The sequence below is a fragment of the Scomber japonicus genome, chromosome 17 (genome assembly GCF_027409825.1).
Source record: "Scomber japonicus isolate fScoJap1 chromosome 17, fScoJap1.pri, whole genome shotgun sequence".
Taxonomy (NCBI): Eukaryota; Metazoa; Chordata; class Actinopteri; order Scombriformes; family Scombridae; genus Scomber; species Scomber japonicus.
Genome location: NC_070594.1, coordinates 29160331 through 29304509, shown reverse-complemented (window position 1 = coordinate 29304509; position 144179 = coordinate 29160331). Strand labels below are relative to the sequence as shown.

At 40.2% G+C, this 144179-nt stretch overlaps 3 protein-coding genes across 5 annotated transcripts; 1 reads left to right on the top strand and 2 right to left on the bottom strand.

Annotated features, from left to right (window-relative positions):
* Nucleotides 1-23383: 23383 nt before the first annotated feature.
* Nucleotides 23384-37445, top strand: LOC128376898 (uncharacterized). The gene is made up of 8 exons (XM_053336752.1): nt 23384-23567; nt 24897-25015; nt 25349-27307; nt 28459-28507; nt 28631-28770; nt 30310-30463; nt 30599-30685; nt 37321-37445. The coding sequence occupies exons 1-8, from the start codon at nt 23384-23386 to the stop codon at nt 37443-37445; spliced, it is 2817 nt and encodes a 938-aa protein (XP_053192727.1).
* Nucleotides 37446-39162: 1717 nt separating this feature from the next.
* lbr (lamin B receptor) lies at nt 39163-55669 on the bottom strand. The gene is made up of 14 exons (XM_053337144.1): nt 55527-55669; nt 51413-51578; nt 50806-51018; nt 50341-50424; nt 48692-48887; nt 46004-46200; nt 45404-45458; nt 44750-44944; nt 44522-44625; nt 44043-44168; nt 43712-43880; nt 43491-43571; nt 42776-42898; nt 39163-41530 (listed from the first exon to the last, which is right to left on the bottom strand). Exons 2-14 carry the CDS (start codon nt 51575-51577, stop codon nt 41370-41372), a joined length of 1869 nt encoding a protein of 622 aa, XP_053193119.1. The 5' UTR covers nt 51578; nt 55527-55669; the 3' UTR covers nt 39163-41369.
* Nucleotides 55670-62597: 6928 nt separating this feature from the next.
* enah (ENAH actin regulator) lies at nt 62598-131810 on the bottom strand. 3 transcript variants are annotated; one of them, XM_053336882.1, is made up of 13 exons: nt 131679-131810; nt 125920-126097; nt 100744-100816; nt 84882-85189; nt 81275-81283; nt 72329-72645; nt 71422-71555; nt 71172-71220; nt 69938-69989; nt 69634-69700; nt 66353-66437; nt 64018-64075; nt 62598-62689 (listed from the first exon to the last, which is right to left on the bottom strand). In XM_053336882.1, exons 1-13 carry the CDS (start codon nt 131808-131810, stop codon nt 62652-62654), a joined length of 1500 nt encoding a protein of 499 aa, XP_053192857.1. In that variant the 3' UTR covers nt 62598-62651. The 3 variants fall into 3 exon arrangements, with proteins under 3 accessions (XP_053192857.1, XP_053192855.1, XP_053192856.1); XM_053336880.1 differs by lacking the exon at nt 81275-81283 and adding an exon at nt 75009-75744 and having other exon boundaries at nt 72329-72731; XM_053336881.1 differs by lacking the exon at nt 81275-81283 and having other exon boundaries at nt 72329-72660.
* Between the last annotated feature and the right edge of the window lie 12369 nt (nt 131811-144179).

Genomic DNA, 144179 nt, shown 5'->3' with positions numbered 1-144179 from the left:
ACAGTGAAGCTCAGAAGTATAGAAACAAGCTGCAGTTGCTCCAATCAGCCACTGAGTGTCGCTGTCCGGCCACTCTGTAGGAGACATTCAGGGACGCTGCTGAAGCGCTGGAGACCAGAGGTTCTTATTTCGTTTATTCACATAGATAGATAGATAGATAGATAGATAGATAGATAGATAGATAGATAGATAGATAGATAGATAGATAGATAGATAGACATTTTTGTTTGAGTGTGTCTGTGTGTGTGTGAAGGTCTGCCAGGTGCCTTTCAAAGTAAAGATTAAAGAAATAGTAATCATTTAGTCTAATGAAATTAATATAGATAAGATAGATAGATAATATAGATAATATATATATATATATATATATATATATATATAGATAGATAGATAGATAAATAGATAAATAGATAGATAGATAGATAGATAGATAGATATATAGATAGAAGTAATGCGTTACTCTATTTCTCACATGTTAAAAGACAGTCATTAAACTGAAATATACAATATTAATAACACACATTAACAGCTCATCTTGCTGCGGACAGTTTAAAAGTTCATAAAAATCAGGAGTGAGCTGAAAACAGTGAAGCTCAGAAGTATAGAAACAAGCTGCAGTTGCTCCAATCAGCCACTGAGTGTCGCTGTCCGGCCACTCTGTAGGAGGCATTCAGGGACGCTGCTGAAGCGCTGGAGACCAGAGGTTCTTATTTCGTTTATTCACATAGATAGATAGATAGATAAATAGATAGATAGATAGATAGATAGATAGATAGATAGATAGATAGATAGATAGATAGATAGATAGATAGATAGATAGATAGATAGATAGATGTAAGGGTTCTGTCTTTTGTGGTCATGTGCGTGTGTGTGTGTGTGAAGGTCTGCCACACACAGACATACATCTATGTGTGTTAAGCAATAAAGGCTGTTTTCTAAACAAAAACAGTTCTGCATTTTGTAGGATTTGTGTGTATTTTCAGAAAGAATAAGTGATTCAGTGGGCATTTGCATGAACTTGCTGAGAAAAGACAAATTAAGCAATAAAAGGCCGTTCTCTTAACAGAAGTGCTAGAAAGGCTGTTTTCTTAACAGAAACAGTTTGCCCTGTATTCTGATTCGTATCTACAGGGGGAAATGCGGCATGTAATTCAGTTGTACAGTTTTTAATTTGATGTCTTTGAGATCAGGCGCAGTTTACTGTTAACTTTCCTATAGCCACATTAGAGGTGAACTGACTTACTCCAAATGCAATACCAATAGGAAACTACTGCTGCTGCTTCACATTAAAAAAGTCCAACCGGTTAAATATATGCAGATTTTTATAGCAAAGCAGTGTTGGACTTTAGCCTTCTTTACTAACTAATCTTACACTATGTGTGAGCTGAGTCCGCGTGTTCGTTTAATAAAGCAAATAGGAGAAGATATTCGGTCTCAATATGCCATTTATTTAGCAGTAAATGAACAAAGCATACAGAGCTCTGGGTCAAGATTTTCCTATCCCTGACAAACAACAAAGTGTGTCAGTTCACGAAGTCTGACTGACTGCTCTCCCTGACCCAGTCTTATATGCATTACAAAATGTTTATGCAATGTATAATGTGTTGTCTTCTGATTGGCTGTTTATTTGACTCCATCCTTGCATCCTCATATTCCAGGATCTTCTGACTTCACGTGACTCCATCCGACCTCCTCGAACAGCGTCCGATATAATGAGATATTTCCTGTTTGAAACTTATAGAACGCAAAGCATCCTATATCTTATGCCTTCAGAGCGATAGCCCTCCTTGTTATTTTCATATTTTCTTTGCATTCAGAGACAAGTAGTTCTTTGTCATAGTTAATACATACTGGTAATCACAAGTCTTTGCAAAAGTTCAACTCTCTTCCATGCTTTTCCACTCAACACACAACTTATTGTTTTCATAATATCACACACAGCACCACATTATCATATGAAGCAAATAATAAGATACTTCATCCCATTAGCTGATACTTTAACATTTATCAATTCATAGCATATATTTACAGCAGCAACAGGAAATGCATTGTTTTTGTCACCATAGTTACCACCTATGTGATGACTTCTGTATTTTCTGGGTGTTTTTGTGTATTTCCAGATAGAATAAGTGATTCATTTACTCACTCCAAATGCAATACCAATATTTCCTACTGCTGCTAGATTACAGTTTTTCTCTATTGCCAAAACACAAAACCCAGTACTCTAAACCAAATGACCAGTTGCCTAAACACATTTAGTAAAACTACCCCCTTTTTGCCACAACCACAAACACAATTCACCTGTAGACACTGTTCACAAAACCCATCCCCTTTTTCTCAAAACTCTAAACACATTTTGCCGTGCTAAAACACATTTTGCATATAACTCTGCTCCAATATGCATTGTGAAGCTCATGTGATGCAAAATGCTACCCACAATCAGCAAAACTTGAACACAATGAACATACCTGGTGTCAATCAGTAAACACAACGACTCATAATTGAAAACACCTATTGCAAATGATGTGACCACACCTATATAAGTCAGTACAGTTTGCTGAAGGTTCAAAAACAAAAATGGATGATCAAGACAGAAGAAAAGGAGTTCGTGTCAGAGGAGGGAGAGGAGTTCGTGTCAGAGGAGCGGGCCGAGGAGGGAGAGGAGCAGGTCAAGGAGGGAGAGGAGCAGGCCGTGGAGGGAGAGGAGCAGGCCGAGGAGGGAGAGGAGCAGGTCGAGGAGGGAGAGGAGCGGGCCGAGGAGTGGGCCAAAGAGGGCGAGAAGCAGTCCAAAGAGGAGCAGGCCAAGGAGGAAGAGGAAAAGGAGGGCAAGCAAGACAACGCATTTTCATTACAGATGAAATGAGAGCAACAGTCATTGACCACGTCATTGTCCACGGCATGACATGACTCATTTTGCATTGAGTTGTGATATTACTGCATTTTCTGCATTATGTAACTATTCCCATGAAATGCACAAATCTATAGTAAATGCCCAAAACATATTTGAGAATAAATAAGGGTTGCTCAAATGCATCCTGGCAGTTGTGAAACTGTAAAAAGAACAGTCTCACACTGTGACAATTGTGTTTTCAATTTTTTTGGTAATGTAGTTAATTATGCTCAGTAGTGTTTACATTTTTGCAGGCCTTGAGTGGTATTTTGGTGTCAGAGTTTGCTTTTGAGCATATGAGCAACTGTTTTGGTGTGATGAGTTTGCTTTTGAGCATATGAGGATCTGTTTTGGTGCGATGAGTTTGCTTTTGAGCATATGAGCAACTGTTTTGGTGTGATGAGTTTGCTTTTGAGCATATGAGCATCTGTTTTGGTGTGATGGGTTGGTTTTGAAAAGAAACTGTGAGGTTTAGTGTACGTAGCTTTAGAAAAGTGTTTTGTGTTTAGAGTTTTGTGAAAAGTGAGGGCAGTATCGTGAAATGTGTTTAAGCAATAGAGAAAAACTGTAAAAGCGTTCAACTGGGTAAATATATGCTGATTTTTAAAGTGAAGCAGGAACAGGAAATACATTGTATTTGTCACCATAGTTACCACCAAAAGTGATAGTTGATTATAAATGTGTCTAAAATAATCATTTTCGACAGGCTTCCTTAAAATGCGGTCAGTTTTGTTGGTTGTTCTGCAAACAGATACCGAGTTGCCTTTTTTAGCTGCCTGATAAGTGTTTGCTGTATTATTAAATTGCACTTGCCAAATTAACCAGGACTGAAATCTTAAGGATTACAATCTCCTTGCACATTGTTCCATATGATGACTGTTTGAACTTCATGTGCAGAATGATGTATGAGTTAGATGGCTGTTTTCACATTAATTTGCTGAAGCATGAAAGTTTGTCTGTACTCACCTTAAATCTCAGTTTCAGATTTGCAGGTACAGCAACTTGATTGGCTGAGCTCGACATGATCACGGACAGCAGAGAGCTTCGTCAAAAGTGTGAGGAATTGGGACAGAGAAGACGTACACAAACAGAGGTCCAAGGATGACACGCAAATTCGTGAAGCGTTCCTCATTTCTGACTTTTTTCTCACTTATTTACAAATAGTTATGAGGTTACAAATTACAAACCGGGGAAACAGTGAAGCTCAGTGGCGGTAGCGTTGCTTTACAGAGCATGTGGAGTGTCTCACTTAACACAAGCAAATATCTTTAATAAACTAATAAAAACAGCACAAAAAAACTACAATAAAACTTCCTAAAAACATGTTTCCTGTTTTATTGTTTCTGTGGATCAAAACACTTTCCGTTTGTGTCTGTATGTGTCAGTCGCAGTACAGCAGCCAGTTGGAGACATTTCAAGCATTACACAGTCACTTTTCAAATAAAAAAATTCACCTAAACTTACCATTTCCTCCATTGTGTCTGTTCACTGTTGAGCAGTTCGTGTACAGAGCTGCTTTATTTCAATAGTCTCCACAGACTGTCAAATAAAAACTCAACAATAGGCCTACATCTCTTAATGCGTTACTCTACTTCTCACATGTTAAAAGACAGTCATTAAACTGAAATATACAACATTAATAACACACATTAACAGCTCATCTTGCTGCGGACAGTGTAAAAGTTCATAAAAATCAGGAGTGAGCTGAAAACAGTGAAGTTCAGAAGTATAGAAACAAGCTGCAGTTGCTCCAATCAGCCACTGAGTGTCGCTGTCCGGCCACTCTGTAGGAGGCATTCAGGGACGCTGCTGAAGCGCTGGAGACCAGAGGTTCTTATTTCGTTTATTCATTCATTATTATATAAAGTAGAATATATAGGCTGTGTCTCAATTTGGACCCAACTGCGAGGCTGCATCCTCGAAGGACGCGGCCTTTGCGGCCTTCGAAGGATGCAGCCTTGAGGAACCTCCGAAGGACGCATCAACCGTTGTTAAATGAGACGGTCTAGCCTTCGAGGCATTTCCTGGTTGCGTCACCAGCTGTTCCCGCCCATAAGACGAGAAAGACGTCTCGACCGAAAAGACGGTGAAAAAGCTGACAAAATTATAAGAGAGAAGAAAGGAGAAGAATAAAGGAAAGGAGAAGAAAGAAGGAAAACACACAAGAAAGAAAGAAAGAAAGAAGAAGAAAGAAGGAAAACACACAAGAAAGAAAGAAGGAAAACACACAAGAGAAAGAATAATAAAATAATAATAATCTGTAAATAGTTATTTCTGATGTAATTTTGTAAATAGTGAAATGTTTCATCACTTGATAATAAAAGAAAATATTTAATCCCTTGTTCTTCCTGAACAGTAGCACTTTATGCAACCCTGTTATAAATTGTACTGAAGTTGTAAATACTAAATGGAATAGTCGTGTAACAATGAACAATATTTTTTATTTAAAACATCAAAATCTTCACAATCAAATAAAAAATAAAGAAAAATCATAAATAAACACAGTTCATAAATAAAATCAAATTAAACACATCTATATAGATGTATATTTATTTTTCCAGGAGAGAGAAGAGCCTCTCCATCCTGTCTTTCCCCTCCTGCTCCCTCCTCTCCTCTGCCTCATTTTGCCTTCTCATGTCCTCCTTTATGAGGTCAAGGAGGTCATCCTCCCTCCTCCTCTTCCTCCTGGGCCCTGGCTGGTCCTCCTCCTCCTCCTCCTCCTCCTCCTCCTCCTCTTCACTCTCCTGCTCACCCACTGCGGCACTTGGCCCTGGTGTGTCCTCACGGATGGAGGCAATGAGGACAGGGGGGGCAATAGATGGCCTCTGCCCCAGTACCTCATCCATGAGGACAAACCACGGCCAAGTGCCAGCAGTGGGCTTGCCGCTGGCCCCCTCCCCTGTCCCTGGATATTTGCAATCCTAAGGCAGTGGAAATCAATCATGTCAGCAATTTTCAGCAAAAGTATTTAGTAACAGTAAAACTAATCCAAACCTGTAGGCTACCTACTTTATATATATATTTTTAAATTGTCCCATTTTTTTTTGGCCTGGTAGGGCTGGACCTTCCCCTCCAGCCCAATCTTTTCCAGTATTGCTCTAAACACAGAGGGAAGCAAGAGAAAAGGTAAACACAAGATCACATCAACACAGGGATGCAAAGATGTACAAAAATGGACATCAGCCTTACCTCCATCCCGCCGTGGCGGAGTTTTTGGCCCCCGTGAATAGATGGTCATTTTCCCCTCTTTGTTCAATCAGGAGCTCGGTTTGCTCCTTGCTCCCTAAAACAAAAATAAAACAAAATGTAATGTAAAACATGTTTTTTTTTACTATGTCAACAGACAAAAGGGTTCTAATATAGCAAAAAAGTATAATAATAATGATAATAATGAAGTATAACATATAATAGTGATAATCCCAAACGTAGCTCTTTATTAAAATCTAAATTTGTTCATCTTAGTCCATTTATATATATATAAATATATATATACATAAGATATAAGTCAAGTAATAAAATATAAGTAATTAGTAAAAGTATAAAAGTATAAGTAGTAATAAGTCAAAATAATTAAATAAAACAAACCAATACTTACACTTGAATGAAAAGTCTTCACCTGTTGGTGTCGTCATTGTTGTGTTTTCGCGGCACTGAACAGCGCCGCGCAAAGGATCTTGGGATTTGGGAGGATAGTAGCGATGCATCCTCGAAAAAGAGGGAAAAGAAGGCCGCATTTCAAGGCTGCATTTGAAGGAGTCTTCGAATTGGGACAGCCTTCGCGCGGAGTTGTGACGTAATCGGCCTCGAAATGCGCACTTCGAGGATGCAGCCTCGCAATTTGGACCAAATTGGGACACAGCCATAGTGTGACGTCCCTCTCTCCCTTTTTCCTTGGGCTTCTTGGCTCAGGAGCCAGTGGGTGGGACTAGAGGACGTCAGGGAAACTACCTACACCTGTGTAGTTTAGGCCTCAGCCTATTTAGCTGGCTGCTTTGTAATTACTTGCTCTCTTCTCTTCCTTCCAGGCCTCCACCAACCAGATGGGTTAGACTTTTGGGTTTCGGTTGAGTTGGCACATATCGCACCACACATTTCACTCATCCACACACTGCATTCATGACGGATATAACTGATTATTTACTGGTTATTTAACTTATGTTTGTAATAAATATTATTTTAGATACGTGTTGTCATGTGTGATTCCCATTTCTGTTATGGACTTTGAGCCAGTTCGTAACAAATGGGGGCTTGTCTAAACTTTGTCTTGCTAAGGTTAAAAGCGTAATGTGATTATGACATGATTTTTGTGAGACTGGTTGTCTGACTGATTTGCTTACAGCCTTAGGCATGCTGTTTTCACATGGCATTTGAATAGGCCTTGGTAGCATGTATTGTGTTGCCAATGTGTATGGGTTTCACACATGAATTTGTTTGTTCTTCCATAGATTCTGGTTGTGGGGTTGGAAATAGAGGAGTAGCATTTGTGCCCTGTTTGAGTTTTATTCAGTTAACTTTTGTTTTGTTTTTAGTTCAACTGATCTGCATTTGGTAAGTGTTTAGCCTTTTTAATTGCAATGCCTGGATTGGGATAGCCATTTTTGTTGACTCATGGATCCCCAGTTAGGTTTAAGTGGCTTTTTCCCATTAGGGGATTGGTCATGTACATACTTAATGTGGCTGCAAACGTGGGTAGAGCAGTTGTCTCGGGAGCACGTCCCTGGATGCGGAGGGGTCGCTGGTTTTCCAGTTGCTCTTCTGCCCCAGTGGTTTGCAGTGCATAAGAACCCCCCACAAGTAGTGGCACGAAGACTAGGGTTGAGTGGAGTTAGATAGTTTTGGTGGCAGTTAGATAGGGTTGGGGAAGGTCTGGTTGTGATCATGGCTGTCCCATACCTTGTATTGTACTTATGGTGCCAGCACTAATGTTAAAAGTCTGTTTCTGTAGCCCACAGGCGTTGGTAATGGCTTGTTCTGTGCTTTTGTACCTGAAACTTGCACATGCTTTCCAAATTCAATAATGCCAATATGTCTCAATATAAAGTGGTGGTTGCTAGGAACTGGCCAAAGGAACATGCTTTAGTGTTAAATGGATCAGGTATACTTTAGGACTAACATATACCCAATTTGGTTTGGAAATGGAACTGGATTTTATGACAGTGAGACTGTTATTTGGAATGTGGAGTCTGTCAGCTTTGGTAGAAGATACTACAGCTCATGCTGTTGTTTGTGCATGGGGTTTGTTGGTGTAGCAAGGTCCTCTTTGTGTTGGCACATGTGTCTCAGGACATTTTTGGTGGCTTGTTAGCCTTGGTGCTTTTGGTTGGAGGATCCTTTTGTATGTCTACTTTGGTTTGGTATCTTCTGTTCCAGTGTTGTGGTTTGGATAGCTGGGATTTGTAAGGGCAAGACATTGATTTGTCTAGCTGCAGATGACTTGGTGAATACTTGGGCATATTTGGGCTCAGGTGATTATCATAGACCATAGCTTCTCACTGTTTCCTGTGAAAAAAGTTTGCATAGCTGTTACAACTTTATATGTTGGACCTAAAGTTGTCTTGTTGCTTTGACATGTCTTCTGTTACACCTGTTCTCATTTAATCTGCCTCTTAATTTGCTCCTAAGGATCCAAGGTTGCTGAGGTGGTACCAGGTGACGGCTTGGCGCATGGAAGGTGTCAAAAGTATTTGGCCAAGTTGGTTTGTTTACAACACACTCACAATTGGAAGGCAGTTTGGTTTCAGTTAATGTTAAGTGACATTCTGCATTAAGTGGAATGGTTTACATGTCTTGGATGGTCAACCTGGAAGTTTTTAAGGGGGAGGGTGTGACGTCCCTCTCTCCCTTTTTCCTTGGGCTTCTTGGCTCAGGAGCCAGTGGGTGGGACTAGAGGACGTCAGGGAAACTACCTACACCTGTGTAGTTTAGGCCTCAGCCTATTTAGCTGGCTGCTTTGTAATTACTTGCTCTCTTCTCTTCCTTCCAGGCCTCCACCAACCAGATGGGTTAGACTTTTGGGTTTCGGTTGAGTTGGCACATATCGCACCACACATTTCACTCATCCACACACTGCATTCATGACGGATATAACTGATTAACATTGTTATTTAACTTATGTTTGTAATAAATATTATTTTAGATACGTGTTGTCATGTGTGATTCCCATTTCTGTTATGGACTTTGAGCCGGTTCGTAACAATAGACAAGGACACATACCAAAATAGAAATAACAGAAAAATAACCAACAAAATATTAATCATATATCACATATGGGACAGTGAAGCAACAGTACTGTAGTGATGGTTGATTTGGAAGATCTTTGACTCAATTAATATGAAAAGATTACGAGAAATTAGAAATGAAAAGCATCCGTCTACTGAAACAGCACACAGAACCCTTACATCTATTTATCTACTTACCTATCACCTCCATCATTTTAGAATCAATTAAAATCACAGCATTTTCTTTAAGCAATACAAAATCACACTGAGCTCCAATACTACAGTAAGAGCATGTCAACGATGTTCTCAGGTGAAAGGTCATTATGTGAGTGATAGCACCCAGATTAATTTTATGAGGCTAAATGATTATTAAAACTTCACACACACACATGCACACAAACCACAAAAGACAGAACTCTTACATTTATCTATCTATTGAGGTGTCTGTTCTACTTGGTTCTGTGACATTTAATGACATCCTGGGAGATCCTGTGTCACTTGAACAAACGTTTACTTAACCTAAAGTTAAAATTAGCCATAAAGGACAGAGGCTATTTTTTCAGACTGACCATTTGTTTAGAAGGTGGAGTTTCCTAGGAACTATATATATTGTTGAAATAATTGGAGTAGAGAGAGATTCAGATTGGGAGCAGGACTCTCTCAAGATTGGATGTTTGACACTGTTCTCTTCTGTAATAAAACTTTTCAAATTTACAAGTGAGACGTGTCAGCGGTGGTTTCCTTCTTCAACACATCAAGAATCTACCTATCAATAGAAACCTCAAAGATGGCGTTATCGGTTTGGGCGTGATTGTGATCTTTCTGCGTTCAGCGGTGGCTTCTGCGTGCTGGCTCCCGCATCTGGCCAGTCTTTACAAGGGTGAGTTTTTTCACTATATTTTTGCGCTGGCTGGCCCACTGAAGCTGCCAGTGGCGGTTTTTGCTATGGGTAATGTTGTGAATTCCCTGCTGTGGGGATTGCACGTCGCAGCAGAATGCTTCACGTACGGACTGATGTACTGTTTTTGCGCATGCGCATTGTGTTCAATAACTTCCAGTGTAGTTACCTTGTTGAGTTAATCCTCTGCTGATCATTATTGCTTCTTTTCATTCCCTTTTGTACTGTACAACAGTGTGCGTCGGTGATGATGTAAGTTACATAGTGAATGAATGTTGTTTATATTTCATGTGTGACGAGAGCTAATAATATTAGCAGGGTAGCATGCTCGTTTGCTTAGCGCTTAGCATGTGTTACTGAGCCCCATAGAATATGGACGGCCCGTCTGTCATGTAACTCAGTTAATTATCATACATTTATTTCCTGCTGTGAATGTCTATTTAGCGGTGTAGCTGTTGTTCATTGAAGCTGCTATTAACAGTGACCTGCCTGTAGCGTCAGGCCATTGTGTTAATGAATAATCATACAGTGCCTCCTACTGGCGATTTTCAATATGACACGTTACTCACGTCTGTTGTAATTTGTGTTATTCTATCATTAATGCTACTGCATAGTAAGTTAATTAATACTGTTTATTATTGTTGTCTTCTGCAGACATCACAAACCACACACACACACATACCTACGCATGTACTACAGTGTCCTGTTCAGTCGGATAGAGGTCAATAAAGTCATTAAAAGGAGAGAAGTTGCTGCGTCTTCTCTGACCGGAGGATTAGGCCAGTATATACACAGCCAGCGTATCATCACCGAAGCTGTTCCGTTACAGGCAATGTGGGCAACCGCCCAGGGCGCAATCTACTTGGGGGCGCACGAGCGCTCTCAAAAAAAAAAAGAAGGAAAGAAAAGTGCGTCCTCAAAAAAAAAAAAAAAAAAAAAAAATCGCCAGTTTTCTAGACTAATACCGCTCATTTCCACATCAAGTTGGTGCAGTGGGCGATGAGGCGCCCCTACTATCACGTCAACTTGCTGCAGAGAGTCACGTATACAGGTTGTGTGTGTCAGAAGATAAGGCAAAGGGGAGGGGGAGGGGGGGGGGGGGGTCAACTTGCGACTGCAGAGGCTGTGAGCAGGTTGTGTGTGAGTCTCACTCTCAGAGGAAAAGCAAGGGGGGGTGGGGTAGACTGACCTGTGATGATTATGATCCCAGGCCACACAACACTGCTTCCAAATAAATAGTAATACATTTATAAAATTAATACAGACCCGTTATAGCTACATGTAAGTTATTGGGTTATGTGAAAATGCAAAAAATAAATAAATAAAATGCAAAAAAAAAAAAAAAGTTTTACATACTATATTTCATTTATTCACCTTATTTTTATGTGGTGAAGGATTTGTGCAATTTACATTGGTGTTAACATACTACATGTCATTTATTTATCTTAATTTCTTTCGCTACTCTTGTTAACTTTTGTATTTAATAACATATGTAAAAAAATAACATAAATAGTTCAATATTCAATATTGTGCATGTGTTGGGGGGGGGGGGGGTCGGTCCGCCCAGGGTGCAAAACTAGCCTGGAAGCTGCTGTGTGTTCGCTGTTTTTGATCACACCATTAAAAAGAACTTGGTTATGGGGAAAGTTTTGATGTGCTGATGTTAGGGGTTATCCATCGTTTAAATTTATTATTTGTGTTTGCTGGCAACGCAAAAAGGGGGGAGTCCAGTAAAATAGAGTAGAATAAGAGAAGTAGAGTAGAATAAGAGAAATAGAGTAAGATAAGAGAAATAAGGAAATACGGTGGCAATCAGTATCATAAGTTTAGTTAGAAATGATATCGTGCGAGCGTCAAGTGTACGGCCTCACTGACTTGAACAGTAAGACACATACTTTTTAACGACTATGAGGAAATTGGCCTTAGATAAAGATGAAATAAAGGAAAAAAGGAATAAAAGGAAATAAGGAAAAAGCCCAACTTAGTAACATGAGTTTAGTTAAAAATTATATTGTGTGAGCGTCAAGTGGAAAGGCCTCAGCTGCTTGAACAGTAAGACACATATGTTTTAACTACTGTGTGAAAATTGGCTTTAGTGATTGGATTAAAGGGAAAAATTATTCAAAAATTACAACCTTGGGCCAAGGGGAATTTGGAACTTTGGAAAAAGAGATTAATTAAAGGAAAAGAAGGAAATAAGAGTTGAAAAGAGTAATAAAAAAGAAGAAGAAGAAGAAGAATAGGAATAAGGATAATAGAGAATAATAGGAATAGTGATAAAAAGGAAAAAGTTAGAAGCTGCAGTTACTTAGGGTTGTGATCACTAAAATTGTCTGTGTTTGTGTGTCTGTGTCTGTGGGAACTGGGTTCTTCTGTGTAAAGAAAAGACTGATATGATAGATATTGTATCAGGTATAGGAGTTTAGGATTTGAGAATAGGAGATTTAGCTAAAAATAATAGTATGTATATATACATATATATATATATATATATATGAATATATGAATATATGATATATAGTGATAAAATATATATGAGCTTTTCGTGGGGACTTTTTTAGTTAAAGGTCTATGAGCCCTGTTTAGGGGACTGAGAGTATAAATAAATCTGATGAGCCCCGGAAGAAGGACTTTCTATGCTAGGGAAACCTGAATGTTTATGGTCTCGACATAGTACGGATATAGGTCTTGTGAAGTCAGTCCAACCAGTGAAAATTGAACTTAGACCAGGGACTAGACCTCCTTGGAAGACTCAATATCCACTGAAAGAAGAGGCAATTCAAGGGATTGAACCACAAATTGAAAGACTTTTGAAAGCAGATGTTTTAAGGATAAATCAGAATCCTCAAAGCAACACGCCTTTGTTGCCAGTGACAAAGCAGGATGAATCTTATCGTATGGTACATGATTTGAGAGCGGTAAATGAAGTGGTAGCTCATTTTTCAGCAGAAGTGCCAGACCTGCATACTTTGTTAGCTCAAATTCCCCCAGATGCTACACATTTTACAGTATTGGATTTATGTGGTGCATTTTTCAGTGTTCCACTCAGTATAGAAAGTCAGGGTTTGTTTGGGTTCACTTACAAAGGACAGTCTTATGAGTATAAGAGATTGCCACAGGGATTTAAACATAGTCCTCACATTTCTGTTCATTGGATAAGGAAACATGCCATAAAGACTCAATTAAATTGTTACAGATACTGGCAGAAAAGGGGCATAAGGCCTCTCAGAAGAAGTTGCAGTATTGTAAGGAGAAGGTAGTTTATTTGGGTCAGACAATAACACATGGATACAGAAGCATTTCTGAGATTCATTTAGAAGCTATTCGAAAGGCTCCTAAGCCTAGAACAGTCAGAGAGATGATGGCATTTCTTGGTATCGCTGGTTATTCTTCAGCTTGGATAGAAGATTATGCTAGTTTAACAGGGCCTTTGAGGGCTATGATTAAAGACACTGGAACTGCTCAACTTCATGGTAATCTTCTCTGGACACAGGATGGCCTTTTGGCATTTGAGACGATTAAACGGAGGTTACAGGAGGCTCCAGCGCTAGCGCTTCCAGATTATTCTAAGAATATCCTGTTGTATGTGTCAACCTCTACTGGGGGTAGATATGCATGTGCAGTCCTTAGTCAGCCAACAGGTACAGGAATAAGTCCCCAACCCATTTCATATTACTCTACTGCTTATTCAGAAGTAGAGCTGGGACTACCGCTGTGTTATAGAGCAATGGTGGGAGTTTCTTTAATGTATGACAAAGCATCATCTGTTACGATGGGATATCCCATGGCAATTGTTACTCATCATAGTCTCAGGAATCTCTTGAACTATGGTAAATATACATTGACTATGCCTAGACTTAGAGATTATCATAGGCTTTTAGAGCAGGAAGATGTCATATTAGCTAGATGTGTCACAGTGAATCCAGCTGAGAATTTGCCAACTTCAGAGGATGGTGAACCGCACGATTGTGTTCAAGAAGCAGAGAGATATTCAAGGCTTAGGTCAGATTTGCAAGCCCTCCCATTGCACGATGCAGACTTGGAATATTGGACTGATGGGTCCTGTTATCGTGTAGGAGATAAATTGAGTGCTGGTTATGCAGTGGTAAAAGCCCAGAGAACAGGGTTTGTTGTTGAGAAAGCTGCAGTGGTACCACAGCCTGCATCTGCACAGCTTGCTGAACTTGTGGGATTAATTGAAGCATGTTTGTTAGCAGAAGGAAAGCGAGTGACAATATATACAGATTCTGCGTATGCACATAATGTGTGTCATTTGTTTGGAGCAGTGTGGAACAATCGAGGTTTTAAGAAAACAGATGGTTCTCCAATACAGCATCATGCTCAAATATTGAAACTTCTGCATGCTGTGATGAAGCCTAAAGAAATAGCAATAGCTAAGTGTGCAGCACATAAAATTGACATGTCAAGAGTTACTCAAGGTAATAAGACAGCTGATGAAGCGGCAAAAGCAGTTACAGGAGCAGATAAATTGGGCAAAGTTTTTCTGATCACACATGAAGTGGACTTAGAGGACAAAATTACGCTTAAGGAGGTAATTTTGATGCAGGAAGCTGTTCATTCAACAGATAAACAGTTGTGGCTAGACAGAGAAGCCACTCAATATTCTACTGGTCTTTGGAGGAATCATGAGGGGCTGATAGTAGCGCCTCCAGATCTGTTGGGTCTGATGATTCAGGAAGCACATGGGTTAGCCCATGTTGCAAGGGGGGAGGTTAAGAGAAAGATCATGAATATGGATTTTGGGCACCATACTTGCTTGAACAAATTGATTATGCCATAGGTAGGTGTACTGTCTGCCTGAAAAACAATGTTCGAAGGGGTGTGTTGGTTCCACCAGGTCACATTCCAACTCCGAAGGGTCCTATGCGAGAATTGGTTGTGGATTATGTTGATATGATAAAACCAGTTGGAGGAAAAAGGTATATGCTAGTAGTCGTGGACAGATTTTCACAATGGCCGGAGGCTTGTCCAACCAAGCGAAAGGATGCTCAGTCAGTTGCCAAGTTTCTGTGTAGAGAGGTCATAAGCAGGTGGGGACTTCCAGATCGGATATCCTCAGACAATGGAAAGGAGTTTGTGGATAAAACGGTAAAAATGATTTTGCAAAAATTGGGTATTAAACAGCGTCTAGGAGCAGTTTATCATCCGCAAAGCCAAGGGATTTGTGTTTTGAAAAACCGCATTGTTAAGATCTGCCAACTTACAGGTTTAAATTGGGTAGCGGCACTTCCATTAGCGTTAATGGTGTGTCGTTCAAGTGAGTTGCGTGATTTACATATGACACCTTATGAGTTGGTTACGGGAAGGCAGATGCCAACGCCTTGTTTACGTACGAGTGGAAAGGGTCCGAGTTTGGCTCTTTTGGAAGATGAAATGCGAGCGTATGTTACATATATGGCCACTCTTCATAAAAAAATGTCCACATATGTTTCTGACAGGCAAAGACAAGAGGAGGTGCAGGAGAGACTTGATGAACAAAAAAGGAGCACAGTTCAACCTGGAGATAAAGTGTTCGTAAAGGTGTTTAGAAGGAAATGGTATAACGCACGTCGTGAAGGACCATTTGAAGTTGTTCGCAGTACTGGAACTGCGGTCCAGGTTAAAGGGTCTCCAACGTGGTATCATTTGTCACATTGTGTTAAAGCCCCAAGAGAAGAAGTGACACCCACACAGAGTCAAGATGTTGAAGGCCCAAGAGAGCCAGATGAGACTGTCCAGGTTGAAAACAATGCTGATGATTTGGTGCATATTGTTGATGATGCTTCAGGTGACTTTGCAGTCAACGGACAGGAAAGAAGATTTAATGACATTGATTTTCAACATGTCCCAGAAACAGCAGGGCCGATCTCAGTGGAGTGTAAGACGCCAGAGATTACAAAGGGATGTGATGGCACTGCAGGAAAATCCAGAGATACAGTTGAACAAAGGAGTCCAAGGCCAATTCGTAGGAGAATCAAATCAAAACGTTATGAAGACTAGGGTTGACTTAGAGGAGTCAGTTCAGCTACCGTGTAAATGTGGAAGGTCAAATTTTGGTGGTAACAATTCTAAGTGGAAAAATAGTCGTGGTGAAGATGTGGTATTAGCAGGACCTGAAGTTGATATTGTACCTCCCAACAAAAGAAAATATGTTTTGTACAACGACATGTGGTGGTTAAGAGTTAGGGGAGATTGCTCACTTTTTTTGAATAATGTTACATGGGAAGATCAAGGGGAATACACATGTACTTATCTAGAGCCAAAGTTTAAATTCGTTCCACTTCAGAATTATTGGATAGAGGGTTATATAATTCGTAAGGTAACACTTAAGATAAAAGGAGATACGACTTTGGAGGGGATGAGTGTTAAAACTGTGATGAAGACAACTTCTACTCCTGTTACGTTTGGAATTACGTTTAATAGTGAGGTTGTAACAAGGACAACTGTAAACAAATAAACCAGTGATGGAATCTTTGACATCTATAAAACCTGTAAAAATGACGCAAACACCGGTTATAGCAACTATTGAGTCTAAACAGGTAGGAAGTGTAACTCAGAAGCCTATGTTACAAACAGAGGCTAGTGTGAGCAGGGATAATGATAATCATGTAATTAGAGAACAGTTTGTGGAGAAGAATGATGAAGATGTATGTGGGATGGATCAGAAGATTGTTTCAGATGTGGGAAAAGATTTTATACAATTTGAAGGCACATAGAGGAGGAGACTTTACATTATCATGCACTACAAAAGAGAGAAGCTCAGTGGAAGGCGTATGGATTTGATGCCTCGCATTGCAAATTGCAGACCCATTGGCAGGTAGGAATTTATGGTTCCAGCAGTTGACTCATTCTGTAAGATCAGTTAGGAAAGTGAATGGTCCATGTGTAGTAAGAGTTCCAACACCAGGCACATGGCCTTCAATTTTAGAAGCGGTACCCGAGCCACTGGCTACTAAATGTCAATCGTATGCGTTATCATGGTTGTTGTATCAGCAGCAATCAGCAGAAGATAAAATTATGGCTTTGTCAATACATCTGTTTAAGACTAGATTTAATTGTTCTTGGTTGATGGATTTACCATATATAAATTTACTTGATAATCATGAAAATGCGATAACAGCAGTTCCTGATGCAATGGAAGTGGAACCTAGGAGAGCTAAGGACTGTTTTTGTTCAAATGATACTCATAATGGTCCTGGGATTTTTATGGGAATATCAGACTGTGATCTGATATCAGATATGATGCGATTTGGTGAACGTAACAATAGAGCTGTTCATAATTTGTATACAGTGACTTTTCATGATCCAAATAAAAAGCAGAGTAGAACTTTGAATGTACGAAATCAGACTTTGCCTGGAAATGTGACTATAGGAAATTTCAAAGATATTTGGTGGATCTGTGCTGATAAGGCATACATATTTTTACCATATGGGTGGACGGGATGTTGTTATATGGCAACGCTGAAACTCCCATATGAGGTTTACACTATTCAGAAGGGACATGCGCCTAATGAGGTCCAAGATAATGCTATTTCTTGAAGTAGGAGGAAAAGGGAAATGGCAAAATTTCACAATCTGGAATCCTACCATTGGAGGATAAGTTTAGGAGAGAAGTGGGGTTTAGGATTATTTCCATGGTATCGTGTGACATTTTTGGCAGATCATATTGAAAATATCACATACACTCTACAGGGTTTTGCAAATGAGACTATGCAAGGTTTTGATTACTTGACAAATACTCAAAGAAGTCACACAGATTGACGCTGTTGAAACATGATATGGCTCTTGATTATGTATTGGCCAAACAAGGAGGCCTGTGTGTAGCTTTCAATTTAACCGAGGAAGCTTGTTATACTTTGATTCCTGATAATTCTGACAATATGACTAGTGCCATAGATGCATTGAAAAATATAAGGGATGCGTTTGGACCATCGAAGGGATCTGGATGGTCTGCGAATGCTTGGTTGCAAGGACAGTTAGGAACGATGGGAGCAGCATTGGCTCAGGTCTTGGTAGCAGTTGTGTGTAATGTTTTGTTTCTGTACGTTAGTGTTGACCTTTGCAAAGGCTATGATATTAAGATGGGTTGGAGTTGTGATGCCCGGAGATCAGGTACAGATGCCATTACTACATACGATTGATACAGGTGAAGGTGATGAGAGAGTGATGATAGAAGGCGAATTGATGGAAGCATATCCATTTTAGATATTTAGTCATGTTGTAGGTTTGATTTAATATTTTGTAGTTTTTAGTATAGAAGGGTGTGATGAAAGGGGAACATAGAAAATGTGAATTATAATCTTGAATAATGTGAAAGAATGATATTATGAATCTTACATATACCTATAATGTGTTTAATACTTTTGATGTTTTAATTTGTATGTGTTGTTTTTGCAAGGATACTGGTGGGTGTTTTCTTTTCTTCCTCCTAGAACAATATTAGAGGAAGACCACCGTACGTATCGATTGTTCAGGGTCCCTGATTTACTGCGGGGATTCAGAAACTCAAACATGAACAATAAGAACGGACTGGAGAACTTTGAACAAGGACATTGTGATAAAACGTCAAGATTAAGATACTACTGACACTACACGAAGAATCGCCGCTGCTGAGGAGCTGCAGCGTGATACAAATGTTGTATTTTTGTATTGGATTTTGTTGTAATCTATGACATTGATAATTAATTAACATATGTTTCTGTTAGTAAGTGAATGCATTGGAACCTTAGATGTTTTCTTTTCTTTTTCGATGGTTAGGGTGATTGAGTGATAGGCAGGGAAAGGTTCAATAGAGGGTCAGATGGGTCAACCAGCCCAAAATTGAACATGTCTGTTTTATTTCTCTAAGGTTTCACATGTATTTGCTTGGGTTATATCTTTATACAAGTTTTGAGAATTCCTCTTTTTGATTGATTTGAAATATTAATTTATGGTCGCCTAGGCAGAGGGACCGTGAGAGAATTTCCTGTCTAGATCAATTAATGGAGATCTTAAGTAAGATACTGTAACTGCCTGACAGGTTTTTCGCTTTCACATTTCATAAATTTGTTGTATTGTTAAAGACAGTGCTGTAGCAAGCACATATAGAGGAACTGTCATTTTTCTACAATAGTAAACATGTATGTGTTATTCTTTTATTGTTTCGAGACTCTTCTAGCCTCGAAGGGGGGAAATATGAGGTGTCTGTTCTACTTGGTTCTGTGACATTTAATGACATCCTGGGAGAGCCTGTGTCACTTGAACAAACATTTACTTAACCTAAAGTTAAAATTAGCCATAAAGGACAGAGGCTATTTCTTCAGACTGATCATCTGTTAAAACAAGCCATAAAAGGACAGGACAGAGGCTATTTTTTCAGACTGAAAAAAGAAGGTGGAGTTTTCTAGGAACTATATATATTGTTGAAATAATTGGAGTAGAGAGAGAGATTCAGATTGGGACCAGGACTCTTTCAAGTTTGACACTGTTCTCTTCTGTAATAAAACTTTTCAAATTTACAAGTGAGACGTGTCAGTGGTGGTTTCCTTCTTCATCAACACATCAAGAATCTACCTATCAATAGAAACCTCACTATCTATCTATCTATCTATCTATCTATCTATCTATCTATCTATCTGTCTAATTGACTGCCACCTTATGAAACAGGATTATGACGATGATTCTGTCTGTATTGTGCATGTGAGTCCTGTTGGCAGTAATATATTCTTTCAGTTAAAAAATCAGACTTAATTTTAGAATCAATTTAAAATCACAGCATTTTTATTAAAAATCACACTCAACTCCATTACTACAATAAGAGCATGTCATAGATGTTCCCGGGTCAAAATAAGATAAGATATTTCTTTATTAGTCCCACAATGGGGAAATTCGCAGTGTTACAGCAGCAAGTGGACAGTAATGGAAGAGCATCAATAAGAAAGAATAAAGAACAATACATAAGTACGAATAGTCGAGCATTTAATAAAAAACAATGACACAACATTTAACAGGCCAATTCTTCAAGAGATAGTATTAGCAATTCTAAAAGGCAGTTCCTCTTCAGAATGAAAGTCCTGAAAACATATCTGCCAGTGATATTTGTGACTCCATTGCACCATAGTTTCTTCTTCACAATTATCTTCACATGAAAAAAATGGACAATTCACCCTTTCACATATAACATATGAGAAATGTACATGTGATGATCATTTACTGCATCATTTGCCCAAATGACATCAGAAAAGTTGTCAAAAGGTAACACACATTACTAGTTCTTCCAGGAAAAGCAGACACTGATCATTTATATAAGTTGTGTTTATGCAGCTCATCTACAAGCGCTCACCTTGGTGAATACTCCCCTATACACTGTACAAAGTTAAATTTGAACCCACAGTGAAAACACATTTAAATACCCACTGTGACATGTCTCCATGGCACCCAGAGAGGGTGGTGACTGTCACCTTTACCCAAATCAGTGAGGATGACCATGGAGATTGTCACCACTTTTTGAAGCTGAATGATGGGCTCCTCACTGCCTGTTGGACCTTACTGTGGAATGGTATGAAACCCAAAAAGAATCACTACTTTAATTGTAATGTCGCAGACTTAGAAGGATATTCACTGAATCTGATAGTGGTAGGGGTACATCTCCAACACCATGAAGTGTGGTCAGGCTGTTTTGCTAAATGTTGCACGTATCTAAAAAGAAATGGAATTGAAGAGACAATGTTTTCTGCTGTTAAACTAGGATTATTTGATAAAGAAAATACATTTTTGGAAGTGAAGGTATGCATTTATCCTCCCTGAAGAAGACTGAATGTGAGGAGATAGTAGTTAAAGGTCCCTTCTGTTAGGGAATTTTCCATCATTAATATGCACTGGGTCAAACTAGGCTGTGCGGTCATCGCAAGGCCTCACCAAATCTTGAGTACAGACACTGTCTCCCCTTGAGATAGTGGTAAACAGTGAGCCTGCTCCTTTTGGGGAAAACAGGAGGCATTCTGATAGTGTTGCTATAGCAGCCGAGGTCAGATATGTGTTTGACTGTTTTCCCTGGATGGAGTAGAGGCAACTGCAGTCAGAATTTTGATATAGTGTTGGATATAGGACAAAGGTCCTGAGTGTTGTCTAAGCAATGTTTTGTCTATAGACCAGTACACTAAATTCTGTATATTGTAGATGCGTTAGATCTGTCCATATTTGGGCATGGCTCAACCCTGGACGTTATCTGTGTGGGTTATAGTCTATTCCCGGAGGAGAGAAGCCTCAGAATTGAAGGAAGCTTCAGGCCATGTAATGTGTACTGATCATTCGCTCATTTCTCCTTGATCAAGTAAATAAACCTTTTTCAATACAAGACATCCTGGACTCCTGTCTACACTCTCTCCATTGTTATATGGGCTGCATAATTAAAATCTCTATCAAACTGGCGTCACGAACAGGATCTCAACATAACAACGACTGGGTAAGTGCAAATTTTATGAATTTATGCCTTACCATGTCGTTGTTTGACGAGATCAAAATAAAAGAACCTTTTTGATTTTAATTTTGCAAATTGACAAAAGTAAGAAAGCCCATCAATTGGCACTGATCACAGACGAAATATCCATTTGACTAAAACATGGATACTGTATCCGAATCAGTGTGATTGACAACGATTGGTTGTAATAGCAGAGTGTGTGGTGTTGGAGGGTCAGGAGGGGTGGGTGTTTTCGACCCCTCGTAGGGCCACATTGTGGCTGTTTTTGGTTTCTGGGCCAGCTTCGGGCTGAGCTCGACACAGAGGGACCCGCATGAGATTTAAGCTGTAAGAAAAGACGTTTTCGGGGATAGTAATTGGCTCTACCTCGCTTAAATCAAGATTGCGGACTATCTGCTCTGTGTCCTTTGGGAAACATGGCTCGGTTTGAGCCTTGGCGCCGGTAATTTTGTGTATACACGTATATTCTAAGCTTCAAACCAACACTGCTGCTATTGTAAAAGAGGAGTTGGAGTCCTAGATGCTGTTGAAATCGTATGTTTTATCTGATGTTGTAAAGTGATAAAAAATGGGCAATGATACGTCCAGCGCAGGTGGTAGTTTGGAGTCTAAAACCATACAAATTGATTCAACAAAATTTAGAAGACAGAGAGACTGTCAAACAGTAAGAAACACCAGTGAAAATGTGGAACAGACAAATCAACCTGATAATCCACAGGCACAGGCACAGGCACACACAAGTTCAGCACAACCAGCTGATCCAGCAAGACAGTTTCAAGACATGTTTTCTCCATATGTGCCAGCAGGAGTTGTGGGCAGGTTAAAAGGATGGCATTTTGTGTTTCCGTTCTCTTCCCTCATGAATGACTGGACAGACACAGAGTGGCCGTATGAGGGGTCGTTTGCGAAAGAGAAACTGCAAATGGCTGAGAGGAATGTTAACACAAACAGGGGTAATCCATCCTGGAACTTTGCTTACATGAGAGAATGCATGCGAGTGTGGATAACTGTGGCTCGACAGAGATATGGAGTGCATGTGGATGAGAAAAGGCCTGAGAAGTGCTCTGCTGAGTTGAAAGCTGCCATAGAGAAAATTGCTGCCCGTGTTGAGACGCATCATATTCCTATGCTAGAAGCGGCTTTGCAGACAAGAGCTAATGAGTTGACCAACATTAAGCAAAGACATGGTGATAATTTGCGTGCATGTGCCACAGCTATGATGCACAATTGGGCAAAGCGTCAAGCTAAAGTTCCCTCTCAGCAAGAACTGCTAACTGTTTTGGAAGATGTTGAATTAGTACGTCCAGAGCTACAGAAAAGTAAACATTCAGTCTCCAACTATCCCAAGCTCACTAAAACAAATCCTGCCCGACACAGTAACACAGATGAACAGGCCAGCTTACGGCAAGCCACAGCCGATACAGATTTCCTCCTGCAGACAGCTGCAGTGATAGAGGGACAAAGAGTAGCAGCTGCAGAAAGAGCTCGACAGGAGAGAGAGCTAACCGAAGCTGCAGATAGAGCTAGACAGGAGAGAGAGCTAGCCGAAGCTGCAGAAAGAGCTAGACAGGAGAGAGAGCTAACCGAAACTGCAGAAGGAGCTACACAGGAGAGAGGGCTAGCAGAACTAGCAGATAGAGTTAGACAGGAGAGTCAGCTAGCAGAAAGGTACAAACTGGAGAGAGAGCTAACAGAAGCTGCAGATAGAGTTAGACAGGAGAAAGAGCTAGCAGAAGCTAGGGCCAGACAGGAAAGAGAGAAGCTGGAGGCAGAAGAAAGGGAAAAGAGAGGTAACACAGGACAGGCTGTGAGGCCGAAAGAAAAGAGTAGCCTTGGACAATCAGGATTAGAAAGAAAGAAATCAAAAGACTGGCTTAAAAAGTCAAAGATAGCTCTCTTAACTGAGGCTGAAGACTCAAATGCATCAGATGAGAGCTGTGAAGGTGAATCAGAATTTGACACAGACGGGGAGAGAATTGAGAGAGACGGAGCACAAGCTCCAAAAGGTGCTAAAATTTCCCGTTGCCGTACCACAAACAGAAAACCTGGGAGTACAAATACATCACCCAGAGTTACTAGACAGAGACAACAGGCTGACACAGGGTCAGGTTTCCTTAATGCTCCTAAAATAATGATTGGGGAGACAGCTGTTTGCAAACCATGGAAACGGTCTGATACCTGATGTCCAAATGTTGCTTGAATTTACATATGGCACTCATTGGCCTCTGTGTAAGGATGAATTTGTTTTCCCTGATGCAACGGAGGATGGCCAGTGGCCGCAAGTCAGACCTATGAGTGTTTGGATGAACAATGAAGCTAAAACAGCAATAACAAAATGTGCTAAGACGCAGTGTGATTTCTCAGAAGTGGTTGACTGTGTTCAAGGTCTTAATGAGGGTGTGCCTGAATTTCTTCAGCGATTTATGCAAGTGTGGGATAATAATGCTGGAATGAAACGAGAGGAGAATGCTCTCTTTGCCATTCACATTTTGCTGCAAAATATGAAACCGCAAATTTCCACAGCATACAAACTGTCAGCCCCAGATTGGCAAAGAATAGGTTGGAAAACAACAAAAGGCAAGCTGATGGATATGTACAGGAGTGGTATTTTCACTACTGAAAAATCCACTTCTAGGTCTAAACAGATGGTGCAACAGGCACCGTATCAGAGTGGAGAGCAGCCCACACACAGAAAGTACAACAAAAAGAAATCAAATTGTCGCAGATGTGGAAGAAAGGGACACTGGGCCAAAGAGTGTCAAAGTAATCCCATAAATCCAAACCAGCTTCGCCTCACATACGAACCCCAACAGGCGCCGCAATATTCTCAACAGCCGAACCCTTACTCTCCTCCTCCCCATCCTCCTCCTCCTAACACACACACACCTCAGCCGGCTGCGCACACATCGCAGACATATTACAATCAAGCATAGGGAGGCCATGGAGAGATAGGATCAGAACAACCAATTCACATTCAAGCTGCAACTATTCAAATTTCCAAAAATCCCTCTGAGGATCCAATGATGTCAGTTCAAGTTAATGGTAATAATGTTGATATTTTGGTGGACAGTGGAGCAACTATCTCCACAGTAAAATCTTCTGAGCATGTGTGCACTCCGACCTCTAGATTTATCACAACAGTCGGAGTCTCTGGCATTCCTAATGAAGAGCCATTATCACATCAAGCTGGGATAAGCGTAGAAGGCACAAATGTACAGCACTCTTTTCTGATATCTGAAAAGAGCCCAATTAACCTCATGGGGAGAGATTTGCTTTGTAAGCTCCATGCAACAATTCACTGCACCCCTGAAGGGCTGTTTTTAACTCTACCTGATCACAGAGCAGCCCAAGCATTTCAGTTTTTGCAATCCACTGTTGATTGTTTGTACTGTTGGACATTGCCAAATTTTAACATGTCTTCTATGTTCACAGTGCCCAACATTCAGAAAATCGCCACAACATCACCAGCATGTGCATCATTGATGTCTGCCATGAGGCCTCTCCTGACGTGTCATTGCACAGCAGCCTTTAACCCTTTGGAACAGTATAAGGTATTGGCTAATGATTTCCTAAACAAACAAGAGGGGTTGGAGAATGAGCAATGTTTGTTTGTTGGTCCGCAGGGGTGCGCTATTCCAATCCGACTGTCTGATACACAACATACACTGTATGATGTTAAAGATTCATTTCCACACATCACTGTAGCTGTTGCGCCCGGAAAAGAGGCAAAACATCTTGGTAAAATGGTGGATCGATGCCAAGCACTGAGAAGAGCTGTAACAGCCTCTCAAAACCAAACAATAATACACTTGGGCGAGGAACTGTATTTGTTATCATTAAGTGAGAACACTCAGTTACCAGAGAGCACATTTGTTTTGTTTCAGCCACCTCACCCTGCAGAATATGGGCCTCCATCAGAGTTATCAGAGGTTCCCTCATATTTATGGGCAAAACATAAAAATCATGTAGGTTTTGTGAATTCGGCTCCACCTCATAAAGTCACACTCAAACCAAATGTCACATTGCCGGCTATCAGACAGTACAACTTGCCTCATAGAGCCATTACTGGAATTGAAACAGTTATTCAATCTCTATTGGATCAAAATGTACTGGTGCAAACTTCCAGTCCATGCAATACACCCATTTTGCCCATCCCAAAACCAAATCGTCCAGATGAATGGAGATTTGTGCAAGACTTGCAGGCTATTAATAATATTGTCGTGCCCACAGCTCCCATTGTGCCAGACACTAATTCGATTTTAGCCTCGTTACCATCCAATTCAACACACTACACAGTCATTGATCTATGTTCAGCTTTTTTCTCTATACCATTGCATCCAGATAGCCAGTATCTGTTTACATTCACGTTCAAAGGCAAACAGTATACATGGCGGCGTTTGCCACAGGGTTATGTTGAGAGTCCAACAGTGTACGCAGCAGCGGTAAAAAGAGACCTTGATGACCTCCACTTCCCAGGGGGTTCAACACTTCTGCAGTACGCAGATGATCTTTTGATAGCCTCTCCATCCGAGGAAGCTTGTCGAACTGATTCAATCTTGCTCCTGCAGAGGTTAGCTGAGTGTGGACATAGAGCATCACTGCCCAAACTGCAATTTTGCCGATCTGAGGTCACATATTTTGGTCACCTCCTGAAGGATGGACAGCGCCTCCTATCACCAGAAAGGGTGAAACTGCTGGTCAACATGCCTCCCCCCAGAACTAAGAAGGGCATGCTTTCATTCTTAGGGATGGCGAACTATTGCAGACACTGGATTTATGAGTATGCGGCTATGGACTCTGTATTGCGAGCAGCCACACTGCAGTCAGCTCCCACTGCAGTTCAATGGACTGATGACATGCAAAAAGCTTTTCAGAACTTAAAGCATGCTCTCACCATGGCTCCAGCATTAGGATTGCCGGACTATCATCAGCCGTTCCATCTACACGTACATGAGAGAGAAGGCTTTGCTACAGGCATTCTAGTACAAAAACATGGGTCTCACTACCGCCCTGTTGCATACTATTCGTCTCGACTGACCCCTGTAGTCCTTGGTATGCCGGGTTGCCTGAGAGCGGTGGCTGCAGTTGCTATTCTGCTTGATAAATCCGCTCCCATTGTACTGGCTCATGACTGTGTCGTGCACGTTCCGCATGCAGTATTACACATTTTAAACACATCAGCTACTCAACACATGACAGCAGCTAGACGTTCAGGTTATGAGGCAACTATCCTTTCCAGCCCACACATAACTTTAAAACGCTCACCCCCCCTAAATCCAGCCACTCTCCTTCCACTGATTGACACAACTGAAATTGAGCATGATTGCATTGCTACTATTGATATGTGTACATCACCAAGGCCAGACCTATTGCAGACACCAATACCTAACTCTGAGATGATTCTTTACACTGATGGGTCAGCTAGCAGACCATCTGACAATGTTCACCTAGCGGGCTATGCAGTAGTAAATGATTGGGAGGTTTTAGAAGCACGAGCTCTGCCTCCTGGCACTTCAGCGCAGGCAGCAGAACTATATGCTCTCACTAGGGCCTGTATTATCGCTTCTGGTAAAACTGCCACCATCTACACAGATTCACGATATGCTTTTGGTGTAGCTCATGATTTCGGTCAATTATGGAAAATGAGAGGGTTTGTGTCATCGTCTGGCAGGCCATTACAACATCATGCGTTGGTAAATGACCTGCTAGACGCCATTATGCGCCCGTTCCAGCTTGCAATTGTGAAATGTGCTGCTCACAGTCAGGAAAATGATCCTGTTTCACGAGGAAATGCAATGGCTGATTTCGCAGCCAAACAAGCAGCAACTTCCTCTTCCTCCATGGTACGTCAGTGTGCCTCCACACAGCCTGTCCATCCATTTTCGCTACCCTCCGTTAATGATGTCGTGATGTTGCAAAATCACGCTGATGATAAGGAGCGTAGTCTTTGGTTGAGAAAAGGTTGTACAGTTGATGCGGAGTCTAGCTTGTGGCTCCACCCTGATGGTCGACCAGTTTGTCCTCGAGCTCTCCTACATGTTCTGGCACGTGTTACACACGGACCAGCACATGTCGGAAGAGGGGTGATCAATGATGTTATTCGCTCACAATGGTTTGCACCGGGTATCACACAGGTCTCACAAACTCTTGTTGAAAATTGCTTGATATGCCAACAGACCAGAAAACAGAACAGCACTGTGCGACATGACCATTTAGAACCCCCATCAGGTCCATTTGTAAATATGCAAATAGTTGTTTTGTTTTTTTTACACATTCCTAAATTATCCAAATTAGTTCTCTCCTAACTAACATATGTCTATTTTTTATATGCCTATTCACATATGCCCAGTTGTCAAGGCTACAAGTATTTGTTAGTCATAACTGATCGATTTTCAAAGTGGGTTGAATGCTTCCCAACCAGGAAAGAAGATGCCAGAACTGTTGTGAAGTGTCTTCTAAGGGAAGTAATCCCAAGATTCGGGGTGCCACAGGGAATAGATAGTGACAGAGGTCCAGCTTTTGTATCACACATCACAAAGGGACTGTCAGCTATTTTAGGATTCAAGTGGCAGTTACATGTTCCTTATCACCCACAAAGTTCAGGACAAGTTGAAAGGATGAATGCAACTATCAAAGAAAGACTGACTAAAACGGTAATGGCGACGGGTCTGAAATGGCCTGACGCCCTACCTCTGGTGTTGTATTCAATTCGAAGTGCACCAAACGCAACCACAGGACTTAGTCCTCATGAAGTGTTGATGGGGAGGCCAATGTCCACAGGGACAAGCCCCCCTTTAACTCCACACAAAACTACCTTGCTCTGGACGGATGAGTTCATGACTGATTATGTGAAAAAACTAACAGAGATTTTGAGAAAATATCATTTGCAGGTATCCGAGAGGCTCCCCAAACCATCAGAGGAACCAATTTATCCTTTTAAGGAGGGTGACTATGTACTAATCAAATCTCTGGAAAAAGTGTCTTTGTCTCCTAGGTGGAAAGGACCGTACCAGGTGCTGCTGACAACCAGGACAGCATTAAAGGTTGAAGGAAAGGCAGAATGGATTCATGCCACAAGGTGCAGACTTGCCCCCCCAGCTGCCGGAGAGGATGTGCAGGTCAATTGCAGGTAATCAGACGATTACTCATATTTTCACTCCTGCTAGGTGGACTGGGCCAAGTTACAGGTCTGAAAGTTTCAGGAGATGGAGAGCAGGGAGGCTTCTCTGCTCATGATACAGTCGTAGTTACAGAGTCCTCAAAGAGGGGGTGTCCTCTGCGGGAGAGCCCTGGAGAAACAAACCAGGTAATAGACTCTGAATGCAAGGACGGAGTAATTCATTTTTTGAAGCTCAGTAGCAACAAAAATGCACATGAAACTGAAAAACAAGGTGATGATGTTGCTAAAATGGAGCCAGAAAATACTGGAGGTGCAGCACCTTCAGCTCTGTCTCGTACAAAACGAACTGTGAACTCTGTTGTTTTTGAGTGTCCCACTGACAGATGTGAAGAAAATGATTGCTATGTTGCAAGACCTGACATCTTTATGAAGAGAAAGTGGACGTGGGCCACCTATGATAAGAGGTTGGTGGAGACGGAGTTAATTAAGCCAGGAAGGATGAAGGTAAAATTCACACTCGAAGTTCCTCAACTTGTACCTCTGGAATTATGGTGTTTCACTAAACAACAACTGGATTCTTCCCCTGACTGTAAACTATGGGATATTAGTTATCCAGAAAGAAAGGGAAAACCTAAATTTTGTAATGCTGATGCAAGGTATGAAGATGAATTTGCTTCTCCCTATTTCCTTTTTGCAGCGGCCAAAGACCAAGATGATGCTAAAACTGAACAGATTGTGCAAGACTTGACTAAAGACAAATCTCAACAGCCTGTTGAGCCAAAAGTAAATTCGGCTATTAGTCTTATGATTGATTATGCACGTGATCGTAATTTCAGTAATTGCTGGCTGTGTCAAAATATGCCTAGGTCAATCCATTCTCCTATGCTTAGTCCAATTCCATTCACCAAAGCTGACTATGAAAAGTCCAATTGGAATGATTTGAGTTCGAGACTTAATGATGATGCAGATGATTGTTACACCCCCACCTATCCAATTGACTCTGTTAAATCCGCAGAACATGCTGACATTGCACGACATGTTGCACAAAGTATTAATGACCAATATTTGCCAGCAGGGTTTAACCACACGACCCTCCTCCGTATTATCCACATTCAAATGTATGTGAAACTTGGTTTTGAGTATAGAGTCCAAGTTAGTCTGACCCAAACAAATTGTTCGGAACCTCCTGAAGGCAAGGTGTGTGTTCCTCAACCGTACACCTCCACTATTTTGGCTGAAGCTCTAGTCTATGTGCAACCATGGACTGGAAGTATGTCAATAGGGTTAGTTAAAGTACAGGTGCGGAACTGCACAGAGCCTCAGCAAAGTGAGCAGACACCCCTGAGGGACTGTTCAGTTTATTTGCCCCCTGTGCCCACTCATGCACTGCAAAATGTTCCATTGTGTTTCCGAGGAGTAGGGTCAGGGCAGGAGGAGTTAGGACAGAGCAGTTGTAATACGGTAGTAAATGTCACTCTAAAGCAGTCTCCCCTGCCTGAGAGAGTGTATTTAATTTGCGGTGACAAAGCTTATTCCTGCATGCCGTACGAAGAATCAAAAGGTATTTGCTATTTAGCTTATTTGATTCCCCTGATCAGGAAAGTAGATGCCTCAGAAATAGCTTCACTGTATCCTCCATTGCATAGATACAGGAGAGAGTTAAAATCCTCCCAACGTGTCATCAGTGTTCTTTTACCCTGGTATGGTGTTTATGTGTCCCAACAGGAACTTGCATCTTTATCTAAAGTCTTAGAAAGTCACCTGAATGCCTCCAGTAGAGCTATGTTGGCTGAACATAAGGAGTTACAGGAAGTCAAAACAGTAGTTCTGCAGAACAGAATGGCTCTTGACCTCCTGCTTGCATCACAAGGTGGCACCTGTAAAGTTATAGGCTCTGAATGTTGTTCTTACATTTCTGATGCAACAGCTGAAGTGATGGATATGGCACATGAAACTGCATTAGGTATAAAGGAATTACATGTTAACCATGGGTTTAATTTTGGAGATTTTTCAGGTATCTTCGGGCCATGGGGGTCCAACCTGATCAAGCTTTTGACTACACTGCTGGTCATCATTCTCCTCCTCATCCTCCTCTGTGCCTGTATGAGTTGGCTGATTAAGCTGATGGTGAAGAAGACCACTAAATCCGTCATTCAAGCACCCCAGGTGTGTACAACTGTTGACACAAATGTTAACAATAATGTGACAATGAGATATTATGATTATCGAGGCTTTGAGGAGTGGATACAGCGTCTTGGGCTGGATGACCTCTCCGTGGAGGATGATGACGAGGAGGAGGAGACCTCAGGTCTGTAAGCAAAAGTATTTAGTTTAATGAATCAGGGAGTCAGATAGTGGGAGGCGTGATGTGTCTGAGTGTTAAACTGAGGCAGATGCGTATCACCTGCTGTCTGCAGATGAAACTCAGAGGCTTCTGTGTGTTCATGTACTCCTTGTTTTATTTTCGTTTCAGGGTTTCATTGTTTTAACGATTCCAGATTTTATTGTGTGTTCCAAATTTCAAAATAACTATTAATCACTTTAATCATTTTTGTTTAATGAAGTACAGTTAAACATTTCTCTAGTTTGAATAAGCAGAATCATTTCTTTGTGTAGTTTATAGAGAATGTTGTGTGTGATTTTGATTTCATAAATGTGTATTTGAATGCAATAAAAAAGAAAAAAACAACTGCAACTGATGAAGAGGATGAAACGGATGATGGATTCAAGGCCACCATGCGTCGAAAGTGCTAGTAACCTCTCCATGGTGGTGACCCTCGACTGTACGTTAAGTACATGGGTTGAAGACTCGTCAGTGCATAAATCAAATGTGTGACAATGATTAAAATTGTTAATGTGATTTAACTTTTCCTTTTCAGGGATGAAATGAGTATTTTGCTGTATTGCTGTAATCACATGTGTATGTATGTACCACCTTTCAAAGTGTAAGGTTTCCTAATAGGATAAGATAAGGTAAACCATAGGTCTTGTTACCTCCATACCATCGAGGCGTGGCCTTAAGTGCTTTGCTAAACTAGGAGTAGTTAGCACAGGGTTCTTGTTTGCTTTTTCAGGATCTTTAGGGAAATATAGCTTCTGTGAGATAGGTGCATGTGACTCATGACGTCTGTCCTGAGCTCCTTTAATACTTCAGTATTATAGGGGTTCTTCATTCCTTTGAGGGTGAGCTTCACAACTGCCCTTGTTGGCCGGAAGGCAGAACTCATGTGTCATGTGACAGAATAGGCATATGTGGTACATAAGAGGGGAATTGTTATGATTTGCATGAAATGTTTTTCAATGATTTTCATGAAATGTTTTAAATTCATTTTATTTTTCCCTAGGGACATTAATTGTAACGGAATGATGTTACTGTGAGAGTTTATGTTTTCAATACTATTTGATTTGTCTTATGTGACTTTTGTGGATTTGTACGGTAGATGCTGCTTCTGTTCTGAGGTACTCCGTGGGTAGTCTTGCCACTGTAATGTCTAGAGTATGGGTAGTCAGTATTGATCTCCTGATCAATAAGAGGGGATTGTTAGGGAATATGCACTGGGTCAAACTAGGCTGTGCGGTCATCGCAAGGCCTCACCAAATCTTGAGTACAGACACTGTCTCCCCTTGAGATAGTGGTAAACAGTGAGTCTGCTCCTTTTGGGGAAAACAGGAGGCATTCTGATAGTGTTGCTATAGCAGCCGAGGTCAGATATGTGTTTGACTGTTTTCCCTGGATGGAGTAGAGGCAACTGCAGTCAGAATTTTGATATAGTGTTGGATATAGGACAAAGGTCCTGAGTGTTGTCTAAGCAATGTTTTGTCTATAGACCAGTACACTAAATTCTGTATATTGTAGATGCATTAGATCTGTCCATATTTGGGCATGGCTCAACCCTGGACGTTATCTGTGTGGGTTATAGTCTATTCCCGGAGGAGAGAAGCCTCAGAATTGAAGGAAGCTTCAGGCCATGTAATGTGTACTGATCATTCGCTCATTTCTCCTTGATCAAGTAAATAAACCTTTTTCAATACAAGACATCCTGGACTCCTGTCTACACTCTCTCCATTGTTATATGGGCTGCATAATTAAAATCTCTATCACCTTCCAGACATATTTCAAGACATACAAAAATAGTCCGTAAGAAAGTCAGAATACCAATCCAAATTCTGAAATACTTATTCTCCCTGATTGAAAAAAACCTAAATCTATAAATATGCAAGTAGTATTAATTTCACAAGCTTAACTGTTGAACACATGTCTCCATTTCACTGAAAACTCTGTGCTCAATGTACTGACGACTTCACATTTTCACATCACACCTGTGTTTATTGCATACTGGACCACCACTCAGTACTAACTAATTTGTGATATCACAAATCTGAAGATTTAAGGTGAGTACAGACAAACTTTCATCTTTCTGCAAATTAATGTGAAAACAGCCATCTAACATACATGATGTATATCATTCTGCACATGAAGTTCAAACATTCATCATATGGAACAATGTGCAAGGAAAAATGTGCTATGTTGTAATCCTTAAGATTTCAATCCTGGTTAATTTGGCGAGTGCAATTTCATAATACAGCAAACACTTATTGGGCAGCTAAAACAGGCAACTGGGTATCTGTTTGCAGAACAACCAACAAAACTGACTGCATTTTAAGGAAACCTACTAATTCATTTTAGACACATTTATAATCAACTATCACTTTTGGTGGTAACTATGGTGACAAATACAAAGCATTTCCTTTGCTGCTTTACTATAAAAATCAGCATATATTTCACCATATATGTAAATATAAATATATAAAAATAAATATATATAAAAAATATTATAAAAATGTGGTTTGACTTAATGAAGATATTTTATTATATTGTTATATAGTTATGTTGGACTGTAACTTCTAAATCATTTACTACATTATTTATATAAACAGATGTAAAACATAAATAAAAATAAAAATAGTGTCCCACCTAAAGAATATTACTGGCTGCTTGAATCACACCACATTGTACTGGAACTCCTATGAGCCAGTAAAAATAAGCAGAATGTCACTGAGGGAACACAAGGGAATAGAAAGGAAAACACAAGTTTTTGTGAAATCAGCTATTTGTAAGATTGCCAGTTCTTCCTCCCATATATAATTAGGTATAACTCTTTTCACTGTCCTTTCTATGTTGTTTGTTCAGGAAACCAGCCTGCCTTCAGGATTCAGAATTACCTGGAGCAGCTGAAAAAAATCACTTATTCACACATGCGCACACACCAGCATATGCAGATAACAGAGTTACTGCAGACCTGCAAGACAATACAAATTCTCTGACTTGTGAACGCAGCACAATATAATTTGTACACACATACACATGTGACACACACCTCACCTCACACTAAATAGCGTACTGTAACATACAGTAAATGTACTGTTCATTTGAAGCCCAATATATTCTATTCTATTGAGTTTGACAGCCTGCGCATGCACATGTGTCTGCGTGTCTGTGTAAGTAGGTGATGAGCGAAAATGGTGGTGTGCCAGTATAGATGTGTGTCTGTATGGAGAATGTGAAACAAAAATAAAAACCTATGAGCAACAGGTGAACAAAATACAAACATGTAAGTTAAATGCCAAGCTTTGATTTTCATTGAGTTTCATTGTGTGTGTGAAACTTTGTTTGTGCATTCTCTCAATAAACAGCACTGAGTGGAAAGACTGATGCACTGATTTTCGACATTGTTAAAATGGAGGGGTCGAAACTATCATTTTAAAAAGTGGATGGGACTTGTCCCACCTCCATGGGCAACGGCCATGCACGTGTGTGCAAGAGAGAGAGAAAGATTGAGACATCAATCAATCAATCAATCTTTATTTGTATAGCGCCAAATCACAACAAAGTTATCTCAAGGCACTTTACACATAGAGCAGGTTCTAAACCAAACTCTTCAGGTTTTAACTTTAAAGAGACCCAACATTCCCACATGAGCAACAGTGGCGAGAAAAAACTCCCTTTTAACAGGAAGAAACCTCAGGCAGAACCAGACTCAGAAGTGGGCGGACATCTGCCTCGACCGGTTGGGGTTGAGAGGAGAGAAAGGAAGGATAGAGGAGAGAGGCACAATGAAAATCAACAATGGAGCCAGATGGTCCGGGACTGGAATCCGTCATCCGGTCGTCTACAGGCCCAGATTACCTGTAGGACGAGAAAGCAGAGCCAGAAACCAGAAACCAGAAACCAGAAAGACAACTTCCGGGGAAGAAGTTTAGGTTATTGAATGCATTAATAGAACATGAGTGTTAATGGATATAGATAGATAGAGAGAGAGAGAGGGAGGAGGAGGAGAGAGAGGCCCGGTGCATCATGGGGGTGGGGGTCCCCCGGCAATCTAAGCCTATGGCAGCATAAGTTAAGAGCTCAAAGAGCCCTAACTATAAGCTTTATCAAAAAGGAAAGTTTTTAGCCTACTCTTAAATGTAGGGAGGGTGTCTGCCCCCCGGACCAAATCTGGAAGATGGTTCCACAGGAGAGGAGCCTGATAGCTGAAGGCTCTACCTCCTGTTCTACTTTTAGAGATATTAGGAACCACAAGTAGACCTGCATGCTGGGAGCGCAGTCTTCTAGTAGGTACATAAGGTACTATCAGTTCTTTGAGATATGATGGGGCCTGACCATTAAGAGCTTTGAAGGTGAGGAGGAGGATTTTGAATTCTATTCTGAATTTTACGGGAAGCCAATGCAGTGAAGCCAAGATGGGAGTAATATGATCTCTCTTTCTAGTTTTTGTCAGAACACGGGCAGCTGCATTCTGGACCAGCTGGAGAGTCTTTAGAGACTTATTAGGACAGCCTGATAATAATGAATTGCAGTAGTCCAGCCTAGAAGTAACAAATGCATGGACTAGTTTTTCAGCATCATTTTGAGACAGGATATGTCTAATTTTTGCAATATTACGCAGATGAAAGAAAGCAGTCCTTGAAATTTGTTTTATATGGGAATTAAAGGACAGATCCTGATCAAAGATAACTCCTAGGTTCCTTACAGTGGAGCTGGAGGCCAGAGTAATGCCATCCAGAGTAATTATGTCGTTTGATAGTGAATTTCTAAGGTGTTTAGGGCCAAGCACAATAACTTCAGTTTTTTCTGAGTTTAATAACATGAAGTTACAGGTCATCCAGGCTTTTATGTCCTTAATGCATTTTTGTAGTTTAGATAATTGGTTAGTTTCATTAGGCTTTATTGATAGGTATAATTGAGTATCATCTGCATAGCAATGAAAATTTATTGAGTGATTCCGGATAATGTTTCCTAAAGGAAGCATATATAAGGAGAATAGTATTGGTCCAAGCACTGAGCCTTGAGGAACACCATATCTAACTTTTGTTTGCATGGAGGATTTATCATGAACATTTACAAACTGAAATCTATCAGATAGATATGATTTAAACCATTTCAATGCGGTTTCTTTAATGCCAATTAAATGTTCAAGTCTCTGCAGCAGGATTTGATGGTCAATAGTATCAAAGGCAGCACTAAGGTCTAACAGGATGAGGACAGAGAGAAGTCCATTGTCTGATGAGGTTAAAAGGTCATTAGTAACTTTCACCAGTGCAGTCTCTGTGCTATGATGAGCTCTAAATCCAGACTGAAAATTCTCAAATAAACTGTTACTATGGAGAAAGTTACACAGCTGATTAGCAACTGCTTTCTCAAGGATCTTAGAGAGAAAGGGAAGGTTTGATATCGGCCTGTAGTTGGCTAGAACCTCTGAATCAAGAGTAGGCTTTTTAAGAAGTGGTTTAATTACAGCTACCTTAAGCTGCACATAAAGCTGCAAATGCAGACCTGAAAGACGATATGAATTCTCTATCTGTTGCACATGCACACATTAATTTTTCAATATACAAATACATAAATACCACACTCGGACGCACTCATATAAATTGTATTCATCCTTAAGCAAAATACATGAAAATGGCACCATCGGGTAAACAGTTGGATAAAACTACAATTTGAAGCCACGGCATGAGATATTTTGACAGGTGGAGGGCAAAAAAAAAAATGCAGTTTTAACACTAACTTGGATGTTAAAAATGTATTCATATGCACAAACACAAAATTTCCTTACTTTACATTTGAATGCATTTCATCAAGCGCAGGAGTAATGCGCAGCTCAACAGAATAAGGTCTTGTAAAGATAAAGATAAAGATAAAGATAAAGATAAAGAAGATAAAGAAGCTTCATTGTCATTGCACATAAGATACAATGAAATTTCGTTTGGCAGCAATCCTTGTAGCAGTTACAATCGGTATAAATATAAATAAATATGTATTAAATAAATAACAACATATCTAAAAATATGTACAAAAATCAAGTAACAACAAGAACAAGAACAAGTTAAAGTGCAGGTAAAATTGCAGTATGTTCATTGTTCCTGCGGCAGTCTCTTCACCGCCATGGGGAAGAAGCTGTGTTTGAGTCTGTTTGTACAGGCTTGCATTAATCTGAGCCTGCCAGACAGGAGTCTGGTGAACAGAGAGTGACATGGGTGAATGGGATCATTCTATATCTTTTTGGCCCGCTGGAGGAGACGTCTCGAGAAGATCTCTATAGGCGTGGGAGTGGGGAGCCAATGATCCACTTAGCTGTCTTGATGACTTTATTCAGCCGCCTCTTCTCTGCTGTAGTGCAGCTGGCTTACCACACTGTGCATCCAAAAGTAAGGACACTCTCTATTGTGCAGTGGTAGAAGTTCCTCAGAAAAGGTGGAGGGAGTTCGCTCCTCCTCAGCGTTCTCAGGAAGAAGAGACGCTGCTGGGCTTTTTTGATGATGTGGGTGGTGTTCACAGTCCAGCCCAGGTCCTCTAGATGTGCAGGCCGAGGAACTTGAAATCCGTGACACATTCCACCTCCTCCCCGTTGATGCTCAGGCCTGAGTGCAGTGTGGTCCTTGACTTCCGGAAATCAATGATGATTTCTTTAGTCTTCCTGGTGTTGAGGTTGAGGTGGTTATCACTGCACCAGGCGGCCAAAGTCTGGACCTCCTTTCTGTATGGTGCCTCATCATTGTTGCTAATCAGTCCCACAACGGTCGTGTCGTCTGCAAATTTGATAAGGGTGTTGGAGCTGTGGATGGCAACACAGTCGTGGGTGTACAGCGTGAACAGTACTGGACTCAGGATGCAGCCATGAGGAACACCAATGTTGAGGACGATGGTGGAGGATGCCCAAGTCTGTTCGTCAGAAAGTCCTTGATCCACAGACAGAGGGGGTTCCGAGTTGCAATATCTGCAGTTTGTTGATCAGTCGGCTGGGGCTGTTTTCTCTGAAGTTGGCCTCTATCTGCTCTCCTCTGCTCTCCTCTGTTCAGGCCCACCCTAGCCTTCCTGTAGGCCTCCCTGTCTCCTGACCTCAGTGCTTAATCCCTGGCCTGGAGCAGTGCTCTGACAATAGCGTTGAAACAGGGTTTTTGGTTGGGGAATGTTTTGATCTGTTTCCTTATTGTTACATTGTCCATGCAGAAGCTGATGTACGATAGTACAGAGAAAGTGTGGAGCTCAATGTCTAGTTGTTCAAAGAACTCCCACATGGTGTCCTCAAAACAGTCCTGTAAGGATAGTGTTGCCTCTTCAGTCCAGCACTGCACTGACTTGTCCTGTGACTTAGATCTGCAGTTGAGAGGCCTGTAAACTGGTGTCAGGAACAGGGACAGATGGTCTGAGTGTCCGAGATGGGGACAGGGAAGGGCTTTGTAGAAGTTGTTCATTGGGTTAATTTACAAAACATATGTATTTACAATGTTTACACAGTTATCTATTTACATATTTACATTTACACAGTTATCATTTACATATTTGAAATTTTTAAAAGTAAACTCAAAACCTACCTGTTCAGCCTGGCTTTTGATCAAGAATGGTTTATAGTATTTTTTAATTTTTCATTATATTTGTTTTGATGTTTTGATGAATTTTATTATCATTTTATGATCTTCTTATTCTAGCTTATTCATGTTTTTATGAATCTCTTTTTTAGCGTAGTTTTAGTATTAGTTTAATTAACTTAATCCCTTATATTTCATTTTAATTTTGTTTTGCAAACATTGATGTATATGGGTGATCTTATAGTCAAAACCACACAAAATGCAGTTTAAGAATTACTGTTTTGGTGTATCAAAAAGCTATTTTAAGCGTAGAGACAGTGAAAACAGAACAGATATTAATGTTACTGGGTATCATGTTTCTCTCTTTTCAGAATTACTGGTGAATTTTGACATCTGACAGGTAACATTTACTGTATCAAGCACACTTTCCAAGACCTAAATTCTCCCAACATGAAGCTTTGGCGGGTGTGGAGACACAACATTGCTACAGTTATTTTCGAAATAAATACTCAATAAATCATAGCTTCTCTTTCCTGTTTGATCTTCATACAGCTTCTTTCAGTCATAGTTACTATCTTCAATATATAGAGCAAATGCACACCATACTATGTTCCTCACTCTCAACATGGAGAAGCATTTTTCACCACTGGGCTGGTCACCCAGCTGAAAAAGTACAAAATCCAAAGAACGCAGAAAAAGGAAATACTGTAAATATTTATTTTATGCTGCGACATTTGTACAGATAAACTCCTTCCAGCCACAGTCACACATTTGATGCATCCTCACTGACAGACTGCTGGACCTGTTAACTTCTCATTCATTGTTGTAATATATCAAAGTACATCCAACGTATTGCTTTCCACTAACAGACTGCCAAACTAAGGAGAGAAGTTTACCACCATATTAAAGAAGTGGGGTGGAGGTCAGGGGGAATCATAATGTGTCCTGGTGGCATCTCAAGTATGAAACTTTTCAGGAAATCAGAAAAAGAGTAGCAGAACATTTTACAATTGTCTTGATACACTTTGAAGCACTGTCTAGAAACATGGCAGATCTATGTGTAACATAACTACAGTGGTCAAGATTAGGTAGTCAACTTTTTAAAAATAGTCAAAAGAAAAAGCAACATTAAACATCTACTGAGAAACATTACTGGAATTACTACTCCCACTTCTTTTACCCAAAATAAAGTGATTTAAATGTCTAGTGTGTAGAATTCAGTGGTATCTAGCAGAAGCAGACTTGGTAGAAATTGAATTATATTCACAAGTATGTTTTCATTGTTGTGTTATCACCTGACAATGAGAATAGCTTTCGTTACCTTAAAATGAGCCGTTTATATCTACATGGGTAGTGTGTCCTCTTCCACTTTAAAATCCTTTAAATGGCATACACACACACACACACTCATTAAATATTCCACAATCTGTGAATATGCAAATATATATATGAATTATTTTCATTTGGTTGCAATCTGCAACCCCACCACTAGATGTCACTGAATCCAAGACACTGCACATTAGAAAAAAAATTATGATATTTACATGGTATTCAGTCAGCACAGCATAAAAATGCTACATAGTCTAGTTCATGTATTGCTACGTATGTACTCATCTATAGCTGCATGGACATAAAAATACTGTTTTTGGGTTTGCAAATGCACAGGTCATAAATGCTAACACAGTTAAGAGCTCTGCATGTTGTCACAGTATAAACTTCATCAAAAATAGTCATTGTCATATGACCTGGCTAGTTAAAGCTTAAGTAGATAGCAACCAAAATACATGTGGCAGTGGTGGGAAAAAGAGTTCATAATAGCAAAATGTGCTCTAGAAACTAGCAGGACAAAAAATACAGATAGTCTCAGCACCACAGAAATGCAGCAAACAATTAAGGGCAAAAACACAAGTAGTTGGGAATTCCACTCTAAAAGCATGACGTCTGTGATGTGGATGGGTGCCACTTGTTCATAACAGATACTAACATTATTGTGATGAAAAACAACTCATTTAGCTTTCTTCTGCAGTGACAGCACACTCATAATTACACACACTGCCTCCCAGAGGGCACAAAGGAGGAAGAAATGGACAGTGAGTGAACCTGAGGTAGCAAAAGCCTAATCAAATACACTTTGGAATTGATAATATAAGAAAAAAAAGCCTTACCACATTAGTGCATTTTTTTCTTGAAACCTCAAAAATAATTTTACACTCTCAAGTTAAAAACTAGAAATCTATATAGAATTATACACAAACATACTGTAATTATTAAGACAAAACTTTTCTAATTCAACTTTCTGACAAAGTCCTAGGTCCTGAGAAAGAACATGAGTCCTAGTTCCACTGTACAGGTCATTTAAAAACCATCCTTCACAATATACACAAGCAGTATAATTATAATAGGAAGGCATACTTACAAAATTACTCATAAAAGCCAAGCTGATATTGTAACATTTTGAATATGGGAGCAAAGAATAAAACTTAACAAAAAGATTATGCAAGTGGTGAGTTTTTTCTGGAAGTATAAAAACAAATGTTTATATACAGAAATATACATCCTAACAAGACATTCCTAGCAGAGGCGTTTTTCTGTTATTTTCTCCATTTTGTAAACATTTGAAGTATATCTTTTTTAGTATTTTGTATTAAAAAAGGCAATTCTTCAAACAGTTCTTGACACCAATAAAAGTCCCGTTTTTCTTCATTCAAAAATATTCATGAAATGTTATGCAGCTTCTTCAGTCCACAATTAAGATTTTCTTTTTTTAAATTCATGGTTTAAAAATTGTAAAATAATTCTAAAAAGTAAAATCATTCAATCCATTCGTATTTGGGTTTGTTTGTGGGCCCTCACAGTCATAATATTGGGCTGAAAAAAAGGCCTCAGCTTGGGAGTGTCCATTGTTGGGTCCCTCAGTAGACACGTGGAATGATCCGGTAGCGAACAGTTCGGCAGTACTCGTCCCACGCAGAGCCGTACTTTCTTCTGCACTCACTCATGTCGCGAGAGTCTCGGTGCACGAGCAGGATGATGAAGTAGATCATGTAGTACCACGGCAGGAGGTGGCTGACGCCTAAAGATGTAAGAGATACAAGGACAAAGGGGACACAAAAAAATCTGTAAGACTGTCACTTGATACAATGTGTTCATTTCAATTATCGCTTTTTATTCCAGTATATTTAGCTTTTTGTAGGTCTGTAAGTTTGGTTGTTGTGATCTCAAATGAAACTGTCCATAATTACACACAAAACAATGTAACCTCTAAAATGTCAATATCTCCACAAGAACTGATAAAGGGCATGCTTGTTACTAAGGATCGACTAATAATTGGCATGGCCGATAATATCTGCCGATATTCTGCATTTTGTATGATAATCGGCATCAGCCGTTTTTTCCACCGATAACCAATAAAATAAGTTTATTTTAAAACGCGCTCCTTTGGCTCTTATGCAGCCGTCTCTCTCTGCCTTAAGTCACCACTCTTGGCTGTGTAACAATGTCCCGCCTACAGCACCCACTGATTGGCTGCACGGCACAAGTGACAGCCAATCAACACTGAAGCTTCTAGGTGCAGCGCCACAGAGAAGAGAGGAGGACTGCTCCATGAAGCAGCAGTGTGGTGTTTGAAGGCAAGGCAACAGAAAATGTCAAAGTTGAATCATGTCATGCTTCTAAAAATAAATAGCACCACGGCAAAAAAAAGAATGATCAAGTGAACATGACCTGGAGCTCCTTTATTTAATAATAAGAAGACATAGCAACATATGGGTACAGCAAGTAGCCTATAGATTAAGAGAGCTGAACCTGTTGAACTTTAAGAGATCTCTGCACTTTTTGTTTTTATATAATTAAACAATTGCTTGAACCATTTCAACCAAGATCACAGTTTGTGTTATTCTACAAAAGTTTAAGGTCTTTTTATCACAGATTTTCACAGTGTACAAAAACAAACAAACAGTATACTGTATTCAGTCTAATCCCAAGTGTGTTATTCTAAATTTTGACACCAAAATTTAAAATTTTTACTGCAAATTAATATCGATTCTAAATATCGGTTATCAGTTTCCTTGATTACTAAAAATCAGTATCGGCCCTTAAAAAAAACATATTGGTCGATCCCTACTTGTTACCATCCACTTACACCCCTACTGACAACATATGATAAAGGATTGTTCCTTTTGTACACCATGAAAAATGCTACAAGTACTTAGTGTTCATTTTAGTGTACTTGGCTGAACTCTTTGTCCTGGACCTTGGTTCATGAAACTGGCACCCTTTGTGTTTGATCACTTGTGGTACAAATGTCAAGCTGACTCACCACACGGTAGTGACCAGGCCAGAGCCATGATGAGGTCTCCCAGGTAGTTCGGGTGGCGGACCACGCCCCACCAGCCTGACACCAGTAGACTCTTCCCTGTGGCTGTGGGGATGGTCTTCAAATCTGAGAGAGAGGCAGATGAGAACACAAACCGGGACAAAGAAATATGTGGTAAGAAGTCCGATCTTTAAACACCATCTTAGTATCAAACACAAAATTTGCTTTTACACATGTTGCATGTTTTTCCTGCTGTAATTATTTTCAACAACAAAACCAGATGGAAAACCAGATGCAAAACTTGATTACCCGTTATTTTTCTATACTCTTGCTGAAGAAGACCGTGGAATATGGGTGAAAACTTTGGGAACAGGTAAGTACTTGAATCTGAAGTATTTATAATATTTTTGTCCCCAAAGTCCAGAGTTAATCTCCACACTCAAGGAGAGGATACTTACTGATGTCACAAACATGAGATATACATGTGATGTAATGTGTAAAGCATCTGTGCTTTCATAAAACATTAAACAGCATGTTAATCTCGATCAACATGCCGTATTTGGTTCCACCACTGATGACAGCTCCCAGATATACTGTAACACTAGACAGAATCTAAGTAGAAAGCTTTTCCTATTTTTGCTTTAGTAAGCAATAAATAAAAATGCTCGGTTAAACATAACCATGACATAAACTGCCAAATGTCTGGAGATGAACTTACGGGACAGTTTGGGGTCTGATGGGTTTCTCCTGAAATTATTTTTCTCAGAGTTGGATTTCCTGAAGATGTAGAAGCCAATGACTGAAAGACAGACAAACCAAAAGAACCCATTTAATACCCCAACTTTTCAAATAAAAATGACCATCAACATGTTGAAGGAATACTCATCATCTGAAATAATCTGATGAGTGAGGTTAGTTAAACCCTCTGCTTCTTCTTACGTTTGAGTGCAATGATGACTGCAAGTGCTAACGGCCCCAGTGGGTTTGAGTGGCTGACAAGGTAATAGGCTTGCAGGGTGTAAGTAAAAGGAACCCACACCAGATCACCAAATGCCAGCATGAAGCCAAAACCATCGTGCATCAAGTCCATGGTGGTCAGAATGGCCTCCTGAGAGAAGACAAAAAGAAAGCCATTCAATCACCACTTCTTAGTCAATTAAATTGCTTTTCTTTTTCAATGTTTCATTAACTCCCATGTGAGTGACGCTTCTGAGAAAATGTCCAGGTTATAGCACATATAACGTTTATGTTCATTGTCTTCTGAGCGTACCTCATTCCACAGGCCGTCCACCACGTAGAGCAGCTGGAAGAGGTTCACCAGGATCATTGCATAGGATGGTGCATCCAGACCCTGCTGCTTCATCTCTGCCAGCGCCATCGCAAAATTGATCAAACACTGAAAAACACACAAGAAATTCAGGATCATTATGAGCATTTGCTCAGTTAAATACAGAATGTTTCATATTCAATTGTGGAAATCCAAGTTTCATTCACTTGAAACAACACGTCTACTGAGGTTAAACCTACAGAGCAAATAAAACCAATTCCACATACGGCCACCAGAGAGCAGAATATGTGCATAAAATTAGCATTGTGAAGCAGATCAAGAGAGGTCTAAATTTAGCTCAGGTATACAGGGACATATTTTACATTGTACAGAAAGAGAAGTAAATGAGAGTGACAACATCTTTATTATTTTAAGGTTTCAAATGACACTAAAGTTTGCTCCAGTGTCCAATGACGACTCACCCAGCCAATCAGTCCAGGGCGCATCTCACAGAAGAACTTCAAATCAAAGTTTTTGATGCGGGGGTTGAGCTCGCGTCCTTTGAAAAAGTCATACATCAAATTACCTAGTGAAACAGAGGAGGGAAAATAAATCAAACAACTGTGAAAATTTAAAGCAGACACCAGTCAAAACAAATGGAAGAATAAAAAAAGATCCGTGAGCCAATGACTGTGGGTGTTTCCCCTTACCGGAGTTTCCCCCCAGTGCCAGCTGGTCTGGGGTGGCGTATTGAGAGCGAACATACAGGTAGACGCTGAGCAGGACGGAGATGAGGAGGGTTGCCGTGGCAAGTTGCAGGAAGTTGCTGTGGATGTAGGTGAGATCGATACCCTGATGGACTGCTACTGCAACTACTACAGCACTCGCTGCGATGGCAAAGAAACCTGCAGGGAAACAGACATTTAAAGCCTGTACAAATGTCTCCTAAAATAGTAGAAATGCATATATGATATGAAAGTTAAAAAAAGGGTCTTCCACAACTAATTTCTAATACTTTTTAGATGCTTACTATTATGTCCATAAAACCTTAAATTACAGTTTGTTAAAGGCTATTTAGGTTGGGCTTTAAATACAGACACAAGGTAGAATGTGGAAGACAAAACCAAAATAAGCACTGAAGCTTAATTACCTAAATTAAATCAGTTTAAGCAAAATATGTCACCACTTCAAGATCAGTTATCAGAATTAATGAATGGTAATGACAACATAATATCACTGCATCCAAGTTTACTTGACCCGACAAAATAAATTAGGCATTCATTCATTCAACTTTAGCTCGAGTGCAATTAGACAGTGAGTGATTATAATGAAATGGGCAGAGCTCCTGCTTCACACGGCCTCACCATTGGTTCTGTACTTCAGTCTCTCCCCAGACCTCAGTGGCATGCCTTCACTCAGCTAGAGAGACAAACAGAAAAAAAGGGGATTAACAGCTGAGCAAGAGCACATTTTCCTTAACTGTGGGAGGAAACGAGTCACTCAATGAAGGAAACACGTGCCTGCTAAAACTTATGGACTCCTCAACAGTTGAAAATGCTCCATATCTCCTAGAGCTATCTGGAGCTGCCTCAGATGCCAACTAAGATGTTTATTATAAATTTAAATACCTAACACAAAAATGTAATATGTGTAGTAGATCTATCATTTAGAGAGTTAGTGTTAGATATAAAGAAGTAGAGATTATGAACCAGGAGGGAAATAAAAAGGGCTTGGAGCATCTCATTAACTGTTACTCCTGACCAGTAATCCAATTTCTGCTTCCTGCCAGAGCTGACAAACAGAAACAGTCATGTGTTACTTCATGTGTGTCTTTCCTCCATCAGTCAATGCAGACAGCTAGCTAGCTACCACTTTACTGTAACTACTAGTACTGGGTTCAGGGGAATAATGTAGTGTTACATGATTCTACAACTCATGCATGTATCTTTATGTGTATACTTCACCTTTCCAACAGGCAGGACGTAGAGCAGGGCCTGGAATAAGATCCACAGGATGACAAAGCCAAGAGCCTGGGCATCCCAGAAAGACTCAAGAAGGGGCACAGGAGGGGGGAAGTTAGTCAGGCTGGGGTCCTCCAGGTTGACTTGGAGTATCAGAAAGAGAACCCAGGCAGGCAGGAAGAGAAGCCAGAAGTATGCTCCTGAAGGAAGGCGAGGACACAGCAGGGTTAATAATGTTGATAGTTTGATTTGCTTTAGTTCACCACCACATGTCTGCATGTCTAGATAAACACCACCTTGATAAAGACAGACAAACAGACTAAAACACTGACATACACGTGAGTCACATAGCTGAGCCAGTAATGCACATGTTCTAAAAATCAACTTTAGCAGTGTTTTGACCACATGAACTTTCCCCCAGGGACTTTTGAACCTTTTGAAGAACTCTCAACCTGCATTTACACAAGTGGGACCAGACACATTCACTAATATTTTTCTAAATGAATAATTTCTCCTACTGTGCCCATACGATCATTGTTTTACCAAATCTCTCTGTAGTCGTCTTTGCATTCTTGTGTGTACAAACACTCAAGCAAGTATACTGGGCCAGCAGGTAAGTAATAAAGCCTACATCAAAGATACATCAAATACCAGTAAAGAACATTTTGAGCATGTGTATTGAACTTATTTCCCCTTTGTGGTGTTTATGTCAGGTCAGGGGTCGACAATATAAATGGCCCGGTGGCCCGACGTACTTTTAAAACCGTCCGGGCCACCAGAACGCTCCAACCACTGGCCCGATGGGGCCAGTAAAAATAATGCCCTTGATTAAAAAAAACAAACAAAAGAAAAACAAGTAAAAAAAATCTAACTTCACATTAATTCCCCGTGGTTCCAATGTTTTGCGATGATTTCTGTTAAATCGTCTCGGTTTATACCGCTAATACTTTACGTGATCCCGATCAAAGACAGCCGTCAATGCAACCAGACTGTGCTCTCCGTGGGACGTAAACACACCTTGCTCGCTCCCGCAGAACGCGCGCGGCCGCTCAGTGCCGCTGCTGATACTGTGTATTTCGTGGATCATTAAGCTTGTTACAGCTTCTACCTGTTGAGAAGATCTCAGTCAGAAGTATGAGATGAGGAGAGGAGCAGCAGCAGGTTAACCTCAGGTCTCTACACTGAGAGTCTGAGGTAGGAGCAGCGGAGGAATCTAGCGCAGCTATGGAAGCCTAATGATGCCAAAAGTAAAATGAGTCACACTAACAAATTATAACACAATTTATATTTTGTTCTACTTGTGTATTTATGTGATACAGGATTTGTGCAATTTACTTTTATTTCTGTGTTGTTTTATTTATTTTATATTTATTTTATGTTATAATTTGTGAGTTAGAATTAGATTCTTTATTTAATTTATATTTATATATTAGAATTGTTTCTACTCTTTATAATTTACTTTTTAGTATTTGTGATTTATCTAACTTAGGTATTTATGGTTGTTATTTCCATTAATATCAAAATTATCAATATATAAAATATCTATATGGGGAAACCTTTTACAGTGCTGCATGTTGCATAGGATAATTATATATTTAGAAAGTAGAACTGAAGTGATTCATTATAAGATGATTAGTTAAAACATTTCAATTCCATTTTGTGAATTTCAAATAAAAGAACAGTCATTTATTTCCTCATTGAAGTTTTCTTAAAAACATAGTTAAAGTCTCGTCTTGATCTTGTGAACCCAATATCGTGCCTCGTCTCGTGAACTGAGTGTATCGTCACACCCCTATGAAATACAAATACAATAGTAAAGCAACGTTTTGGTTTTGGCTAGTAAAAAATCTGGTTGGCTAGTAACTTTTTTGATCTACTAGCCACTTGGCTAGTAGATCAAAAAGTTAATTTCAAGCCCTGGATGCAATTATTTTAACAGGCAATTAACGATAGACACTTGCTTAATAGAAATGTAGAGTGGCTAGTTTCATATATTTACAAAGGATGAGCAGTAAAAAATATTTTTTTATTTCTTGCTTGTTTATTTGAGGAGTTCTCCACTCTACAAGGGCCATGTAGCAGAGCGGGCTACTGGCTTTGACCCTCATGAAAAGAGCATCGCACACCAAAACTGCTTTAAAAAGAAGAAGGCAGAGAATGTAACATCTCCTGTGTTAGTTTGTGTGCATGTCTATAGTGAAATGGCAGCAGGGTTCAAAAAACAAATGGAAAACATGTTCCACACAGCCTATTATGTGCTGAAGAAAGAAAAGCCATTTACTGAATTGTTCTTTTTCGTGATTATTGGGATCTATACCTGACGTTGACCTGGGCCACTGGTTACAATAGTCGGGCCAGTGAATTTCAAAAGCCACTGGCCCAGAGGGCCAGTGGCAAATTTTCCTTATTGTCTACCCCTGCAGGTGCATGTTTATTACACAAAGCAGCAATAGGCATGCACAGATTGAGGTGTGACATCATCACTTCCCAAATGCTCAGTTTTACATGTCCACATGGATACAAAGACACCAGAATTTATTTTAAAAATGCACCTGAGAAGGAGTTTGAAAAATATATATTTTAACAGCACTGGACACGTACAAGGGTGTAACTAGTCTGACCAAAAATAAAACATTGTGGAGACTTTGCTTCAAAGACTGCTAGTTGCATACTGCACATTCTGGAACCTACCTATCTTCCCTCCAAAGTCGAGAGGGGTGGAGAGAGCGGCAGCAGGAGCAGCAGCCAGCTTGGCCGCCGCCTCCTCCTCCTCCGGCTGTTCAGGTTTGGCCGCATCTGTTTTGGTATCTACATCGTCCCTCCTGCGGCGCAGATTGTAGCGGCCCTGGTTCTTCTCAGGCTCTCCTTCAATCTTAGCCTCTGATGTCTGAATAAAGATTTGTTTATTTAGCATCATTAAAGCACATAAAATCAACAAAATAAACTGAAAAGTTGTTCACTATATGGGGAGACATTTCTTCAAAACAGGAAAAACTAGCTTCATGTATGAACTGCGATCTTTCTTCCAATGTTATAAATTAGTTCTCAAATTACAAAAACTAAACATTATCTTTACACATATGTTATGTCATCATTAAATACATTCATCTGATGAACAGTAAAGATGGCACATAATTCAATCAGCCAGACCGCCAAAGCAGGCAAACATTTGAACAGATTTTCAATTGAAAATACCTATTGGAGCCTGACTTGACCAAAAATATACAGCTTTTAGAAGTCATTGGTCATCTTCAGCCATACGGATGGCCTGAATTAGCACTGATACCTGATCCAGGTAATGTGTTTAGTCAACAACAATATAAAATATAAGCAGGACCTAAGCTAATTGTTCTTCATCAAAATCAATTTGATTGAAATGTAAAAAACACAAAGCAGATAAAAGTCTGAGAATTTTTTTTTTTTTTTTTTTAAACTGCATAAAGTCCATAAACTATACACTTGCAAATATAAGACAAGTAAAAGGCCTTCTAATGAAAGGAAAATCAAGTCAAATCTAATACCTTTTTCTAAATTACAGCTGATCTGTACTTGTAACTGAAACTTTTTGCCATCCATCCATTTAACTTCATTCAGCCAAGTTACAGTGTGTATGTTAATGCACTTACAATGTAACTTTACCTTCACAAGCCCCAACTTTTACCATAAACTACAAACACTGTCACAAAGCAGTCATTGTGCTGTTTTTCCTACAGAAAGGTTCTTATAGAGGGTATACTTATCTAGGATTAATAGTTAAGCCACATAACCATACAGACTAACAATGGCTCAGGAACCTGATTAAAAACAACAAAGATTGGGAAAGCAGACAAAGCTAAGAGAAACTGGATAGAATTTTGAAGTACTATTAAGGGGAGTTTCGTATCTTAACTCATGTAAGAAGAAGAAGAAAAATGTCTACCACTCTAGGACTGTTTGTCAAAAGCTATCATAAAAGTTTAAAAGCTGGGGAAAGTAAAGAGGGAGCACATGTTGCTGCGCCATGTGACTGGCTAAATGAAGCATGATCTTGTGAGGGGAGCCTCTCTCGGCTGGAAAACACACACGCAAACACACGGCCCCCAACGTGCATGCATCATGACATTCCATTAGCTTCCAACTTACCTCAAAGCCCATTCACAACTAGAGAGCTAGTAGAGCCTGGAACATCAGTTGTTTTTGTTGTAATAGCATCTACCTGACAACGCTTGTTTAAACCCAAGAGAGTTGCAGCAGTAGAAAGTGGTTTTAATGCTTGCTAATGCAGCAATACAGAGAGAGAGTGTGTTATGAACAATTTCCAGTGTTTGAACTTGATTTTTTTTTTCCAAGATGGAACTTACCTCATTTACTTTGTTAGCAGTGTTATTCTCCTCTGCCTTTTCATGCTTATTGTTGGTATTGTTCTCAGCTGCCTTTGTCTGTGGCTGCCCATGAAACAATGGAGGGAAATTGATGGAGAGAGACAAAAAAAAAGGAATGCAACGTGAGGAATACACACAGTGAAGGTTGTGGTCAAAATCCAGAAAAAAAACAAAAACAGACATTTCTCCACAATATATTGTGGATAATTTTGGACGTCTGAAGATGAACTGAACTGTGTGTGTGTGTGTGTGAGAAAATGTGTGGGGGGGTTGACCGGATTGAATTCATCAGCATTCACTAATTCTACCAGTATGTGGTGAACACAGGACAGCCTGAGCTCTCATAAACACGTCCTTCCTTTCTTTCTTTCTTTCTTTCTTTCTTTCAAGAGCCCACTGTCTAATAAAGCCAAAAATGTCCAAATCTTCAGCTGGTCCACTTACCAGGGGAGTGAGCCTGACTTCAACTGGATCCTTCAGCTTTGTATCCCGGCGGGAGGATGGTGCAGTCTCTGTAGCTGCAGCAGCGACAACTGCCGCTGTGCGGGAAGAGGAGCGCCGTGTGGTCCTCGCTGGGGAGCGTGACCGGCTGCGGCGACGGCCCGGTGATCGGGAACGGGAACGAGAGCGTGATCGGGCCTGGAAGCCAGCAGCACTCTGAGGGAAAACAACAATTCAAGCAAAAGCCATTATTAACAATTGGTGATCTACAAACAAACAAAAAAGGTATGAAAAATGTGTCCACCTAACATGAGTATAATATAGTAAGAACACATAATGCAGAAAGTACACACAGCAAGGTAGTTTTCAATGCTTATGCAGCACAATGGCATTCATAGCATATAATTTCAATGTATCAGTCTTCCTATGTACTGGCAATATACCAGCCATATGGCCTTAATAATGACAGGAAAATTTTATGTGCCTTGCACTCTACACATCCTTACTAACCACTGAAGACACACACCAAAATACTGCACAAGAAATGATTACATGAAACTGTGTGAAGGAAGATTCAGTTTGGATCATGTGTCACTGTGACTGGCCTTACCCTCATGTCCTGCTCCTTCAGCTCCAGTTCAGTACCATCCTTGTAGATGACCGTGTAGAGCTGACTTTTGGTATCAAAGCTCAGCACCTTGACCTCATAGTACAAGCTGCTGCCGGGCCAGCGGCCCATCACCCTGTCCCCTTTCTGGTACTTCACAGTAGGCATCCTATTTGATCCGAAAACATGTGATAAAGTGTGAGAGCAGGAAACGGGCCAAAGAGAAGAGAAGAGAATGAAGAGAAAGTGAAAGTGTGATGACAGGAGACAGAGAACAATGAAGACAAAAGACGAGACAGGTGGGGGACATGGTAGAGCGGAACAGGTAGGATGGGAAACAGTCTAGTAAACCCTCCCTCAGGAGGCTGTTCTTTCCTGGGTGAAATCATTATTCAATATTGTCCTTACTTTCATCCACACTGCAGGCTGGCTGATTCTAATTTATATTTTTATTTTGAAGAATTCAGATTTTTAAAGAAAATTAAGTTAAGACACATTCATCATTACAGTTCAAACCTACTTGGCTATTGATATGCACAGTGAAGGAGAATCATTTGCTACAATGACAGACATTGTGATCCGATGCTCCTCTTTCTGTCTCTATACAGTGCACTGAAGCATAGCATGAGCTCAAACTTCCAACAGTCTGTGTGAATGACAACAATAGAAGCATCTCAAAATCTCAATGTGTTCATTGTCACACACTGTTGACTGACACTTGGCATACAACTTTCTAAATGCCTGATGCATTTACATACTCAGTGTTAGCAAATGATCTTTCCAAATAACCATACAATCCTAAATATATTGACACCAGTTAACAGAATAAACAGTTTCCTAATTAAAATTAGACACAAAATTGTCACACATTTAACATCATAAGCAATAGACATATTAGCCACATTGAACCATTTTAAACGTGACTCTACTTAGCAGAAATATTATCCAAAAAGGCACACAACAAATGATAAAAAGCATGACCAGGCTCTTGTCTAACTCCATGAAGCAGATGAGAAAAATCAACCTCCCACTAAGTACTAGGACATGAGTAGAGATGAGTGGACTGTTATGTTATCCCCCTGGGCATTTTACACTTCAAAATAATTTACTGGAAATATGTTTAACTGCAGGACAACATGATCCACTGCTACATCAACACAGACAAAACCTCCTGGGGGAATCTCTAAACACACACACAAAAAAAGTCTGAACTGAATCTGTGCTACTGATTTTATTTGCTTTGTTGATCTGTGGAACTAACTTGGCAGACGAGTGGCAAAGCGAGATAGGGTTACCCTTCCTCTTAAAAACCCAGGCCAACTGCTCAGGATTAATGTAGAAAACTAACCATTACAAAACCATTTGAAACATTTAAACAATCTAACACCATCTATGAATGTTTTTCTTTGTTAATGGGTGTTCATACTCCTGATCAAACTGTACACATATTGAGAGTATGGATGGATTTACATTAGCAAACACTTTAGAACGGCAAAATCCTACTGCAGTGTGCACCACTGGGCACAATGAGGTGGGCCAGGCAAGGTCAGCATTATGGAACATTAGTGACCAGGGAGGCTCAGTGTCTAGAAAACCACCACACTACTGCAGAACTGCTGACAGGTCTGTCCCTGCTAGGTTTACCCCAAAGCCATCTGTCTGAAAGAGTCGTGCCATTCAAGTCGCAGCCAACCAGGCAAGGAATTTTTTACACCAGCCACTGTACAAATAACAGTAAAAAAAAAGTTCTGTGGAGATATCATTTTTCTTCCTGCTGCAGAAAACAAAACTTAAATTTGTCCTGAAAAACTGCCAGCTAATAATAATAATAATAATAATAATAATAACAATACATGAAGCCAACCCCATAGAGGCATATTTGTGTTGTACACAACTCATACTAAAATTAACATTCATGATCACAAATAAATAAAAGAACATGCATGTTTAAGCTGCTCTGAATCACTTCAACCACAACTTGCTACTGCCAGCATGAGAACACCAATCAATTGCAATGCAAGTCACTTTTGATTATTAACACTAAGAACACACGAGCATTAAAATGACTGAAACTGGAAGAAAGGAAACTATTTAACAAACTGTCAGAACAGCTGCAGCGCTGATAACAGCAGTCTTGCTAATTAAATGTCCAGAAGTTAAACAGCACCATGCTTCAGTAGATAGCAGGTAGCATACAGAAACTGCTTTGAGGTTAAGATTAGTGGTTCAGGTTGTGAGTTTTGCCATATATGGTCTGTCCAACAAGGAAAAGTTAGACATCATACATATATCAAAGAACCTCTTCAGGTTAATATTAAACCTCTCTGCTGTACCTCCTTGATCTCTTGTAAGCTTTTATGAAACACAAAATAACTCAAATGATTCACAGCAAATGCTCCAACAGTCCATTGAGAAGTTGGATTACTATAAAGGAGAGAGTCAAACACATGTACTCAATCCCTAGTCCTCTGGTAACTGATCTGATCTCATAAAACACACAAAAAAAATCCACATCTGAGTGAAACCCATCTCAGTGTGACACACCCAAAGTTAGTCCCTGCGCTGGTCTCCTGGCTTGCCTGCAGTGTTCCATATGGGATGTGGAAGTCAGGGCTGAATCGTGACTGATGAGAGTTTCCCCTATCAGATTTTAGGCTGGGCTGATAAAAGGATAGGAGTTGTAACGTGGGTGGAGTTTTAAATAGAAGTCGGCCCTGACTTCCCCCCTTTGTGCTGAAAGCTGCTGTTTTGCTCCACCTGGTATGCAGACCTATGAAATGTAATGTGTGAATCGTATCATAATTTCCCACCAAGGAGGCGATAAACGGATATGTTAACATAATAGTGCAGTGTTTTATGCATTCAATTTCCATATGGGTAGGACACATCTGCACGATTGCTTTTAATCTACAAAATTATTACTGAAAATAACAACACAAACTTTAATTCATATATTCCGCCATCAAATGTTATGTCACTTTACTGTAAACTCGCAGCTTGCACGAAAGCGATAATATAACGTTACTGTAGTTTACGGTTAATGTAAGTTATAACGATGCAGTTATCTTATTTAACTATATATCAGAATTTACTAAGTGAACTAAGGTTATGTTTTTAACAAGCCAAATCAACGGACTTTTCCAACCTAGGACATCTATGTTGGGCTTCACGGTGATTTGGCGCTATACAAATAAAGATTGATTGATTGATTGACGTTGGTCACGATCTAATTCATCATGTCAATTGTTAATATATTGGAGCATTTATTATTATTAACGTTATATCGCTTAATTTAATTAACTTAACTTAATTAATTTGGCAATTTAAAATGATAACTTCAGACTCATTTAGTTGGTTTAATGCATTTCACTGCTTGACACACGGATATGAACGTGCCTTCCACAATAACGTCAATAGCGTATCCCCTTTATGCAGAAACTGAAATGTGCAGTCGCTGTTTCTTTAACGAGATGCTCCTAACATTAGCTTTGTTAGCTTTCAACATCGCCTAGATGCAGCCTGTAGCGACAGAAAGGAAAGGAGGGAAAACGTCATGCATTCAAATACTGTTGGCGTAGAAACCAAAACACGTCGGCTAAAACCGATCAACCCGGGAGCACGAATGAATAAGTTGGACAAAACTGAATTCAGTGTCTGAATCCCAGCAAAACATGTTTAAATATACGGTGCGAATGCAATGCAGAAGCCGACTGGGCTTACTAATAGTGTTACGATAATGTAAAGACTACGTTTCAGTACGGGTAGGCACCGTCTAATTTCTGAACACTAAATAGTTACGCATCTAGATGTTGGCGTACAGCATATCCGGGACTTCATAGTCAATCGTTAAAGTGCTACTGGCGAGCACTATTTAACACTTCCATTGGATATGCTTGCTACTAAGGGAGAAGGTCGTCGGCATAAATATAACGTTAACCCAACAGCACCTACTGCCTTTTACTTAGACAGTGGGAAGAAGTTACGATTCCAGGAGCTAGTCGGAGCCCACAGTCTGCTTCAGTTAGCATCGGCTTAGCTCCAATTTCCCAACAAAGAGAAACGTAATGCGATTTGCCATCTTGAAACACAAACATAAGCGTTTGACGGATACACTTACCTTAATATTGCGCGAATAATCCCACTGAGTAACACTAATAAAGTATTCCGTGATAAAGTGAGAAATTAATACATTAAGCTTTATATTTTTTAAAAACAGACTTTGCTAACGTTTGACGTAGCTGTTCTCCCTCCCTCTCTGGGCAAAATCCACCAGTGACTAGGAAGGCGCGAAGGCTACTGATTGGCTAGCTCAGCGTTCATTTCAAACAGTTCAGCGATCTCATTGGTCGTCGGTGGAATTTTAAATGAGTTGCGATTGGTTTGAGGGGGTCACGACTACTTTGTTTACTGGTGTCAAATTACCGACAGTCAAACTGGTAGGTCAGGAGAACAGATACCGCATAAGAAAACACCATTAATATGGGAAGTACAAGTTATAATTTAGACTTTCCATCATAACACAGGAGCTATATTAAAAAAAACATATTGCATATACATATATATGCGATATATATATATATATATATATATATATATATATATATATATATATATACACACACACACACATAAATTACAATTCTTTAATTATATTTAATACACCCTGTAATTAATCTTGGATTTACTTGAAATTTAATTTAATGGAAATCAATTAAAAGTGTTTAATCAGTGTGTTAATATAAATTGACACAGAGTAGGGAGGAAACTGATATATTTCTGGAGTGAAGCTGTCATTATGATGGCACTAAACTACCAATCTGTATTAATCAACCACTGGAGACAGGTTAATTTTAATTAAATCCTTTGATGGGGTCAGGTAGCATGCACAAAAAGACTTTGAATTTTGCAAATGTTCATGTGGAATTTCAGCTGTCTCCCTTCAAATAAGTTTTTGTGGCCAAAACAGTGTAATATTTAAATTAAAGTTGTCCCATTTGCGTTAATCTCTTAATATGTTACTTCATGATCTATCCATTTAATGTAAGTAGCATCTCTGAAGGAAATTGCACTATGAGCTTAAGTGCATCAAATAACCCTAACTAGGTTAACCACACTTTATGTTTGCACAGAGGAGAACCAGCAACAGCTGCTATTTACATAAACATATGTGCAAAGGAGACCTGACTATTGTGACACATTATTCACACCTGCTGGTTGTACCCAAGTGTCATAAACTGATTTTTGAAAATTCAAATTCTCCAATCCAATTACAGCATCAGTGTTTGCTCAGCTTCCTCGTCTTTCTCTCTGCAACTCGGGGTGTTTTCCTGTCTCAGTGCAGCTCTTGCCACCGCACAGCCCCTTTCTGGCTGCAAGTCAAACGAAACCTTAAATGAACTGCAGATGCACTGCCAAAGTTCTCTACGCCCCTCCCACAAGAAGCGCTGATGCACAGAAAGTTTTTTTTTTTTTTTTTTACAACCAATAAAGTGCGGGAAGCTTTTTTAAACATTACATACATACTCTGACCTACAGTAGAATATCTTCTGAAGTACAAGGTTGTGTGTGAAGTGTCACCCAGACACGTTTATTAAGTTAAAGACTATAAGATAAGATAAGATAAGATAAGATAAGATACATTTATTGATCCCACAGTGGGGTAAATTCATTGCTACAGCAGCTCAAAAAATAGTGATATAGAAAAAACAAAAACAAATGTATACAACAATAAAATTTAAAACTAAATAAAAGGACCCTAAAATGCAATTATAACACACACACATATATATACAACAATAAAATTAAAAACTAAAAATGTTGTGTCAAAACAATCTGCTTTGATGCAATAAAACAAAGAAATACACACTTAATATTTATTTTATTGGCAATACACCATATTCACAAATCATATTTAGAACGTTTATATATTGACACAATCCCCTCTTAAAATGATAAGAATTTGAAATTATTTAAAAAAAAAATGCATTTATTTAAATATAAATTATATATATATTGCTGTTTTTTACTGACTTCATGACTGACACGTGTACACATTTCCCTTCTCTTTTCTTGCCACTATCCTTTCTTCTCTGTATGTGTACATAGCTGAGTGGAAAATATCTTAAGAAGACAAAAAAAGAAAAGAAGGACTGGAAACTTCTACAAGTAGCCCATTCAAAACCAGGGATTCCCTCAAAAATAGTCAAAAGGTGAACAAGTTGCAAAGTCTATGTTTTACACAATTATAAAATATTAAAACAATGTAGAATTGTGATGTATCTGATTTTGGAGCATCTATGAAAAAAATCTAAATCCAAAGACTTGAGCATTCAGCTCACAGTTGCATTAGAAGAAAGGACTCCAGAAACAGTACACACACCTCATAGGCTCAAAGAACGCATTATATGGCTTCAATTTCAGTTAGTCTTCCTCTTCCTGTTCTTCTCTGCTGAGGGTGAGTGTGACGCACTGTGGAGCAGTCGGGCATGTTGTCACAGTTAATAGACTGTGAAACACAGGCTGACCTGGTGTAACAACAGATGTGGGCACATCAGGGAGGACATTCAGTCTGCAGTGAGTTCAAAGAGTCATTATTCACTCAAAATGAGACTATTTAACTTTTGAAAGAAGAGTTAACAATTTTACAAATGTAAAGTTGAATACACAAGAAAAGAACACATTACTCATTTCATTACAGTCTGGGAGTTTTGGTGACAAAGCCTTACTTATTCTGGTATTATCTGTGCTTCTCTCTCAATGTTGATTTTCAATGTGCTTCTCTCTCTCCTCTCTACCCCAACCGGTTGAGGCAGATGTTCTCCCACTTTGAGCCTTCCTGTTAAAGGGAGTTTTTTCTTGCCACTGTTGCCAAGTGCTTGCTCATGTGGGAATGTCGGGTCTCTTTAAAATTAAACCTGAAGAGTTCGGTTTAGAACCTGCTCTATGTCTAAAGTGCCTTGAGATGACTTTTCTTGTGATTTGGCGCAATACAAATAAAGATTGATTGATTGATTGATCAGTAGCTTATGGTGGCTAATGCTAGCTGGCTTTCAATAGATGTTGACGTGTTGCTGACATTACTGAGTCAGTTCGATTATTTTTTTGATATTACCAATGGATCAAAAGGATGATCAAAAGGATGAAAAAGTGATAATACGGTATGATAATTACAATAATAATTGATGACGTGTTTGAAGCTTTTTCAATGCTCAAAACAGTGAACATCATTTAAAAAGAAACAACTTCTGGTCTTGTATTGCAATTTTTATTTAATTTGCTCAAACAAAACATTATGTTAGCATGTAAGAAAAGACTAATTAACATGAGAACAGTATGGTACAATGCAAATGATAAAAGAATAAGTCTGGAAACCCATCCTCGAAACTTGCTGCGCCTTTCAGTCCAATTCATCTCTACTAATAATCCTGCAAACTCACTATTCCTTCAGTTCCCTCATCTGAAAACTGGACAAAGATAAATGCTTCCATCAATGACCTGACAATAACATGGGGTAGATCTCACTGCAGAGGACAGAGCGGTTTTTATCCAACATTTCCAAGCGTGTAAAGAAAGCTAAGCTGTTGAACACAAACAGTCTTCTGTGACGTTCAATGGCATGAGGGAACACAGAACACCGCAGCCAGACTTATCTGGACTTCCGAACAGGGCTAGGTTTAGAAAAATCATCTTGGAACCCTAGTAGGCCTCATGTCTCAATGGTTTGATTGTACTTCTGAGCTGTAAGAAAAGCAACCTCACAACTGTATGGAAAGAAATTATGTTTTTTAAAAAAGATGATCTTGGTGCAAAGGTGTTTTCTTGGTGGGGAACAGTACCAAAGTCACTGAACTCTCCCTTCAAAACAACATGATGGAGGAAAAAAAGCAACTGCATGTGATCATGATGACAGTCCCTTGATATTACTACGACTCATCTTTAAATCTTTGACATATTAAATGCAACTTCGGAACAAGGCACAAACCACATAGCTTTCACAAAGAGTTTCTCGATCATAACATTTCACCTGCCATCATGTCCAAAGACTGAATATATAGACAGACATCTTTCTGTTTTTAGATCTCTTGACAAAAATGATACAAAAATAAGAAAGGCGACTTTGTTGAGAGTGATTATGTTTAGCAGGAGACTGCTGAGTTGAATCCTTTGGTGAGATAGCCACACTGTTGGTGGCAGAACTGTTATCAGAGTATGTTGGATTTTTCTGTGGGTTGGGGTTTTTTTGTCATAAAGTGCAATCAATGCTGTGTAAACACTCAGTACAGAGCCTCATGGCTGGATGCTTCCATTTAAAAAGGTGGATGAGAAGATGAGACAACTTTATCAACACAGACCTGAAACCTGACCTTGATGCCAAAACCTCCTGCCCACACTCAAAACAAAGTTATGGCACCTTGTGTACATTTTTTTCTTTCATCACAGTATTTTTTAACAAATTTGACCCAACCCAAACAAATGAAAGAAACATAATTTTCTCAAATGTGTGATTTCTCATCTTTTGCAGCAAAGCTACAACATCCAAGCCCTTGAAGATGAGATCCAACAGCCACTTATTAACAAATGTTTTTCAAGGATTGCAAGGTTTACAAGCAATGTATGATTAAAACCCCTTAGCCAATTCTCCTCATCATATTTATTTAAAGGGCCACTCCATAGATATACCAGTATGAAACATTTTACCACACTGAAAAAACACAATGCCTTCTCTGGTTAAAAATAACTCAGATGATGTCATAATGATGTTGTCGGGGTTATTTCATCTTGACTTTAGCTTTGAGAATACACTTCTTTTTTTTTTATACTTAAAGCTTGCTTTACAAGCCTACATGGAGTTTGTTGAAATGTAGGTCTTTACTAGACAAGCAAGGTCTAAGGTTGGATTATGAGAATTGTATGACTGAGTTTATTTAAAGCTTGACTCAGACTAGGAATTAAAAGGCAGGATATCTTGGCCTGGGCTGCTTCAATTTTGAGCATTATTTTTTAAAATCTGTCTTTTGTGAGTCCCCAACTTCATGCAAGGGTACATGACCATGATGTGCCTTTAAGTTACAATTGTATCATTTTGAAAAAGGTCAAAATGTTGTTTTTAAGGGCCACTGCTTTGTTGTACACTGTGGGTGGCTGTTAGAAGTCATGGGGTTTGAATGTATTAGTGGAGCTAACCTTCAGGATCTCATTTAGAAAAGAGTACAGAACCATTCCACGGACACTTATCTGCTACCTTGACCTGCCATCAACAGCTACAGTATTGTCCTGCCATCAACAGCTACAGTATTTGGACATCAGTCTCAGCTCCCAACATATTCCTCTCGAGTTGATTGTACTTTGAACTTTTAGAAAAACAAACTCAGCACTTAAATGGAAAATACTGAAAGAAATATGTTTTTAGAATAAAGTGACAGTTCCCTTGTGTATGTCAGACCTCTGGGAAAATACAGTTTCTCATTTGAAGTATTTGACAGCGGCAAAGCAAAAAAAAACAACAACAAAAAAACAAAAAAACATGAGACACAAATCATCAGTAAGCACTGGTGAAAGAGTAAATGGCACATTCATGTCCTAATGAACACCATCGCTTACGCACTTGGGTTATCCTGTGCACCTTTTAAAAGTTTTAGTTTTATAAATGCGCTAAAATAAAAAATAAGATCAGTTCAGCTCCAATGTGGCTAAAGATACAGTATCCTTGGATTTCATAGAAAAAAAATAAAAAATAAAAAATAAAAAAGGAGTGTGTTGATTTAGAAATAGTGTTATTCCATGAAATCATGTCTTACAGTGTTGCTCTGATGTTATTTCATGTCAGCCTTCAGTTTCACTGAAAATCTGCAAACAAGAGGTTGTGTGGTGTCACACAGTCACATTGTCCAAAGAGGGCTCAGGAGGGCCAAAAAGGACAGACAGACATTGAAAAATGTTTGATGGGGTTGGGGCTGGGGCATGGGGCCTTAAAATAAATGCTACACTTATTGCTTATAATAAAACTTGTGACAGTTAATGCAATTTCATGGCAGACTTGTGACCCTCACCGTATAAAGAAAAATAACCATTCATGCACCAAACGGAGTACCTAAACATGACAAACATGACAAGAGAGGAAGGAGGGAGAGAGTCAAATCAAAACGTACAGGAAGGAAGAGTCAGTTCTATCTACACATCTGGCCATGGTCAACTAGCATGACAGGTATTAGCGAATCAGCTTCTTTTTTTTTTTGTCGACAGGTAAAGTCTGCTAGAGAGCTACTATGACTGCCATCTAACAGGCAGCTACCCTTCATTTCTCATCCACCTGCCACTCAACACTATGAAAAAAATAAATGAGGGTAAAACGTCTCAACAGGGCGATCACTTCAGGAGGTAAACATCAGTTCTGATTATGAGTCCACAAACGAAGAGACAGACGAGAGAGCATCCTGTTTAAAGACTGGATTATTGAGCTACTTGATATGGCCATAGATCTACTGTACGCTGAAACAGACATGGTTGATAGATACTTTCGTTTTTTTTCTGAATAACTTTTTCTCTCTTTTGTACATATTCAGGTTAAAATAGTATTTGAGGAAGACGAGCTTTACAGTGTCCTGTAGTGGTGGACTTCGCCAGAGACGGTCAGTCCCCCATACATACTCACACACACCCAAACACACACACGCTCGCACGCTACCCCTATGGCATTATGGGAAAAAAAAGTTTTTATTTCCATCCCCACTTTCTTCCTTTCTTCAAACTCTCTTATGAAAACATGCCTTTCGATAGTAAAATCACAAGAACATGCTCAGAGTTCTGATTCTCTGTTCACTTATGCGCCAATGGTAAATACAGTATCACTGAAGAGTTCAATATTGGGTTTTTTTGTGTGTGTGTTTGTTCTGGTTGTTATAGGAAATCATCTTTGCATAAAGACATTTGCTTCTCTTTCAGACCGAAAAACTGTCCTCCAGGATGCGATGCCCTTGGTGGGAGGGGTAGGGGACGCTGGGTAGGGGAGGCCGGGGAGGGGGAAGAGGGGGGTCACAGCTATTGAGAGTTACAAGCCTCCCGCCATCACCTGCTCCTTTTTGTTGTTCTGTAATGTCCCCTCTCAGTATTAATGTAATTATCGTCATCATCGCTGTTATGTTGTGTTTGTTGTCCGCTGCCGTATTGTCACGTCTTAAACTGACTGAGGTTGTCTGTCGGGCTCACGTGGGTGTAGATGTTGTGAACAGGAACTTTGGAACCTCTATGCCGTGCTGGACTTGCCCAGCTCCTCCCTGATTGCTGAGGACACAGAGGGGAAGACAGAGAAAGAGAAACCATGTTATAATCACTTATTCATGAGATCAGCTCAACTTTATTGATACCATGTGTGTAAGTGTCCCATCAGCAAAAATACATGAACAGATCCATAGAAAAATAGAAAAACTAAAAACTACAATACTACTTAATATATAGCGTGAGCATCTAAAATAAATAAGCAAGAGGTACATAGTAACTATAAAGTGTAATGAAAAGATTTAGTCGTTTTTCATATCAACAGTGCTGGCCTTTGAAGGGATTGAGTGACATGAAAAGTCTTAAATGAAGGATGCTATCATATTAGCTGTGTCATACAAGCTAACTTCATATAAACCTGCTCTGCCAGAGTATAAAGTGCTCCACTTGGTTTGGTTTCTTGAGCAAACTTCTTGTCAATCTTTTTGTCTGCTGACCAAGCTAGTTAGTTTACCAGCTGGCATTACAGGCCATTGTAGCTTCTGAATTATAGCATGTTAGCTAGCCGGCCACAGGTGCTAATGGTCTGGTCACTGACTATTAGCTTCCATCACCACCTATTATCCAAGGACTCCCAGATGAAATGTGTTAGGTCACTCATAGTCAGATAGGGTACGTCCCTATGTTCCCTTAGCCTTATGTTCCCAAAAAGGATTTTCCACCAATTTAGGCCCTGTGTTAATTGAGGCCTACATTCCCACAGCACAGGTATGGCCATTACCTAATGCACATAACGTGTTGTTGCCCCCCCTTAACCCGTTTTTCTAAGCAATTTCTTTCATCTATGAAAATGCTTTAAAGACAGGTGAAATTCTTTGTTTTATTATTAAACTGAGGGAACACAGACAGTCAGATATCACAAATTGGTCAAATTAAACCCAAACCATCCAATGCACTTAGCATTACAGGAGAGTGGAAAAATTTATGTTTCTTTGTAATTTGTGGGTGAATGTGTCAATGAGGAAGCAGTTCATAGAAATGGTTCATTCATCTATATTCATTCAAGAGCTACACAGGCACCAAGCACCTTCCAAAAAAGGATGGAGCAGAATGGGAACCTGATCCTCAGTATGATGGGGGTTCAGACTTTTGAACATTTTTGTACTGCTGCACCTTGCACAGCTGAACATCCTGCCTGCTGCTGCAAATACATTAGCGCTGAAGCAGCAGGTTTCGCTCAAACTACACCAATGCATGTGAGTTGCTATGTCAACGCTATGAGTCATCTCAAAACTGTACCTGTGACATCAAGACATTTCTTTTTAGTCGAGTTATTTCACTTCCTTAAAGAGAGAAAGAAAGAAATAAACAGCACAGACTTCGGTGCAAATTACCATCAATGAGCTCTTCTTTTAGCTTTGACAGCTCCTTTCTCATCTCATCCAGAATGTCCTAAAAAGACAAAACCAAAAACAAACAAATGTGATAATATGTCATTAAACCTCAGAGAAGAGGCAAACCAGGCTAGGGCAACTTGGCAGCTTTCATTTCCACTGACAGTCACATGACATTGAGGAGGAAATGGTTTTCGTTTGATGTTTTTCAGAGATGCTAGGCAGAGGGCACATGTTGTTGTCTTCTTTACAAAGTAGTTAATCCATATGAGATGATGCTTTAAGACTTGTTTAATGACAGTTGGATGCAAACAAAGTGACAGAGAGATTATGTGCGTAAATGAGCATCCACAGTTCAATACATCAGCCACAGTCTTTTTATTTCCAAACACACTGAATGAGCCACTGTCAGTGAGTTTGTACAGTAGGGTGTCATCTAACTCCCAGTGCTGCTACTGTGCTGAACGGTTGTGTTGACAGATAGGCAGGACAGTGGGAGTCTAGTCTAGTGTACTTATCTACCAGGCTCATTCACTGAGGTCAGAGGGAGGAGCTGCCTTAGAACAGAACACACCCACACTGTTTTACTGCTAGCACGGCTGCATGAATATACTATCAGCCAATGAAAATCCATGACTTCATGGTAAACTAGGCACTGTGCTGAACTCAATTTTACCATAATCCCAATGAAATGTCAAACATGACCACTGACTAAGTACACCATTACTGAAATCAATTACTATGTCAGACTAGCATTACATGGAGACTTCATATTGTTGAGAAATGTATCCCACACATACAAAAACTAAACAAAGGCTATGTTTCAGCTGAGTAGCACGCTGCTGAATCAGTACCAAAAATTGTTGGAGACTATGTCATATCATTCACTTTGGAAGTATCCACTACTCTGACTTTACTGGCTAGGGATAGTGACTGAAATAAAGTCAGAACAATATATTTTGTAATATACCACCAGACCTAAAGCCCATGATAAATATCTTCTTAACATATGACTTGTAGGCAATGAAAAAGCAATAACTAAGAAACAGCTGGTTAGAACGTCCAATTAAAAGATCATTGACTTTTTCTTTGAGATTCTTTGAGACCAAATGATTATTACTTGTGTTAGAATTATAATTATAATTATAATAAGATTGCACAGGTGTACCTAATGAAGTGGCTGGTGATTGTATGTAGATAATAAAAACATTGAGATTTAATAAGACTACCATTACCAATTTTTCATAACAATAGCCGACCGATTTCATCCCCTCAAAGGAGCAGCAAAGAGGGGCAAACTCCAGAAATCCAGAAGCACTTCAACCTACCTAGCAAATCTTTTTTTCTCCATTTCCAGATAGTCATGTGCACTTATGATGTGCCTTAGAACATCTCTCAACACATCCATTTCATATAGCTGTGACCAGCTTACATAATGTCTCCTGTAGACCCCTATCTATTGACATACCTTTCCTCAAATAGCTCCAACCTAACCTCATTTGACAAAACATGCAACTACTAGGAACCCCAACCATCAAGTTCTTCATTTACATTTCATACACAGAACATACTTAACTCCCAGCACATTGCATAAAATGAAAGCTTTACCGTCACCAAACTGCACCCAAGGTTCTCAAAATGCATTTATTCCCATGTGTGGGAATATCCAAGGGTTGCAGAGTTCTGGAAGAGTCCAGAGGTGCTATCAAGCATATTGTCCAAAAACCGTTCTTTATTTGCTAGAAGTCCTGTTACTTAATGACAGCTCCAATTTGGCGCTCTGTGTTCTTTTAATGTTGAACTAAGTGACAGTCATGAAAAAAAGAACAATTTGTGTCCATGTATACTGATCTACAGATTACATTTCATGGATATTTCACAACTGCCATGAAACTGGGTTGTATGGACATTTGCAATGCTATTCATCTACTTTATTTGTGATGTAGCCATGTATTATCCTACCCCTATACAATAATGTTTACATGCCAATTGAAATAACCATCCTAAAAGTAATTATATTTAACTTCTTAAAAATATTGCATAAAAAAGCTGAATTTCCTCCAAACCCCCCCCCCCAAACAAACAAAGAAAGAACATTTAAACACATGTAAACACATTAAAATGTCAGTGACAAAGAGGTAGTAGACTGCTCTGACAGAATGTACATATCTGGAATTAGCTTGATGTACTCAGTACAGCAGATTCTGACCAGATTCAGATTTTTGTGGCACACAGAAAATTTGATATCACTGACAAAAAAGATTTGTTACATACTGACACATACCACTATGACAATATCATATCCCACCTATCAAAACAAGAAGTGTTCACTTACCTGTTTCAATCTGTCATAGTCAATAGTTTCTGTTGGCACACCGTTGGCACTTAAGGATGCAGTAGGTGTTGGAGTGGATTTCGGTCTGTGAGGATAGATGAGCGAGATTGAAACTCAGTGTAAAAAACAACAACAATAACCCCAAAATAAAAATCCAGGAATGAAGTGGAAAAAAACAGGAAGGTCAAAGAGCAGCACAGGTTACATTTTTTCATGAACTCACCATCATCAATGCACTTTTGATTTAGTATGGTCACTCAAAACTTCATACTAACACCACAAAATAGCATGGATTTCTACCAGTATAATGATACAGTATTAGACTGCACTTTGACTGAGCCCTGACTGATGGGAAACAACTAAACTGGTATAGATATATATGATACAAACTGTTTGTCACTCATTTCATTTCACCATCAGGAGAATGTGTCCTGTTATACTAGCCACAAACTTTCAATTTTTATAGCCATGATCATCATCCTGTCAGGAAAGGCTCTTTCCCCAATATTAGTTAGTTGCTGTGGATTGAACCTAATTTGAATGTTGCTTTAGACTAAAGTGCCAAATTAATATGTATGTGATGGCGCAAATGTTTTCAATTGACTTATTTCTTCCGTTATTCTACTGTTTTGTATAATGCGCACAAATAAAAGATGCTGCAAAATGAATGAAGTGCTCACACATCTGGGGGAAATGCACTGACCTAGACATGCATGTAAACACACAGGAAAGCAAACACACAGAGGTCTTAATAAGGAAAAAACATTATAGTCTTGTCTATGTGCAGTTCATTCATGTGTTCTAATTCTATAGGATGAAAGTTGTTGGGTGCAACCTGGTTGTAGCACTGCATGTCTGAAGAATAGCGATAAGACAGGCGCTTCTGTACAATATGAGGGCTCTTTACTCAATGTAAGATGCATTGGGGGGTGGGGGTGGGGGTTCACAGAGAAGCCGATCACTTTCAAGAAAGGAAGTGTGACAGGAAGGAGAAGTGAAAGAAAAGGAAATGAGCTTGGCGGCAGGTCATTTAGTAGCTGTGGGTCAGAAAATAGTTCAATATCCGGAAATTATTTTTCAGGGTGTTTCTGTACATAGCAGTGCAGAACAGTACAAGTCTGATAATGGACATATCTTTAACTGCAAACATGTAACAAAATCTAATAATATAATATTCAAATGTCCGTTTGTGCTTTAGGATTTCATCAAGATCATTAGGAGTCAACAAAAGTGTTAATTACTGTGGAAACATATGTTCAGATGAGTTCATGTAGTCTGATGAGTCCAAATAATAAAGTCACTTTTAATAAGCTGGGATCAAAAACGCCCATCTGGTCTCCTCGCATGTGCACACACACACACACACACACACACACACACACACACACACACACACACACACACACACACACACACACACACACACACACACACACACACACACACACACACACACACACACCCCTTATCAGTGAGTGCCTGCTGGATCTGTTCTGGCTTTACAATGATAATACCGTGCCAAGCCGACTCCTCACTGGGCGGACACTCATTTTTGCGTGTATGCATGTATGTGTGTTTCTGTGTATGATAGGGTGGGTGTATGTGACGCACATATGGATTTCCCTGTTTAGAAAAAATATAGTTTGGAGGGCAGCAGGCAGAGCAGCATGCGGAAATATTGCCTAGTGTACATTAGAAATCCATCAAACAGACAATGGCTGGTTTAGAAAGCACCACATGACTTATTACACCACATGGCATGTATCACACAAAACAGAGCTGGCACCCGCAGGTTGGTCTTTTTTTTATTTTTTTTTATAACAAAGACACACAGCATTCATTCCAAATGGTTCTACCAAGCATTAAAAAATAACCTCTCTCTATCAAAAACCACTTCCATCACAGCAAACTTTGCTTAAAAAAAAAACAGGAGTTTTTTTTAGAAAGGAAAGGATTTCTCAAACTCTACAGGCTCGTCTCTCTCTACCTGTTGGAGGAATCTGTTCCCATGGGATTTCTCCACGGAGACTCTCGTCTGTGTGAGCAGCAGAGACACTGACTTTACAAATTACAGCTTATTATCTATCTATTAATATGTCTTTCCATCTGTCTGCTGCCTAATGAAATGAGCTTTAGCTTTGCTCACAGGATCAGAATCTTCATAATAAAGTAGAATAATAAAGTTTTATTTTCTTACAATTTTCATTGTAAGGCCCTGACTACATGTACCAAACCTCTGGATACATATTATGTTGTGACTATTCCTCCCTAACACTAACTTCTAACGTCTCACTTTGGAGTGAATGATCTACAATGTTTCCAGGTGTTGGGGAGTACTACTGCATGTGTAAAAGTAGTATAACATAAAAATAAATAAAATATAATAAATAAAATATGTTGTGCTTCCAGAGGGAGCTGTGTAAAAAGTCTTGAGTGATGTCACTTGAGTCAGCATTGGTTGGGGCTGAAATGCCAGAAATAAGTGAGGTTACCCAACTTCTGCAGGCTGCTCCACATCTCTGCTGAAGGCTAGCAGCTCCAGGCTACATTACTCACTACTAGCACTAAATAGATGAATCTCCAAACTGAATTGTCAGTGGTCAGAGTTGCTATTTGGGTAATATAGGCACCAGATTTTAACAAGGGAGAAGAATATATTGAATAAAAAGATATCTCTTTAAACTGACATCATCACAAGTCCATCAATATAGGACTGCAATGTTAAATCAGTGGTGTACTGTGTTAAAAATCACACTGACAGAAAAGTCGTTTTTGTGTGGAACAAACTTAAGATGTACTGCGAAGCCACATAGGAGTAAAAAAAAAACCCATAATTTAAAATGTAGATAATACAGTGGCTGACATCATCCTAAAAGAATAGTAGCCATGTCGCTTCCTTTGATACCATGTCTGCTTCTCCTCTCTTCTCCTGCTCATTCTCACACAGATGCCTCAGCTGCTCTAGTTCCCACAAAGTCACTGAGTATGTTGAGTGTCCTCCCATAGAAACGTGCACACGAAGGCAACATAAGCTTTAGTGATGTTAGCCAGCGCTGAACGGCCCCAGCAGTGCATCATGCTAAAGCTTACTGATGCTAATGCTACAGTGTGTCCACATAAATGTTTTCACTGACAAATGTACATATAGTAGCATCACTGCTGGCGTTCATGAATGAATTGTTTTTTTGTTTTTTTTATCTTTAAACCAATATAGAAAAAAATACTGTCAAGGTAACGATACACAACAAATGACACAGTAAACTCAAATAAAGATACTGTACCTTCCGATAACTGGAGATTTGCTACCGTTCATTGTGTTTGTTCTTTCCCATGGCTTCCTGGGCATGTCTGAGGAAAAAATATAGAAGAAATATAAAGACCAAGGTACACCTCCCAAGTGGTGTGCAGATCAGCAGTTGAATAAAGTAAATAATCCAATAATCCTTTAACCATCATAGGACAAATTAAAAATCTGACATCCAATAACTGTAAGATAAAGCAAATCAACGTCTGCTGTGTTGGAAAGATTGATGTTTCAGCTCAGTCTACAGAATGTGACTGCTACTGGTTCCCTCTCACACTCACCTGGTGTGCTACAGGCTGACACTTTAGGGGTCGTGTTTATATCACCCTCCTCCTGTTGACAGATAAACAGGGTTCAAAGGTCAAACGTGAGTCAAATATGACTCATGGTGATAACTGGAGAGAGTTACTACATAGAATTAGTGGATATCTTCTAGACAAAAAGAAACAGGCAGAGGAGCTTTTATCATTGTATGTGTTTCTCCAGTAAAACACAGACACAGCTCTAAATTCTGTTTTAATATCAATCAAAAATGTGCATGCGCATCCAAGCTGAAGAGAAAAGGTGCTGGACTGAAAGTGAGCAAATGCAGAAAACTACTCTAGTGACCTGAGTGTGATGAAGAGCAGTAGTGCTTGAGATGTCACCTTGGTGCAGTAAAGTCTAAGTGGACATTGAAGCCTTGCAGTGTGCCAGTGTTTCTCTGTTTTTCGATAGAAATCTAAACTCCATAGATCAACACATAAAGGGGAAAATAATGCACTGACATCACGGCAAAAATATTCATGCTTACATTTCTTTTCAGTGAGATTTAAATTAGAAATGTGCAAATGCTACTAATATCACATGTAGGTCATGGTGATAATTTATATGACTGAGATCAGAAAACATGCACAATATGCAACCTGAAAACCCCTAAAATGTTTATGTTTCATAACTGTTAAGTAAAACATCAACAAAACCCAATAATTTCTGCATATGTATCACATTAAAAGCATAGCAGGAAGTGTTGAGTTTCATTGACATTGGATTAACAGCTACGGAAAACAAAACAAATGACTGGAATTCATTAGTGAAAGAAAACAGTATTTATTTCTTTTACACTCAGCACAGTGAGAATGGTGTTGTAGAAACTTGCATTATACTGAATGTATCAACATAAGTCCATATAGAAAACATTTGACTAAAATATGGAAAGTACTGGATACTGGAAAGTACAATTCAGCAGTTCACTATCTAAGAAGTTATGGTGAATGAAACTACAGACAGGAATGTAGTGCACAACATCCAAATCAGGCATGCAGAGTATCAGACAGATAAAGCACTGAGTGATGGATGAGTCATTGCAGAGAGGAATGTAGTGAATGTGGTGTACCACGTATGTGTATTATCACACAGAGGAGCTATTATGTGATTGAGCAGTGAAGGAAAGTGCTGATATTTTGGGCCTGAATAAAACCAGATAGAGATATGAGTGATGTGAAGGAAGTCAGAGCAGCTTCTAATGACACTTACTGATCTCTGGTCGGGTTCAGGTGATGAGCCCTTCTCTGCAATTCTTCTCCTGTGAAGCACACAGTGAGCAGGTACAGTGAGGACATTGCGTATGTTTCTCAGTGTAAGCATCACCATAGTCTCCTCTGTTTCACAGTTAAGATGATTTGATAGCAATAAAATGAAGTTCTTGAATCCATCAAAACCTATGTGTGAATCTGTCTAGCTTGAGCTATGCTAAAGCTACCAATGACATGTGATGTGTCTCTACCTCCTGGCCAATAGAGCACTCATCTCCTCCATAAGCCCTCCTCCTCCAGGCAGAGGGCCGTTGCCTCTGGTCTCCGTTTTGGCCCCTGCAGCCCCCGACAAGGCTGCTGCCAGAGCTGCCCCTGCATCATCACTCTGGAGGAACAAAAGCAACATCTGTAGTTAGACACAAATGAATGTGAAAGTTCTTTGCTGTGTGAGTGAGGCGATGACACTTTTTTAGGGAAACAGCTGAATTGCTGAAAGTGTATTAGTGGTGCTTTGTTATATCAGTCATATGCCAAAATCACTGCAACTGAAGCACAACGTGGATCCGTTTGGAATAATAAACAGCAACATGAAATTCTCACAACCAGTTAATTCCACTTTTCTTCACAACTGTTTATGAAAGATGATGTCTCTTGATTCCCTCATGTTTCTTACATATTTCTATGATTATGATATTATCGATTTAAGTAATGCAATATGTTTCCTGGCAAATTTGTAGTTGATGTGTTGATGTATGTGTTTTGTCATGTCATAAACAACAGAAGACATGCAGTGTTTTACAGGGAAGCTCTCGGCATTACACGTAAACCTCCTCTGTGTCTGATATAAGATGTGACAGATGGCGACTGTGTGTGTGTGTGTGTGTGTGTGTGAGATCATGCGTGAACATGGCGTGTGTGTGGGCGTGAATGTTTCAGTGACAGTGATTCTGAGTGATTCTGTATTAAGATTCTGTGTAAGTGGTGTATGTACGGCAACAATGTTTGGATACAAAGGTTGACAGAAAAACTGAAAAAATAACTTACTAATGCTGTTATATACTACAATCTTGTATAATTCAGATTTGGATATGAAAAGATGTTTCAGTGTTTCAGACATGTGAACCTTTCCATTGATCGAGTAGCCAATCATGCGCTCACCCTTGGCACTTTGCGCAGCTTGGCTCCAGCAAGGGCGGCGGCCAGGCCTGAGATGGGGCGGTCCTCAGTAGGAGAGAAGAGGCCGATGGGAAGGGGAGGCGCAGGGGGAGGGGGTGGGGCTCCGGGAGGAGGAGGAGGGCCGGGTGGAGGAGGAGGGGGGGTCCCGCCTTGGGTCAGTGTGGGAGGCAGGGGTGGTGGAGGGGGAGGGGGAGGGTGGACGGCCAGGCCGGTGGGGGTGACGGCCGGGGTGGCGGCCGCCGAGGTCACAGTGGAGCTGGGTGGCAGGGGTGGAGGTGGGGGAGGGGTAGGGGTGGCCGCTGTCTGCGCCATGTCTGTTGGAGGAGTTGGGGGTGAGAGTGGGGGGGGATGGGCAAAGACACAGGGAAGGAGAATGAAGATCAAACTGTCATTTTTCAAAAAGTCCATCACTGATAAAAAAAAACAAAAAAAAACTGCTGACTTCAGCCTCAGTTTGGATGATTTCATTATCTGTCATTTCTTTATACTGTATGAGGTTTTTTTCCCTCCCTATTCCAGTTTTAACAAACCTTACAACTTAAACAACATTCAACACTGTTTTAGTCTGCGTATATCTTTCTATGGTCTATCAGCAGGGTCAACATAATCACTGAATTTATAGAGCAGTAACAGTGGATGTAACTTTTGTAATGGAGCAAAACATGGAATGCATACATTGGATATGACAGCATGCCACAGAAAGTCATAGAAAATTGTGTTTTATCCTCATGCAGTGTTAGTAAGTGGTAGTGGCTGGTTAATGGTTAGAAGTAGGGCTGGGCAAAATGTGCTGAGTCAGACATCTACATTTCTATTCATTGTGTATTAGATTCAAGAAACAGAATTAAAACAATAAATATCAGTTTATGAATTTCCCAGCCCTATCTGGAAGGTGTAGATTAAAATAAACGGACGTACAGAATTATATCAACAAGACACATATTTTGGTGCAATGACACACAAACATTTATAGAAACACATAATGAGCATCTGGTTAACACAGGAACTTGGGCAGCAGTTGTATTTAGGTCAATACCATCTGCCTAAATATGATCTAATTGCCAAAAAGATGATCACATTACTAATCTAGTCACAGTAGTCCACATTAAGCTATGATGATCAGATGAGTAATAATTGTGTTCTCATCAGAGACCTAAAAAGCCATGATCAATAATCTATGATGGAATGTGAGCATGCTGAGTTGTGATCAATGTGACAACAAGCAGTCCAGCAGTCCCTTCCAGCCAATCAATTTGATAATGTCTGAGGGTCAAAGGTCATTAGGACAGCTCCTGTGGCTACTAAGAAAATCACAAAGGGATAAAGGTCAGTGGAGCAGTGGGGTGGATTTGATGTTTATTCTTTTATTTGTTTTTTTAAAATGTATTTGTTCACTTTCACCCTTACACTGTTGCTTTTTTCCAACTATACTGCTTGATCAATTTGAATTTCTCCTGAGGGGCATCAATAAAGATACATCTTATCTTAAACACAAAGCTACACTAAGCTCTAGTGTTTTATTTTGAAAGACAGAGACAGCTTACTTTTTTGTCACAGAAACAGAAATCCTCAAAAATCTTAACAAGATTTGATACAGTGGATATTTCAAGTGAAATGTTTGTTGAAAAAGCATGGATACATATCATAGTATAATTTTACAAGTTGACTACGACTTATTTGTTATAATAATGATAAGGGGAGGGGATGAAATTGTGTTTGGATGGGGAACTGTCCTTAGCCTTTAAAATATCCAACTGCAAAGCTCAGGTCTATTTACATATTTACAAATAAAACCTGAAACATTATTTTGATTAAATCATTTGATCAAGATGGGAATGAAAATTTGATTTAATATTGGATAGACACTGACTCCACATATGATGTCTCAAACAGAGAGTTTCTTGCTGTAACGAGATATTGCGAAGGGAATGACAATAAGAATGGAGGACACACAGTGTTGAAATCAACTGGTGAATTTGTGGAGGGAAAAAATGCCCAAAAGTTTGGGTGAGAAATGTGTTGACAAAAGAGAAACAACCAAGAAATGAAAGAGACAGTGGTTCAACACAGTCAGGGTTCTGTGTCCATGTACAGTATGAACATATTTATATTTAGGCCAAGAGACAGACATGCCATGCTCAAAGTCCAGACATATTTGATATCCAATGAACAGTCAGCCAGCCAGACCTTTAAGCAACAAGCGCATGGACGTACAGTACATGGAGTATATGAGAAGACTGACAAAGAAGTTAGACAGGCTTGAGTGACAGTGACCGCTACACCAGGAGATCCCACAACAGTCACTGTAGCAGCTGTTTAATGTCATAAACTGCAGAAAAGATTAATGATTGAAAAGTCAGTTGAGAGACTAAATCTGGAGCAGCCAGGACCGACGCTTTCCTCTACAGAAAGGTAAAACTTCTCTGAGATCAGCCTGTATTATGGGATTCATTTGGTAGCAAGGTATCCAATACTGTTGAACAGCCCCCAACCCTCATTAGTGTGTGAGACAAAAAAAGCAGTGAAAGACAGAGGGGAGAGAGGCAGAGAGAGAGAGAGAGAAGAGTCCGGACTGGAGGCCTTACCCTGGGGCTGGGGCTGAGAGGAGAAGCCCCCTTGCGGGTAGGGCTCTGGGCCTGCGGCTGTGTCCATCTCCCCTGACCCTGACAGGCCCAGGCCCACAGGGAGGGAGAGGTGCTCAGCAGAGGCGGAGGTGGCGGCTGCGGCAGCAGGGAGCGCTGTGGAGGGAGAGGGCACACCAGGAGCATGGGATGAGGAGGGGGGAGACGAGACGGAGGTGGAGGAGGAGGACGGAGGGGGAGCCACGGGGGATGGGAGAGGGGGCGGGGTGGGCGGGGGAGGCGGGGTGGGGCAAGAGATGCCGATCAGGGTGTGGCTGTGCGGGATGGTGACCGGGGAAGGTGCGGGGAACATGGGCGGCCCGTTCGGGGATGGCGATGGGGGCTTCTGGGTGAGAGGGGAAGGTGCTGCGATGGGGATGAGCGGACGTGGCCCTGTAGCCTTCCCTGGAGGGCTGCTTATCATGACGGGGGGCGAGGGTGGCAAGGGAGTGAAGTTGGACGCGGACCACACCACTGACTTGGGTGGAGGCGGAGGGGCTGGGTTGGGGGTGGGAGCAGGAGCAGGAGGCGAGGCTTGGGGAAGAGCCTGCTGTCGCCTCGGTACTGTGGCGTAGTGAGGGAGGACCGGGTGGAAAGCGGAACTGAGTGAGGTGGCGAATCGGGACGCAGAGTGCCTAAGAGGTGGGGTTGGGGGTGTTGTGGAGGAGGGTGACAGTGTCCCGGGGGTTGGGTAGGTGGGTGTGGATGGAGATGCGGGGGTGGAGGACGTCCTGCCGTACTCCTGAGGCGTGGGACTGTACAGGGTGCTTTCGAAGGCTAACCGCACATCAACAGACAAAACCAAGGTGAAGGACAAGACAGGACAGAAAGGGAAGGAAGGAAAAGAAGGCAGGAAGGAAGCAGCCATCGTGCACACGGGAAGAGAAAGACAGCAGGTCAGGAGAGAGAGAAGGAAAGAGGGAGGGAGGAAAAAAAGAGAAGGGGGCAGATGAAGCAGGAAAAACCAGCACAGAGCAAAACCACAGTTTTATTCCAGGGTGTGTATTGTTTTGGTGGGTTGAAGTGATGCTACTATGTTAGTGAAAAGGTGTTAGCACTGTGGACCAATAGCCAGAGACACAAAGCTTTTACAGTCTTGCTCACTGGAAGAAGAGGGGGATGGACTGAGGAGGAAAGAGTTTACCACACAGCGCAAACACACATTTTAACATCCAATGAGACGCATCTTGTCACCAGTGTCATCAAGCCTGTTCAATAAGTAGAGGGCCACAACACTACAGATATTTCACTCCTCAAAACTAAAGCGAGCCAGTCAAACTTTTAAATAGTGGAAACTTTCTATGTAAATCAAAACATTTTGTCTCCCCACCTGATTTCTGCTGAGGTGTCTTTGATTTGTTACAGGACAACTGATTTCTTACTTTTTTTTTTTTTTTCTCTTTCAACAACAACATTTATTGGTGATAGTGATGATTCAGTGACCCAGCATTAACACATCTCTCAGGTGATCCAATCAGGAGTGGACAGCATTAAACACAGTTGTTAACTCCTCTGAGGTGCATTGTGATCTGATCACTCAAAGAACGTGCTGAGGTGGTCTGGAACGCATCGGACCACATATTGTAGCGTAAATGCTAACGTGTGCTAATGTGTCCCCAGCAAAGATGTAATAGGAAAATATGTCATCAATGCAGGTGTGGTGGTTGTCTTAGTAAAAGCTCAACAACCGTTGATGATTGGACTAATCTTAACAGATGGAGTAGAACGTACATGTATATTACTTCTTTAAAATTCTCATAGCGGGTTGAGCATAGCTCAGCGGGTAGCGCTCCCGCCCCATGTGTTGAGGCTACAGTCCTCATTGCAGATGGCCCCGGTTCAAATCCCAAGCCAAGCAGTCTTATCCTGCGTGTCATTCCCCCTCTCTCTGCCTGTTTCCTGTCTCTCTCCACTGTCCTGTACATTAAAGGCAAAAAAGCCCAAAAAAATATACTTAAAAGAAAAAAAAATTCTCTTAGCTCTTTAGCCTGAGCTAAAAACAAGTCTGGTGCTTACTTACTTACTTACTTATTTATCTACTTGTGTTTTATTTTTTCTTTTAACTTCTACCAATAGATCCTTTCTTTGCTCAAGAAAGCTTTTTTTTCTCCTAATAAATTATGTTTTAAAGGTTGTATTTTTTATAATGTGTGCTTTTGTAAAGCACTTTGAATTACCCAGTGTATGAATTGTGCTATACAAATAAACTTGGCTTGTCAGTACTGCCCTTTGATCTTCTTGTGGAAGTGATTTGGCAATGGACACAAGTTTGAGACACATAATAGAGACAGGTGTGAAAGGCAACATGTCCACTAGCAGTGTTGGGGAACATTACTTTTAAAAGTAACTAATTACATTACTAAATCACTGCCATTGAAAAGTAAATCGGTACATTACAGCATTACCTTGGTTAGAGTACTGTAGCATTACTGAAAATGAAAACCCCTTTTTGATTCATCATGTTGTTTTAGTCCAGACCTTTGGATATAATGACTGTACCATCATCACACAGCCAAGTCTGACCCATCATCTGTAAATCTAGACACAATGTCCCTTTTACAGCTCTTTGTTGTATTAAAGTGGTTTCAAGTTTGAAGTAGAGTTCCTCACAGTTGACAGGCTCTTGTTACCCAGGCACAATTTAAGGCTGATTTATGCTCCGACACCGTCGTTGTCCTTTCAAAGTTCTGCGTCAATGGAACGTGTTGCTTGGGAGTGTGACTGTGTGTGTGTGTGTGTGTGGTTTCAGAGGAGTCTCAATCTGTATCCTTGTTTATCTTCCGGTCACAGTAGCATGTAGCATTGCGCTATGTGCTCTAATAACATAAAACACATACCTTTTGTTCATTATTAATAAATAAAGCAACTGCCGGAGGAACTGACGCTTTGACCGGACCAATCACAGCCCTTGCGGTCCGCATTGCCGTGGCGCGTAGTTAGGATATTTTGGAGGTGCACGTCAGCATAGACATATATACGTAGACGCCGCATTGACTGCTGCTGCCGATTGGAGCGACGTGCCTACACGGCGGCCATCTTGGTACAGGGCCACTCGCTCCTGCAGCGCATTACGTCTATAGAGGAATGACTGTTTGCACCATGGTTTGCACTATTAAAAAGTGCTCATACATTGCTGAATTGTAATAAAAATAAATAAATAAAATTGCTCAATTGTCAAGAGAGACAGACAGACCGATAAATACATAAATAGAACAAAAGTGACCCAGAAAACGTTTAGGTGTGTTCAAGTCTTTATTTAGAGAAGTGCTTGTAGGGTTATATTTCATTTGATTATTATTATTATTATTATTATTATTATTATTATTATTATTATTATTATTATTATTATTATTATTATTATTGTAATCATTATTATGTTGCTATTATCATTATATTATTATTATTATTATTATTACTATTATCATCACTATTATTATAATTAATAATACTATCATCATTGTCATTTTATTATTATTATATTATTAGTACTATTATTTTTTTATTATCACTCTCAGGCCAATGGGAGCTACACCGCGTTCCAAATTATTATGCAAATGATATTTTTCTCAGATTTTCCTAAATAGTCAATGAGAATGACAGTCAGTATAATTTTCAAGTCATCAACCGTTAGAGTATAATTCAAATTTTATTGAACAAACGTCCCAATGATAACAGTATTTTTTTCAAAAATAAAAAACTCAAAATGCACTGTTCCAAATTATTATGCACAACACAGTTTCAAAACATTTTATAGGTTGTAAAGAACTGAAAATGGTCATTTGTTGAATTTGCAGCATTAGGAGGTCATAATTACTGAAATCAAAATCTATTTCAATAAAAAAAGCATCTTAACAGGCCAAGTTACATGTTAACATAGGACCCCTTCTGTGATATCACCTTCACAATTCTTGCATCCATTGAACTTGTGAGTTTCTGGACAGTTTCTGCTTGAAACATCGGATCAAGAGAGCAGCTGCTAAAATGCCATCATGAAGCAGCAAACAGGTATTCGAAGCTGCTGATGCCTCTGGAGTCGGGAGAACGGTTGATGACTTGAAAATTATACTGACTGTCATTCTCATTGACTATTTAGGAAAATCTGAGAAAAATATCATTTGCATAATAATTTGGAACGCGGTGTATAAGCCCTGAAAGAGAACAGCTTTTTTCTTGTGCTGCCACTCTGGTATGTGATTGAAGTGATTTTAGCAATATGGTGCATCCTAATTTTGTGAAACACAGACACCAATAAACTCAGCAAGTTTGAGTGGTGGTTGTCGATGCCAAATTGTGTGTCTTGTATGTGTTCCCTGACTAAGAACACATCCTCTGAGCCACTCTCCTCCCGTACAACATGTGTCACCACTGATGACTGCTGCAAACAGTAAGTAGAATTTGTATTTGGGTAGTAAAACCATCATTTTTAAAATATCCAAGTATTCTGTGTCTACATGTGTGACGTTTTTAACAAACCAAACCGTTTGGAGATCGGTTGAGATTTCAGTGAATAATTCTACTTTTAGACTGTGGAGCACCTCTTACTTCCGTAGACATACATGTACTACTGCCTCTGCTAGCCCCGTACCAAGATGGCGGCGCTTTAGGTACGTCTCTCCACAGTCAATGCGGCGTCTACGTATATATGTCTATGCACGTCAGGCTATGGCGTATGGGTCTGCGTGACGCAGAGGGCTACACATAGCTACACCATCAGTCTGACGCAGAAGCATAAATCAGCCTTTACATGTTACTGTAATGTTCTTGCTCTCATTTCCTCCCACAAATTCAATATAATGTGAATATTTCCATGAAGTGAGTGCTGTCTCTTCTGCCATCTTGCTCACCGAGCTGCCGTACACGAGTGCAGTGATATAACCATAGCACTTAGCCAGGTGCCTGCCTGCCCAAAAAGTAGTAACAGTGCGAATTCATGGTGGATTTTCTTTTCTTGTGGCACAAAAACACATAATATAGTTGGTTCAATAATAATAACGAACTATCTTTTTGAAAACGTAACTAAACAACTGGGTACTTCAATTGTAGACCTAACACATTATATTACTCGTTACATCAAAAAAGTCATCCAAGTATTCTAACATGTTACTTTGTAATGCGTTACCCCCAACACTGTCCACTGGTGATTGGATCACCCAAAAACAGGACCAAAGCTACTTCTAGTTCACTATAGCAGTCAGAAGCATTATATTAAAGGTATAATGTCTCACTTGTACAGATTTCAAAAAAGCTGCTTGTGTTCTTCATTGAAAAAGACAGACTAAGCAAAAATTCCAGGACCCACAAGTTAGATTGAGCTATTGAATTTTAGTCAACAATAAATCCATTTTGATTTGATGATCAGCTCTTTTAAATCTCCTGTTTAATTCATAGTCCTGGGACAAGCTGTGACGTACTAGAGAATTTGAAGGCCAGGTGCTGATTAGACGACATGATGTCAACAAAGTCTGTTCACTAATAAGCATACTGTTAATAGATGATATTGTATGAAAACATTATTTGTGTCAGACTCAGTTGATGGACTGATGGAATTCATGCTGTCCATGATACTAATCTCTGGACTTCAATCTGTTTATGTTTCAGATTCTTCTACTATGTGGATGCTGTATTTGTGGTGTTAGCGGTTTAAGTTGTTTGGCCCTGGTATATTAGGGTTAGGGGCCAGAAAACTAACAGGAGAAAGAGAAATATGTCAATTAGGTGCAGGTTGTACACCCCCATACAGTTGTAAGAAGATGTATGGGTGTAAAGGAGCTTTAAATATAAAGTGTCAGTGTCTCATGTTGCCTGAACCAGCTCGCTATGGAATGAAGACTTAGAGCTCTGTTTGGTTGTGCTGATAGAAGAGGTGTTAGTTTCAATCTATGATACATTCGTTTTGTGACATTAAGCTCCACCCTCCACTCTATATTCAACCATTCTTTTTTTATTCTTTATGATGAGGGTCACCAACCTCGGGCTAATTTTGTCTTAAATACTTGATCTGCTTTTTAATGCATCTCTACTGGCTGAGTCTAGACCTACAACTAATTACCTTGATTGTGTTTGCTAATGTGCTACTGATGTGCTTAGCGTAGCCTGCATGGTGTATTGACCTGCCATATGTTTTCTGTGTGTTAAGTTGTTAATCCTCTCTTCACCTTCAGCTCCACTTCCCCTCACTAGTGATGTAATTGTTCACTTTTTTTTTTTTAATTCAACCTTTATTCTAATGACTGGATATAATTTGTTTTTGGCTCAGGGTTCAGTCTGATGCTGTTTATTGTTTTGGAGACAAAGCCAGAACACGGACATACCATTCCTTACAGCTGTTGTATCATTCTAATCAAAATAGTAAATCATGTTCAGTAATCCTTTTGAGACTTTTGAGAAATTAATGCATTTTTTTTTTCAAAAGCTAGAAATAGATGTATTTTCTGCTCATGCAAAGGAAAGCTGACATACATAAATCGCACATTTACTCACAGACATGGGTCAAATCTACACGCACACACACACGCACACGCACACACACACACACACACACACACACACACACACACACACACACTACTGGAAGAAACACTACTGGAATGGACACCTAACCACCAGTCAAGAGACGAAAAAGAGAAACTGATGGATTCGCAACTGTCTGGCTCTTTTCCAACCTCTCTTTCTCCGTGTGACTCCCTTCTTTCTGACTCTCCCAGCTGAACACTCTCACAGACTTCCACTTCACTACACACACATTTCTCTCTGACTGTCTCTTGTTCATTAAGCACTCTTCCTTCACACTTTGCTCCTTCCTCTGTTGTTCCTCTGCTTCTGCCAACTATTTCACTTTCATTTTGCATCACTTCTCTCTTTCCTCTCATCCTCCACTGAACTTTGACCTTTTCCATCATTCATCATTCCCCCCCCCCCCCCCTTCATTCTCTCTTTCTCTTCATCTCTCTTTAGCTCTGGGCGGGTCATGTGACTGAGAGGCCCCAGCTTTTCCTCTGCCATTCCACAACAATCAACACACGACCAGAACACACCGATTACACAGAGGGCTGGACACATGCACACACACACCAATATTAAGCGCACATGCACACACATGAGGAGACAATAAAGCCATACTGCAGCCAAGCTCCAATTTGCTAAACCAACTGGACTTTTTTGGAATACTTGAACACTTTAACAACAGAAAAAACGTAAAAAAGTCAAAAAGATAGATCCACCCAACAAACTTTACTATATAAAAAACCTGTCACACCTGTCTGAAAACACAGAATGTGGCGTGCACAGTGATGCTTTACCGTGCAGCCAAGATGAAAAGCAACATCAATTCTTGTAACACACACACACACACACACACACACACACACACACACACACACACACACACACACACACACACACACACACACACACACACACACACACACACACATACACACACACACACACACACACACACAAAGATGTTTAAACATTTAAAAAGTCCTCCTTTAAAAGTGTATTTCCCATTTTTGGCACCAAGTGGCAAATAATGTGTTCATCAGGTTTCTTCTTTCCTCTCAGTAACAGTGAAACATTTGAAGAATGTTTAACTATGACTAGTGTTTCTAAAGAAAGATGTTAATAATGCTAATTGCAGACAACAAGATGAAAAAGAAAAGAAAAGTGCCTCGTTAAGACAAGACAGAAAGAAGTTCATATAGAATGTATGATATAAAAGGGAAGGCAGTGAAGACATGTTGATAACACATTTGTTGACTTGTTGCTTTGATGAATGAACGAGCAGCATTCACAGTTACTAACACACTTAAAGATCATCACGCGTTAGTCGCAAGCACTTTTTCAGCCTAATGAGTTCATTTATTGATTTCCTTGTGCAGAACTTGTGCGTCTGCTGATGTTTGAAAGACACACATACTGTAAACAGTTATCCTGTGAGAGAGAAACAGAGGGCTAAAAAGCGTTACATGTTAAACACGACCTCATGTCAAACCCCAACATGCACGTGTGTGAGTTGACCCTCCTGCATTCCTGTGTCATGTCTTTCTCTGTGTGTTATTGTGTATGACAGCCCCTCCCTTTTGTTCTAAGGCTTTCTGCACAGGCACACGCACACACACATACACATACACATACACATACACACACACACACACACACACACACACACACACACACACACACACACACACACACACACACACACCCCTAGGGGTTTCACCGGCATTTTCCCTGATGATGTATTTTTAGCCTTCGCGTAACACCACCAAACTGTGTCTGAATGCCTACGTGTGTGTGTGTGTGTGTGTTTATGCATGCATATGCTAATAAGCTGAACATGGCACTGAAGCGTGCCACACAACATGGTCTTCCCCACTGACCCAGTCCTGAAACCAACTTCCTATCTCACAATCAAACCCTGATCCATGACAGCTCCAGTTTAAAATCAATGTACGTTCCCACCTGCTGCTCCACCTCGTCCATGCTGCTGACTGCTGCTTGTGTTCATTACATCAGCCTTTCTAAAAATCTAGCACTCACCCTTAAACTCAAGTACACACAATAATAACACATTTCCCTGCAGTGCCTCAGCAATCTGTTCAGAGCTGTAGTCCAGCCAATGGGCAGAGGAGCAGAGTGCAGGCCATACTGTGGCTTAACAAGAGGAGATAACCATGCTAGCGCAAGATGAAAAAGCTAAAGTCCTGCACCCACAACCTGTGTTTGAAGTAAGTTGTTGCTAATTCATAGTGTAACTAAACAGAGAGTGAGTTGCTTATTTTACCCAAGTAGCACTTTCTTGAAATCATTAGAGCTTGAAAATAAGAAGCTATGCTCGGTAAGTTTACTAGACTTAGGACATTTTTCAGTTGATCTCAACTGAATCTTGTTGTAGTAAAAAATATTAAATCACTGACAACACTACATTTAAGTCCAACTTGCTGCTCTACACAGATGCTATGTCCCAATTCCATAATACACACTAGAGCAGAAACGATTAGTGGATTAAACACTAAATCAGTTGACAGAAGATGAGGCGACAACCATTTTCATAATCAAATAAGTGTTTCATTTACTTTTCAAGCAGAAATGCCAACATCTGGTTGCAACCAGCTCCTTCAATGTGAAGATGTTCTGCTTTACTTTGCTTTATATCATTGTAAACTGAATATCTTTAAGTTTTGGACTTTTAATATGAAGGTGTCACACTGAACTCTGAGAGACTGAGATAGAAATGTGTCACCATTTTATTTTATAGATCATTAATAATTGTGCAGAGAATGAAAATAATTGTTGCAACTCTACTGTACACTAAATCTAACTACAAATGCTCAGTATGCTCAAAAAGCTTTTAAGTGTGCTTGTGATGCACACTGTTGTTCCACAATACAAAAGCATTAGATGAACTGATCACACTGTAAAAGGTGTTAAACTGGGTGTCTGTTAGGACAGGCATGTAAAGTGTATTAATTTCTTTGTGTACTATCTGCAAAAGGTCTACTAATACAATGAGTGTATAGTATGTACTGTAGTGTATCATCAGTATATAGTATGGAGTTGGGACACACTGAAATTCAACTCAGTTTTTTCACATAATTAATACCAGAAACTATGTCAAAAACTAATTTAAAAGGGAAATATGCTTCAAATTAAAATATTCAATTGTCACCAGTGAGAATATAAACTGATGCATTCATAAAGCTGCAGACTGCCTTTTGTCATGTTACACACTTGACAAGCTACTGTGTCAAACAAGCATTAAAGCCATTTTATGATTCTTTTGGTTTATATTATGACTTCGGAAAAAGATGCAAATCCTGAATTTTGTCCAAAAACCTGATGCATATGGAGGTGCAAGTGTGTGTGTGTATGTATGTGTGTGTATAATCAGGACGCCAAAGTGCATCACTCACCAGCGTTGGAGATGCGTCTCCCTCTCTCCCAGTCCTGCTGCTCTCTGTCCAACTGCTCCTGCTGCTCCCTCTCAAGCCGCTCTCTCTCCGCCTTCTCCCTCTCCATCAGCTCACGCTCAGTGTGCTCCTGCTGCTCCTGGCGTTCTCGCTCCAGTCGCTCCCTCTCCGCCTGTGCCTCCCTCTCCTGACGCTCCTGTTCCTGACGTTCTCGCTCCTGTCGCTCACGTTCCTGCAGCTCTCGCTCCAGGCGCTCTCGTTCCAGACGCTCCCGTTCCATCTCCTTCTGCTTCTGCAGTTCCTGGAGCTGCCTGGAGGGGGAGGAGGAGGAGGAGAGAAGAGGAGAAGCAGGAGGAGAAGTGAGAACAATGTCATATAATTTACAGCATGTCAACTATATTGTCTATTTTGAAGATTCACATCAGTACAAACATGCATGAAGTGGAGATTAAATCAAAACAAAACAGGAAGAATAAACTAAAAATGAGTGAATTAATTTAGAGCTTGCCTTGACCTCGCTGACCTACTGTTGTCTTTACATAAGACACATAATTATATAATAATTGCTTCTGGGCACAATAGCCATGTTGTTATGCAACCACAGTCAGCTTTTGTTCATTGTGGGCCCATTAAAAACCCAGACATTGAGTTTGAGGACTCGTTTCATTGCACCCTCCTATGGCTGCAGTGACATAATAAATCAGCAAAGAGTGTGAATGCAAGGCACATAGAAACAAACATTAAAAGCTTTCATTCGTTCTTTTTTTAAATTGTATGCTAAATGTTTACATGTGATAATGTGTTAATGGAGGTTTTCCTGCAGGTGTTCAGCACAAATTGTGTTTGCAGTTCCATGTTTGGTCACTAGGTGTCAGTAGAGGGCAGTAGGAGATAGAAGTGGACTGAGAAACGTGAGACTGTAGTAACAGTAGAGGGGGAGAAAAAGAGGGTAATGACCGTGTGTGTGTGTGTGTGTGTGTGTGTGTGTGTGTGTGTGTGCGTGTGTGTGTGTGTGTGCGCGAGTGAACATGTGTGACAATGACTTAAAGCATATTAGAGAGAGACAGCCGTTTCCAAGTACTGTAACGATCTCTGTGGGGAAACTGGGCATAAACAAGAATAACTGCAGAAAGAGTTTATATACGCAACAGACTATTCCATGGAGAGATGAAGGGATGAGTGAAAAAAAAATTTGAGGACAGCTTTCTGCCTTGGTGGGAACAATGGCAGCAAAACAGTAGAGCTTACAAATCTGAAATAAATAGCAGGGTAGTACATAAAGGTTGAGCACACATATGTATAAAGGGCATGTTCCGTGTCTTGTAGATGCATAAAAGAAAGCTATATAAACTGACTGAGTTTTGTGAACAAATATGCAGTACTGTGTGTGTGTGTGTGTGTGTGTGTGTGTGTGTGTGTGTGTGTGTGTGTGTGAGAGGGGGTGGAGAGCAGATTGCAGGTTGTAATCTGTCAGGTTCACACTCACAAGGTTTCCCAGGAAATCTTTCATTTTATTGGAAAGCGTCAACCGTCTTCTTGTCACATTCTGTGATTTACTTGCTCATAAATTGCGCTGGCTGTAAATGAGGGAGCATTACATTCATAAATTACTCAAACCAGGAGAGAGGTGGTGGGAACTGGAGCCGAAATGCCAACACACACACACACACACACACACACACACACACACACACACACACACACACACACACACACACACACACACATATGGAGAGTGATACTGTGGTTGTCACTGTGCGCTTCCCATGTTGTGAGAAGCCTCTCCACTTCCTCTGAGTCACTCAACAACAGACAGCCCAACATGTTCAGACCATCACATTCATAAACTTTATGTTAAATAGACTTCACAAATGCACTTTGCACAAAATCTCATAATCCTTTTACAAATCAAAGACTGCATGTGACTTAAAAACCATTGTAGCAGATTTAACTACAGACCTACACATCACAAGCATGATGCTCATTTTTAAGATTATATATTTGGTACAAATTGGGTCATCAGTGAAAGGTGGCACATACTGGACTAGCTTCTGATATTAAGAGTGGCGTCTTTATTAGGTTTATTAGGTTTGCATCAAATGCTAGTTTACTTATCATTTGATCAGATAGCTCCAGATCTAAATTAGGAATCTTTTCTAACGTCAGACTGTATTCATTTAGCTTGTTTCCGACATCGTCTAACTATCCCCTGTGTCTCCACTGATAGTGTAGGCCTGTAGTTAAATCTGCTACAATGGTTTAAAAGGTTGTTTCTTTAACAATTCGGTACTCACCCTAACCAAACTACTAACCCTAACCAAAAATCTATCATCAATCATTCAAATCTAATGAACGTACTTCCTTTTAAGTAAAACATTTGCAAAGCCATTTTTAAAGAATCAATCCCGCATGCTTGTTGCTTCCCCAAAACACATTGAACCATTGCGCTACTAGTGGACAAAAACTCCACAAAGTACTTTTGATTTAAGCCTTTAATTAGTCCTGCAGTCATCCTGATCTTCCTTCAGGAAATCAATTTAGTTGATAAAAGTCTGTGTTTAATCTCTGAATATTCCAGTTTCACCTTTTCTTGAAAAACATTACCATGAGGAATACATAAAATGTGCATATTTGTCAGTATTTGTCATATAAAAGTCTGGTTGGACATCACCTCAACTTTGCCTGAATTTGGATTTTCTGGTTGCAGAAACTTCCAAAATGACAGTGAAGGATAAAACAAAACTGCTAGGTTACTTCCAACATCCTTGGGATGTTTATCTCTGGCATGAGCTGTCACAAATATGTGAAAAATGTTTCCAGAATGGTGAGCAGAAGGTGACTTTACCTTATGCAGTGTTTGGCTGCATTATGACTGATTAAAGTGGATGCAAGCAGCACTCAAGCTAATTCCCACAAAACCGAGGAGCTTAGCTCAGATGCTCATATACCCCGGATTACCCCGACCAATAAAACACAAAGTGAAGAACAACACTGTGCTTATGTCTGATGTGCCTAGAATCTGTTGTCCTGTCTTTACTGGAGTGTATTCTCCACATCTATCCCTCTTCTTTCTGCATTGACAGAGAGAGAGAGAGAGAGGGAGGGAGGGAGGGAGGGAGGGAGAGGGAGAGAGTGAGAGAGAGAGAGAGAGAGAGAGAGAGAGAGTGAGAGAGTGAGACTATCCATACCCTGGTACTGTCATGACCCAACATGTAGGGATTCCCATTGATGTAATTAGATAAAGTCAGGAATAACCTGGATTCAGGGCGGATGGAGGCGCAGCAGGGCCATGCCTCTGATGATTACAGCAGCTCCTGTGGGGGTTTTCCCTCATCTACAATAATATATTCTCTCTGATAGCAAATGAATCCCTGTGGGATCCTCCGCACTGTAACAGCAGCAGAACATCCTCAAGATTAAATACAGAACAAGATGTGATGGGGTGATGGTGGTAAAAATCAGTGCAATCAGGCTGATCAGAAGACATTCAGATTCACCGCCAGCAGCCAAGCAGCCAAGCAGCCAAATGTTGGCAGACTGAAGCTGGTGGAGCTGGTATGATTTGTCCAGCACCGACGCTGGCAGGTAACCCGCCGTTCTTCTCTGTTCACAATCCATATGTGGTTTGTAAAACTGTGAAAGAGGCTGGTGGAGTTGATAATGACTTCATAGTGGCGGCAGGTGGATGAAAGGGGAGTCAATTTTACCGGTTAGCAAGTCAGCTGTTGTCTAAATGGAGTTAAACGGCTGTGGTGACACACACACACACACACACACACACACACACACACACACACACACACACACACACACACACACACGCGCCAACTGGTTTAAATATGGCCAAGTAACTAAGAGAGTAGAAGGTAAAGTTACACACATACACACATAGTTCACAGGGGGCAATGGTGATGCAACCTACAGGCAACATACCCTCATATTTTACATGCAGCCCAGTAAATCTGTTGAGAGGAAACTATAGAGGAACTTCAGCTGTCAGAGCTAAATGTCCCAATTTACGTTACATTGTTAAATTACTGCAGTGCAACAGTTAATTAATAGTTAAGGTGTGGAAGGGTCAGAGCAAAGTCTCATGTCAGTATAGTTGTCTCAAGGCTTCAATGTGGTGTTACTTATTGAGAACAGCCGCAACTCATATTCTTCCCATATAAAAATTCTTACACTGTGTTGTACTACAGCTGATGCTTTGCTTTAGAGCATCTTTGTACAGAGACATTTCCACTGTTACCTTTTAATGTCCCAAACATTTAAACTACCCTGCTGTTGATTTCCAGTGAGACTTTTGCTGTGTGAGCAAATTGTGATATAGAAATGTGAAATAAAGCAGTCACAGTCATTTGTCTTGTGCACTGTCTCATTTTTTCCTCATTACACCTGCTGATGAATTGGGGCTTACTTGCTGAATCCGTCCTAATTTGAGTAGAGAGACATCCTCAGCTCAGCTGTTCTAATGTCTACTCACACTGTTGTTGTAACTAAGTGTCTCTGCTGGGGATGATGAAAGTCTTTTAGTTTGGAGGCTTTTTGAACCCATTGACTATTATCCAAATTGTCATTGAAAGGACAATAGAGTTGTGAGTTATATAGTTTTGGGATTGCTGCTTAAATGAATGATGTTCAGTTCATGCATGTGACATACACCCTGAGCAGGAGATCATGACATTCCTAAATAATATGAACACAGACCTAAAATAACCCGTCTGGAGACATGTTGGTGTGTGTCTACATGCAGATGAATGACAGTGGGACAGTCAGCCTGGGGTTGGTCAGGGGGACACCTCTGAGTTTCTGTTTCCACCACAGCGTCATGCAGTAGCATTGCTCACCTTCATAGTGCTTGCATTACACTCACATTCCTGCACAGTGAGCACAGCTTCTCTCACTGCCAACACTCTACAACACACTTTCATTAAGAATTGTAAATACATGAGAAACCCTACTCATTATTTAAGATAGTAATAGTATCTGTTATGCTGTCATATCTAATGCCAATAGCACACAATCATACAAGGATGTCTACTTTAAGCTTCTTGTTGTGTTATGAATTGAATTTACTATATATTATAGCTGTTCAAATGTAAGTTTTTAAAGGATAAGTACACTCAATTTAATAACTTGGACATGTCAAATATTGTGGCACACTTGACCGGGCTGAAAAATATGGAGTGGATTAGAACTTCCTCAAAGCAGGAACATTGGCAAATTTGTTTGGTGACACTTTGAAAAAATGTCACTTTAACTGATATAGTTGAGCAAATTACAAACTTATAGTTAGGATACATACTTAAGTGGATTATAACCATCCATCCATCCATCCATCTTCTTGCCGCTTGTCCGGGGTCAGGTCGCGGGGGCAGCAGCCTAAGCAGGGAAGCCCAGACTTCCCTCTCCCCGGCCACGTCGTCCAGCTCTTCCAGGGGGACCCCGAGGCGTTCCCAGGCCAGCCGAGAGACATAGTCTTTCCAGCGTGTCCTGGGTCTTCCCCGGGGTCTCCTACCGGTGGGACGTGCCCTGAACACCTCACCAGGGAGGCGTCCGGGAGGCATCCTGATTAGATGCCCGAACCACCTCATCTGGCTCCTCTCGACGTGGAGGAGCAGCGGGTCTACTCCGAGCTCCCTCCGGATAACTGAGCTTCTCACCCTATCTCTAAGGGAGAGCCCAGCCACCCTACGGAGGAAGCTCATTTCGGCCGCTTGTACCCGCGATCTTGTTCTTTCGGTCACTACCCAAAGCTCATGACCATAGGTGAGGGTAGGAACGAAGATCGACTGGTAAATCGAGAGCTTCGCCTTTCGGCTCAGCTCTCTCTTCACCACGACAGATCTGTGCAGAGTCCGCATTACTGCAGACGCCGCACCGATCCGCCTGTCGATCTCCCGTTCCATCCTTCCCTCACTCGTGAACAAGACCCCGAGGTACTTGAACTCCTCCACTTGAGGCAGAATCTCATCCCCGACCCGAAGAGTGCACTCCACCCTTTTCCGGTTGAGGACCATGGCCTCGGATTTGGAGGTGCTGATTCTCATCCCGGCCGCTTCACACTCGGCTGCGAACCGATCCAGTGAGAGTTGGAGGTCACGGTCTGATGAAGCCAACAGGACCACATCATCTGCAAAAAGCAGTGACCCAATCCTGAGGTCACCAAACCGGACCCCCTCTACACCCTGGCTGCGCCTAGAAATCCTGTCCATAAAAATTATGAACAGGATCGGTGACAAAGGGCAGCCCTGGCGGAGTCCAACCCTCACTGGAAACAAGTCCGACTTATTGCCGGAAATGCGGACCAAGCTCTGACACCGGTCATACAGGGAACGGACGGCCCTTATCAGGGAGTCCGATACCCCATACTCCCGGAGAACCCCCCACAGGATCCCCCGAGGGACACGGTCGAATGCCTTCTCCAAGTCCACAAAACACATGTGGACTGGTTGGGCAAACTCCCATGCACCCTCAAAGATCCTGCAGAGGGTGTAGAGCTGGTCTACTGTTCCACGGCCCGGACGAAAACCACACTGCTCCTCCTGAATCCGAGATTCGACTATCCGACGGACCCTCCTCTCCAGCACCCCCGAATAGACCTTACCAGGGAGGCTGAGGAGTGTGATTCCCCTGTAATTGGAACACACCCTCCGGTCCCCCCTCTTAAAAAGGGGGACCACCACCCCAGTCTGCCAATCCAGGGGCACTGCCCCCGATGTCCACGCGATGCTGCAGAGTCGTGTCAACCATGACAGCCCCACAACATCCAGGGCCTTGAGGAACTCGGGCCGGATCTCATCCACCCCCGGGGCCCTGGATTATAACCTCCTATACAAAATCTAGTGTCAATTCCATAACTGTGATTAGGAACTAGTGACAAGAAGCATTTGAATATTGTTTTTTTTTACTCTCACATTGACTCCACACACTTCCTGCCTCTCATGGCTGAACCTAAAACAGCTTTCTCTTCCCTCCATGTCCCTCTTTGTCTTGCAGAGACACGTCACAGGATTCAAAGCTGTGAAAAGCCTCCTGCACCGTTTAACTGGCGTCTCACTTGCCTCCTGACAAGAGTTGCCGGGGAAACCGTTGCTATGGGAGCGTGGGTGGCGGCACAGCCTGAATCCCTGCACGCACATACACATGCATGCATACATACTCCTTCCTCTTTTTCAACAACTTACTATGACTGAGTTCAAGACACTCTGAGGGAGAGTCAGAGAGGATTTGGGGTAATATTGACAGAACCAAATGGCTTAATGTCAAAATGAAGAGCCCCAAAACAGCATAGGCAGGATGCAATAACATTAAAATAAGGATCTGCTCTCAGGATATGATGATCAAAAGGTTTGCAAAGGCACTTGATGCTCATTAATTCATTCAGTGTCATAATTAAGAGTGTATTTTTAAGCTGCTGATGAGATTATAAACAAGAAGTAAAGAAAAAGGCTAATTCTGCAGTGAATATAAACTTGGAGGATTTATCCAGCCAATCATTTAACCTTATCATCAACTAACAGAAGACTAAATTAGATCTTAGAAACCAAATGATAATGAAACTCAACCACATAGAAAAACATTATCCCCCCAAAAATAGACCAATGGCATATGGAAATGAAACACTTGATACAAGAAACTGTAACTAAACAGAAAGTGAGAATGCAGTGTGGTCAGTGTGAAATACAGCAGCAGGTCGAGCTGCAGCCTTGTTGGAGAGTTGTCTATACTGCAGTCACAGCCTGGAGACACTTTCCACACTGTGTTGTGAGCTGCCATCATCCCATTTCCACCATCATGTGAGCTGCCATCATCCCATTTCCACCATCAACCCACCACCTATCAACGTCATGAGAGTGTTGAATGTTTAACCAGCCAAGATCCTGACTGGCCTTTACTATTTCTATCATCCATTACAGTTCTGTCATCTATGAATGTCTGTTTCCAGTTTCATTCATTTTATTTTCAAAGTAACGCATATGATCCAGAGAGTCCTGCACACTGTTTGTCATTTGCACTAAATTGGGCAAGGTTAGTCCTAAAGACCGTGTAAAGTGAATTCAGACATTTTCTTCTAAACACATTAAATAGGTCATAAATGTATTTCTAAAAAAGGTGTAAAAAGCATTTAAACCATTTAGATTTGAATTGTGGAGCTAGGCTTCACAAACTGTGTTTAAAGATTTCTGTGTTCAGGATTTAGCGGGTCTGACAATCACCGTTGCGTTAGCATAAACCCACCCCTGCTGCTGTAGAGGTATAAACAGGGGAGACTGGGGACAGTTGCAACAGGGGACGGTTGCAACAGGTCTTATTTCTCCAATCAGAAGCATGCTAGAGTGATGACACTCACACTTCACATGCTCCGTTAGATCCTCTGCCCACCAAGAAGAGAGAAGCCATATTGAGTATCTGGTCCTGCTTTTATCAAGAAAAGTTGTTTTGGAGGTATGAAAGTAGCTATTTTCATGAGCTGTATTTCTGTCATATTGTCCTGACCTTTTGTATGAGTGAATCCAAACTTACCTAGTTTGAATCATTGTTTTGTTGACTATTCAGTGACATGGTTAGCATGTGTCAATGTCAGCGTGGCTGGCTAGCACATGATGTTTTGTCATGATTGATACCATGGGGACAGTTGCAACAGAACTGGCAATTATATAATAAGACAATGAGAGACTAATGCTATTGATTAAACAAAATAATTCCTCAAATATCTAGTTGAGCAAAAATGAGAAATTATTGTTCTGTTGTTCTATGGGACAAACTAGCCACATAAATGTTCCTGTGAAAACAGGAGGAAAGTAAATTTATTTGTTGTCCTATAGTAAATAAATAAGTAGAAATTGTATTCTGTTTGTTTTCAGTATGCCAAGAGTGACGAAGAGAGCCACTAACAGAGGGGTTCCTCTCAATATATTGCAAGAGATGAGGGCAAATCAGTCAGGGCAGTAGCCAAGGCCTTCGACACATGCCACACCACATTATTCAGGTTCCACAAAAAAAGAGAGACTTGCAAGTGGGACATCAAATAAGATACCGCTTGAAGGGTACTGCACCAGCAAAAAAGTATTCTCAGAGGACCAAGCAAATTATTCCATTCTTCTTGTCTCACACTGAAATATTGAGTTTTAATAGCTTCAGTAGCATCTGCACATTGACACATGGTAGGCTTATGATAAATATTACTAAATAAATAATAATTAATTAGTTAAATTTAATGTGTTTTTAATATGTTGCAACAGTCCCTGATCCGTGTTGCAACTGTCCCCATGTTTGGGGTCAGCTGCAACATCTGAATGTTTCTATTCAAATCAATATTGTGATTGATATGTTGTAACCATCTTTAAATGGTATGGGTAATTAGCAGACATGTGTAAGTTTAATATGTAAAGGTTTGGTGGGCCTAGTCCAAATAGTCTCTGAGTAACTGAGAGTAATGTAAAAATTGTTGCAACTGTCCCCAGTCTTCCCTACATTCAGCGCACACTACTACTACAGTCTACAGTTAGCCAGTTAGCTGAGTTAGTCGCCGAGCTAGCTGCGGAGTTAGCAGCCAAGCTAGAAGCCGAGTTAGCAGCAGAAAGCTAATTTCAGTTCAATTTTTAATCATTCAAATTTGGCAGGGTGGTTAACAACACACTTTTCTGTGGTATGTCAAACTCAGAACACATATTTATTCTTACTTTACACGGACTTAAAGTTCATCAAAAGAATTTCAACAGATGAAAGTTAGAGTACCAAAAATAAAAGGTGACAAAAAGGAACACAGGACATATCATATCAATACCAACATCCCCATTGGCTATTCCAGTCAAGCTCAACTTCACGTTGACAGAGGAAGTTCTAACTTTTTCACAGAAGATATTTTGACGTGTCGATATTTTGACTGATATGAAGCACACATTTAGCTGCTTCAGTCTCAGGGTCCTGGTATTACACATTCTGGTTCACCGTCCCACTATAATGGTTTATGGGGACACTTGAATAAAACAGAACCATTGTTAAATGTTATTAGTAACAGCTGTTCTCCTACTAGATAAAAATGACTTAATACAATACACTGTCATTCAGTTGCATGGCTCATTTAATTCAGTGCGATAATGTTTTTTTAGAAATGAACTATCACAGTGATTGTAATATAGTCTTCAGTTGTAGATGCATTTATTTTTCCTTGGGGCTTGGGCTTTGCCACTTTGCCACAAGTGACAACTGTGCTAAATCTCCAGGGACATTGAAGCTTGGCAAACTCTGTTAGCCAGTTGGACTCAGCGGCTCACCTGATTGGCTCAGAGAACCAGGAAATGTCGTCTGAATGGATAGAAGCCTAGATGGACCATATGGACGTATTCTAGTGAGGATCAAGTCCAAGTGTGCGATATATACACACACACACACACACACACACACACTCCATGTGTCGTGTGTCCCACTAACATAAGACCTCAACCTTGTTATCAAAGCCAAGTAAGCATATTGGTTTTAGAGGTGTTCATATCCACAATTGTGACTCTCGTTTAAGAATATCTGCAGATGTCAGCACGTTTCTAACAGAGTGCATGTTGCCATTAGCAGCTGCTGCCTTTGTCATCTTTGTACCAGCAGCTAAATGGTAACAGCTGACAGAGATGGAACACACACACACACACACACTCACATCCTTTCCTTTCTTTACCATTTCTACATACTTGCTTTCATTCAAGGCGATGTAACACATTCCCTTTCTCTCTCTTAAACGCGCTCGCACGCCCCGACACACACTCCCTCGCTCCCACGCGCCGCGCAGCTATTTATACCGCAGCCTATTATTTCCAGCTCATGTCTTTTTAATCTGAGGGTAGCGCCCTGCATTTCTGAACAGGTGGTTTATCCACACTCTTCAACTCCCCCTCCCCCCCCCCCCTCCCCTCCCCCGCCTCAGCCGTCGATGAATCCGCTCATAAATGCAATGAATATTTCCATCAATCACTCAATCATCCTCCAAGCATTGTGGCCATGGCTCAGCTTCTTCTTCATCCACCCATGTCCCCCCATGAAAAGGAGGATTATAGAAGGAAATGGAGGAGGAAGAGGATGAATAAAGAGGTGGAGGACAGACTGAGAGAAAGAAAAGGAGGATCATATTTTCCTACTGTCATGTGATCCTGTGGAAAAACCAATTCCAGAGGCATTTAAAATTTTCCAGCCTTTCAACAGATGAATAATCTCAATGTTTACTCCTCACGGGGGAGAGGAGGCCCACAAGTGAGCAAGAAGAGGCACACACGCACACACACACACACACACACACACACACACACACACACACACACACACACACACACACACACACACACACACACACACACACACACACACACACACACGTTGTGTGTTAAAGGAAAGAGTGCATTTGATTGAACATGTGTGGTGACTGAGTAAACAATCATGCATATCACAGATTCTTTACTCTCTTCCTTTGTCTCCATTTCAGGCTGCATGGCTCAGTATGACACACATTCCTGGAAGCATTGCAACAAAATGAAGTAAGACAGCTAAAACATTAGCTGCCATGTTGATAAGAGTCTGACATCGTGGTCAAAAGGCCAGTTTAGACTTTGTAAAACAGAAAGACGCATATTTTAGGCTGTTTGGATTGTGGCATCTTACGCTGTAGACCATGAAAAATAAGTTTTTTACACTTTAATGTATTTAAACATGAATGTATTGAAAATGTGTAAGTGACCATTGGTTGGACAGATGGATAGATGTGTATCTAAACATCATATCCCGGTAGCAGAAACTTGGGTAAGTCCTTATTCTGGTTTTGGGAAACCTGACCATGTTTTCTGAAGTGAATGGCTTGACTAGAGTGTTCAAACATTTGATTCCGGTCCTTTGTTGAATGTCATAGCCCTCCCTCTCTCCCCATGCTTCCTGTCTGTATCCCTGCTGTCACTGCCAAATCACACTGGAGGGGTACATGAGAGCCAGAAACTAAAGCTGGTTTCTCCTCACACTTTTGATGTAAATTGATCTGTACAGAAATGTCAAGAGACCAGCTGAGATACTGATGTAGAAGACATGCAATGTAATACAAAATCTGGACACGAAAAACCACTCACCACAAGCTTCTTTCATGATTTACAAATGATGGAAAGGTGCGGTGCTTTGGGTTACTCTCAACAACCATACTGAGTAGGGGGTTTACAGTCTATCATGCAGCCTGAGGCATGCACAGTAGACCTTTGCAGACTATTTGCCAGAGACTTCTTATCAATTGTGTCAGCTAATAGCTAGCATGCTAAAGAAAAGAGAGACATGTTCTGCTTAGTCGTATCTAGCTGTCAATCAAGCTAGCTAAGCATTTGCAGCAAGATTGCTAGGTATAACAAAGATATTTGCCAGATTGTTGGTGAAGTCACAGCTATGCTGTTTAAAGACTGTGTAAAGTGAATTCAGACATTTTCTTCTGGATTTAGTGGACGGGTCTGAAAATAGCATAAACCCGCCCCTGCTGCTGTAGAGGTATAAATACATTCAGCACACACTACTACTACTACAATCTACAGTTAGCCAGTTAGCTGAGTTAGCCGCCGGGCTAGCAGCTGAGTTAGCAGCAGAAAACTCTCAGACGTAGCGTCCCATGTTTCGGGTAGAGGTGGTGACTTTGATTGACAGGTGACACTTGGTAGGGGGCGGGGTGTCAGCGAACTTGGCGGGCACTCCCACAGTGTTTGGTAGCAGAGAAAAAGGAGTTTTACACAACTTTGAAGCCTAATTTCATATATTTGGCGATTTTTTTAATCATTCAAATTTGGCAGGGTGGTTAACAACACACTTTTCTGTGGTATGTCAAACTCAGAACTCATATTTGTTCTTACTTTACACAAACTTTAAATGATGAAGGACACAACATTGGTCGATGCCTTTATATAGGTCTGAAAATCCCAAGTGCTAGCAACTCAGGGCTGGAGTAATGGAATATGTGCTTCTGTGGATACGTGAGGAGGCATATTATGAAAACATGAATGCTGCAAAAGAGAACATGGACACTGTGAAATGGCTCCATGATTAGATGTGAAACAGCTGTTCAAAAATAAGCTGAAAATGTTTGTTGGCCCAACAGATTATCCAACAAGCTAACAAGTTTAAAGCATGTTAGCTTTCCTTTTAAAGAAGCAGAAGGCTTGATATGAGAGTGTGCTGCCAAATCATTTCTACACCACTCATCTCCCTCTTCGCTTCTTTCATCCCGCTCCCGCTATACTCTACACCCCCCGGTGGGCCGGTCAATAATGGGCCGGTGGCTTCCGTTTTTTAAATTTTTTTTTATTTGTTTATTTAGTTTTTGCTGCGCCTTGCCATGGTTACTCTCCTGGCCCAGAGCAGAGACATGCACCGGCCCACAGAGCTCCGCTGCAGCCTGCAGACACAGCAGAGGCCCATTGGCTTGTCTGTCTAAAGAATACCTGGCCCAGTGACCCTATGATAGGCTACAGAGGCCCATGAATCCCACCCACGCTGGTTCTTCACCCCCCCCCCCCAACCCCCCCTCGTCCAATCACCTTTGATGACAAGCAATCGGATGAGAGATAGTGAGAGATACTACTACAACAAAATGGACAATGCGGCTAAAAAGCGAAAAGGCGGAGCGGAAAAACAAAGAGATAAAAAAAAAGAAAAGCTCTAGCAACCGACGCTGCTACGAGCAAAAAAAAATTTCAGAAATGTTTGCTGCGGGGGCCAGCGTGGCCGGTGGTTTGAGCATGTAGATCTGCTACTTTCACAATTTTTGATCATTTCTACCTATAATGACATCCACCAAATCAGGTCACCAGAGTTAAAGTGTTGTAAGTGTCAATATGCACCGTTCTTTGTGCCTATACTCTAATATGTTCATGATGGACATTGATCTAACACCATAACACATATGTAGTCTATGATGCTTTACATATTTTTTTCAGTCAGTGTTTATGGTTTATTGCTCGTTCAACAGTTTCACATTATACAGTTAAAACGTATTAAAAGTTCAAGCCTATTCAAGTCTCCAGAATATAAGGGATATTGTTCAGTATACTACTGTTATTAAGGGCTTGTGTGTTTAAATGTACATCAACGTGAGTTGGCACAGTATCTGAGCATGGATTGTCGTGGGCCGGTCTGGACCAAAAAATCCAGAGCCGAATTTTTGTCCCAGTCCAGGCCTGCTGATCAGTCACAGAAATGCTGCACTGCTGTATATAACAGTCAGATATTACAGCATAGTGTTAACTGTCTTATCTTTCAGTGCAGTGATGGTGCTGTAAACAGTAGAAATACAAGGCCATCCATCATCAAAGTGCACTTGCATGCATGAGACTGGCCAACGCAGCATCTTGCTTGATGATGTCACATTGCCTCGCAGCAGAAGTTGAGCCAGATTCAACTTTGTGTTTGCTGCAGTCACGTTGAGTCAATACACAACTCCCATTCAAATGAATGAGAGGGCTGCCTTTTATTCACACAGACCTGATGACTCATACTGGAAACAGATTATGAAGGCATCTCTTAGTGGTCAGTATGAACAGCAGGAAAGATTACAGCGAGAAATAACTGTTTCAGTGCACATATGGTTACCTGACTGTTGTTTTAAGATCAACTTAAAAAACTGTAAAAACCTCCTTTAAATAATTGGTGATTATTCTATAGACTTATTTCTATCCATTTACGTATGCATCCAACTGTATTTTACCCTTAATAGTGCAATTTCAGGATACTGTTTACTATATTGTTTATACTAGGTGAAAATCAGATATCGGATAAAATGTGATATTTGGTATCTTATTGCTCCCCCATGTGTGTCCACAGCAGTTTCAGTGCTTCTTGTCATAGATTCTCCAAGTTTGTGGAAGTTTTCTTGGAGGAAGAACACCAGTCTTCCAAAAGATATTCTCTTATTTGGTGTTTGGACGATGGTGTTTTTTGTCTAATATGTCGCTGCCATAACTAGGTGTTAAGAATAGTTTGAAATCTTGATATGATTAAGTGATTCAAATGATTTTTATGTTCATCAAATCATTCAGTGAGCTCTCATGTCTTGTGTGGAAGATTAATGATTTTAGCTGGTCCCTGTAATTGGTCTCCTGTGTGTGTGTGTGTGTGTGTGTGTGTGTGTGTGTGTGTGGTAGACACTGATGTTTTGGGACAGTGTGAAGCAGCTGCCCTTCATCTGAACTGTTGAGCCAAGCACTTGTCATTGTTTAGCTCATGTAACTGATACTAAAGTTAGCTATTTATGTGTGTGTGTGGTCACGTATTGGGATCGGGTGTGGGTGAATATAAAAAAACGAATACTCATTGACCCCCTCTGCCCCACTGATGACGTAGCACCTGCTGTAAATGTGTCACTGTGTGTAAGCGTGTCCAAACAGTCCAGTGTGTGCGTATGTGTGTGTGTGTGTGTGTGTAGGGAATCCATTCTAATTAGATCCTCCAACAATCATTTTGGTGAACGGGTCATAAACCAACAGCTGGTCTCTATTAATCCAGCTCTCTGTGTGTGTGTGTGTGTGTGTGTGTGTGTGTGTGTGTGTGTGTGTGTGTGTGTGTGTGTGTGTGTGTGTGTGTGTGTGTGTGTGTGTGTGTGTGTGTTTATAGCTGTTCCAGAGCTTCATTATTACCTGAAGGAGAGAGTGGCCTTGTAAGGGAAAAAAAACAAGTGTGAGTGTGCAGGCTTTTTGTCTGCATGAGTCTGTGTGAACTATTTATTAGTGTATTCATTAAGAAAAACAATGGAAGTGTAAGAAGAGGGGAGAGATGGAAGAAACAATGGTGCCTGACAAGATAAGCAGACATTTAAATGAAAGTATCTACATGTTTAGTGATTTTTTTGAGTGGTCCTTACCTTCTCTGCAGGTCCATCTCTTCTTGTGTGGGGCCATTCTGAACCTGGGGGCCCTGTCTGGGCAATGTGGGACCTGTGGAGGGCGACACACCCACAGAGAGCTCCAGTTAGATACTCTGTTTACATCCTCATCCTGACTGACACACCTCCAGCTACGTTTTAACAGTCAACGTTCCTCACAGAAGAAATGTACAAATGTTCATGTAGCTTATTTAAAATCTTTACAGCCGCTTTATCTTTTATAACAAATACTGCTCCATGCACGCTAGGCATGATTTATTTTGCTGTTGTCAGGAAATACTACCTTCATATCAGATATTCAAACATTACATAAAAATAAATAGTTAAATCTAGCTAATCTCATGTCTCTTCTGATCTATTCTTGTGTCATATATGTGATTGTTGTGAATGAATTGTGTGTTTTATGCCACCACATGACAACCATGTTATGCTGCCATTTTGGCCAGGTCTATGATGTAATCTATTAAATAAAAAATAAACTCCTTTTTCTATATTTCTATGTTTCAAAACATACAAAATAGATTCACACTGTACTAATTCACATTTGATTGTGGTACAGTATGGCTCCATCAGTAGCAGAGAGGTGTATTCAGCTCAGAGAAGAAGCATTATTATTTTTTGCAGTCACTTTCCTTTAGTAACAGTGGAGACATCCCATTCAAAACATTTGTAAGCATTAGCAGTTAAGAGCCTTGCAGTAGCTCATGCAGGCACTGAAGTTGTTATGCAGTCACATGTTTAATGTAAGGTCCAAATATATTTGACTCTAACACTAAGTGGGCAATATAATCTGATTTGGCACTCAGTGCAGCTGCACACACCACTGCCTGGCCTGATACACTGCAGCTCCACAGCCCGCTCCTGCATTTGCATTTAGATTTATGGGAATATGTTTGCTTTATGTGTTCATGTTCATTCAGATAGTATGTATCTCAGATTGTGCCTCAGGCCAGTGAGAGCTATGGGACGCTCTGTGTCAAGTTAGCTAAAGATTTGTTCCTGGAGCAATACAGGAGCAGAGCTACAACACCAAGCTCCAAATCAAGAAGTGATTTTTTTTTTTTTTTTAAAGTATATTTTTTCGGGCTTTTTATGCCTTTAATGTACAGGACAGTGGAGATAGAGAGAGGGGGAATGACACGCAGGATAAGACCACTCGGCTCGCGATTCGAACCGGGGTCACCTGCAACGTGGGCTATAGCCTCGACACATGGGGCGGGTGCTCTACCCGCTGAGCTATGCTCAACCCCCACAAGAACTGATTTTAATGTCCTGACAGAACTTATTCATAAAACTACTCTGACCAAGTCATTGATGCATCAACATATAGGTAGCATTTCTGTTTGTTCTGCTTTCTTTTATGTTCATTGTGTAATGACAAGTTGTTTATTTATTCTATAATTAAATGTTTCCTGGTTGAAATCATTGTGTTAATGTATTAAGGCAAAGGTCCAGTTAAGTTGTTTATGTCAAACACAGATGTATTTGAGAAGTTGCTTTTATTTTGCTAAATGGATAGAACAATGTTGGTGGTGCAGGTTTTGGTGGTACAGTAGACTGAAGACACTTATAGAGACATGATGGACTCATAATGTTGCCTGAGTGTCCATCTGATTCTCATAGCAAGCAGTTAGAACAGCCAACATCACAGCTTATATCAACCTGTGAGTGTGTCAAATCTGAGCAGTTGCTTTTGAAGTGAATCAATTACAAATATTAATATAGTTTACCCCCCCCCCCCCCCCCCAAAAAAAAATTCAACTAGGAGCAAGTTTGTTGAAAAAGTACAAATTAAAAAGCAGAGTCCCACACACTCACACTACCTCAGTAGAACAAGAGGCATCCTGACATCACTGTCTTTTCTGCATAACTTGAACAGGGCCAGATGGACCAACATGATTCTCTTTCTCCCAAACAAGCACACAAATATATACAACACATCAACCAGAGGCTTCTGGATGTGGATGCAGCTGAAAGGGAAGCAGCTTTCACTGCAATAAGCATTCAGCCTGGTGTGCAGCGTCTGTAGAGACGGACAGTCACAGTCACAGAGAGATAAAACGGGGGGAATCTGGGCTGCAGCCAGACCCAACACTGATTCTGAATACCAACGTGCTCAGACACATTGCCCCCACTTAACACTGTTATTGGTAATGGCATTAGCTACTGTTTCACATGCACTCTGTTGTTTCTTTATTGAGTTAAAAGAAATTCAACCTCAGTGGGAACTAATTTATGCCATCAGTAATGAGCACCAAAAAAGTCAGATTGTGCAGACTTTTCCAAAACTACAAAAGACTGATGCCTACATTACCCAATGCAACTCAAGTCAATCCACTGTACAATTTTGCTCGTGTTGTGATAGAAGTTATCTAACGAAGCCTGGACCTAGCCCACTAACTCCACACATCCACATCCACAGCTTCCTCTGAAGACACAAAAAACATAACTTTAGCTCACATATGCAGTAGTACTCCCCAATAAGTGAGTTACACATGAAAACAGTGATTTGTCCAAAGAAATATTGTGCTGCAGTAAGTATGTAGGAAAAATGAATTCCTGAAAGCAGTGTGACTGTCCAGACAGATGTAAGAAGATGAAAAGATGAACACAAATTCATCTTGAATGGAAACAGGAACAATGGTGGGGAACAATGAAGGTGGCTGATGCATGAGTCAGCTTAGTGGTATCAAGACAATCAGAGTTGTTTCTTACATGATGAGACAAGAGTGTGAACTACATTTCAATGGTAGGCTGTTGTTTTCTTTGGCAATAATGACTTGAAACTTTCCCTTGTGTTGCTGTAGTCTTTATTCCTAACAGATATTTTCTCCCAGTGTTATTGTGTGATGTGGATCATTGGCAGGGAGAAACCAGCAAGAGCCAAAAATGTGTGCCAGTGACAGAAAAAGGCTGAGTCAGCAAAGAATGGTCTGTCAGTGTTGATGGTAAACTAAATCAGTCTGTGGTTCCAATATTTATGCAACCTTTTTTTTTTAACCATTGAGGGAATGTGTGGATCAATGGAGTGTTCAGAAGGTACAAAATAAACACTAAGATAGACAAACAGGTACACACACACACTTGGCACAGAAAAATGGCAAGTGCTTTTGCATCTCTATATGTGATTTTTGAGAATACATCATAAGCAAAATGTATATTTTAATGTGTATAGTAATGTGTAATGGTTATCAGCGAACGCACCCGTAAAAAACAGGGACAGTCTGATTGGTCAATACTAGCTGGCCTTCTATTGGTTGACAGCTTTGATCCACAAATATCCGAGAGCAGAGCAGAGATCCGCGAGCACAAGTTCCCTGAGCGCGAGAGGAAGCACTCGAGTAACTGAGTGTGAGGACACACTGTGAGCATGCGCAGAGCAAATTTGAGTGCGAGAGCAGAGTTTTAAGAGAAAATATCACAAAATCTGAGCATGAAATCAATAAATACTGCTCTCAAATCCATTTAATATGCTCTTGAATTAAGACAGGGAATAAACTCCATATTTTTGCTTTTTAACTGTTCATATAAAATAACCAAAGACAACACCTTAGACTGTGACCTTCTATGGGCCATTTGTCCTATTTGTGTTCTTCCTATTTGTCCTTTTTATAGCCTAAACAATCAATCTAGAAAAGTAATACATATATTAACTGTTTCCCAGCCTTTTTGGCTTGTGACCCCTTAGAACAAATCAATGTGTACTGTTTGCTGTCTTGTGAATGAGTAGCAGTCATTTTCAAAGGCCTGAAGAGGTAAAGCGTCCAGTATTTTACAAGAAAATAGCAACAAAAATAATCAGCTATAAAAGAAATATGTTTTACCTTATTTTAATCCTTGAATTACTTTGTGAGCCTGCAGATGTATCTCAGGACTAAATAGTGAAACCGCTGCGGTGTGAAATACAGAAAATAAAGACACTGATGTGCAGAATAAGGCACATGCCCATGAAGCACAGAATTACCATTTCTACGTCCCGCTCTCTATCTGCCGTGATTATTCAAATAATCTCATTTTATTACCATCTTGATGGTTTCTTTCTTGTATCAGCCTAACTGAAATACTGTTGAATCAAACTGAGTCCACAGGCAGTCTATATCTCCAGAATAAGAGTGTAATTGCTGACACGCTCTCTCGTCTCTATCTTCCGCTGCCTGTGGGTGTAATTGTGTTACTGTCTGCTCTAATAGAGCTCATGTGCTAATGACAGAACACAGACAGCGATGTAGCAGGGCCGCTGCCTAGAGAGATGCTCAGGAGAAAAGTCTTAAGATGGGAACAGATCAGGAGGCCCGGCATCAATTTAAGATTCATTATTGAACCAAACTTTTTATTACTCTATTTTTATGATTAAACAACATAAGGGACTGTGGGTTTATGGTGCCTCTAAATGTAAAAGTCTTAACTCCTTACAGTAGGTGCCTTCTCCAAACAGACATTCAGTAATTTTCTCCTCCTCATCTTGAGAGATTTGAATCAATTCCAAGACTTAAAGACAACTGCACTTAGGCTTGGCCTGCTGCCAAAAACACTATCAGTCACAATACCAGGAAAGAGAGAAAAAAGACGAGACAGAGACGGGGCAAGAGAGACAGAACAAAGTGAAGCTAAAGAGAGGTAGCCAACTGTTCACAGACAAAAATACACAGAAAGGAGAAAAGAAAAGATCACTACCTGGTACTAAAATACACCTGAGGGAAGCAGGGCGTTTGCAGCACCCCTTAAGAACACTATCTATGACCAACTCTTTCTTCTACAACTGCTAATAAAGACACACATACAGTTAAACAACTCTGGACCTCCATGATGTACCTACATGAAGTCAGCGTAGGCCTCCTCTGGCAACAAACGTAGCGCCACAGTCCGTGGGGGGCCACATCTGACCCGTTGCCAGGTCTCAGTGCAACCACCACCCTGCTGCCAGCTGCCCCCACCGGCCCAGCACTCATGGTACAATCCTCAGAGCTCACATACAAAACCATAGCTGAGCTTTCAATTTCCTGTGACTCAGCTCTGCATCATCCACAACCGCTGCCGCCGGTTTGTAAAGCTCACAAAGTTGCACACAAGTAAAAGATAAACATAATATTTCTTAGTTAAATATGAAGTTTTCTTCTTGCAGTTGCTGGGTCTTTATCCTGTGTGATGTGATGCCTCCATCTCCTGATGTGGTACACCTTTAAAGATGACGCTGACAATGCCGGGCGTGGTTGTTCTTTGTGCTGCTTTCTTCTTTGATAGATTATAATTCATGGAAACAAAAGGGAAGAGAGGAGGGAGAGGGATGGAGAGGGAGAGGGTGGGATGAACATAAGAGTGGGAGGGAGGGAGGGAGAGAGAGAGAGAGAGAGAGAGAGAGAGAGAGTGAGAGAGAGAGAGAGTGAGAGAGAGAGAGAGAGAGAGAGAGAGAGAGAGAGAGAGAGAGAGAGAGAGAGAGAGAGAGACAGAGAGAGACAGAGAGACAGAGAGCTGGAGATTAAGACATAGCTCAATGAAAAGAGGATGACAGTCTGACAGAGGTGAAGAATTAGGAGGAAACCTGACGAGACACATAAGAAAGAAAAAGAGACAGAAAGAGAGATAGAGAGAGCTTAGTAGAGGATGTGGTAGGACTCTACCTGACGGACTGGTCGGCCAGTTTGTGCTTCCTGGACCCAATCTATTATTTATACGCTGGATACAGAGAAGGAGACACCGCTGCTGGCCTCAATATCATTACTAGCATGTGTGGAAGTAGATGGATGGAGCACAGGGTAAAGCAACTAAAACTCATAAGATTCATACAGATGTCTTTTGCCTCAATTATTCATTTAGATGACAGGAAGAAGCATCAAAATGTCACTTCACCTGAATTACAAGGCAGGACATTGTTTCTTCATGTTTCAATGCTGTGAGGTAGTTGTGTGTGTACATCCAATCCCTTGTTTAGGCCAGAGGCAGGACAATAAGTTCAATGAAGTTCAATAGATACTGGCTTTTGGGGGAAATGGCAATGTTTTACCCTGTCCTCAACAGGTGAGGTGAGAAATTACAATTCTTGATAGGACGCAATACATAACCAAGATACAATGTACAATCAACCCCTGAAAGAAATCTGAATCATTTTAAAATGATTTGTTGTAATAATAATTGTAATAAAAGATCCAGTAGGGATCCAGTCAAGACATTCAACACCACAAATGAAATTCCATAAATTTCCACTGACAGATATCTCAAAACCTGGACAAATAAAACTAAAACTATCGAGTGCTTGTGTGGGCATAGTCCTACAGGTAGCAAGAAGGTTAAATATGGGTTGAGAGGTTCAGTCCAGTGATTAGTATATTGACAGAAAAGATAATGATAATCAAATAATAATAAAAATTCCATTGCTTCAATATGAGCATTTGCTGCTTTTCTATTTTGGACTTATGTAACTGATAAAAGTAACTTCCCCCAGCTTTCCTAATAATTTATAGTAAAAACTATCATTTGACTAATCAAGAAAATAGATTGGCAGATTAATGAATAATTAAAGTAGTAGTCTTACATATATTCACCATTCTGTATGATCAATATGTGACAGCAGGTGGATGAAGACCCGACTTATTAAAAAAGGAATAATGCAAAACCAAGAGGAGAAAAGGTAGATGGTGAAAAAGATGAAGTATGCACCGATGGGATGAATGAGTGAGTGAAATGTGTGAAAGGAGGGTTAAAGGACAGGGTCATTCTCATCCACCCATCCATTGTACCAGCAGAGAAACAACCAGTCATCACGCCTGCCATCCATCTATGTTTGTAGTGAGGAGGTCAAGGTGTTTGTCTGAGTGTGTGTCTGCGCTGGATGAACATGTGTTGAGAGCATTCCTATACACACCATGTCCATCCATCATCCAGCTGGAGACAAACAGACTAAAAAGCACACAGGGGTTATAAATAATTTATGAACTTCATCTTCTCGTTTTGCTGAACATTTTGAGCTGAAGCGGCTGACAGTATCATGAGTGCGTACATTTTTAGCATGTGTGGCTCTGGTGGAAATGGCACCTAGTAACATACGCTCTGCAGTCACACATAGAGAGTGACTCCTGTGGAAAAATGCAAAGGAAATTCCAACTGTCTTCACTCTGTCAAAGCTGACCTGGCTGGAAAATAAATTGTCCAGGTTTATTTAGACTGGTGAGCAAAAGCTCTATAGCTGGATTACAGCGTTAGCTTCCACATATCATATGTAACTTATGATGTCATGGACTCAGAAGCTTGTTGCCGGGTAAAAATGACACGCACAGTCTACAGCTCCTACGTGTGATTGGCTACCAACAGGAGAGGAAAAAAAGCCAAAAAAAATTTGCTAAAAAGTCCTCTGCTTTATCATAAAACTACTGAGCCTTTTTTTAAAAATTTAACTATTTATTGGCACATCATATCATGTAAAAATCTAAAACACAGTGATTCAGCTGTAGGCCAGGGTTATGGTTAGGGTTAGGGTCAGGGTCATACAAGTGCTTTTGTAGCAGAGTTTGGGAATGTTCCTGCCTGATGGGTCTTTTGCTGCTTGATCTTCCTTTCCTGATTCCTGCTGACCAAAGTGCTTCCAGTAGAAGGGGGAGGTGAAAAACGTCTACGAGATCCATCAATAAGCATTATTTTTAAAAGGTCAAGGGAAATGAGCTTCCTGGCACACACAGACCTACCTAGAATCTATCTGGCTTCCAGCTCTCCCTGTCAATTGTTATCTCCTTAACTCTGTTCAGCTTCTTGTCCATGACCTTGTTACTTTAAAACAAGTTTACTGGGCGTCCATGTCCAGCGTCTCCTCCATGTTTCCTGTCTTGTCAGAGAGTCCCAGTTAACTTTCAAAAAAAGGCTAAATGCCAACCCCCCCCAAAAATTACCTTGCCATTAATTAAGTCAGGGCTTAAAAGCTCGAGCACTCTACCAACAAATGTAAAGACTTCTTAATACTTTCAAGGTTATGTTTAATGGGATTCGTGGAAGTCATGTCCTTCATTACACTTCACTCTTTAAAGCCTTTAAAAGTAGAGAAACAGAAGTGAAGTCATTTCAATAAAGCTACTGCTCTGACAGCGCAAACCTCTGTCATCCCGAAGCACAAGGACTTTTAAGCAAATCCCCTCATTTTCAGAAAAAATATCTTATCATATTTTCTCAAATCCACAAATACTAAAGAGCCATGGCCTCTGGGAACGCTGTTTAATCATTTATGAGTTAATGAAATGATGAGGGAATGTCTACATTTCTTGTATTGCAGGGTGATGAAATTAGTCGAGTTTATTTCTTTCCCTGAACGCAGTTTTTTTGAGGTTGAGTTTAAAAAAAGTTGAAAAGTACCATTTAGAGAGAGAAATGAAAGCCTCAAATACAAAGAGTCAGATTCACACAGGATTTATATTGTCACAGGAGCTCTGCTTTGATCAAAGCACATTCATTAATATGTTAATTAGCACTGGCATTTGATGGTATTAAAGAGAGATTTGTGTCTGTTCTGGTGTCCATCTCTGACTCTTCCAGTGTGTCCTACATGTTGGGGGATTATTTTTGGGCTCTGGGGAGTCAGGATGTCTAGAATAGCAATAGGAGACTGACTCCTCTGCCATCCTTACCCAGCTACACATCTCCATCACGCCCCCTATGGATGATGACTGCTGGACATTTGATTCCAACCTACTGCCCTGTGAATATCTGAGTGACATGGGAGGATGATCCTGTAACTAGTGTTAGAAGAGTTGGGGATAAAATGTCAGTGACATAACCTGCAAACATGTACTTATAATCTGATCTGCCTGGCAACAAGTGGGCTGACCTAACACACGGCCTTGAAGGGTTAACGTAAACACTGGGGTATTTGCAAGGGTACGAGTGGAGGGAGAGGTTTGAGGTGACATGGGACAAACAACAACTGGGTGAAAAGCATCTCAACCAAACCAAATAAATATTAATAGAAGCCTCTCAAAGATTCCTAGAGGTGCAAGGCTGTTTGGGTTTGGGTAGGACAGCTAAATCTTCCAATATGACAAGACTTAGTGCCAGTTATGAAAAATGGTAACACGAGCTCCTGCACTCATTTCAGTGCCAATTCTTTAAACGAGGGAAACAGCTATATATTGGGAAATCCAGCTGAAATAATTATTTGATAAACTGATTCGTCGATAAACAGAAAACTCAACTACAACTACTTAGAGTTACTGTCATTTTAAAGTCAAGTACATTCCAGGAAATGTAACACAATCCTCAATGTGTAGATTTCATGTTTTTCTTTGTTGTATAGACCTTTAATCTCAATTATTTGAATAATTTGGTGGTTTGAACAGTTGTTCAAAAGATATTATTTTGAACTCTGTGAACTTAGATCAAATCATTGATTGTGTTCGGTAGATTCATTGATAATAAGAGTAACTGTTGGCAATTCCTGTGTAAACTTTGATGGATCACTTGTGGATTAACAATGTCTTGGCAATTGACTCTGTGACATCCAGTTTTCCCTTTGAAGTGGAAAAATTTAGTTATTCTACTCTATCTGTCACTGTCACAGATATTATGAATCTAGCTGTTCCAGCTGTTCAGACGTGTACACCGTGTAAAATATACAATCTCAAGATCTCATGTTTGATGGAAATCTTGGAGCTGGGTAATTCAGAAATACCAGGAACAAAATGATTGAATGACAATTGATTAAGGACACATTTGGGATGCACCAAATTTACACTGTGAAATATTACTTAAAGTCTGAAGATGTGACAAATGCCTGAAATCCAGATCAGGATTTGTTTACCAGACAGCATAACATAATCAGAGACCTTGCTATAAGATTGATTACTTCAGCACCGGTTCTCATGAGAACAACCATGAGGGGAAGTTGACCAAAGAGTGGACAGCTGGCTCTCTCTTTAGCTGCTTTATTTCTAATAAGTGACATATGAATAGGAGAATATGATATGTACGGAAATTACTTTGTTTTTTATGGCTGCACCATTATATAAAACAGAAACATTGTAGATGTACTGTGTATCATTTATGCACATTTTTTTGTGTTTTAGCCTGACCATATTTTGAATCTTGTCAGGATCTACAATTTAAAGTTCACTTCTATAAGCTACAACAAAGTTTGTCTGTACAGCATGAGTTTGTGCTGACTGGTGGAGTTTATATCAAAGTCAGTGTAAAGTAAGAATAAAAATATGTGTTCTGAGTTTGACATACCACAGAAAATTGTGTTGTTAACCACTTAATACACGCCCCTGTTTTTTATGCTGTTAGCCTAAACGACATGCCCAAGTTGTGAGCAGCACAGATCCCACATAGTTTGAGACTCAGAGATGTGTCTGGTATCATTGGAAAGGAAACACTCTTGGGATTCTTGTAAAAGTGTCTGTGTGATTCTGTGACTTACTGACAAAGAGTGGCAGAGGTTACAATGATGGGGTTGTTTACTCGTCCATAGGTTTGCCTTTACAATGACATGTGTACAGACATTCAGGGACCTCTCAGCGGGATATAGACACAATGAGGCCACAGCCACATGTCTTGGCTTCATGCAGTCCAAATTTGGAGTCAAAAGACCAAAAGATAAATTTTTCAGAATTATTTTTCAACAGGTATGTCCATGCGTTTTCCTCAGGTCCTTTTTGGAGACTCCAAATGGACACTTGGTTACCAAAGCTGTATAACCACAATCAAACACCTATAACTTCACATCCCCTTTGCCTACAATCAAAATCTTGGTCTCTAATGAAAGCTGACGCCATATTATTATTAATAATATTATTATTATTATTATTATTACATATAACCATATTTTTTTGTTTGGCCATATCTATCTATTTATCTATCTGTTTATTTTGCTATAAGTCATATGTTAAGTCGAAGAAGAACCAACCGTGTACCAAAATGCCGAGTGCGTAATGATATATGGTTCAACTCTTTTACGCACAGGGCGCACGCCGGTTACGCTTGGAGTTTGTTTATGGACAGTCAAACTAATAGCTTAGTGTCATACACTGTTGGAAACCTCTGACTATTGGCTAAAAGGTTATCAACTTCATTTCACCGAATATTTCCATAGGCTAGAACAGCTGTCAATCAAAACCATGTCCTCATTGCCTTTGGAGACATGTACTGCCTAATCCTAAACACCGATTGGCTTGTGTATGGTGTCGTCAGAAGCAGAAGAGGCTCACGGTCGTAAACATCTAGTCACGTGTACTCTGAGATGGACGTGCAGGTCAGGAAATGACGTAAACGGACCGTTTATGTTTGTTATTTGTGTTATTACGTTACGTGTTGGACTAAATACATGTTGACATATTGAGGAAAGTATTTTGGTTTTATGGAAACGGACTTCATATTTCACAAGAATGGATATTTGGCGAGCTGTACAGAAAGTGCTGAGTCATAAGATGATCGTTGTGGATAAAGGGAAGACTTTGAAGGTATGTAGGCATTATAGCTTTTCTTACTTAGCTCAGGGGCTAGCCGAGCTAATCGCTAATACTATTACGGCTGTGAGCAACCATATAAGTCGTGAGTGGTCTTGAATGAATCAGGACAATCTAAGCTTTCCAACGATGTACGGCATGAATATATATGTTTAAGGGTTGGTGTTTAAAACATCCAGAAGAACTTGTGGCTACCTCCTAACATCCGTCCCGTCCCGTAGACGGAACAGCGTGCGTTAACCACCCTGCCAAATTTGAATGATTAAAAAAAATCGCCAAATATATGAAATTAGGCTTCAAAGTTGTGTAAAAATCAGCCTCTTTCTCTGCTCCCAAACGCTGTGGGAGTGCCCGCCGAGTTCGCTGAAACCCCGACCCCTACCGAGTGTCACCTGTCAATCAAAGTCACCACCTCTACCAGAAACATGGACACTATCTCTGAGAGCTTTCTGCCGCTAGCTCAGCTGCTAGGCCAGCGGCTAACTCGGCGGCTACCTCGGCAGCTAACTGAGCAGCTAGCTCGGTGGCTCACTCAGCTAACTGGCTAACTGTAGACTGTAGTAGTAGTAGTAGTGTGCGCTGAATATATTTATACCTCTACAGCAGCAGGAGCGGGTTTATGCTAATCACCGCCACGATTTTCAGACCCTCCCACTAAATCCTGAACACAGAAATCTTGAAACACAGTTTGTGAAGCCTAGCTCCACAATTCAAATCTAAATGGTTGAAATGCTTTTCACACCTTTTTTAGAAATACATTTATGACCCATTTAATGTGTTTCGAAGAAAATGTCTGAATTCACTTTACATGGTCTTTAAGTAGATGGGTTAGGTTTAGATTGATGAGGTCAGAGTCACGATTAAACATTGAGGGGAAGTTTGTTTCTTAAAATGTACCATGGTCAGATGCAAAGGCTTCATTAATAAGAGGCTGCAGTAAATCAAAAACCTAAATAACAAGGATTGTTTTTACCAAAACAAATGAAGGAACTTATGACTCTTTCAATGGTTTGCTTGTGTTATGTGTGTGTGTGTGAAGAAGCATTGTATTTCCTTCAGTACACTGAAGATTCATAATGTATTAGAGTTGGCACACCGAGAGAAGGGAAGCAAGAAGGCTGTCCGGAATGTTCCTGTTTAGCCGCTACCTCCACTTCCCCTATACGCATCATTTAGACACACAAAACCAATACTGCCATGAATTATATATTACTGTATTACTCATCATCAGCTCGCCAAGCTAATGGTAAGAAAAGAGACAAAATCCTTTTTGAAGAGAGCATGAGACACACAGCCAGACAACAACAACAAAGAAGAGGAGCGTTGCAGACGGATGCAGCTTTCTCCACATAATCGTGAATACAAACAACAAGAGAAAAGATGAAGATGAACTGCAGAGGAAATGAGGAGAGAAGCACAGGAGAAGGCAGCTGTGCACAAATCTGTCTCATCAGCTTCTGGCGAAATGAATCTCAGAATCATTTACAACTGCTAGTGAATGCTCAATAAATTGTGCCAGGCTCATTTTGCCAGCACGAAATGACAAGAGACAGCAGAGGATCATTTTAGATGGAGGGGACGGAGAGGAGGAGTGTGCTGGTAGTATATACTTCATCATCAGGGCTTAAAGAACAATTAATTGAGGTACTTCATCCGCCAGAGCATTCTTTAAGCTTGCCTCCAGCTTCTACAGATTTCCACAAATCTCATGTAATCATGGCCAGTGGCATGACATGCATGTAGATATGTTTGTTCTGGTTTGAGTCTTATGAGTTGGACAGACATTCATGGGTAGAGAATTACAAAGCCTGCAATAGCGACATATTTTGATATGCAGATAAGATGGCTCAGTAATTGTTCTTCGCAAATTGTGGAAATGTTCGGAGAAATTATTTCCAGCAAGTACAGACTGCTCAATGAAGTCTTTTTTTCAAAGAGCTTCATTAAAGGAGATGTCAGACAATTGTTTGTTTTTGTTTGGTATAAAATACAACATCATAATCAAAAGGTATTTTATGGGGATGTGATCAGGTTTGATCACTTTGTGGTGGGATATTTTAGTAGGATCGGTTTTATGATATCATTTTGGTTAGAACAAAAAGTCAGAACATTCCACACTGAGTGACAAAATTGCAACTAATTTGTGGGAAAATAATGGTAAGTTTGAGATTTTAGCATATGTAATGAATGATGGGAACCAAGAGGACCGTGTCTTTGGATGTATTTTATTTGATAACGAGCTTGTCACCACTTAACACTTGGCCTACAAGCCAGAAAACACAGCAGTGAGGCATGTTTCTCATTAGTACCCTTCCATAGTCTAGACTCTAGACTGAATAAGGAACCATCCATCTCAAGCATGTCAGTATTTTAGTGGTATTTGTGGCATTTTTCTGCCACACATTCTTTCATTTTTTACTTTCATTTTGGCATTACTGGTCCGTCTTGCGAAATACACGCACTGTCATTTAATCAAATACAACAATCCACCCTGACTCCGAGGCATTTCCAGCCCCACATATAATCTCCATAGGCAGATGTTTACAACTCACAAATCTCCCATTTTTCTATGTTGTGAAATGATTAACAGTATCTGTAGTGATTGATCAAGGCCCTGGATGTTGCTATGAGCTCTCAGTTTGGACAACTGGAGCAGTGACGACTGATGTGGATTAAATATGCTGGATGCTTGAGCAGCTCTTACAGGTCGGACACATCTCACTTTAATCCTGAATACAAAGTTCTCACTGATATGATGGAAAACACAAAGGTCAGGAGACCATGGCAATTGTGGTCAGTCCTACCTCCAGCCTTCCTACACTGTTGCTACATGACAACTAGAGTGCAGTTTAACCAATGAAATTAGAGGCTGGCTTTGTAACCAATTAGGGTTCCCCATAGAGGCCTCGCTTCCGGCAGAGATGTGGCTTATGGGACAGAATGGTTACATGTTTAAACACACAATGGTGCACACACTCATCGATTTTTCACTTGAATAATTACTTGTACAAGGAAGCAGTGGTGGAATGTGTGATATTCAGTTTAATTGCATGACACTAGCTAGGGAGGAACTGATTCCACTGGCTCTCTCTTGAGATCAGCTCTGAAACCTAGACTCAAGAGTACAGGCTGATACTCACTACTAATACCTTTTACGGTGTCAGTTCCATACACTGTACCCCACAGTGTGGACTGAGATCATTCTTCCATGTTTAAGGTACAGGTAGCATGTACTTGTTGCTACACAAATCATCTAAGCTTTCAGAGATGCTCACACACTAACAAGTTTTTCAGGCTCCTGCATTCAGATGGTCAAGAGGGTTTATTGTTCGGTATTCCCGTTTGAATTTTTCAGCTTATTATGGTCAATTCAAAATGCTTCATCGAAACAAGACGCCATAGTTGTTGCAGTTGTTGAAAGTCACCCCAGAATTACAACGTGAATTGATTTTATCTGTAGATCCTGCCCAGCACGCTCAGTGATTGGATGGTCCTTAACATCTCACTTTAGGTTTGTCCATAGACAGTCTTTTAACTTATTTGTAGGCGTGTGGTTATTTTCAAGAAAAGTTAATGTGACAATATTTTTAATCATTTAATACTTGTATTGTATTCCTTGTCTCTAAAGAATTGTAAAAAAGCCACATACCTTATCGTGCCCCAAAATTGCCCCAAATCTAAATTCATCATATAAAACATGGAAAAGAACAAATCTTTACATTGGCGAAGCTAGATTTAGTGGATTTAGTGATGTTTGGTATGCCTGCATTGAAAATAATTCATCAAAAAAATTGTGAATTAATCTTCTGTCGATCGAATGATCTATTTAACCCTTTCAGCACTGAATTACCTACACCGAAAAACAACAACTTCGTCAATACTGTGCATTTTTGCGTAAAGTCGAACATTTGCTTTTAAGGAAATTGATACAGTACAATGTTGGAATACTGATAAGCTAAAATGAACTAGCACACAACCTTTCCCTTTAAAAAAAAACGTCAAGTCATTCCTACTCACTCCTCAGGATGATCTGAGCACGGCTGATCTTCTGCTGATCTCGGGGGAATGGGTGAACTCTTGCAGCAGAAGGCATATCTGTGGATACTTCAGTGATGGTCAGAAAGATATTAGACTTCTCTCTCTCTGAGTTATCCTTTATTCTCTTCCTCAGTCCTGTTGCACAGACTTTCCTTTTCTCTCTTACCTGCTTTGTCCTTTTAACAATTGTTTTCACTCACTTCTTGCCTCTCTTATTTCTTTCCAAGCTTTTTCTTTCTAAATTGCACTTTGTCTTCTTCTCATTCCAGCGTCTGGAGTCTCTGCAGTGGTCCAGCTGTGCTGCAGTGTGTTATAGTCTGCTACTCTGCCAACCGTGGATGTGATGCCAGAGACCATGAGCTCATCAAGAACAAGAAAAAAGTGGGGCAGACGGACAAATGTGTGTGTGGGGAGGGGGGTCTGATGCAATGCTGGTCACGAGCTGTCATGATCCTGATAAACACAAACACACGCCAGACTGATGTGGTGCACTGTCAGCAGGGGTGTTGTACCCCCAAATGTTTACACTCTGATTTCACCCGTGTGACCTGCAAAAACAAACCCATTCTGTCCAGCTCACTGTTTCTATGGGATGAGGAGAGTCTCTCTGTGTGGACCTCCAGCACTCTCTCAGGTCCCCCCCCCCTCCTCCTCACCACAAAGGTTTCACGAGCACCACATGGCGTACTGTTGGCAATGACCGCACAGACACTCAAAATAAATGATGATCCCCAGTTAGTGACTTTTCACAGATCTCCGTGGAGACAAACTTCTGCCAAGTCTGGCTCCGGCAGACAAACAGAGCAGAGAATTACACTCTACTTGTCTGATAAAGACCATTTGATTTTCAGATCTATTAGGTAGAACGTAACTGTTATATTGACTCAAGTATAGTCCTTTAGCATTTCTTGGGCTTTACTTAAGTATTACACTTTTATACTAGTTTATAATTTTGTTTCATTTAAAGGGAAATGTTGTCCCCATTTTTCATACTCTGTATAGTTGGTTACTGGCCAACGGTACATAAAGAATTTATCAATAATTATAAATCTCATCCCAAGATGCACCAAGCTCCTCTCTCCTCTTTATTGTTTCACATTTATGTTCCATTAATGACAATTACTGACTTCACTTCTTCCCTGGAGTTTTTGTGCACTCCCCTCTCACAGGTTGCTGTAGAAGCAATGTACTTCAGGTTCATCTCACAAAGGTAAGTAAGTAAGTAAGTATGCATGTATGTATATATATACAAATGCTTGCAACTGCTGCATTTTATGAAGATGAATTACAAAATAACTATAATAATAATAATCATAACATCACCTTATTAACTAACATTTACACTCACCCCTAATTTAAAGTTTCCTTTATTTCTTTAGACAAACAAAGAGTTTATATTACAATACTATATATAGTTTTTGAAAAGCACTCTAAAGCACCTACTCAAATATGTGGATTTAAACCACTTCTAATAACCCACATTAATTGAGGTATCACTTATTAATCTGTTTTTGAAAACTTCAGTTTAATCTGATGTTTCAAAAATCATTTGATTCAGCAAAGACCTTGATCTAATTGATCACTTACAGCCTTCAGAAGAGATCAGTAATCAGAAATCTGTATCCACAAATGCTAGAAAAGTGTGTGCAAACTGCATCAAACAGCTGATCATCACACAACCACGAGCCTGATCAAGTTCATCAGCAACAAGTTAAGTAACAGATCAATGATTTCAGTCACTGCTAAAACATTCCCTGGTTTCAGCTTCACCAATGTGAGGATTTACACTGTTTGACTGTTGGATTAGACAGCAATTAGAAGACACATTAGGGATGTGAAAGTGTGAGAGATTATTTTCAGTATTTTTGACAGTTTAGTGAGTAAAATGTATGAATTCATGAGAAAAGCTCTTATTGCATGTTTCTATAAAGTGTGAAGTTCACTCACTCTGCTATATGTGTTTGAAGCACACAGACAGAGAAGCACATATATAATCTGCAGGGGTGCTGCACTTCATCCATTCCCACCGATAGATGAGGCAATCATGCTGCTGGTCACATTCCTCCTGCAGCCTTTTCAACACAAACTGCTTTTATAAGCAGTGAGCTGCTGGCAGTCCAGTACCAGCACACAGGTCAGACCAGGACACCGTTGTTTTTCTGAGCCTTTATCTGACACGGCTTTGGCTTTTTATAAAAAGTTGCTGAGGACGAGGATGGACAGAGTGTACACTTCCTTAAACACTTCCTTCCATCTCCTCCTCATTCTACCTTTATACATGTGATGCTGTTTCTGTTCTTCACCTCCTTTCTTTCCTCCTCCCCCTCTCTCTCTGCTGTGACCCCGATAGGAGCGGATTACTGGCCAGACCACAACATAGACAGATGCCCGGCGGCCTGTGACCCATCCCTCCCTCTCCTGATCCCCGTCCATCCATCCTGCTCTACTTTAGCCTTTTTAGAGAGAAAACAGCAACACAGAGAAAACAGTGACTGGATCTTCATTTGTCCAACGTGTGAGATCACAGTTTGGAGACGACATCACATGAAGAGAGTCAGAAGAGGAGAACACTCTCTCCTTCTGACTCTCACATGGTGATGAAGTGAGGACGTGGCTGCTCTCTAGTCATAGTCAGAGCTGCCGATGAAAGAAATAAACACACACATAATGTATACACACACACAAACTCCTAAACTCCAAACTCATCTAAACCATGAATGTGTGTCATGCAAAAAAGAGGCGCACACACACACACACACACACACACACACACTTTCCAAGTGTCAGCCAAATCCACTTGGCTTCCCTCAGATGGAAACTATTCAGTGCTTTGTTCAATAGGTTCAGACATTCCTTCATATCTGTGATGAGTGCAAAGTCAAATAAAACTCCTCTAAAAGGTGCTGCAACACTAAGCTGCTTTTCTGCGTCAACCAAACACACAACATACAATAGAAACTGCCAACTTGTGCGTTTTCCCCTCTTTTTTTTCTCTTTCAGTAGCTGAAATGATGTAGAAGCGCTTCTTTGAATGCCCCACTCACAACTGAACTTCAAAGAGGAATATCAAAGCGGCTGTGATTCCAGATTAAATGAGGCATTTACCAGAGAAAGACATTAGTTTTATCTGCAAGATGACCTATCACAAGTGTTCCCTATTTATTCCTGCTTTTGTAGCATTTCTTTGCAGGATTCAACCATTGTGGAGGCAGATCAGAGAGAAGGAGATAGGTCAATGATAGGCAAAGGTTGTGGGTTGGTTTCCAGAAGCCACTGTATGAGCTCAGACGTAGCTGTAACTAGGAATAGGTGATATGGGCAGAATCAAATATCACTATATTTTCATCTTTTGACTATATTATAGGGATGGCTATGGGTGTTTTTTGATAAATAATCATCAGTAATGTGGATATAATGACTAAGTGGATAAAGGCAGATAGTAAAACAGCCTGCTAAGGTCAGAAAATGACATTTCATTTTCAACACAATCATATTAAGATATTCAAAATCTATAAAAATATCTATAAAATGTGGTGATATTGATATAATATTGATTTAATGCCCAGTCCTAGCTGTAACGGGTCTGTCAGTAGACTTTTTCTGTCCTGTGCTGCTTCTGTTCACTATCTTCAAAGCCAGAAAAAAAAGACAATTGAGCACTCTAACCTCACACACACACACACACCCCCACACCCACACCCACACACGCACACACACTTAATGTAGGCTTGTTTGTGACAGTGGGAGACAGAGGACCACTGCAGCACAGAGCTGTAGGGCTATGTAAATCATGAAGCGTACACTGAGGCTAAAACTAAATCTGCTGCTGTAGAGATATTTGCTCTTCACGGGAGCGGAGGAGGAGAGAAAGCTTAATTAAACACCAAAAACAATGTTGTTCCTCTTCACAGGCGCGCATACTTACTGTTTATTTTAGTGGGGAAAGTTCTTTTTTTTTCTTTTGCAATGGCATTTTCTATGTCTTTTTAAATGAATATCTGATTAATTCTTCTTGTGTTTACATTCTTACTCGCACCCCATACACATCTGACCAATGACAGAAGAGAAAATCCTCACATGGCTTTCAGTCGGACACAAAACCTTTTTTATGTTTGCAAAGGAACTGAAACAATCAGAAGACAAGACGGAAGACAATACAACTCATCCACTGATGCGGATCACAGCAAATATACTCCAAGAGATCCATAGTGGATCCTCACCAAGAGTAAAGAGCAGGCCTCCAACGCAGTCTAAATCACACTAACTCTGACGTCTCAAGTATGTAGTGTGTTTCAACTGCGTAGTATGTGATTATGTGAGAAGTTCCTGGATGGTTTACTAGATTCTCCAGAAATGCAGAGTATGCATCAAGAGCTGACTACTCACACTCACATTACCTAAGATGCAACAAACTTCTGAAAAAAACCCAAAATACAAACGTCACAGATCACCACATCAATGGTTTCAAGTTAGCTACAGCGAGGGTATGCTCGCTTCCTGTTTTCAAAATAAAAGCACCGATTCTATCATTATGGTTTTCTTAATAATAAAAGGTAACGGGTGTTTTATTTTTGACAGGAAAAACTGACAGGAAGTGCGTTACTCACTACGGCTAACTTGAGTGGCTCCGAATTCTCAGGAACAAAACTTTAAACAGGTGTTATTTGGACAAATTAGCGTCACACTGTGGATCTAAAGGGCTACTTTACTTTCTTCCTAAAAAGGTTAGAAATGTGGATAAAGTGGTATATTTACAGAATTAGAGCTAAAATGAAATCAGCTTCAGCCTGCTGATTTCAGCTCGGGTAGGAACGAAATGCATTGTGGGTTATCGTGTAGTTTACTACAGTGTAAACAGTCTGCTTACTATCTGGTCGTTTAGTGTGTAGAATGGAAGTATGTAGTATAGAACTATGTAGTATGTAGTATGTAGTATAGAAGTATATAGTATAGAAGTATGTAGTATGTAGTATGTAGTATAGAAGTATGTAGTATGTAGTATGCGGTTTCGAACACAGCCAAGATGCTCAGTGAGTGGATAACATTGGTGTATTCATCCTGATCTTTCACAGGTAGGACTGACTGTGCTATGGAATCTTATGATTTATATCTCCACTGATAATTGAGCTAGTGCAGCAGAGTGTGAACACTGTCTGGATTAATGTAAACAGTGGAAGATAAAAGCTTAGATAGCCAGTTTAGAGAAGTACACTCTGTAAATCAGCTGTTTATGTCCATGTGTTCGCTCCAACCACAAAACACATCAGCTTTAATGTTTTGCTTCCTCGTGATCCTTCTGTCAAACACGTAACATTCGATACGGTGAAGATGTTGGCGTCGAGCACAAAAAGGCCACAACACACTAAGACATGAACAAATCATTATGTTTACACACTGCATACGTTGCAGTGGAGGTCTAGAATGAGTTATCTGATTCCGACGCTCTGTCACGCGGTGGGATTTTAACACCCACTGAGTGAGTGATGGAGGGTGAAGCCTGTGTGTCGGGAGGATTGTCGGGTCCAGATGCCTGCGACTGGAGCAGGCGCCACTGAGAGCAGCTGTCAGGACAGAAATACAGAAGCAAAACAGTAGGGTGAAAGGGGAAACGCTGTCACCTTCCAGTAGCTTCTGTATGCTGCTCACTGCACCGCTGAGAACCAGGCCCGTGAGGAAGGAGGGAGGAAAGAAAGGCAGTGTGTGAGAAGAATTAGAAAGTAAGAGAGAAAGGAAGCTGGGAGAGATCAAGTGAGGTAAAAAAAAAAAAAAAAAAGAAAGAAGGGGGAAATGTTGGAGAAATAAGAAGGGAAGAAGAAGAGATGAGGGGGCATGGAAGGAGAAAATGAAGGGAGGAAATAATGGGAGCGAAGGAAAGTGCCTGAGGCTGAAGTGTTTGGCAGTAACAGTCTTCTTCAAACGTTACAGTAGGGCTGTACATCTATACCTGGCTGGTTTATTCTATTATCTAATGCTAAATTAATACACTGCCATTAAAAGTCCATTTAATGCTATTTAATTCAGCAGTGATTTTACATTGATTCAGATCATACCTATTCATCAAGTAATATGGATTAGTTTTGAAAATTATACATGAATTTGGTATTTTCAGTAAGTCTCTAATATAAGGGAGGAGTTCCTTGCAAAAAAGTAAAAAAAACTGGAATATTAAATGATATTAAGATTTCAACTTGAAACAATTCATTTTTTGGCCACTTGGGGGCAGCAAAAAGAAGCTGTGAACACAACTCTGTCACCTTTTAAGTTAATATGTTGAACAAAACACATCCAGCTGTTATGTTCTCTGTCCACCTGAAGAGTCACTCTGCTTTAAGCCCTGTTTGTGTTCTCCACCAGCTCCTCACGGATATATGTGGCTATTTAGCTGCTGAATGTTTCCACTATGTTTACCAGCTGGTCATTCAATGTGCTTGTTTGCTGTTTGGTGCTGGGCAGGTTTGCTGAAAGTGGATTTTTATTGGATATTTTTTGATGAAAACAACATTATGTGAACGGTGAGTGAACCAAAACAGTTAAGTTTCAGGGCTGAAAACAAAAACAATAAGCTGATAGACACTAAAGAGCTACATAGATGTTAGAAGAATGGTAAATGGACTGTACTTATATAGTTCTTTCTAGTCTTTTTGACCACTCAAAGCACTTTTACACTACATGTCACATTCACCCATTCACACACATTCATACACTGATGACAGGAGCTACCACACAGAGTACCAACCTGCTCATCAGGAGGAGTTGACATTCACACACACATTCATACATCGCAAGGAGCAGTCATGTGATCCATTGTTTATATGAAAATATTGATGATAGTTTAAAGTAATGGTTTAAGGTGAGTATGTGAATGGAGAACATGATGCAGCTAGCAAACAGGAGAGAGGAGCATCAGCACACAGAGAGACTGAGTTACCTGAAATGTTCAATTTATAACACATGGTTTAAACCCTGGTTACTCATTGATTTAAGATATATTTATAATGTATTAGGAATATATGATATAATAGACTGCACTTTGAGATTTAAATGTAGTTGCATGCAGTTGCAGTTTTGCCCCTTTAGAAATTAGATTTGTTTTTAGGCGTAAATAGAACGGGGGCAGAAAAAGAGGAGAAGCCATTATCTTCTCATTCTAACTAGTTTTGATGACAGTGCACATTGTAAGCAAAACAAAGCACACCTCTCACAGCTCTAAACTATTCTCCAATGAGTTACATTTTGCTTTTATGTGGTCCAATGTGGGATGACAAGAAGCTGGCAAAAGTTCCCTTGAACTCTCTTTGAATGTCTTCTCTCCTCCTGTCTCTTTGATTCTCTCCAACTCCTTTCTCACACACACACACACACACACACACACACACACACACACACACACACACACACACACACACACACACACACATCTTTGCACCATAAGCATGATGAGGCGCATTGGTATCAGGTTAATTAGTGGATGGGATTAGAGTGTGATGAGAGGCATGGCTTAGGAGGAGAGAGGAGAGGAGAGGAGAGGAGAGGAGAGGAGAGGAGAGGAGAGGAGAGGAGAGGAGGGGAGAGAATGGTGTGGGGCATGGCAGGTCATGTTGAACAGCATCTGGATGCTGGGATCACACAAACAAAAGTAGCAATTAAAACCTCTGCTTTGGCTTTGTTGGATTAAAAACTGAAAACACGGAAAGAGCGTGGATCTAGGTATCAATGCCCCCCCCCCACCCCACCCCACCCTCCTCCCACTACATCCAAATGTAGATACACAGCAGGAGGACAGAGCTACGTAATGAGTGCATGTTTCAGAAAAACCAAGGTTGTGGTGTACCACTGAAGTTACAGCCAGGGAATATTTGTGGCAAATTAAATAAGGCCCTATGAATGTGCCTCTGTGTGTGTGTGTGTGAGTGTGTGTGTGTGTGTGTGTGTGTGTGTGTGTGTGTGTGTGTGTGTGTATACTGTAGCCCTCCTGATGCTCTGCATGTTAACCAGCAGCCTCTTGCCATGAGGTCCCTTTTCTATTTGGATCTAGGGGTTTTTATAAATGATCTATAACTGGCAGATGTGAGCTTTTACTGTCAACTCTAAATGGCAGTTTTGATTAAGAAAGGTAGAAACTGCAGCCTTCCTGTCTCTCTGCTGAGCTGGCTGTGATAGATTACAACATTTCACTCTAATCACTAATCATTGTTTCTGGTAAACCTATTAGTAATGTAGTGTAGCTCACTTAAAAACATTTTTATTGTTATGGCGGAGTTTAGCTCAGTGGGAGGAGCGCCTGCCACATGTGTTGAGGCTGTAGTCCTCGCTGCAGGCGACCCCGGTTCGAATCCCACACCGAGCGGTCCTATCCTGCGTGTCATTTCCCCCCTCTCTGCCTCCTGTTTCCTGTCCATCTCTACTAACCTGTCCATTAAAGGCAAAAAGCCCAAAAATATATACTTAAAAAAAACATTTTTATTGTTGACATGTGCCTTCAATTCTTTTTTTTTTCAAGTAATCTTCCGATCTCTGCGGGAAATATTGTATTCCCATAAATTAATCTCAGCCCCCCTTGTGTTTCCTCCCCCTGCTGTTTTACTGACAATGATACTACAGCAAACTACAGGAACAGTTTCGGTTCAATGGTTAGTTATTAGATACATTTAAATACCTCAAACCTTTGGTGCAAAAGTTGCAACCTTGTGCTCTGTTGCTACAATCTTCGTTATAATTGGATCTTTTATTCTTACAAGATAACTGCAGAGAAACATAGCTCATCTGCTGCTCTGTATGGAAAGTTGGATATTTTAAATAATATCCCATCAGGATCATCAAAATGTTGTTCATGGTTTAGGGTTAGGTTGTTGTTCACAATGTGCCTGGCTTCAAGAAGTCTACCAAAACCAGATCAGAATTCCTGAAGGACCACTGCCCAGTGGCTCTGTAGTCATGACATGTTCTAGGATTACATCTGCTCCTCATGAAGTGGAATTATATGAGATTGCTGTGTAGTTCATTGTTTTAACCCCATAGTTCCCAGGCTTGTCATAAAACTGGAGGACCTAGGATTAGACACCTCACTGACTTCCTAACAGGCGGACACCAGGTGCTGATGGTAAGTGGACACACTTCTTTTACCCTCATGACTCCAGTATTATCATCAGGTTTGCTGGTGTACCTGATCACAGATAACAATGAAAAGGTCTACCTGAAGAATGGAGAGTTGGTGACCCACTGGTGTCAGGACAACTTACTCTTCAAGATCAGCAAGACTTAGTTGATAATGGACTATGGATATGTGTTGCATGTCATCCACTTTCTCCCTATTTTTGTATGTCATGTCTTAAGGTATCAAGAAAAGAAAAGCATATTGAGAACAACTGGCAGGATTTTCTCCAGACTCCCAAGTTTGAACTTCTTCAAACAGATACTAAAACTGGTACAAGAAATATTCCTGCCTTATCAATGATATCCAATTCTAATGCTGCATGCAGAAATGATGATATAATAAGTCATGATTTCCTCTAGAGGACTGGTTTGACTAGCTGTCCCAACCTGTGACTAGAGCCCATAAGTCAAGATTGCTTTGTTTTTGTTTTCACAGGTTGAGAACTGGTTTCTAGCACAAACAGACAGACAGGAAACGATGTATTACACGGTTGTAGAACAGCACATGCAACACGCAGAAGTGTACCTGTGTCCTGGGAGTTGAGAACCTCCAGAGCGTGCATCATGGCACTGGCAAACACGTTAGCGTCCTCCTTACTGCCAAAGTTTAGACCGTAGACCTGGCGGGCATCACGCCACTGGTGGAAGGTCTGTGTGGCCTGGTTGTACTTCAGCCCCTTGGGAATGGCACAGTTTATCACCACCTGGAGACGCCACCAAGATAAGGACAAAAAGGACAGAAAAAAAGAAAATGGGATTGTGATTGTTGAGATAAAGTAGGGCTGGGCGATTATGGCACGATTAATTGAACTTTTAACCTTGATTACGATTAATGAACGATTATGTCAACCCTTGATGAACAATGATATTTTGTGATATTTTCACACATAAGTATCTTTAGGGAGTGAAAATAAAGATGTTTTATGGTGTGACATTGTGGTTAATGTCTAGTTCACTTGATTACAACTATGTAAAGATCATGGTTTGGGTTAAAATGATCACTGGAGACACGTTTTCAATTTCCTTAAAGATATGCAACCTTTACTGTCATGGCAACAGTGAACACCACCATTAATTGACATGAGCAAGATTAAGTCCATTAGAGTTTCTAAATGTCGGTTTCCATTATTTTTCGATGAATTGCCCAGCCCAAGATAAAGTATTCATGATTTGCCTTTGTCTCAGGAATCACCAGGAACTCCCAGCTGACTCATTTAGTATAGCTATACTTCTGTACTGCTGACAGAATATAACGTTCTAAATCAGGTTTGGAAAAGTGTTTGTGACAGCACGTTGCCGGCCAACCTGAGATTTATAGCTTTATAACACAAATACAGACGTAAAAACAAGGATGTGTCGTGGTCTCATATGGTCTATCAGTCACACACACTCTCAATCATGGCAATGAAAACTGAGATGATTCAGAAAAACGCTTATAAAGTCCCTCAGTCCAATTAAACACAATTTGACAACAATGAGACACTGGAGTGTGTTAGGTGGTAAAAAGGTCATTTTTACCTGCTTGTAAAATGACTTTACAGTCCTCTTACTCTGTGTTTAAGGTGCTTTCAATGCTAACATCAGGGTTTTTACTGTTCTGGGCAAACAGCCAAGTAGAAATGCCTCAAGCTACTCCTCAGTGAGTTACTGAGACAGAAGTGGGTCTGGAAGCAGGAACCCCAGAACTTGATGGACTGCGACAAGAGCAGACTTTCTATCCGCCATACACAGAATGTCAAAAGCTGTTTTAATTGAAGGATCTTAATTTACGTCATAATCAGTGATTTCTTCTTTTTTTTGGCACCATGAAATGTGGGAATGATGTACAACACGCACATAATTTTGTCAGTGTTCATCTGATATAGCTGAAATACCCTGAAAAGATGTGTAATACGGTTTAATCTTATAATCACTGTGTCATCTCATGTCCAAACTAATAACAGGCTGAATTTAAAACATTCCCCAACAGGGAGAAAGCTTATCTTATCAGAGTTGGTAAAAATTTCAGAATCCTGATGGTAAGACTTAGGGATTAATCTGCACTTCACAGACATCATATTCCTCCCGAAGGCATAATATTGTTTTTGCTAATAAACAGCTCAACTAGCACTAAAACCTGTAACTAATCTGCTAGTTTATGGCACTATTATGCCCTACTATTATTTGAACCAGTCAGTGAATATACTAGATATTCAGTGAATATACTAGATATTCACTGACTGATAATCAGTCAGTGAATAGATAATCACAGTTTCTGTGATTATCATTATGACTCTCTGGCAGGCGGGCATGGATTCATATAAGCGCTCTTTTATTGTTGATGGACCAGGTAATAAAACAACCAGCCGTTAAACGTGAGGAGAAATGGAGCTGGTGTCATTTAGAGTAGATTATTGGAGTCAGCAGCAAATAAAACAAATACAGGAAATGTGCATCTTATAAAAAAGTGGAGACCTAATAATCAGTCTGGAGCTTGATGACAAACACAATCCAACATTAGTTATAAAGATCACACTTCTTCCATTGTTTGTGATTTTTGTTGATTTTGGGAACAAAGAAGGATACACATTCTCAAAAAGTGTTGAGGTTCTTTTATTACCGCAGCAGCAGAGAAAACCAGGACTTAACATAAGACAGACTTTTATCAGAGTGAGGCCTTTATTCTTATTTTCTCTTTTTTTAAAGGATGTTTTCTCATGTTATCATTTCCTTTCTATGTATCTGTTTATCTGGCTTGGAGACCTTTGTCCAATCTATAAATCAATTTCGAAACATAAATAGTAAAGGAGTCATGCCCATGACCCATGGGGGCAGTAAGTGCTAATTGGGGATCCAAGGCGCAGAACTACTTTTATCATCTTTTTCAGTCAAATGTTGGTAATCATTTAACATTTTTCCACCACAAGTAAAAGCACAATCACAACTTCAAGATTCACTACACATGTGAAACAATGGCTTACACAACAACAAAGATATGAGCACTAAGTCACTTTAGATTGGATTGATTTGTTAGATCTATGCTGTAAACCAGGTACAACCATGGGCCATTTTTTGCAGGATTATTCATTGCAGCTCATATTTAGTGTGTGCTTGTTGTTTAATTTAAAAATGAAATGGACTATTTAAGATTGTGTCATTTTCCCCGTTAATAACTGTGGCTAACAGGGTTATTAAAGACTGTGTAAAGTGAATTCAGACATTTTCTTCTAAACACGTTAAATAGGTCATAAATGTATTTCTAAAAAATGTGTAAAAAGCATTTCAACCATTTAGATTTGAATTGTGGAGCTAGGCTTCACAAACTGTGTTTCAAGATTTCTGTGTTCAGGATTTAGTGGGCGGGTCTGAAAATCGCTGCGGTGATTAACATAAACCCGCCCCTGCTGCTGTAGAGGTATAAATACATTCAGCACACACTACTACTACTACAGTCTACAGTTAGCTGAGCTAGCAGCCGAGTTAGCCACCGAGCTAGAAACTGGATTAGCCGCTGAGCTAGCAGCCGAGTTAGCCGATGAGCTAGCCGCCAAACTAGTAGCAGAAAAATCTCAGACATAGTGTCCATGTTTCTGGTAGAGGTAGTGACTTTGATTGACAGGTGACACTTGGTAGGGGGCGGGGTTTCAGTGAACTTGGCGGCTGATTTTTACACAACTTTGAAGCCTAATTTCATATATTTGGCAATTTTTTTAAATCATTCATATTTGGCAGGGTGGTTAACAACACACTTTTCTGTGACATGACAAACTCAGAACATATTTATTCTTACTTTACACAGACTTTAAAGTACATCCACTCCATTTATGGTTGTTTGAAAGTACTGTTACTGTTATCTTGGAAGGAAATAGCATGGTCACACCATTTCTGTGAGCTATGTGTGTTTGTGGAGAACAAATCTGTTCTGGTCTAATGGGTTAAAATTGAGGAATTAAAAACTAATATCTGGTAGTTTTACTAACTAATTTCAGCACCATGTGTTGTTCATCCAGTACATAGTTTGAATGCTTCTCCTGGTGTGGAGGCAATCGTAGATGTAACAAGGTTATATTTGTTGGGACTTACACAAGCTTTTAGTTTATTTTATCAGTAGGGTTGTAAAAACGTTTTGTTGGAGGTCCAAATTGGGCCCAAAGGCAGGGTATGTTTGCTTCAATGAGACACTCTGTATACATCACATCTGTTACATCGCTTTCATATGTATCGAACTATGTATAACTATTTGGCCAGTATTGAAAAAAGAAGAAGCTTTTATTTGAGAATTGATGGTAATACAGAGGAGTTAAGAATGAGGAGAAAGAAGCATCATGACTCATCCTGCTCTCTTCCTGCAGCCTCACCGGAAAACTAAGACTATAAAACAGAGAGAATTGTGGGATTGCTGAGACAGTGCGTATTGCCCTATGGGAAGGAATTGCTCACATGCTGTCTTCACACACACACACACACACACACACAGTATCCTCAGGACGTCCCCATCTAGTCTTTATCCTTTTTCTTCCAACATCTACTTTCTTTATTTTGGGTAAAGTCCTGCTTGGGATGCTCCCACTGTGTATAAACTGATTGTGCTTACCATCACACACACACACACACACACACACACACACACACACACACACACACACACACACACACACACACACACACACACACACACACACACACACACACACACACACACACACACACACACACACACACACACACACACACACACACAAGCTCATTTAAGCTTCTTCCTGCATCTCCCAGCATAGTGTGAGCATGCTCATACAGTATATGAGCCTCTGTGTGTATGGCTGTGCTTGGCTGTATGTTGTTTAAATGCTCCTGGGAATAAGAGCTTAGCAGTCGATGGGATGTGCTGACATCGGCAAGATTTATAGGAATTGGGGAGTTGAGAAGAAAACAGTTGAAGACTCAGGAAGAAGGTTGAGTGGAAGGTCAGGTTACACGTGTACGTTTGTTTCTACGTGATTCTGAAGAATGTTGGTGTGTAACTCCACTTTTACCATTTTTCTTCTTCATGTCAGTTTCCTTCCCAAAATGTTCCAGCACTGAATGAAGAAGAAACATTGTCTGTGTACTTTAACAAGCAGATGGCAACAAAACACACACAAATTTCTCTCAAAACTCTTACAAGTGACTGAATAAGCGTCATGAGCAGGAGATAAAAAGGCAATTACACCAGAGATTCTTCTTCTTTTTGGCTCTGGCTCTTCAACTTTATCCTTAGCTGCTGCTGACAAATGAATTGTCTTGAAACTGTATAAGTTGTGAATTAGATTGAACAAGTTGTCACATCAATATGAAAGATTTGCAGGGTTTTACAACCTGTAATATGTGATACACACTTGTAGATAGAAGTTATAGCTGAATAACTGCTATCATGTGTTACAGTCACTACTTGTACTCACCACAGGATTCTCTGACCATGTAGTTATATGTTACATCACTGGATACATAAAAGTGAATATTTTGATATACCATATTTGGTAAGAGTATGCTTTGCCTTCCTTCTTTCACATCCAACACTTTTTATAAACTTACAAGTCCTCTCTTTGTTTGGAATGGAGCGTGGTTTCTTCCTCACTCATCACATTGCACACAGTCCATGTTCAACATGTTCAGTCTGCTTTATAATGATTGTATATCACATATACAGAGGGTTGGATGGATGATAGGAACAGCACATTCTAATGCTGAGAAAGCTTTTCTAGTCTGTCAGCTGCTGTATGTGTCAGTCTGTTTAGATTACAAACAACAACAATTGAAGAATAAGTTATTATAATATAAATATAAAAACATTTTTCAATTATAACTGGTTGAGAATTATTATTGAAAAACAGGATAAGGAGTCAACAGCCATACTAGCAGCTTTGTGAGGCTGTATCAAGGCTCAGCAGTGCTTTGAATACAATACTAATGTCTGCATGCTAACAATGACATTTTGACCTGATGATGGAAGATCACTGAAGTGTGGTAATCCATTCAGTACAGATGTTTCCATTATGTGTTGTGTTTCTATTTTTGGTGGTGGTTAAACCTTTGTGTTTATGAGTATATTACTGATTGTGTCTAACCAAAACTTAACCAGCAGTACTTTCTAATCAGTTTAAACAAGTCAGCTGATTGACAAAATATCTATTTAAAGGCATAATCTCCATTTATGACTGTTATTCCAAAACTCGCCCTGTTTTGTAGAAAAGGATCAAACCAAACCATGTACCATTCCAGCCCTAGTGTTCAGAGACAACCCAGCCCCTCCCCATCTCATCCACTCACCTGATGATCCTGGATCTTGCGCCCCACTACACGGAAGGCGTTGTTGCCTGTGTGGTGGTAGATGTGGACTCTGCTGAAGCCCGTGGAGCCGCCTGCTGGGACCCACTTCTTATTGGCATCATCATACACCATGACAGCGGCTCGTGCCTGGCAGATACTCTGTTCACTGAGGAGAGACCAGACACGCATACACAAGATGTCATTTTACATCTAGTTCCTTCAGACAAACAATCTGATCATGTGGTTCACCTGGCTTTTTATCATTTTGTGGGTGTTTCCTATTGGAAGAATTTTCAAAGTTAAGACATTACATTCATAACATCTTTATGAACCGTAATTAAAAAGACAGTCAGTACGACTCCACTACACTAAATAACTCACTGCTTAATTTAATGGAACCACTGATGTCAACTAACCATTCATTTCTTTCTTCCTTCACCGGAGAACACAGAAGAAATACTATTGTGATATTTCATATCTATGTATTAATATAAGTAAAGTACAATATACAAGTAAAGCCTAGTCATGTAACTGCATGTGTCTCTTGTGTAGTTTCATGTGAGATATTGAAAAATAATGATATTTGCTTCATGACTGGCTGCAGTTGGTTTTGGTCACTACATAGAGAGTTTGGTCACTACAGAGAGTTTTGGTCACTACATAGAGAGTTTGGTATTATATCAAAAATGTATTATATCAAAAATGTTTGCCAGCCACAGTGTCTGTCAGTGTCCACATTAGTCCATGAATCAGTCTGTTGTCAACTATTCTGATAAATCGATTGGTTGTTTTCAGTCATTTTTTAAAGAGTCCACATTTTGTGATTCCAGTGCAATATCACAATTTCATGTATACTACTCATTTCAGTTGAAAGTGCAATAAATATATATAAATACATATAAAAATGTATGTACATACATATCTACATACATACACACATATATATATATACACCCCACACAAATACACTGACACACACACACACACGTATATGTATGTACAATAATAAAATCAACTTAGGTACTTAGGTATCACTCAACACCAATTATTACTTTTGTACATAATTACTATTATATTGTATTTTTTAGTACTATTGTATTGTATTGTTTTTGTACTTATTATGTATTGTTCTTTATTCTTTTTATTGATGTTCTTCTATTTTTACTGTTCACTTTGCTGCTGTAAGAATGGACATTTCCCCACCATGGGACTAATGAAGGAATATCTGATCTTAGTTTTTATGTTCTTTAGGTTTCTTGGCCTTTCAGCATCTTGGGACCATATTGGTAATAAGAGTTGTCATTTTCAAAATGTTATTTTATTGATTTTTGGGTTTTGTGTCCCATCTTACTGCTACTTTTATTATGATTTTAACTATTTATTATATCTCTCAGGGAATGCTGTAATGTCTCTCAGCCTGTGAGATTTGATTATTTACTTTATCCCTCTATATGTATTTAATGACTTTTGTGTTATTGTGTAGATGTTCATTATTTTATCATATATTCATGTATCTACATGGCTGGAATGACAATAAAAAACCTTCATCCTTGATAATCCATCAAATCAATCAATCAAACATTTTATAGATCACACAACTAATGGATTGGTTGTGAGTTGAGCGTAGCTATGTGACAAAGAAGTGACAGACTGCACGGAGGGAAGCACTCAATTATTCATCACATGACTACAGCTACTAATACCAGAGAACCAGAGAGATGAGAGCACATCAGCAGGTAGACGTCTCTCTGTGTGTGTGTGTGTGTGTGTGTGTGTGTGTGTGTGTGTGTGTGTGTGTGTATGCTACACCAACAACCTGAATACAAGAAGAGAAGGAGACTAGAGGGGTGACTGAGGGGAGATACGCAACAGAGGTGTAAAAAAACCCTGTTGGCTACGTAGCAGAAGGGGAGGGACTAGTTTTCAAACAGGAAAGTGGGTTAATTTAGCAGCCTGTAATGATTTGTGAATGCTAATACTAGCTTGCTAACTAGCTACTCCTCATTTCCAGTAAGTGTGCAACAGCCCTGTTTGATATGAGACAATGCTAACATGACAGAATTTGCGCACTAAACAAGTACATAGTGTACACAGTGTACTACACTCAGTTATTTGTCCACTGTGTGTACACTTGACATCAAAATAAGGAAAGTTGAATAGATGAATGTCCTCTGGGTGATGATATTTATGAAACACTTCTGAAAACACTGAACTGATTTGTGTTTTGGTGGTTTGTTAAGGCGAGAGTTTCATCTCCCACATTTTTTCCGGCTGGTCTGCAGAATCAGGATCCAGTGCAATTTTGGTAAACAAGTAAATCCATCAAGCACACAGTACGACCACTGTGAAGAAACCACACGGTGGGGAATAAAAAGCTGCAGTACTGTGCTGAGGCTTTGATGTGTCAGCTGTAGTCAGTGTCAGGAAAGTAGTGCAGTAGTTTGGTTCTTGTGCTTGTTCTGTCAGACTCCTCTGGTGGACTCCTGTGAACATCTGATGGCTTATTTGATGCTGTTGCCATGGTTTCAGCTGTGTGACAGTTACACATATTTCACTGTGTCCCCTGTCAAAAGCTAGAGTGTAGAAGTAGAGAGCCTCCACCATGCTGAGAGCTACAACTCATCCATTTCGCTGTCATCTGTCACTTAGGTTTTTGATTGATTTACCTCATTAAAAGGCTATACAATGTCAGTAAGTAGTCAAAAATGCCACTCAAAGACTCCAACTAATACTTTACATTACCCCTTTATATTCTGTAAGCAACAAATCCTCACATCTGAACTTCTGGAACCAGCAACAAATGTGGATTTGTCTTAAAGGAATAGTTTGACATTTTAGGAAATGTATTTACTCACATTCTTGGTGAGCGTTAGATGAGAAGATTGACAGCAGTTTTATGTCTATGTGGTAAATATGATGCTTAAGCCAGCAGCCAGTTAGCTTAGCTTAGCATAAACACTAGAGAGACAGAGAGAGCTGGACTTCCCAAAGGCTGTTAAAGATGTTATAGAATAAAAACAGAAGAAACATGGAAGAAGTGTGTAGGAGTTTCAGAGGTGCTAAGCCAATAGACTGCTGCCTGTATATTCACACTGAACAGAAAGGGGTTGATCTTCTCATCTCTTGGCAAGAAAGCAGAAAACTTAAAAAAAATTTGAATTACTCCTTTAATAAATAGTTCAAATAATCCATCTATTTTAGCAAAACTGTATCCTGAATTCTTCCAAAGATACTGTTATATATGCGACACTGCAGTTTAGAGAGGAAAGCTCTTCATTACACATTCAATCTGTTCCACCCCCGCCTCCCCCACCCCCCGCATCTGCAGTCTGATGGGGGGCTGAGCGTCTCTGATTGCGTGCAGCCAATCAAACAGGGCACTTTAACCAATCAGATCATGAGTGGTAAAAAATAATGAATGCATTGCTGCATGCTTAGCTGATTGTGATGGCTGCGGTTTTATTCTCATACTGTGGAAGAAATGAACGTTGAGGACCACAGCAGAGACCTCCACAAACTCTCACCACAGTGTCAGGAAGTGTAAGAACCTTATATGTGTGCATGTTTCTACACTCTGTGACATACACTGTGCTTTGCATGTGTGTGAATCCCAAACTCTGGAGTGCAGCGAGGAAGAAGAAGAAAAAACAACCTGAGACATGAAGAGAGAAAAATTCCCTTAAAAACACATGAGAGGAGCACAGAGAGGAGCAGAAACAACACACTTGCTTTTTCATTATTGGTCCAATTCACTGCTGGAGAATTGCTTTGACATTCATTTCCCTTACACACACAATGAATACATTATAGAGGAAATACAGTGTACACTAATCTGCCGTTGACATTAATGGCAGCATCATTAACATTCCTTATGTATTGGTGCGTTGTCTCAGGGAATGATGTCAGAGACAAACAGTGAAATGTGGATTTACGCTTGTTAAGTACTTGACTGGTGTAATCCAGTCCTGTTGACCCTCCTCATCTCCTTGTTAACCCTTCTACTGAACACATCAGCCGTTCTCTCTATCCCTCCCTCCCTTTCTCACCACTGAGCCAGCACTGCTTTACTTCCTGCCAACATCTACTGAATGTCAACACAAAGCAGCCTTTCTTTACGTTCTTTCTTTACCTGGGCCTTAGCTCAACAGCTGGGGTATCACAACTAAATTCATCAAATATGGTAAAAAGGGGGAAGTGAGCATCTCACCCTCTGACACATGGTCATCATTGCTGCATTACATCACAGGTTTTCAAAGTGGGAAAAACTTGACCTCCTTCTGTGAGTCACTGCTCTGTCAAGTATGAGCACACAGACATGATAACACATATTTTTAGATTCAGTATCCACTCATAGTTGTCTGAGCAGTCTTGGTGTGATCTTTGACCAATCCATGAGTTTTGATACTCATATTAGGACACTGACTTGATCATGTTTCTGTTCTTATAGAAGAAACATAGCCAATCTAGGACAGTTGTACAGTATGTAGAAATGAACAAGGTTAATACACTCCTGAACAAGCAGATGGTCACACATCACGTCCATTATATCTTCACTGCACTTCCTGTTCAATTTACAGTTCATTTCTAAATGTTAGTGCTCACTTATAGCTCTCAGGTCCTCTACTCAGGGTTTCAAAGTGTACCTCAGACACATTTTAAGACTCTGGGAGACTGTGCCAGTCAGCAGCCCTAAAGCTTTGGAATAGTCTCCAAAAAAGCTTGAGGATCTTGAATACTGAGGAACAATTAAAAAGCACCTAAAACCATGTGTTTAGACCTACATCTGTTCTCTATGTGTCTTTCTTTTTATTTCTCTCCATTTTTATTTGATTGTAGTTGGTTTTATTTATTTTGAATGTGAAGCACTAGAAGCATGGCTACATTGCAAACAGTTCAAGTTGTAGTCATCAGCTAACTCACTGAATGTTATACTTTCTGTTTACATCCACCAATACATTATGGGAACTGTAGTTCTAAAGTTGAGAGTATAATTATTCCCTATATATAGGTCATAAACAAAGAATAACAACAAACAAGGGACAGAATCCATTAATATACAGTATGTGATCAGTAATGCTCAGTATCTTATATTCTTATATTCCTGAAACACTGACATTCTTCATACACTCACATACATGTGTGTGTGTGTGTGTGTGTGTGTGTGTGTGTGTGTGTATGAGTGGATGGTAGTTGGATGATGTTGAAGGAGCCCAGTTGTCTTTGTTTAGTATGAGGAGGGGGCTTCATTACATTATGTCTGATTAACATGAGACAGAAAACTAAAGAAATGCTCCTGTTCAGATAGCTGACTTTATCCAGCACAGCACAGGTAGACACACACCGTGGACGTTACTTGCCTGTTAAAACGTCTCTAATGCAGCAGACAGACAGACAGACAGACAGACAGACAGACAGACAGACAGACAGACAGACAGACAGACAGGAAATATGCAGATCTGACGAGAATAGGAATGGAGAATGGGATATGAGATGAGAATATTTTCATCTCCATTAATGTTAATGAGGCTCTGAGTTAAGAACGCTTCCGACTTCAAAGAGGAACAGTGCAGCTCCGGGGTGCTTCAACGCCATGATGTCACATCCTGTCAAGGGTGGAGGCAGGTTGTGAGTGTTCTACAAAGAGCAACAGAGCAATGAAATGTAAATCCAAAAACAGACTAATAGAGAAATGGGAGATTTATCCTCTGATTGTACTAACTGGCTCCATCACTACTAAGGGTGGAAATTATGACTAATTTCACTGCTGATAGACCAAAGTTATGTAACCAGCCAACCGGCTTGTCTAATAATAGAAACAAACCAAAAAGGGGTGTCTGAAAACTCATTCCTTCTGTCTGCCAAAAACAAGCTGACAAACCCAGTCAATGAATGACCATTTCATATTTATCATGCCAGCTGCACTGTACATAGAGAACTGTGTCTGTATATTCATGAAAAAGTGATCATTTAACACTAAGCTCATGTGTCATAGTAATGCTAATCAATCAATTAGGTTAATTAATGACCTCTCACATAGCTGATCATATAGAATAATGATGATGATGATGGCAGAACAATCAAGCAAGATCTCTAAAGCTATGTAACAAAGAGCTCTATGTTCAGTATAGTACAGGACAGTATAGTACAGTAGACTTGGTAGAGCTAAGGGTTCATGTTTCCACCTATGTTAGATGATACAGTGAGAGTGCACAGCCATGCTAACAACTCTGTTTGATGCTATGAGCTAGTTAGCAGAGAACTAACCAGAAGTTAGCCAGAAGAAAATGAACAGTGCAAAATGGAAGTAGATCAGAGAACAGGAGGGCTACTGAAATATGAGTAAATATAGAAATAATAGCCTCTGCAGTTAGCCACTGTTATTTAATATGTAGACTGGTCTTCAGCAAAATGGATTTATTTATTTTTGTTTACTCAGTTAATTTATGTTAATTTAATCTATTTTCACAGTCATCTTTAATGCCCCTATCCCCAAAAAAGAGACATTACACTACTAATTAACCTCTTAATACACGCCCCTGTTTTTTATGCTGTTAGCCGAAACGGCATGCCCAAGTTGTGAGCAGCACAGATCCCACATAGTTTGAGACTCAGAGATGTGTCTGGTATCATTGGAAAGGAAACACTCTCAGGATTCTTGTAAAAGTGTCTGTGTGATTCTGTGACTTACTGAACAAGAGTGGCAGAGGTTACAATGATGGGGTTGTTTACTCGTCCATAGGTTTGCCTATACAATGACATGTGTACAGACATTCAGGGACCTCTCAGCGGGATATAGACACAATGAGGCCACAGCCACAGGCCTTGGCTTCATGCAGTCCAAATTTGGAGTCAAAAGACCAAAAGATGAATTTTTCAGAGTTATTTTTCAGGTATGTCCATGCGTTTTCCTCAGGTCCTTTTTGGAGACTCCAAATGGACACTTGGTTACCATGGTTACCAAAGCTGTATAACCACAATCAAACACCTATAACTTTACAACCCCTTTGCCTACAATCAAAATCCTGGTCTCTAATGAAAGCTGACACCATATTATTATTATTATATATTATATTATTATATATAACCATATTTTTTTTGTTTGGCCATACCTATCTATCTATCTATCTATCTATCTATCCGTTTATTTTGCTATAAGTCATATGTCAAGTCGAAGAAGAACCAACCGTGTACCAAAATGCCGAGTGCGTAATGATATATGGTTCAACTCTTTTACGCACCGGGCGCACGCCGGTTACGCTTGGAGTTTGTTTATGGACAGCCAAACTTGATAGCTTAGTGTCATACACCGTTGGAAACCTCAGACTATTGGCTAAAAGGTTATCAACTTCATTTCACCAAATATTTCCATAGGCTGGAACAGCTGTCAATCAAAGCCATGTCGTCATTGTCATCGGTCACATGTCCTCATTGGCTTTGGAGACATGTACTGCCTAATCCTAAACACCGATTGGCTTGTGTGTGGTGTCGTCAGAAGCAGAAGAGGCTCACGGTCGTAAACATCTAGTCACGTGTACTCTGAGATGGACGTGCAGGTCAGGAAATGACGTAAACGGACCGTATATGGTTTGTTATGTGTGTTATCACGTTATATGTTGGACTAAATACATGTTGACATATTGAGGAAAGTATTTCGGTTTTATGGAAACGGATTTCATATTTCACAAGAATGGATATTTGGCGAGCTGTACAGAAAGTCCTGAGTCATAAGATGATCGTTGTGGATAAAGGGAAGACTTTGAAGGCATTATAGCTTTTCTCACTTAGCTGAGTGGCTAGCCGAGCTAACTGCTAATACTATTACGGCTGTGAGCAACCATATAAGTCGTGAGTGGTCTTGAATGAATCAGGGCAATCTAAGCTTTCTAACAGTGTACGGCATGAATATATATGTTTAAGCGTTGGTGTTTAAAACATTCAGAAGAACGTGTGGCTACCTCCTAACATCCGTCCCGTCCCGTGGACGGAACAGCGTGCGTTAAGAGGTTAAAACTCTTTTCTTTGTGAAAGCTTTTGCATTGCTCTATGCATTGTTTTTACAACTTTTAAATGACCTTATTCTTTTACTGTTTAACTTTTTTATTTTATCATTTTACTATTGTATTCATCATGAACTATTTGTCTGTGTATTTACCTCTGTGCTACTTACTCATATACTCATTTTTATCTGCCCTGTTTGGTTTTATTTCTTTTATAATGCACTCTGTAAAATTGTTAAAAAAGTGCTATATAAACAAAGTTTGTTATTATTATCATTATTATTATTATTATTATCACATAAGGAACAGTACAGCTGACCTGATGACAGATGACAGGGCCATATATCTACATTTAGACTTTTGAAGTACTTATGAAGGTCTGTGTAATCTAATGTAATCCAGTACAAATCTGCCATGAATTCTATTTGAATAAACTTTATACATTGTCAGCTTGTGTTGACATTGTTAAAAAGGCGATAATTCTACTTTATGATGTGGGTGAAAAGTGTTCCTAATATTTTGAGTGGACAAAATATTAGGAAGGCTTTTTAATATAATGCATTCCAGTACTATGACCTCAATAATAAACATAAAGGAGAGTGAGCACCTTTCTGTCAGTGTCAACAAAAACTGTAAATGAATAGGTTTCATGACACTGGACTTTATGTCAGATCTGTTGTATTGAATTACATTAAATTGCACAGCTGTTCCCAATAAAGTGCTCAGTGGGTGTATATGTGTCTCTCTTGGCCACATCACAGATATGCTGGGAACCCCTCCTGGTTTTCCTAGGCTACATGCAATCACAGGTTGGCTTTCCTCCACTACACGGGGGTGACCATAATGTAACTTCAGCAGTTCACGTTCAACAACTGCAGTTTCTCTAACAGCGATCTGGAAAAACTCACACAAACACCAGGATACAAGACAAACATTTACTATCTTCATAGGCTTTTCACTCATGCTGCTTCCCAAGCCATACAGATCAATGCTGTCATACACACACACACACACACACACACACACACACAGAGACCTGTCAGTGATTGCACAGATCGGGGATCACAGAAACTCGATGTTTCTTGTGTATGATTGCGTGAGTTATAATGACAGTGTAGCCTAAGCACACAGTAGACTCAAGCTGTTTTCATAGGCTCATTTCTTCTGCTTGGAGATGGATACATTTACATCAACCTACTTATAGGTTATATAAAACATTCTTTACATTGCAGACTGAAGACCACATGCAGAGATTTGCTCTATTGTAAAGTCATTGAGTTCTGAAGACACGACCAGCAAACTAAAACCGACCACATCAAGCAAGCTTTCTACAGTCGCTCATGTTGCAGCTACAGCGCATTCCCTTCTCAAAGCTAATCTTTGTGAAAGCTCCTTCTTTTATTCTTGACACGCAACTGTTTACAACATTCATTAATCACCCAGTTATGAGGGGTAATTTGACTCTCGGAGGGGGGGGGGGGGGGTTTGGCTTCCTCTCACAGTTTCCTATGTAATCACAGAGACAGTACACTGTTCAGCTGCTCAGACTCACTCAATCAGCTGTGTTCTATTATGGCAGGAATCTCTCTTTCACCTCTTCCATTTCCTGTGTTTGACTCAAGATGGACCAATTACGAAAAGGTATATATCCCTGCCACATACACACACACACATACACATATATATAGACGCTATATTTGGTCTTTTGCCTGTGATTACAATTCATTACTAAACTGATTCCTTCTTTATTTCCTCTTTCTGTCTGCTTCTCTGTCTCCATCTATCTCTAAATCAACTTACATTCTCCTGTTTGCACCTTTCAGCTTTAAGCCATTCCACAATAAAGCCACTCTCTGCTCTGAAAGACCAGAGTCAGCTCTTTCCAAGCTGGGGGAGGATGATAAATCCTATGAAGCTGAAACAAAACATGCAAGCAGCAACCATATAAATGTTAGATAAGTCTATTGGGTGTGGAATCCAAGAGAAGAGTCTACGAAAGTGGACGAGAGGGGGAAAGAAAGAAAGACAGAGAGGTGTAGTGGGACCTGAAGGGTTGTTAGGGAGGAGCACAGCTAGGTTTGGATGGAAAGAAGGAGCTTAAGGATGGAGGAGTTCTGGGGAGCATCCCGACCACATCCGCATCATTTCTCTTTTTCACTCTTACTAGCCCAATGTCCACTTTCTATGACCTCTCACTTCTTTCCTCAAAACGTTTTTCCCTCTCTGTCCCTTCCCCTCTCTCCCATTAATCAGCCATCACTTATGGCGTGGTGCGGAGTATGCAGCATGCTTCCAGCCCATATGGAAGCGATCAGGAGCAGGCAGGGAGGAACAGCAGAGGCCCCACAGACAAGAGAAAGTCCCTGTTAACCCGCTGCCTGCAGATATGCTAACCAGTGTTTGTGTGCTCCAGGGATCGTCATGTTTTAATGCTTTCTGAAAAAATATCTTAACGTCTTCATTTCAGTTCCTCGCCACAATTTACAAGAATCAATGTTTTGAAAATGAAATGAAATTGACCATTTGCTAGACCCAAATCATTGCTTAGCAACAGTATTTAGGCATAACAGGACCGTCAGTGTCTGGATCTCTCCACATGTTGGAACAGTGTGCATGAAAAGACTGACAATGATTATTTATCATGACTATTGTAAGTGATTTTAGTGATTTTAAGATATATTTAAGATAATTAGGATTCTGCTAAGGAATGCTGCTGAACTGAGTTTCATTGTATTGTTTTATCAGTACAATGACAATAAAGTATCTATTCTATTCTATTGTGGAGCTGAACTAGTGATGCTCTGTATATTACCAGTTTGGAGTGTGGTGTCTTTTCTTTAACCTGTCCAAAGCAATAATACAAAGGAAAGATGTAAGGAATGAGTTCACTTATCTGCTCTAAGCAGGAAGCACTGGACTGACTAGCTCACTGCCTTCAGTAGTAAACCTGTTAGCTCACAACTGTGTCTAGCTGTGACAGCTATCAGAGTGTAGCACTATGTCACTCACAAATCACAATTTTCTATTAGTAGACTGTACTTACTCATGTAGCCGTAGCACTCTTACTGGAAATGAGGATTAGCTAGTTAGCCAACTAGCTGTAGCAAGCTAGAGTTAGTAAGCTAGCATTAGCATTTGTGTCATTGTTTGTGGTACTAAATCATTACAGACTGATAAATTAACCCAATAAACCTGCTGATAGCTTATATATGACAACAGTATAGTGGTGTTTAGTGTATGTAAACACATGTATAATGTGTTTGCATAATGTAGTTACAATGTCCTCAGCTGCCAACATGGCGACCATTGAGGGTGAGAAGTGTTCATAGTTCCACACTCAAACATCTGGGTATTCACAGTGCTGCATGTTTCCATACTTCTCAGAGTGAACGCACACTCAAAATATGAAGTGTAAGTACAGAAGTACAGAAGTATGAGAGTTGAGACACAGCGTAGGTCATGTCTTATGTTACATATTTCCTCATCATACTTAAAACATTAGGAGTAAAGCCTGAACGATATATCTGTCAACCGATATTATTGGCCGATATGGACCTATCACTACCTATCAGTATCGGTGAATATGTTGTCCAATATGTGCCAATATTTAAAAAAAGCTGCTTTGGAACAAGCACCTTAAGCTTCAGTCTGTTAATACAATACTTTATATTTAGCCATTGAGTGCACAAAGACACTACCTGATTAAATTAAAGATTAGATTAAAAAATTAATATTTAACACACCTTCACGAGGGTTCACATTTTCAAATGAATGAACATGAACGCTAGAGATGATAACCTGCTTCTGTCTGAAAATCAACTACTGTTCCTGTGGTATATCTGCTACTGTTATCATGACAAACCTTATGTGTACATGACAAAGTGCATCTGCTACAGTCACACACACGTCTCAGCACACAGAGGGAACACACACACAAACACACACACACACACACGTTTGTGCAGACTCCACTGTCAGACACAAGTGACATTGCACCACACATAAAAACACAGGCAGGCTTTCAGGAGAAAAGAGCATTCATTCTCACTACCTGACTTACTTTTCTTTATTTAGCAAACACAAATCAATCCCCTTTCTCACACAAACACACACAGAGTACACTTAAACTCCTAAACTTTCACCGTTTCCTCTTAAATCCTCCACCACACAGAACATTCTGGATTCTCATCACTGCCAATGAACAAACACAGAGGAGGGAAGAGGAGGGGGGAAGAGGAGGGGGAATTAATTCAATTCAGAATACTTTATTCGTCCCTCAGGGGCAATTTGATGCGAGTTTGCGCGTGCACACACACACACACACACACAATATAATAATCTAAAAATATGACAGTGTTGCAGACTGCAGTGTGAACTTTTCTGTGGGACAGTTCAAGATCACACAATGTGAACATGTTTACATGTGTTACGGTCAGATGTAATGACTGTGAAGGCCATAATATAATATAATATAATATAATATATAATAAGATTCACATCATTT

What these genes read in the sequence shown, in the direction of transcription:
- LOC128376898 (XM_053336752.1), top strand. Translation starts at nt 23,384, where the DNA reads ATGCATCAGATGAGAGCTGTGAAGGTGAATCAGAATTTGACACAGACG. An exon ending in ACCCTTTGGAACAGTATAAG is followed by an intron (nt 25,016 to 25,348) that starts GTATTGGCTAAT and finishes GTTTTGTTTCAG; the next exon opens with CCACCTCACCCTGCAGAATA. An exon ending in TGCATCACAAGGTGGCACCT is followed by an intron (nt 30,464 to 30,598) that starts GTAAAGTTATAG and finishes GAGATTTTTCAG; the next exon opens with GTATCTTCGGGCCATGGGGG.
- enah (XM_053336880.1), bottom strand. Translation starts at nt 131,810, where the DNA reads ATGGTGTATGATGATGCCAATAAGAAGTGGGTCCCAGCAGGCGGCTCC. An exon ending in GAGATGGACCTGCAGAGAAG is followed by an intron (nt 85,190 to 100,743) that starts GTAAGGACCACT and finishes CTCCCCCTCCAG; the next exon opens with GCAGCTCCAGGAACTGCAGA. An exon ending in GAGACGCATCTCCAACGCTG is followed by an intron (nt 75,745 to 84,881) that starts GTGAGTGATGCA and finishes ATGTGCGGTTAG; the next exon opens with CCTTCGAAAGCACCCTGTAC.
- lbr (XM_053337144.1), bottom strand. Translation starts at nt 51,577, where the DNA reads ATGCCTACTGTGAAGTACCAGAAAGGGGACAGGGTGATGGGCCGCTGG. An exon ending in TGAAGGAGCAGGACATGAGG is followed by an intron (nt 51,019 to 51,412) that starts GTAAGGCCAGTC and finishes GTTTTCCCTCAG; the next exon opens with AGTGCTGCTGGCTTCCAGGC. An exon ending in CTGCTAACAAAGTAAATGAG is followed by an intron (nt 48,888 to 50,340) that starts GTAAGTTCCATC and finishes ATCTTTATTCAG; the next exon opens with ACATCAGAGGCTAAGATTGA.